This window comes from Phalacrocorax carbo, chromosome 3 (genome assembly GCF_963921805.1).
Source record: "Phalacrocorax carbo chromosome 3, bPhaCar2.1, whole genome shotgun sequence".
Lineage (NCBI taxonomy): Eukaryota > Metazoa > Chordata > Aves > Suliformes > Phalacrocoracidae > Phalacrocorax > Phalacrocorax carbo.
This window is the reverse complement of record NC_087515.1, coordinates 29513967-29632004: the sequence shown is the minus strand read 5'-3', so window position 1 is coordinate 29632004 and position 118038 is coordinate 29513967. Positions and strand designations below refer to the sequence as shown.

At 38.8% G+C, this 118038-nt stretch overlaps 1 protein-coding gene across 6 annotated transcripts; it reads right to left on the bottom strand.

The window, feature by feature from the left end:
* Nucleotides 1-5035: 5035 nt before the first annotated feature.
* On the bottom strand, nucleotides 5036-100166 carry DISP1 (dispatched RND transporter family member 1). Of its 6 annotated transcripts, none has more exons than XM_064446322.1 (8): nucleotides 100016-100166; nucleotides 43789-44325; nucleotides 25606-25635; nucleotides 21415-21538; nucleotides 20055-20182; nucleotides 19514-19611; nucleotides 17284-17381; nucleotides 5036-12241 (listed from the first exon to the last, which is right to left on the bottom strand). In XM_064446322.1, exons 2-8 carry the CDS (start codon nucleotides 44292-44294, stop codon nucleotides 8597-8599), a joined length of 4629 nt encoding a protein of 1542 aa, XP_064302392.1. In that variant the 5' UTR covers nucleotides 44295-44325; nucleotides 100016-100166; the 3' UTR covers nucleotides 5036-8596. The 6 variants fall into 6 exon arrangements, with proteins under 6 accessions (XP_064302392.1, XP_064302391.1, XP_064302390.1 ...); XM_064446321.1 differs by lacking the exon at nucleotides 100016-100166 and adding an exon at nucleotides 99963-99983; XM_064446320.1 differs by lacking the exon at nucleotides 100016-100166 and adding an exon at nucleotides 87326-87581.
* Between the last annotated feature and the right edge of the window lie 17872 nt (nucleotides 100167-118038).

Here is a 118038-nt window from a genome sequence, read left to right as displayed (position 1 = left end):
CCTGCTGCACAGGCCATCACACCTGCTCTGTTGCTTGAGATCAATCACTCCCTTGCGGCCAGAGAACTAGGCGAGATATAACAGTAGGTCTTATTCAAGCTCCGTGTCTGGGAACATACACTTAAAAAGCAGGCGCACAATGGCATAACTGCAGCCCCTCCGAAATGGTTGGCCCCTTGTGGTATGATAACCAGCTCTCATCCTTTAGGATGCATGTTCAGACACTGCAAGGGAGCCAGAGCTGAGCTGGAAAGGAGAACTTGAAGCCGGAACAAAGGTGGAGGTAGTCTTGAAAGGAGGGCTGTGAAAAAGGCATGTGTATACAGACTCGCTAGCAACGGAGTATATTGGGCTTCTGTTTTACTATTATAGGTCAAGTGTTTTGTCTTTTTCTTCCCCAGTTGTTTCAAGAAGTTTTAAAGCTAGCTGTAGCTACTTTGAATCATCTATGGATCCAGGCCTAGCATTTAAAATTCATTAATTTAAAGGCATCATGAAGTACTAAAAACGGTAAATGAAAACACAGTTTATATGTCCCTACTGTGCTGGACCATTTATAAAAATACTGAAGTAACGATAACATTAAACATCAGTTTATAATAATAGGAGTTTAAGACTGGGGCATGTTATTCTAGATTTTATATATTTAAAATAAATATTAATTTAAACATACGAGCATAGTGTTTCTTTGAAAGCACCAAAACAGAAACAGATCAGGCCACCTCTTATGCTTAACCAGGGTGAAGTGAAAAATTAAAAAATCAGTTTGAATGTCAGTAATTTCTTAGCTATAAAAATCCAAGTGTGCATTTGGAACACCAAAGAATCCAAGCACATACACACGGTTTCAGCTACATATACACAGCATCACAAGGACTTCATTCACATTCTGAATTTGGAAACATCAATACCGGTCGAAGTTACCAGCTTCTATATTCAGGGGACAAAGAGAAGTATGGATTTCAACCCCCCTCCTCCATTGCCCATAACAAACCAGTTTCTGGCAAAAGCCAAACAGGCATACTCACGTTCTGCTTTTACAGGCAGCCTCAGTTTTGAGCTGCTCATTCAGGAGGCAGTTCAGTCTCCATCCAAAGTCCTGACTGGTGACAGCCAAATTCGCTGCACTGACATACCTGTGAACTTGTATAATTGATGCCAAGTGGAGTATGTCAAAGTTATAGCACTAAAAACTGTTTGGATGTATTAAGTTACTGGTCGTCTTGAACAAGTACCAACATTTATTGCAGCTTCATGGACTGCATCCTTTTTAAATACCACTGATTTTAAATGTATGGAAGTTTACAATTCCCTTATTAAACATCAATCACCTTTTACATGCTATTGTCTACAACTCTGTTTCATTATTATTACTCCAAGATCATAAAAGTTACTGTAGTCCCAAATAGGGTGGTTAACACACATTTTCAAGACATTTATTCCGTTATCGTGTACAATAGTATTTCAATGCAAATAAGGATTTATGGTACGTCTCTCTCTCCCCACCACCACCCTGCTCTGTCTTAACTAGGCTAATTGAAGGTTATATATCTAGGTTATCCAGTGCACCTACCAAGCTGTCTCAAATTCTTGTGTATGGGCTTGAGTATCTCGCAGTTAAAATATTTTAGTTGAAGTCCCACATTGCTTCTCAGCTGCAAATGATGAAAATGCCAGATTGAGTAACACTTGAATGATAGTCTTCATTATGGCACCTTATTTTGGTAAGGTATCTATCCCCAGTGCTGTTATTTCACATATTCAAACTTCTCTGGAAAGTGATACCCTCTAGAGGTATCAGAGGACAGTTTCTTGAATTCTCATTCAACAACAGCATGTTGTTCACCTGGGACATATTAAGCTAGGTGTTTAAAAAGTCCTTATAGAACTGAGAAAATAGCAGAGCTTACCTCCTGGCAAGCCACTGTAATTCTAGCATTTTTCCATTTTATGTTGTTTTCCTTAATACTTCCTGAATTACTTCTTTTAAGTTTCTTTGTGTGAAGATAATGCTAGACAAAAAAAAGGTGAGAGTAAGTCATTATGTCATTTATGTTGTAAAATTCATAATGCCCGTATTTGTGAAGATTATACTCTTTGAGTGCTATGCCAAATGAAACACCTCCAAATCATGTAACTACCTACTGCTAGAAGTATTCAAACTAGTGTCAGTGTAACACAGTACTATTTCTGCCCCATTTAGTTGTGTAATACTGCTGTGAAGTGCTAGAAAGCTGACATGTTGTACTCCCCAAATGTAAATAAAGGTTCTCTAATACGAAAGGATCAAAGAGATTATGCTACACAATCTGTATTTTAAAAACTCAAGAAAAATGGGAAACAACAAAAGAAGAGGATGGCCTACTACATGCACTTTCATGAATACATGAAATACAGGGAAAATTGCTTACCTTTAGTGCATATTAATGTCAAAATGAGCTACATTTGGCGCTTAACAGATTCAGTACTATGTCAAGAAAGAACTCAAGCTGTTAGGGCAACTAAGAAAAGCGCAAAATTTACAGTCACATGAGACGGGACCCTGACTAAGAACGCAGAATAGAAGAAAGGGTGAATAAGGGTCTTGGACAGCTTTGCTGCAATGACAGCCACGAGTTCAGATTCTGTCAGACTGAAAAATGTATGTATTAGGAAAAAGGTTTGATGTTCAGCAACGCTATATCAGATCACTTGAAAAATATTTGGGACAATAGAATAATGTATTATAAAATAGATATTTAAAACATAAATTTTTAAACCACAGATTTTAAAACATATATCTAAACAGAGTATTTTTGTAAGAAAAAAAAAAGTGAAGGAGAGTATCTAACCCTATACTGCAGAATGGCACCAACAAACTCCCCACTCAAAGCATGGCTAAACCCATCTTTCTGTGCTGTCAGGCTTTTCAGTACTGAGTTCACGTGCCTTTAGTTACCTATTTCTGTTCATTTTTACCTGGACTGTGAGGACATCTACGGGCTCTGCTTTTGCACAGAAACATCTCTCTTCGAAAACAGATTTAGGGCCAAACACTAAAGCAGACCAGAAATTTTTATGAGAGCCAAGAACTCAGCAGTTGTGAGACTTCCCTTTCTTATGCTAACACAGCTCCAGTAACTCCAATTAACTTTCTTTTGATTTATACCATTAAAGCAAGAGTTGACTTATTGTCCCAGCGTGCAACACACAGAAGGGTTTGTTTTATTACAACACGAAGAACTCCACGGGTGAGGGAAGGGGATAAGAGGCAGCTGATGCAGTTATTGCCCCACTGCTCCCCCCATGCTGCAGGTACCTGGCTGCTCCTCTGTCAGCTCCCGAACGCTGCCATTACAGCAAGGTGATTTCAGGCAACCTGCTGCTAGGGTTGGGTGAGGGCAGACAACCAGAGGTGCCACCTTGTCAGTCATCTCAAGCCAAGCTGTCCTCACGTGTCCTTCATTTGTCCTGAAAATGACTTCAAATATATGTCAATTCAGTAATAATCTCAGCACATCATCCATCATAAAATGTAAAACATGACAATTCCTGAATAATATTTAAAAACATTACTGTATGCAGAAGATATGGCTTAGGTCAAATTTTTAAGGGTCTGACATTACTCAGTTTATATTTTAGTCATACTGTTTTTCGAGGATCAGGGCACTGTAATATAGCCAGCATTACTAAAGAGTCAGTTATGAATAATCTGCTCCTTTCCTAAGCCATGGAGAAATGTGCTAGAATTGCTATTAAGATAAACCTACAGACAATTTTGGTTAAGGCTTTACAAGGGTTTAAGAAAGTTTGTTTAGGCCTCAAAGCAAAGCCATCCATCTGCTCTGAAGACTCATTGCTGGAAGAGTTTGACTTCTAACAATACCATCACTGTGGCCAGCCCGCAGAAAGAGAGCAAGTGTTATCCCCACTGCTTTTAAGACAACAAACTGGCACTAGTTTTAATTAATGGTTTGGGAACGAGACCCAACATACATTTTTAACTAACAGAATTTAAATAAAAGCAACAACCAGCTGCTCCTCCAGAACATGTCTGTCCATTTGCAGGTAAAGTGACATTTATCAAAACCTAAAAAAATGGGATCCAAATGCAACTTGGACATATTACCTTTAATACATTTCAGGAATCAACAAAAATTACGTGTCTCCAGGAAGCACCTGAGCCTATGCAACCTTCTAAAGTGGAAACCTTAGGAAAAGCACTCGGAATACAAGCTGCTAAGTAAAGGGAAACGGCAAAGTCAAGAGTCCTTGGTGTGTAAGGCTACTTAGAAGTTATAGCACAGTAGGACCTAAAAACTGAAGCCTCTCTAAGCTGTGCACAATCTGTTTTACAGGCTCTCCAGACCTCAGCGACCTTATTCTGATAGAGTGAGTGAACTGGTGAGACATGCAGAAGCAGAATGACTGATCCCAGACCGATACTATGTACAGAATAAACAGTCAAAGGATAACAACATTAAAGTGAGGGTAATTCTGCAGTAGTGACCCTGGATCCAAATTCAGGAGTCTGAGATCTGTTATGAACTCGGAGGAGCTATCACCTTTCTTCCAGCCTCTCTTACTTATATAGACTGAGCTTTTTTTGCAAAGGCAAGTGTTTCACACTGTGGGAATACGCAATGCTTAGTAGGGTGCTGTCCCAACTCACCATCATAAATCAAATGCTAGACGTAAAGGCACTTCAGATATTATTGGCAGAAGTAAAATTTAATATAGCTTGCCAGCATGTGGAAAAAATTTAAGGTCCGATTCAATGAAGTCAGTGTGATTTTGGCCTGAATCTCCCATCTGCTACCTATATTAAGTAGTATAACATTCTCTATATAAATAAAATATATTCAATTTTGATCACATTTGACATTTCTTACAGTGATAAAATTTTTGTCATTTGTCAACCTGTATTTTTAGAGCTCCCTTGCACTGACTGCCAGGGCTCCATCTGGTAAAATTAGAGGTGTTTCTAATCCAAAGCATTTCAAAGCAATTCTCCCACATTAGTTAAAAAGGATCAAATTAAAGCCATTACAGGTGATTGTAAAAAGATGGATTTTTATTTTCTTAAAAGACACAAACAATGAAATAGTAACTTAAAAAACCCCTTTACGTTACTATACCAGCTACCTACCCATCTACCAATACTTTGTATGAGGTAGCTGCATTCAGAGTGATTATATATTGGCCCTGGTGTAGTATTTTAAAGGACTTAAGTTATTGGATCATTTTTTCTTAAACTAATTACTGTATTACCCGTACCATAAGCCAGATTGTGATCAGAAAAACACAGACCTTAAGGACAATACAGACAACTAAGGTATCTAATATGTTAAATATATTTTTTCCCCCCTGGGTGAGGTGAATTTGGGAGAGTTGGTCTCTGATGCAAGTCCCACTCCCAGGAAGATTCTCATTTGTATTCTTTATAACTGTAGAAAGCATACCAGCAACTTCAGAGCCACAAGCAGATCACTGTTGTCCCACACAAAGTCTTTCTTTTCTCCTTTGGATAATCAAAGAGATGTCACTTTAAAGCCTCACTGCACATACAAGTTAAAGTCTTTCCTAGACTTTGAAAAGGCAGAAAGCTCATCTGTCATGTCCCAAGCTACACACGTCATCACTGCCAGAACAAATACCACCTACCCTGCCTGATTTAGTAAATACCGAATGGATTATCCATAGAAATAAAGCTCCACATCTTCTAAAGCCAGGACCCTGTCACTTCACGGAGGAAGCGCTAGCCAGTGCCAGTGGCAGGGCCCTTACCCCAAGTGGGCAGCCTACAAGAGAAGCACCACACTTAGCCAGCTTGGCATGCACACATCCAGATTCACTACGCAATCCCAATCCAAGGGAGGACCTCAGGGACAGCAAATCAGTTAATGGAAATTAGGGTATTTTAGACCCATCAGCTTCCCTTGGGACTTTGCAGTCATTGGCAAGTCTTAGAGAGATATCTCAGTAGGATACAATGGTCCTTGTTAAGACTTCCTGGAGCAGGATCCAACCTCTCCTTGCTTGTTCCTAGTAGCTTGTAAAAACTTGATTATTAATTTTTTTTTTTTTCTCTCATGAATTTTCTGGGGATAGAGTAATCATAGCCTTATCAGCCCTCAGCTGTCACTGGAGTCAACTGCTACTCTCTTCCACTCTCCAGTTGTATTGGCTTGGATTTTAGAGTCTATGCATGAATCAACATAGACGTGGTACACGCACACACAGAGCTACATACATAAACATTGAATTTATCTATTTCAATGATTGCTCCTTGTCCAGCTAAGTGATTTGGGAATAATACAGTAGTTAGCAGGAAGGCAATGGCCAAGTCACAAAAGGCAAACACAACAGCAATACTGTTCGCTAGCCAAGTACATTAGCTCATTTTAATCTAAGAGTACATTACATCACAACTCCTTATCTGCCCCATTTTTTTCACTGTATCAGCCTTTCAGAACATATAAATCATAATGAAAACACAACATTAATCTCTATCGCTTACCTCACCTTTATAAAAGCAGTTATTAATATAAGCAGTCAAAAGGTATTTCCTTATACAGAATGCAGTTGTGGAAAACCAGCTTAGAAAAAACCCTCACTTTTGAGCTCACCAGCTCAAAACGTCCTGTGTTGTGTAGATGCATTAGCTGGGGTCCTCCCCTAAGGCCCATGTCTCAAAGGCACAGCTGTGAATGACAGCTGATGTGACAGGCACTACGTAAGCATTACACACTGCTTTGGCAAGGCCTGACTGCAGGTCAATTAAACTAACATTGCTTTTATTTCAGGACAATTTATTGCTTAGTGTGTTGCGTACCCCCCCCACTGAAACTGCACTCAGGCAGGTGCGGTGGTCAGGAAGAAAGCTGGACAACAGAAACAGCCCAGTTTATTTCTTATCCTGTTTAATTTCTCTAGACTGCTAGAACTGCAAGTCTTAGCTCTTCATAATTAATAGCCTCTATGGTGCACAGAAAATCCTTGGATCACTCTCATTACAAACATTCAGAAAGAATCTGGCTCTCAATTGAGTTATGAGTTTTAAAAGAACTAAAAGTGAGTTTTATTTTATTCTAAGAAAGCATGCTACTCTTCTTAAATCATGAAAAACTATTTTAGCTTTTTCTGTAGATTTCAACCTTTTATTCTGTTCCAGTCACTGAGATATATAAGCATTAACATCACTACTCCCAGACAAACCAAAGTGGTTTGGTGTATGATACTAATCCTTTACGTTCCTTTAACATGAACATTTGAACAGAAAAAGCCAGGCTTTTCCTCCAGTGATTCGTAACACACCAAGTACATGATACCACATCAGTCCACGAAATCTACCTTCTATCATCTGCATATAGAAAATCAACATGATCAGCATAACCAAATGATTATATGAAGAGAAATTTGTCATTAAGGTGCATAGCCATTATGATATACTACACAGTTCCAGCTCTCAAATCCACTCTCCGTGAACGATGAGACCAGCAAGTATTCCCATGACCAAACCACAGCTGTCATTTGACTAAACCCCGTAGTTACACAAATACAATGTCTGAAATCCAATGTCTTGGTTATGTGGTTTAGTTCATTATTTGTAACTACATCTTGGAACTTCTCTGGGTAGGAAAACTCAAGAGCACAATGTTTTAATTTATGGATTTGAGCCTTTTGAATTGACTTAATCTGATCCTACTGACAGGAAGTCTAGAACATGTACATTAACTACGCCTTTCTCCACAGCAGATTTACTTCTAGTTCCCATACTTTGTGGGAAAAAGTTCAGTATTGCACGGCACTTCATGCCCAATTTATTTACTCCTGATTTTATATGCATACACGTCATACACATGAATTATACTTTTCTTGTCATCACCGAGAAGTAAATAACATTCACTCACTATTGTTTCCACCTGTATTCTCCACTATTTAATGATAAAGTCTATGCAGTAACTGCCAGAAAGGGCAGTATAAAATGTTTTACTGCATTACATACACAGATACACAACAACGGTGGTGCAAGGGCTGTTGACCTCCAAGAGCTTTTCTTTAGATTTTGTTAGGATAAATAGTTAAAAATATTCCTCAAACAATCTACCCTGCAGAGCTGGTCTTTCAGACAATCCTGAATGAACACAGTTACAGTCCTGCAGCTGTTTTGAGCTGCGCACAGGCCTGCAAAGGCAGCAGTAGGATAAAGGTAAATGGTGTACTCAGACAATGTGGCAATCTCAGCCCATCCCAAACGTTATCAATCTCACAAGCCCTGGCTTCAGAAAAGGGAGAATTTATTTGTAATGCTTTGTCTCTTGAAATGGTTGATAAGGAGAATTCAAACCTTAATGCCCTGCAGCAAAACCTAAATTAAGCATAATCCAGTTTATGAATTACAGGGGAAAAAGAAAAAAACGAACAACATTCTGGACAACATCAAGTTTTACATGTGATGGCTTTATGAAACGTATAAATGTTACTGTTCTATAAATACATTTTTAATTCCAAAATGCAAATTATAATTAATATTTTTTTCAGGACTCACTCTCCTTTTTAGCATTTTAAACTTACTTTTAAAAGAAAGACACAGGATTGCCAAATTAAAGATTTATTATAGTGTTTTTATTAACAAACTTTCATTGGAAAGTTCTGGGCGCATTAACATAGGAGGCACATTGGCTTCGATGTTTGGCATTTGACAGTCAACAGAATTGCACTTCACTGTGATAGCCTTGCTACAACAGTGTGAGTTTTCACGGCAACCCTCATGGCAAGCGTCCCCCACTGACCTATTCAGCAGATGTTTTTTATCATTTTGGTCAGCTTTCAAAACCCGGTCATTCTGCAAAGAATGCTGATCTATCTTGCTCTCAGCTTTCTTCTTCTGCTTTGACAGAGAGGCTTTCTTGCTTTCAACCCCGTTCACTTCTGTACCACCCTTTTCATCACACTTGTCTGCCTGCTGACAGAATCCCTTTTGGTTATTTGATACACTGCTCTCACATTCAGAGCAACGCACTATTAGAGGTCCTGCGTTTTGGCAGAGAAACTGTGAGGAGCTCATCACCTTTGGAACAGTTATTAGGTTTTCCTCAGGGTTTTGATGAGCATGTGAATCTGTCCTATTTATTCTTTGATGTGCCTGAAACTGCTGCACAGACTGGAGGAAAAAATTTTTAGGCAGAGAGTTCTGTGTCATTGTTCTTTTGAGCCTTCCTTGAAGGCAGCTGCAGTGGAGGACGTGCTGGACTGGATGCACGTAACCTTCGGCAGCTTGCTGTAAAGCATTTATAGGAGCTACAGAGCTTTGGATCTGTACGGTTCCTGGTGAAGGAGAACACTGGTAACAGAAGGCGTCACTTAACTGTTGACATGAGTGTGGACTCCACTTCACTGCCACTTGCTTATATGCATCAGGACAGCTACACTGCCTATTTTGAGAGAAAATTGGGCATATGGCATGTTGGTCAATAGAGGCCTGTAGCATAGCTGAACTAGCAACATTTTTAATGCTTTTACTCATGTCGCTATTGTAGGCTGAATGCATAGGCATACATGTGTTTTGGGGCCTGCTGCTGAAGAGCTCTGAGCAGATATGAGTTTCTTCATAAGTCACTTTCTCTGCAGTGTTACAGATACCAGTTTGTGATGCCAGAGGCTCGAGCTCATAGTGCTCATGCTCCATTTCTGGCTTTTGACTTCTGGAGTCCAGCTGATATTTGCTAACAGGATGTGATTTATTTTGACCTCTGCCTCCTTGGGCTCCTGAAAAGGTCTGAGAGAAGGCATTACACCGCAGTTTTTTTGGTAGTGGGATCTGGCCACAAGTGCCCTGGGGTCCAAGGCATCGGCACATGCACTGGAAGAAGAATGTTGCGAAAGCCCAACTAATGCACATTATAAGCATCATGAAAGTGCCAAGCTGTGTGTATGCCAACACTGTAGAGGGCATCATCATTGCTCCAGCTACAAACGTAGTCAATGCAGCCATTGCAATAGCAGAACCCATACGGCTTAAAGAAAAAATGACTTTTCCCTCTCGGTCAGGGTCAGGGGCTAAGCGATAAGCCACTCCATAATGAACAGCAAAGTCCACAGATAAGCCAACAGCCACTGAAATAGTGACAGATTCTAACACATTTAGCTCCCATCCAAGAAGAACCAGAGAACCTACAGTGACGAAAATAGTTCCAGCTATTGAGACTATTGCATAAAGGCTTATAATTATATTCCAAGTTGTAAGAAGCATTACACTAAATGCTACAGCAACTGAAAGACCCATGGCAATCAGAGTACCATCAGAAAGGCTGTCCTGAAGATCATAAAATTCGAGGTTACTCACAAACCAACCATTGCTAAGACCTTCAGGAGCAGAACTAAGCTCACTTGAAATCCATGAGTCCACCTCTTTGTAGAACTGATGCATTTTCTCATAAGCCAGCGTGAAGAGGTAGGTGCTTTGGAACTCCAACACCACTGCCCTGATAGTATCATTTAGGTCAAAGCGAGGCCCTGGGGTTTTACTATCTAAATGGTACCCTGTGCTTCTTTCTAGCTCCATTATAGCTCTCTTGATACATAATTCAAAAACTTCTTGTTTGTATGGAAAGCTCCAGTGGCTGCAGCAGGGGTAAAGAGATGGTTCATCGCAGTCTTGATTTTCCATCCACTGCTTAAATGTTTCAATGAAGCAGCTTGTGAAGTCTTGTTCTTCAGTCTGATAATAAAATGTTTGATTTCTTAACTTCTGACAGAAACGTAAAATCCAAACCTGTGAAGCTGGGCTAGCGATACTAAAACTGCTATCTAGCTGCAGCTTTCCTTTACTTTTAGGGTTTAAAGGGTCACCGTTATCCTCAGGTGTGACACCCCAGATTACTGTAATTGGCATGTGGAGCTCTTCTCCATGATGGACACGTTCAAACATAAAAAGCTTTTTGTATTCTGCATCATATCGTTCAAATGGGTGAGAAGACCTAAATACCTGAAACTCAGAGAGCTCCAAGGATGGCAATTTCATCTTTGGATTTACACACACAATATATGCTCCACCAATCGTTAAGGCAAGGAACCAGAAAAGCCAAATATATCGAAATTTTATAACAATGCATGGCAAAACTTTTTCAAAAAATATCCTGGATGCTTCCGAGACTGCAAAAATAATCTTGTGGAACATTTGGCACAACACTGTCCAGCAGTTTTTGTTGTTGTATACCCTCTGCTGAGGTTTCTTAAAGCAACTGAAAATATTGAGAAGGTATCGTTCATGTAATACAACTACAGCAGGTAGCCATGTAACCATCAAAACATAATTCACCAAAATGGCAGTGCCGGCATAAACACCAAAACACCTGATTGCTGTGATATTGCTGACGTAATTAGCATAGAAGGCAGCAGCGGTAGTAAAACTTGTGACAAACATGGAAAGAGCAGCGTGCTGCAGCGTGATGCTCACTGTCTCAGAGGTTCCAGCATGAGGTTTATCAAATTTTGTGTAGTTCCAAACATCACATAAGACAAAAGCATCATCTGCTCCAATCCCAACAAGAATAATCAATGCCGTGAGATTCATGAATGGAAAGAACTCAAAATTAAATACTACTCGATAGAGAAAATAAGAAATAATCAAGGAACTAATTATTGCAAACATAGTCATCAGCGTGATAAACATGGACTTCGTGTATACACACATAACTAATAAGACAATCACAATGGCTATGGCAGGATACACAGTATCCATCAACAGGTAATCTTGAAACAATCTATGTTTTATTCCAAACTCAATCCCTGTGACGGTTGTTACACCATCAGAAGCGTTCCAATTCTCAAAGTTATCTAGATAAATGCTCATCATGCTTTCCCCTTTCTCAGTTGGAGAGAAGAGCATGCTGTATTTTAAAGCTGGTAAGACATAGTCGGCTGTCTTTGGGCTTAGAAAATCCTTGTCCACTAGATAGTGAAGTATCTGGTAAACAGCATTGTACTTGGTACATTTGCGAGGCACATTTGTACACTTGAGTTGGTCCTTCCTTTTGGCGTTCATATCCCAGCAGTCTGGCCCCAGGGTTCCGTTGTAGTAGTATTTGGCACATGTGCGAAGCAGCTTTAGGGTGTGAGAGACATCCCGTTCTACAATTTTTTGACACGATGATCTGTTGTTTAGAATAGCAATATAGTTGCCCAGTGTCCAGCTGGGACAGCACGAAGCAGCAGTGGCTCTCTGGCAGAGGTCGCCAAACTGGGAATGGGATCTGATCTGTATAAAGACAGGCAGGGCAAAAAATCAGGTTTAAAGTAATGGTCTGAATTATTAGAAACATTCACCCACAAAAAAAAAAATCCCAAAGTCATGAAAATTCAGCTTATGGTCCTTTTGTGTTAACATTTTTAATTCTTATTTCCTCACACATTGTTTTTAATCAGTATCCTCTTACATGCAGCAGACTAAACCAGCAGTAACTCAGTATACTGACTCGTCACAGCGGCATAAAATTGGCAGAACCATTAAGAATATTGTAATTCTATTCTTTGAAGATGCACTGGGGTGTTTTGGTTTTTTTTTCCCCCAGACTGAGGACTGTTAACTCTCTTCTATTATCTCATGCTATACTCCTGAAGATAAACAATTAGCCATACATCAGTGAAGTTCCATTCTACTTGGAATCACATACTGAAGTTCCTAGGAGAGGCAGGGGCTTACCACACAGAAAGAAAGGATGTGACAGCTTTACAACAACTTCCATCATTTGACCTCTCTTCTACAAACCTCACTTTGAGTCTTTTTTAGGTCTTGTACAGCTGACAGACATGTCCCCAACCAGGTCAGCCTGCTACCCAGGCACTGGCTGTCATGCAGGATTTCCAAGGCACAAGCGTGGGATAATTTCACTGTGGCAGCATAAGCCTTGCTGCAGAGAGACAACAGTCACATCTCTGAATGCTGCACCCACCGTGGGACGAAGTTCCAAGACTTGACTCAGGAGTGGAGTGGAGGAAGATGCAGCAGCAGCAAGGCCAGAGAAATAACGGGGACAGGCAAATGCCGACAGGGCACAAAGCTGGATCATGGGGGAGGAAGCTGCTGTCAGCTCAAATGACTGCCCAAAGCCTAGGAAGTCTTGCCAGAGCTTTACAAAAAACAATAGCGTTTTAATATTTTGGGTAAGGACTCTCCTTAGCTAAATGAGTGTTAATCCTTATGTGGATACCCTCATTCAAGAATACTCCAGATTTAGTTGAAGCCATTAAGAGCACAACTTGGCTAAATCACCATAAGGCGCTTCTAGGCAAAACTGAAAGTATCTATAAAATAGAACAAACACTTAAGTAACAAGGTTAGATGAGGGAAATTTTCTCAAATTGGGAAAAACTCTATCTTGACGGGGCACAGAGAACATAAGTCTTAAAAGCCAGAACTTCTGGCTTGTTATACGTGACAAATTAGAATGAATCCTTCAAATAGAGTGATGTATGTAAAATTTCAGTCTTAATCAAGTTAGATAGAATGAACACATATTAATACAGTCACATTAATAAAGCCATTTGCTTAAGAGTTTACAGGATTGGGCCCTGAAACCATTATCCATGTATGTTTTAAATTTAGGAGATCTGAAATATACCACTTCGCTGCTTTTTTTTTTTTTTGCCCCCTCCCCACTGCCCTTTTTTAGCAAAAATTGCACAGGTTTATTATTAGCAATCCTTTATAATGCAGACAAAAAAACTGCTCTTGGGAATTCTCATGGCAGTTATAAAAGCTTTAATATGGACTTAATTTTTTCAACCAGTTTCTGAACAATAACAAACTGGCATTCCAAAAAAACAGGATAATTCACATTTGATTGTTTCCAGATAAAAACACTCACATATGCAAACTCAGGGAAAAATGAACAACCTACTAAATAAAAGGAAGCACTGGAATAGCATATCTGTATTTTTCATGGCACATCTCCAGGTTAATCCTACGAGGATATAATAGGCAAATTGGGAGGAAAGGATTGTATTGTCTTCTCTATGTATTCAAGTTCAAGATGGGACAATGAGGTTTATATGCTGTTCTTCAACACTTGCTGCAGGCCATAAACATTCACCAGTAAAGTAACTCTTGCCAAAGATAAAGTAACATGAGCTGACAGCTGGAAATTAGAAATTAAATTACAAAATTTAGCTCCGCATAGCTCATTAAAATACTACGTAAAATGTTAATATATTGTAGCATTGGGCTTTGTTGGTGATCCAAAGGAACTGAAAAGGCCACTTTGCTGCTGCCAGACTTGGTCTGCCACTGGCAACTCTTTCATTTATTTTGGAACACGTAAGGCAACTCAGCTATGCAACCTGCACACGTGCTGTATCTGCGGGCAGATCTGCCCAAATGGATCTACGCAGTGACAGAGAATCACAAATACACAGTTTTGGGGAAGCAGTCTGAGGAGATCATTTACAGTCTTTGAAGTTTATAAAATAACTGTTTACAGTTTATAGGGAAAACATTCTGCAATTAACAGGTGAAAAAAGGGCTCTTCTCATCCAAGTAGTAAAAAAATAGAAGACCTCCTATAGCTATTTCATATATAAAATTTCCATTAAGATTATAGGACTACCATATGCTGAGCAGCTGCAGGGTGGAGCCCCTAAGTGTCAGTAAATCATATAAAGTAGTTACAAGCAGATGGAAATACAGTTAACACATAGGGGATATATTGTTAGTTCATACTAAACCAAATACTAGTTGGTGCTGCTTATCATCAGAAAAATACATAAATTCTAATGTTTGCATTTCCAGAAAATAGGGTCTGATTTTCCTGTCTTCGAATACAGGAAGTTTTGCCACTTATTTCAATAGAATCATGACCCTAAACAAGCATGAATTGGACAACAAAAATAACTAAAACCAGAAGAGAGCCTGTAAGACCAGAAGGTCACTGAAGCCATCAATTTCTTCCGATAGCTGCAGTGTAAGTCAGCATCCTCTCTAGGGACTGGCTGCTAGCAGAACTTCGCATCCAGAAGTGGGGCATATTGCAGCACTTCATGAGTTCTAAAAAGTGTTAGAAGTGCTTAGAAATTCTTAGAAAGTGTTAAAACTGTTTAAACATGTTATTTGTAAGTAACAAGCATTTTAAAAAAATTTAATGGAAAAAAGCTTCAGCCCTTTCTGAGCCCCAAATATGTTTTTTTTTTACTATAAATTCACATACATAGACCAGCAAAAATTGCAAAAGCTAGCCAGATCAATTTGTTTTGTCTACTAACTAGCTAAAAATCAATGCTGCTATCATGATGCACTGTCGTTCTGCTCAGCTGAGATGTTCAACTACTATATTCTTAAGTAAATACCAAAATTACAAGAAAGATCCAATGAAACATTATCTGCAACAATATTCTCTATAAATATCTACATAACTGTGGGTGTAGCTGAAGTAGCCAGCATTTAACTTTCTGAAGTGTTCTTATTTCAAAGAAAGAGCTATTTTTATAGATACAAGATGCATGGTGCTTGTTTTTTGAAGGAATGCAGTTTCACCCTTCCCTCAGAAAGTAAAGCTGTATTTGAAATAATACATCATTATAGAAGTGTGCATATAGGGAGGAAAAAAAAGAAAAGTTCCTCAGGAGTAATGCAATCATTACAAGGATTAATCTTCAGAGGTAATTAACTGTATTCTGTTATATAGATTTTTTTTTTAAAATTCAGACTGCATTGCTTTGCAATGATCTATGCTACCAGGGATTTACCTGCATCAGCTGCCTATGCAACTAAACTTCTACAGTTAAATGCACAGATTAGCATCTCCTCCCTAACTCTCAATTTTTACCCTAGTAAAAGGTTATTCTCCACTGCATCTCCTGATTAAACTGGCAATATGATTACTCCCTAGCTCAGTTCTTTCAAAACTCAGCTGCGTTAGTTAAAATACCGCACTTGGCTCACCTGGCTCATTCTGATTGAAAGAGATAAAGGGTAATGACACGAGCCATCTTGTTGGTGCAATCATCTCTGATGGGGAAATAATGAACATTTCATGTGCATGTGAGGACAAAAACCACTTGCACCAACAGAGGCCAGCCAGGACAAAATGCCTGTCAGCAGACTGCCAAGGGAGATTCATTATACAGTGTTTCACTACAATTCAACATTTTAAGCAAGCAAATGCCAGCTGTTAGGGAAAACAGTTTGGGAATTTGCTTAATTAATACAGTTGTCTAAAGAGCAATGATAAACAAATCTAACAATGAAAACATTCTTTATGAAATAAATGTGGTATATAATATGAAGTTAATTGTTTATTATTATTTTTGTATTGGAGGAGAAAAAATTTAAAATAAATAGATCATTATTAATAGAAGAAAAACATATTGCTTCATTTCCATACACAGTCACTAGTACACAAAAATTTATGGTCACTCAGCAGTTCAAAGGTCTTCACTCTAGCAAGTGACAAGCTTATATTTTACAAATGTACCATCTGAACGCTTATTTCATTTTAGCCTTTGCCAGTTAACTGCCATCAAGTTAAAACTGGACATAGATTTCAATCAGTGCGCTAAATTATCTTCTAACACATGTAGAAGAAGCTATGGCAGCCTCTGAAGCTGGCTATTACACTGGTTATTTTGACTACGCAATATCCTGAGTACGAGGAAAGCCAAGAAGGATTACAAGGACAGACAGACAAGGCCAAAATGCCTTCTTTCTATTTCTCATTTTTAAAAATAAAAATTAATATTACTCTGAAAGTATCACTATCCACATCTAATTAATTGGGCTGCATTTCTAGCTACTGTATCTAAGTTCCTTTGATGTCCATCTGCCAATTATTCTCTTCTGACCTAAACAAAAGAAAACAAAAGAAAACAAAAAAGCCGAGTGACACACAGTGTCAGAGAAAACTGCATATGTTATGAGGATGCAGCTAGCTCACCTGAAGGTGAAAAAGCAACAACAGTTAATTCTTTTCTGAGAAACAAGAACAAAAAAATCCATGGAATAATATTCTGAGATGAAACATACAGAAAAAGATAGTCCTTTCTGCAAAGAAACTTCTGAAGCAGCCCTCCTCCACCCCATTCTGGATGGCATTAGTTGCAAAACCAAATAAATTCCCCTATATAATCTGGTTTACAAATTGCAAGTTGTTTTTTAACTGTCTGCATGCTGACTGACCATTCGAAAAGGATGTGAACATTGTGAAGTCCTCTCATATGCTACTGGATAGCAACAGGCAGCAAAACAAAATTTTAAATACATGCTTCATAGCTGCAAGTTAAAAAAAATTAAATGCTGTCTTTACTTACCCTCGAGTTATCTACATTGCACATTGACTTAATTGCATTCAAATTCCACAAATTCTCTCCTTCTGTTGATGTAAACACCACTCGTGAATAGCGATCACCTGAAATTACAGGAGGGGAGTTTTATAGGTTGTTTGGGTGTGTCTGGTATCAAAGACTGAGGCAAAATCCCACCATTCAAATGACAGACAAAATCTTTGTCAGGTCATGGGAATCCACCTCCTTTTCAAGATGAGCTACTTATCTGTGAGACTCAGTCCACATGAAAGTTTCAGTTTCCTTAAAGTGCTTATAGTAAATATGGCATCTTCAATACTATATACCACTTAGAAGCTCTACAGACCCCTATTCAAACAGACTGTCTTCTGAAATATGACAAACAAATAAAAATCAAAAGATCTAATCAGCAAACTATGAAATTCTTGGCACAGCATAATGGCAGTCTACAGATAATAGTAATCAAAGGCTGATTTAGTCATTTGGGGATATAAATAATAATTATAAATCTGTTTCTACAAGAATGTTTTCACTTTAGAAGCAAATGACTGCAGTCGATATTGTGATATCCTTGAGGCCATTTTTAAGAATTCTACAGTTTAGACACATACAGCTTAAATTACAAATTAAATCACATTTATTAGAAGACAGCTTTTAGGAAAGGAAATCATTACTTAGTAGCAGTGAGATCTTTATGCACAGCTAACAAGGGAAACGCATATACAAACGAAAATATATGGTACCGCGTAACACAATACGGTACTTTTTGTTAAGAAGCATTATCACATTAATTACAACATTCCAAAACCCAAAAGGCTACATTTTTCCTGCTGTTGTGAACGTGCAGAATTTTTGCCTTTCACAAGACTGTAATGAAAAGGCTTGGGTAGTGCTTTATGATCTCTGACCGTGCTATAGGATCAAGGAAGCTGTAATCTGCAGATCCTGAAGCAGACAAAGTAAGATACCAGGAATGACAAAAATGGGTCAAGAGGAAATAAACTGTTTTCTTTGTATAAAGGACTGGCAAACTTTCCCATAGAAACGCAATTCCTTCATGACTGCCACAACTGAGACTACGCAGAAACAGTAGTGGAAAGAATGAGAGTGAGCCTATGCAGAAACGGCAGGCAGGATATGAGGAGTTAATTCTGCTTCAAGTTGCAGTTAATGCTCAGTAGAGTTTCAAGTACATTTCCCCTTCCTTACGCAAGTTCTGCTCAGCCTAATTTGGTTCTGCTCACAGGGGCAGAAACAACAACCTTGCTCACATCCTCTCATTTAGCTGTAAGACCATACCATAATAATTAAAAAAAAACACCCAAAAAAACCACACCCCAACAAACATAAACCTGTTTTTCACCCCGGTTTTTACTGGCCATTGCTCTCTCAGATCAAGTAATATAAACAAATAATTTCACAATTATGTTTTTGTGCTCTGTTATCAGTCCTCACATATTGAAGGAGCTGCAAAAGAGCCCAGGTCATTATATGAATAAAGGCAAGATCTACATGTGCTAATGCATGACTCTTTGCCAGAACAGAACTTATCAAAGTGTTGCAGTATGCCTTGTAAAAAGTCAATAAAGACTTCTTTGTCTTTTTTGTCCTCTAGTTTAACTTACACAGCTTCACTAGCCTTCAGTACTTTAAGGTGGGTGGGTTTTTTTGATTTTTGTGTCCTTGACAGGGGTGTTTTGTTTGAGTTTTTTTTGTGTGCGTATAGTGGGTTTTGTTTGTTTGGTGGGTTTTTTTTGTCTTTTTTTTTTTTTCCTAAACAAACCCCTAAGTTCTGTACAAGATATAACCAGTGGATGTATTTTAGGACATATACAGGAAAAGTATTTTGATTTAGGTTTTTTAGAGTTAAGTTAATGGCACAGATAAAATACAACTTCTTCCCTAGTGTGAATTAAGTGCTACGTCTATAATCACACTCAAAGCACTGCTTTTACAATGATCAGCATTACCAATAACTAATAAAAATCTTTACAGGAAACGAAAACACTTAAAGGAAGCACTTCAAGTAAATACAGTTGCTTCATAGGAAGAACCAATAGAACATAACACTTCAGCCCTATTTCTTCAAAGACTTCTGCACACAGCAAGAAGGTGCTTACCGTGAATATAATAAGAAAAAAATATTTTCCTAAGAAAGCATACAATATACAGAAAAGCTCAGGAATCATTCAACTGGCCGAAGTTTTTAGCCTTCCTTCATCATTTCTCCACTTACTTGGAATATCACAGAAAAAGGTATCCTTATGGAAGTTCCAGTCTGCTTGCCTCTTCTCTCTTTCATAGTGATCATCTGACCATCTGTCATCTTGGTGACTAAAACAGAATAAATAGTTTTAACTTACCTTAGCAAAGGTATTGTTAATAAAAGGAGCATCCAAACAAGTCACATATCTTAATAGCTCTTACATATGAGAAAACATATTTCTACCAATGTGACTTTGGCATACAAAACCTGAAACATCAATTGAATTTTTTGTTTAAAATAGACACCTCAAAAGAAATGACATTGAGTCCAGTACTGCAAATATCCATAATTCAAAGAGAAAACTAAAATGATACAATTCTTTTAACGAGCTTGTGATGGGAAGCATCTAGTTCCATGTGAAAGGCCTTGAGAAATGTAGATTATCAGATTCAATATCTGCTGAAATCAGTGGTACTATATATATTAACTTCAGAGGGCATTGGAGCAAGCACTATGTACATACCAAAAATACCCCAATAAAATAAAATGCATTTTTAATACAAATTCTTACCTTTTAGCTTGCTCATCTGCATATTTGAAAGGATAGTTTGCAAGTGTTGCTTTGTACCCTGTGTTTTTCACCATATTGTTCCATGTGACCAATCTCTGTCCTATGGCCGTCCCTCTTGGTTCAAAACCCTAAGAGAAGATATTTACAAAATTCCATTAATACTTTTCATTCTTTAGCTCAAACAGGAAAGTGGAAACATGATCAAAGTGATGGATAGTTTTCATTATGAAGCATAGTTACTTCAGGCATCTACTTTTAAAGGTAAGATCCTTTATGACACATCAGCCAAAATAATGACCAACTGTATAGAGCGGCAAGGGATTAAGAATTATTGCACGTACAACTCCCCGAGAATCCCCAAGAAGCGAGGATGGTTTAGTCTATCAAACGTTCAGCACTTAGTTTTCAGAGGAGGGGTGTTCTACAAAGTCCTCTTCTGTATCTCAATTATCACTCTTTACTGATTAAAACCACTGAAGTATATCTTCACTGTTTCTCCAAGAATAATGCAAATCTTTAAATAATTTTGACAGTGACTTTGAAACAAGTTTAATAACTTGGCTGTTTTCAAGAAATATCCATTACATACGGATATGCAGAGATATACGCTACTGTAACATAAACAACAATAACTTATAGGAACAGTATATTTTTATTTATGGGTAATAATTAAATACAATATTTTCAGTAGAAGTCCTGAAAACTACTCATGGGTAAGACAGCTCATGACAAGTAAGAAATGAGCGCAGTATTTAATAGGATCTGACAAAATTACTTTCAGTCTTCCAGTATGGATAACATTTCATCCCCAGAAGGCACTAAGAATTTCCTTTCCTTTAACAGATCCTGGCCTTCACTCTTTGAAACCTGATTTAGACCGTATGGTCTACGGTGTACATCTAAAATTGGGATGAATTTACATTATTCAATGTACAGCAGTTCTGTTGAAGGACAGATGAGCTTTCAATAGCAAAATGCAGAAGGAATTTAAACTAGTGGATAACACTCTCTAATGCCAACTGCATCTTCGTATCACCATTAGCACCTCCAATGACAAGATTTAATTTTTTTAATTAGAGGAATTACAAGGCTCTTTAATACCTCATTTCTCTTGTGGATTCATTAGACAGAACTTGCAAGCTTACTACCAACTGAATCTCTCTGGAAATTGATTCCTAGATTCATAGTACAAGGCATGCTTTCAGGCATATTAAGAGTAATTTTTTTACCCTAGGCAGATCCCAATTTAAGAGGAACGTATCAATTGCTGTACTTGCATCTGTTGCTTACTGGTATAACTGGAAAAAACAGCAGACAAAAAATACTTCTTTGACAGTAGAGCTGATTACGATTTACCTACCAGCAATGGATCAGAGAAATCTGGGAGTTCTGGAACTAATATTCCAACCAGTGCGCACACCACTATTAACACAGTACACATGCCCAGGACCACCACGGGCCAGTCGGCTATCAGGGCAGCATAGCTACATGGAGAGGAGCAGAGAAAAAGGTGTTACAGAAATAAAAGTTATACACAAAATTAATCCATACATCTCTAAAGAACCATGTTGAAACACCAACCTGTTTTCATTGTTTTAATTACATGAAATTAAGCTAGCTATCACACACGGATGGAAACTATTTGGAAATAGTTTCTTTTTACACATCTTTTTTTTAAAGAAAACAAACAAAACCCCCCACTTCCTATCAACTCCTCCTACTGAAACTTTCTATTCTTATATAGAAAAGCTTTTCATATCAGACTATTACTCCCTTCCCCCAGCCCCCAACACCCCCCCCCCCCCACCAATTCTGACAAAAATGCAGGCTTTATCTTAGATTGTCTTTGTGCTGCCATAGAGGTGAATATCTATGGGCTACTGAAACAGATATTACTGTTGTTTAGCACATGCTCAGTATTTAAAACTACCATAGCAATAATTTACATACCCAGTTTTTACATTGAAAATGCAAAAAAACCCTCATATGTGAAGTGAAAAATGTTGTTTAAGACTAAGCACTTATTATATAAAAAACTTTTTCCCATAAATTTATACTTGAACTTCCGTCATGGATATTATCCATGGTTGAGGACTACTATAAAGTAGATGTTTTGTTACAAATTTAATGAAACAAAATGTCGCAGTTTCTTCTTCTTTTAAAGCTTAAACTTTTTTAAGAAAAATATCAGAGAGGAAAAATCAATTTTAAAGTAGAACCCAAAAGAAAACATTTCCTCTATATTTAAAAGCCTTTTTAAAAAAAAATTAAACCCTATATATGAACATACATTCTGTTGCAAATTCAACAGTGCAAGGGAGTTGCAACATGATACATAAACTAATCGGCATTAATTGCTTAGTCTTCTAGTATGAACATATCCTTGGATTTTCAACTCCTAGGTCATTCTAAATTTTAAGAGTGTAAGAATTTTTATATGCAAATCTGATTTCCATCATTTTCATAAAGTATTTTTGTTTTTGTTAAATTGACAGAAAAGTATCAGAAAATAAAATGAAACCCAGAAATCTTAATTTCTAATAAGTTTTCTTACAGTAAAGACTTGAATTTGTGGAGTTTATGTTTGAAGGGCAACACTGCCTAAGCTTGGGAGCAAAGAGAGTACAGAAATTCCCACAAAGTTTAAAAGGCATTAGGAAAATAATTACAGGCTATGAATCATTCTATATCAATAGTCTCTGTACACACTAAATATTGATCAAGATCTATACTCTTACTTCCTCAACTTCTGTGCAACATAACATGGAAGTTTATAGAAGAGTGCTCCTTTACTTACTTCTACTGTCTTAAAAGATTATGGCTCTTTCTCAGTTTCAGAGCACCTCATTATCTAATCACAGTTCAATTATCGGCTCTGCAGAAATTTTCTGTCCCAATGCTAAGAAAGGATGTAATACCAAGCTCCTCACTCCAGCAACAGCTTCCCAGTTTTCCAATTGTAAAATCAACAGCAGTGAGCAAGCTTATTGCTGACTTTCCATAGGGTGCAGAAAAACGTATGGTCTAGGGGCCTGGGTGCAGCTTTATTGAGCAAGGAAGTCCAAAGCACTGGGTGTATCTCAATTTCCCATTAGGTAAATGTGGACTAATTCTTACATTCTCACACAAGAGGTTAATTAGCAAAAGCCTGAAAAGCAATCTGAAGTGTAAGTTTTTATTAAAGTGAATCACAAAGGGGCAGCTTGCCAAATGAGCAATTGTACAAAGTAGAAGTGAAGGGAAGTAAATGACCTAATAGAATTTTCCTATTTATAGGACTAAATGTTTTCATAAACACCAAGTGCTGGAGTGACTAGCTATTACAGACATTTGCTCTGAAGTCATAAAAATTATACCCAAAAGATTAATTTTCCTATTCATCACTAGTGTCAGATTTACCACTTTGACATGTTGTTTCTACACTTCCATTCTCAGCTGAGCAGCTCTTAAATTGGTTAAAATCTTCACTCACTAGCTGTAAAAGAAACTAGGTCCTAGGTGAACTGTTCAACATGTTAATAAGCCGCATACAGAAGACAGCAAGTGTTTGTTTATCCCTGCAAGTTTGTCCTGTTTCTTGTATCACACACTGAAATTCAGTTAAGCAAAGCTGACCTGGGGTAGCACATCAAAAAGGACTAACCCCACTATATTTTAGTTTTATTTGTCTGAGCATCATTCACTGCTGCTGAGGCCTCTGGCTCCAATCAAGTTCCCTACAGCCAGCCTAGATCCCAACCCACCCTAAGTGGCAAAACAGATGGCAGTAATTTTATTTTTCACCCATTAAAAAGCCATAAAGTGAGTTCAGGTACTTGTAATTTTCTCTGCAAAAAGTAAGCCGCTGCCCTGACTGAGATTCTGCATAAGTGACCACTTGCCCGACTACATCCGAGTCCAAGAGGAAAGCACTTGAATCAATTCCTCAGTCAAGGAATCACTCAGATTCAGAAAGCACACTCTTAATGCTAAGCACATACTTCAGTACTTTTCTAAATCCTGCTTTCTGATGCCTAATTAAAGCTACAGTTGTTTAATGAGCTGGGCATATGGCTACACTGATACATTAGAGTTTCTTTTTTCTCCTCCAAACCATTCAAGCACTAAACAATGAATTCTCAGTAACTATGACACTGACTGAAATCTCTTCTTTTTTTTTTTTTTTATGGCATTTAACCTCCTGGTTTTAATCTAGTTGTTGGAATGGTGACACCACTGTAAGCTGCCTTGCACCATGCTCTACATAATTTTCATTAATTTCTTTTCCTCTGCTGTTTTTCACACACCTGAAAAAGGTTTGATTTCCACCCACCCCCACCCCTTCACATGTTCAACAATTAAAAATGCTTGGGAGATAGAGCAATTAATTCAACCTATAGTTACCTCACCCATTTAGCAACACTCAAGACTGGTTTCAAGCAATTTACCCCAAAGTGATCAAAGACCTCAGATGCTTTCTTAAAAAGTAGAAAAAAAAAAAAAAAAAAAAAAAGACAGCGCTCCACTTTTCCTTCTCATTTTAAGCTATAGCATAACACATGGATAATTTTAAACTTTTCAATTCAGCACCTATATGCAGACATACTCAGGTTAAACCACTACCCAGTCTCATATAAAGAGACAGAAACATACCATATATAGTTTCTGTATCATAACTAGGTCACTACGAGCAACAGAGATGTGTGTTGCTGAATTCCTATCAACAGATTTATGTAATTCAAACCAGACATTTAGCAAACAGGCTCGTTCTGTACTGAAGGCAAATAGTAACAGTTTTAGGTAAGATGCTCTGTTGTTTTCTCTGACCCTGCCATTCTTCAGAGTATATGCAGTCCAAACCTAGTGTTCTTGATTATATGGGGTTTCTGGTTTTTGGAAGAGATTATTATGATAAAATTTCTGAACTTTTCTGTCAGGTTGTTTTATCATTATTGATGATACAACCAAGCTACTTCTCAGAATAACCCTTTATCAAAAAGGTGCTGAGCCACAGGGTTTTTATGCTTGTGCAGAAAGTGTACATACACACAAAAAGAATGGCATGGACTGTAGTGAAAAAAAAAACCCATAAAATATTTGTAAAAAAGGAATATTGAAATCCACCTAGATTTTAAAATTCTGGCCCAGTATACTGTCTCCAAAAGCAGCTATTTAAGGAAAGACTACTTCAGGGAAGAACAAGAGTTTGGCCACCATCTGTGGTCTACCCCCTTCCTGCTCCCCTGGCATTTACATATGTGTGATTAGTGATGTTAAAGAGCTTGTGTCTGGCTCCTCCTTTCAGTGTTTACTTAGGGATCCATTGGAGATCAATTCTTATAGACGTTGTTTGAACTTGCTGATGCTATCTGCCTCCACAGTCTCCTGTGGCAGTTTCAGAAATTCACTAGCCACTGCATAAATATTTTTTTTTTTTATTCGGTTTTAATTTGCCTATTTTCCTTGGACATTCCTTACTCTCACATTGTGTATGGACTAACAGTTTTGCCACCACCCTGTCTACTGCCTATATGATTCCGCAAACCTCAAATGTGGCAGTATTAGACCTTACCTTTTTGGTAATTTGAATGGTCTGGCTGGCCTGGAAGGAGGGAAAAAAGAGAGTAATTGAAAAAATTGAAAACATACATGCATGTGCCAATTTGTTTAATTCTTCCCATACATGGATAAGCAGCTAAATTATAAAAATAAGATATTTTAGAACATGAATTATTTTAAAAGGTATACAATCATATTCAATTGAGTCTTCGCAAACAAGTAATCAGAGAATAATTACAGCTACAGACAGCTGGGTTTTCAAAAGTGGAATTTTATGCAGCTGATTTTTGGGATTACTGTTTAAGAGGGTTTTCCAGTTTTCAACAAGAGACCAAATAAGCTAACATGATAAAAATTCAACACCGCTGAAAACCATGACAAAGTTTGCACATGAGGGGGACAGAAGACCAAAAGACCATGTTCTGACATTGTAATTCATGAACCTTCTTAATTGTCCTTTGTCCTTCCACTACAAAAAATGATTTTGGACATGAATTCTGCCTTGTCATATGGCAGGAAATAGAATGAAAAAGCTACCTATATAAAATAACTTCTCTACGCAAGTTTTCGTTATTTGTTAAATATCTAATACAAATATTACTTTGATGAGGAGATCGCAAACCCAAACGCAAATATCTGCTGCTATTCAGGGAGCGCTTCATTTTGTTAGCTACTGGATCAGTAAGTTTCACATAAATTTCACTTTAAAAAAATTCCCATGAAGAACCTGTAAGTCCTTTCAAGAATTTCCTGTCTATGACTATGACATACAATCACTCCAACAATGTAACCATGCTATGGCTTCAGTTAAGTTACTGTTTTAACATCAAGGACATATTTAATATTGCTTCTTTAAAAAGGTATTGAAAACCAATGAATTAAGAAACAGCTGCTTGCATAAAATAGATCACTTCATGTTTCTACACTGATGTCTCCAAAAGAGTAGAGATTTGCATACTTGCACACCATCGGATTAACAGTGCCAACTTTGGACTCCTCAGAGATTTTTGCAAAAGTTTAAATCTTAATTCAGTGCTCAAGAATGAGATTTATTGTCCTTCGAGGGATAAGATTCAACATATTGGGCTGAAATTCCGGTCCTGGGGAACCAAAATGATCTGGTGTCATCATCTCAAGGCAGCTGCAGCCATGCCCATACTAGGTGAGAATACTGCTTAGACTGTATTTCTAACTTGGAGCAACAGTAAAGGTAAAGGGGAAATAATCCACATAAAACAGCCTCAGAAACACCATGGTTTGTTACATGAAACAAAAAGCATGATCCAATGCAAGACAGCTCTTAATGCAGTAACAGGCCACTTCAGACATATATTCAAAGCACTGCTAACTAACATGATAGCAAAAGGGTGATGAAAATGTAACTGACAGCATAGAGCAATACAAATGTGACCATTCCTATTATCCCTTTCCTCAGCAGGAAGGATGGAAGAGCAAATTAAACTAGCAAAGCTAAACACTGATGCTAAGCCCTCTTTCACTCTTCATCTTCATTCATTATGTGTCTCAAGCAATATAGCACAAAAATAACTATGATGGAACATTCCATCAAGAAATATAAATCCATTTTGATTTAACCGTTACAAGAAATAAGGGCCATATAAAAGCAAATTTCTATCAGCAGAAATTCACTGCTGTCTGGAGATGCTCCAATCCAACAAAGTAGTAGAGCTGCTAACTGGGACGTGCCTGAAGGTAGTACACAGTAGTAAAAATTGCTCCTTGAAGCCATGAGGAAGCTGGAGAAAGGAAGAAAAACACAGAATAACCAATATGCAGTTGCGGTAACTCAAGGATTAAGGATATGTACAGACAAGGATTTTCTGTTAAATCCAGGCACAAAAATTAAGATTACAATTTATGAAATGTCACCAATCTTCAGTTCGTAGTCCAAGATGCATAAATCTGACTGTCAGAGGTACTGACCACACTCAACTTCACAAATAATGCCAAAAACTTCTGGTACCACCACAATAACAACAGACTCAACAAAAATGTACAGAAACCCAAATAAGCTGAGTTCTGAAATGATTTTGCAACAGTAAGTTGCCTAAGGCTGAAAAGAAGTTGGGGCAGGCCCAGGGGACTTCTCGACGTCCTGTCTACAGCCTCAGCCACAAAACCAACTTTTCTCAACCAAGGCTAGACTGGACAATAAGAACTAGGTCTTGAAGACAGAATTCACTAAACTTGAATCTGAAGTTAGTATTAATGGGACTCTGTATGAAAAGAAATGCTTAAACAGACAAGCCCTTTCATGGACTAATTCAGCGGCAAAGCAGAGTGCAAACTGCAGGCACGCTTCTGTGCCTGTATGAAAAGGGACAAAACTACAGAGTCAGGCAACAGATTTTTGTAATAGCAGCATAAACTCTTGGCTTTACAGATTAGAGAGAAATATATACAGACATATTTACTGTTAATATGGCAATTCAAACATTAATTTCTAGCTTTTATTTGCAAAGATCTGAATTTCCACATATGCTCAGTCACTTGTGAAAGCAAGTCCTCCCCTTTTCATCTTTATCATAACGGACCCTACCACGAGCAACAATAGCATACAACTATTTGGCACAACCAACAGCCATCCAAGGACAACTAGTCCAGATTTTGTAATTATGCTGACTTGCATACAGATTTACATGACATTCCAGTTTATATTGGCAAATAAAATTGCCTTCTGTATCCTCAGACCATGTCAGTTTTAGACACTTTTACAACAAAGTTGATCTACAAGGTTGAATAAATAAGCAGATGCTTTAGTTGACAATTAAATCCCAACAGAGGCCATGTTTTCCTTTGCATGGGCTGCAGCACTGCTATCCACAACATCAGACACCACACTGTACAATCATTACCGCAATCTCCATGACTCTGTAAAGGGCTAGCTGGTTCATCCAGAGAGCCATGTCCACATCACTATGCACTCCCCTCAAATACAAGGGTTTGCTCAGACAGTGAGATATAGAACCTCATCTGAGATCCTCAAAAAGCTGGCAAGACAAACATTTATTGGGAAGGACCAACGTGTAATTGATAAGGCTCCGAGGACAATGCAGCCACCTTCTCAAATGTATCTTCTTGTATATTCACTTTTTTCCACAGCTCTCCCAGCCCCTTTCTGCATGCAAAATCTTAGTAGATGGCCATGTGTTAAATCCCTCTTCAAGCTTTACTCTGTCTTTCAATTTTATCTCTGCAACTATATGGCAAAACAAATTTTCTCAATGGAATGTAAAATTTGTTATAGATAGAACTTTCAGAAAATAACTTTGTCTAATTTGGTTTACACAAAAGAGGTAAGAATACCAACACAACCATTCCTCATCCTCCCCCTTTCCCATCAAAACCAAACTACATTTCCCTCTGTTTCCTCCACCTGCAAAATATATTCAGTGCTGAACAAATGATGATGATTAAGTTCTTCAAAGTTAGGGAGGGTTAAAGGTCACACCTGCTATCAAACTGTTTTGTTTCGAAAAGCATGCATTAAAAAGACCTGTGTACACCCGGGTGAATTCCAGCAGTGTAACCAATCCCTTGCAGCTGTTGTGATGACTCTATTATATCGGTCAAAAGTTATCCATGAAAACTATGCCCAAAAAATTCTTTAGTTATGCTCTGAAATACAGAAATGCATGGCAAAACCAGATCTTTCCCACTTAATTAATGTTGCTGTGTCTAATTTTTGAAGTATTATACTTTCACTGAGCCAGTTTAAATAACACCACTGACCTCCAAAAACAAAAAGTCTAGACAAAAAAAAATCCTCATCAGTTTTCATGAGAAAGAAATGGTGAATTCCATAATTGTGCTGGGACAAAAGCCAAGTTGATCCGTGTATTAAATTACCTCTGTACTTAGTTCTCACAAGTTTGATAGTGGAAACTGACAATCACAGTTGTTTGTGACAGGACTAGCACAACCAAGTTATGAGTTACATTCCCTGATTAAAATCTAATACATGCTATGCCAAGGAGGGAGAAGGAAAGGGGGAAGAAAAGGACAGGCTCTGTTCTACCACCATTTACTGTCCCTCTCAGCCCCTCTTCAACAGATGCATCGCTTCATCTGGTCCTTTCCTAATGGCAAGTTGAGACTGCGCATCATACAATTAGGAAGTACATAAAGGAAAGATAACCAGCTTGGTTAAAAATCCCAGAAGTTTCTCAACATGAAATTTACTTGGTTGACTAGCATCCTTCTGTGCAACATGGTGAAAGGTAGAGTGGTGTTTGAAAAGGTATGATAGCTGAAAGTTTACTATAGGAAATAAGAATGTCAGGAGGATGGATTAGGGCACAGGTTTGGACTGGACTACTACAGCTCTAATACTCACTTCTCCAGCCTAAATAAGCTCTTAACCTTAGCATTTCTATCAATATTTTTAATGGGGCGGGGTGTGTGTGTGTAATAGAAAACATTTATGTCTTTGTGTACATACTAACTGGAATAGGAGCAGTCACACACACAAAAAAATACATATTTTTCAACCTGAGAAAGAGGCTATAGCTTCCTGAAGGCGAACACACCGTGCCATTCAGCCACATCCTGCCTTCAGGGTCTCAGTGGAGCCAAAGTTCCCTTTCAGCTACAGCACTGGATGAGCTTTCTCACAAAGATTGCCATGGATATAAGAGAGAGAAGTTTGGTCTGCATTTCAAGAACCACAATGAAGAGCAAGATTTTGGAAACCATAAAAATTATTAAATCTAATTCTACAACCTTCATTTTAGCTGGACATTACATGGCACAAAGCAATGTTTCATGAGCATGTTCCTCAGCATGGGACCATTCCAAATGGATTTAACACTTAATGAAGTTATGGATGGTTTACTACTTTTGCAGTGTATTTGTTTCATTAATCTAATGCATTTCAGGGGAATACAAGCCTGAACGTGTCAGAGGACAATAAAAGTACCTAGATATTCCATGAAATTCTTTTGCAGTCTTTATTCACAAACTTTGACTGTGAGAAAGGTATCAATTTAAGTAACCCCCCTTTGCCTCACACCACAGAGAATCAATGCTAGCTACTTTATGAGCGAGTGCAAGAAACCCTGCAGAAGGTAGCCATGAAACAGAAAATTAGGAAAACAGGCTGTGTTTTGAAGCATATTTTGAAAAGAGTTTTCTACCTGTTGTGGAGCAACCAACATTTTAAAAAAGTGTTAGCAGCTATCAATAACCTAAAAGGTTGAAAGAGATTCTAATATGATTTTGAACAGGAACATTCCTGCCTGCATTGATAGTAACTTTTTTTAAGTCAGTTAAAAAGCATCAATACATTCCAAAACATACATTTGCACTAGCTTATCCAAGCCTTCCTAAAACATTTTTAATTTCTATTATAATTCTAGATGTTGCCCTGACTAAACATTTGATTTCTGATTTATTTCATGCCACCTAGATAAAATTAATTTCTATTTCACAGTGTGCAGATGTAGAGACTGGATTCTGATGTAGATGGACTCTTCTTTTTTTGCTTGGAAGAACAACAAACCAGTCAGACTTCGAGCTAGAATTAGTGCCTGTGGAGCCACCAGCCTGGCATGGGGCAGTACAGAGGCACTGTCTGGGACTGTTGCGCCCTGTTCTAAGGTTTAAGGAAACAAGTAGCAGCATCACAGATAAATTGGAAACTGCCAGTACAGGTGCTTCTCCATTTTGTTCCTGGAAGAAGGCAGCTAAGAGAAGCAGAAAGCTGCACTCCCAGCAGCGATATCCAGCTGATTCTGGTGTTTTGATGCAGCTGAGCCAGTTTCCAGCATTGGTTGAAAGAGACGATCTCCCAGCTGGAACGAGCACCACTTGAAGCACTGTTGTTCTTCACACCATCGCCTGCCATCAAACAGTTTATCATGAATCCGCAGCTGAATGGACTACAAACATCTCAAAAAGATATGCACCAGTCTTTGCCACCACTTTTCCTACTTCATTGCAGGAACCGGACTCAGATGAAAAAGTGTTGACTGCTGATAAATGCCATCCCTTAGCAAATCCAGCCGAGATCCATGCTCGGTGACATTTGAATATGAACAGTGACAGCCAACCATAATTTCAGGGCTCAAACCCAGGCACAAGTGCAGCACAAAACCAGGCATTGACAGAACTTAACAGAATAGGAAAAGCCCAATTTGCCAAACAATTGTTCAGAGAAAACTAACTGGTCAGGTGACTGGTCTCCATTTTAGCACTGAGCTGCACAAAATTTTGAAAATAAATTTATAGCTTACAGCTATTTATCATAAAGTAGTTGTTACAAAGCTGTAAATGATCACTAACAGTAGTGCAGATAGCAGCAGCAGCAATCATGACAACTGCTGCAGCAGAATGGGATCCAGATTAAGTGGAAATTGCAGACATTGCAGTAGAACTGTAACACCTACAGTTTATGGCAGTATGGACAAACACTAATCGAAATTCTACTTTCCTCATGCAGGTATTCATAAAAGGGATACATTATTTCTCTTTATACAAATAACATCAAATCCATAAAAACACAGGGCATATTTATGATACAGTGTACTCTTTAGGACACAAACTGTATCTTCTTTATGAAGCACCTTGTATACCACAGGTGTCTAAATACAGCGATACAAAAAAACCAATCATTAAAAAGCCAATAGCAGAAAAACTGATTTTGCACTCTTGCCTTTCACTTAAAGATTCACTTGCGTGAAAAATGCGAAGGTACAATAAATAGCCATACTTACTGGAAAAAAAAAATCCATGTAAAGACACCCCTGTCCAAGGATTATGAGGTGTTTAACCTCAATGCTTTGCTTTCCCAGAGGGAAGCTATTCCCTTTGTTGGTAGATCTGGTTACAAGAAGTGATAAAACATAGCTTTCTGTCATTATTAAACTCAAGGATAAGCTAAATCCCTGCAGGATAGAATGAGATATGCATCATAGTGTATACCTTCCATTAGAACACACAATACAAACTAAACCCTGGCAGAGGAAGAAAATCCTCGTGTTTTCAGAATGTCATTGACCCATTAGAACAATTTGAATTGATCTTAAATGTGAAGCTAGCTCTTGCTGCTCCATCAGGTGTAACACCTATGTGCTTTACCATTTTAACAATTGCTACAATCACTCAGACAAGAAAACCAACAGATTAAGTTGCCAAAAAAATTTCTACAAGCCTCCCAATTTAATTTTTTGCTATGATGGTAGAGCTTTCCTTGATTCTAATTATGAACTCTAGAAAGTTTTTAAACATGTAGTGTTTATTGTATTTGCCTGCACTTAGCTTTACATATTTACATCTACAAAGGAAAAGGACAACCCAGAGCAGAAGGCTGTTGTAAAGGTGACAGAGACTTCAGTTTTCTGATAAGCTGTTTTTATTAAAGTTTTATTGAAAGCAATAAAAATTCAAAGAATATCCTTGCTCTCTCCCACATAAAACATCAAGGAAGAATCCAAAAGGATCTTATTTTTCTGTCTCTACATTATCAGGGTCAGATGATCTGAAACTAACTGCTATTTCATCCCATTAAAAAGTGTGAAATCTCAATGCTGCAGCTTTGCTTAACTTATACTTATGAATTATTTCTCCTAAAACTATTCTTATGCATCAAATTAAGTAAAATGGAAGTCTTTGTAGTAGAGAGACCAAAAATCAATGCTATTTGGCAACTGTATTAGAGATATCAATTCACAATTTTGTAGTTGAGGTACCAAGCTTTATAAAGGTTCATGTCTGCTGCTCTTGTATTCTTACCTACCTCTTACAGTTCCAACTGATGATCTGCTCTATGTTCACAGCAAGTACGAGCAAGTAACATTGCCTTTCTGCAATGAAAGCAATTGTCAGGAAGGTGTGAACAATAAAATCATTGTCCAAGTGATTCTTGCTCTATCCAATTTAAATTTAGCATAAAGGTGTATGCTTTACTGACCTACAGCATGCACACTAGGTAAAACCAGATTCCTTGAACATTAGTGGCAAACCCTATATACTTAACTAAGCCAAGGTTTTGCCCATTCCTTTCTGCTACGAAATCAATATTAAACTTTATTAACCTACTTTGAAAAAGTAACAGGTAGTTTTGACATTCCCCTGTCACAAACTTCTGGCTCATGTGAACGTACAACAGAAAAATATATTTCCATCAAGTCAACAGAGATGGGAAAAGGTCAGTGCAATAATATTGACGTCTTATACATATATATTTTCATTTGGAAGTTATTTTGATAAGTTTAGTATCAGGGTTGGAAGGAATGTCCTATTAGGAATGGCTAAGGATTTGGGCTTATCTAATTTGGAGAAAAGGAGGCTGAGTGGCGATAGCCTTGCTCTCTACAGCTTCCTGAAGAGGGAAAGTGGGGAGGGAGGTGCTGATCTCTTCTCCCTGGTATCTGGTGAAAGGACGCGTCGGAGCAGTTCAAAGTTGTGCCAGGGGAGGTCTAGACTGGACATTAGGAAGCATTTCCTTACCAACAGGGTGGTCAAGCACTGGACAGGCTTCCTAGAGAGGTAGTCAATGCCCCAAACCTGTCAGTGTTTAAGAGGCAATTAGACAATGCCCTTAATAACACGCTTTAACTTTTGGTCAGCCCAGAAGTAGTCAGGCAGTTGGACTAGGTGATTGTTGTAGGTCCCATCCAACTGAAATAGTTTGTTCTGTTCTATCCCAGTATTCATTATATACTAAAATTAAAGCTTCTATATATTTATAACATACAGATGACTTGAAAATAAAATGCTCCTATAAACATCTCCAGGGTTTGGGATTTATTGGTTTTTTTCCATACTCCTGCTCCATATGGTGGTACATGCAGGAGCCCAGGATTTACTCACAAAGTCTTCAGTTCAAGGTTCCCTAGAAACTCATTTTTGCAATACTGACTTCTAATGCCTGCCTTTCTTTCGTCTTCAACAACTGACTAAATATTATCAGCTACTAGGAAATCTGGCTCTTTTCCTTAATAGCATCTACTTGGTTCACTTGTCTTGAACAGGAAGTAAGTCATCTTCTCTGTAGGAAAATCTGACAGTGTATGAAGAAGCCAAGTAACATACACCCTAAAAATATTTTTCTTATATTCTTCTTTCCCTAAACTTCTCTATTGAGTGTAGCCACTTTTAAACACAGTTCTCATACTGTCAATAAGAAAATTGCCATCAAACATACTTAAAATGGACTGCCCCAAATGTAAATGGCAAAGTTTATACATAATTTAAAGTATATTATTCAAAAGATGTAATTGAAGCTATATATATATTCCTTTAACTTCTGAGGCACTAAGGGCAGGACCACATATAGTACTGCTTGGCAAGTTAAACAAAAGTTCTGAACTATTCAAGACAATAAAAAAGGCTTAGTAAAATACCACCATGAATCATTATTTGAAAACAAGCCAACAGCTAATTTGGAGCAGACTAATATTATTTCAAGATCCTTCACAAGTCTAAAACCATTAGTCTTTTTTCTTTTCTTGGTAATTACAGTGAAATTAATAGATATGTTCTGGGATTTAAATGATGGCTAGAGTAGTTTTCAGCATTTTTACTGGCAAAAAGTTCCTTCCTTAGAAATATTTTATTTCAAAGCTGTTTTTATTACACTTCCCAGTTGAATATATTATTTCAAAGCTGTTTTTATTACACTTCCCAGTTGAATGGAGCAACACAAGGTCATAGTCACATCTTGTATTTCTCTGACAGACAGGAAATTAACATGACCCAAGAAATCACAACATACACACAAGAAAAGCTCCATCCCATGATACCAAAGAAAATGACAGAGATGTACAAGAGCACCTATTTTTATCAAGGCATTTATCCGCAAAGGCTGAAATCCATGTTCTTATAGGCATTAACGATTGACATTAAGCATATGCAAGTTGGACTCTGAAGAAGGGAGACTTCAGACTGTCATATATCAGGCTTCAACTGGTACATGCGTCAGTCTTCCTTCCTGTGCAGATGTAACAATTTGGGATGTAAGTCACCGGGGGGTCATTTTTGCTCTCAGAAAGCCTCCTCTAACCAGAGCGCTTTTCTGAAGATAAGACTACAATCCCTTACAATTTCTCCAGAAACATTAGATGCAATATGGGGACAAGTGCTAGTTTTTACCTTTCTACATATTTAATCTCTTGCAGCAAATGAAAATACTGTTACTTAAGCAATTTTTATCTAAATTTAGTGAAGTATTTCACCTTGATCATACATTTTAGTGTTGAGCTGCTTTTCCAATGTCTGAATTTAGTCACTTGTGTTATCATTTAAAAATTATGACATTCCAAGTGTATATTCAACACTATTAAAAGATTTAAAAGGATTTAGTAAGTAATTACACAAAGAAGGCTCTTTAGCTTATGCTGACATAGATGAAACTGTGCCTATATAATGCGACATCACCTCCTGTACCTCCTGAGATTAAATTTGTTTGCTCAGTAAGAAGCGAGCAAAAAAAGGGAATATTTACTGAACATTTATAGGCTTTCGGTATTGTAGCTAAGATGCCAAAAAAGCACTGCAAGATTAAACAGAGTATAAATCAGATTTAATATAATCAGAACTGTTCAGCAAAAAGTTAGCAAAAGTTCATCCACTTGACTGAATGAACTAAACACCCTACAAACTGGAAGTGTAATGCAAGAATTTTGTGGAAAGGTATCCCATTAACATCACAAAAAATACTGAAAAGAGACAAGTGATGCATGTAAGCTTTTCTAGTACAGTACATTAATCTATTTATGATTTTATTAAAAAAACACTAACCAAAAAAACCCCCAAACTCAGTTTCCAAAGAGAGGGGCCAGGCTTTCCAAAATATGATCAGGATTTCTACCTGTAACTTCCCTTACCTGTACTGATCTATTAGTGGTACCACCTCATTTCTATTTTGTTTTGGGAGCCAAGGCTTTAAGAGATTTCTTTATTCAGCAGATATCCTGGGCAGCAATCTTAGTGTAGCAAAATTAATGTCAAATTGCTTAGGCACCATCTGTATTTCCCTCTTGCACTGTGTTTAGGGTCTTTTGTTTTGTTTTACTGTTCAAGCACCACTGACCACTTAAAAGCACGCACATCAATTATTACTTAGCAGGAGATGAAGAGAACATTGAAATATCAGAGAGGAAAGACAAGTGATTTTGGAGGGAGCTAGAGACAGAGACAATTATGGCAACTTACAAAGAGCTTTCTGAAGTCTATGTTCCTCATTCTGTACTCCCCCCCCATATCACAAGGAAGACTGAAAACTTTTAAGAAGTGGGAATACCCAAATCTTTCAAATCCCATCTCTTTTAAGAGTGCTGAAAATCAGGTCACTGGCCACATTTAGTTTAGACTTCTGCTCTTTGTTTTCTTGTTTCACGTTTGAACCTCATCACAACCTACTATTAAATTAAAAGTGCATGAGAACAACTATATACAGTCAAAGAATTCAAAAAATCTACCACCATTTTAGCCATTCTGCCATGTGGCTTTTTTTCTAAATACGAGTATGTAAATGATCAGTTTTAAAAAGTCATCTCAGAACAAATATGCTCATTAGTCCTTTTCAAAAACAAACACAGCTGATGCTGGTTTTCCAGTCAATGTAGTACAAAAGAAAGGACCCATGTTTTTTAGCATTTCCCTCACATTATCAGTTTTATGTCTTCTGAAGACTGCAGTTCAAAGGCCCAGCAGATTGCTAGTTAAGTACTAGCTCTTCTGTTGTTCAAGGAAAGGTGAGGAATACAGGGCACGGGAAATTCATCTTCAAGCACACACAGAACCTGGAGTTTGTAAGTGGCAGAGACTAAAGGTCAAGATACAGCCAGGCCGGTACTCAGCTGCACTCAGACCAGAGCAGGAACCTTCAAAATCCTTTTTTGCTATTGCTTTGAAGCAAGCATTTCTGCAATCTGATGTCTAGACAAACACTAATGCTTAATTAGTACAATTAAAGGCTGCCCTTGGACTGCCCAACAAATGAGATTTTTTCTTTAAGTGCACTTCTTTTTTCTATGCATGTTATTTTTAATTTGGCCAGCCATGGAATTATAAATGGCATTTTTTTCTTTGTATTCTGGTCTCTGCATGTCAGTCCTTTGCTTTCAGCTCTGTGCAAGACTAACAGAAAGTGCAGCATGTTGTTCACATAGCCAACAATGCACAATAATTATCATGGGAAGAGTAGTGAATTAATAAAACCAGAATAAACCTTTTAAGGTATCACACTCAGGGATAATGTAAGACTAGAAGTAAAAATTAATAAAATCAGTAAAAATGAGAAAGCACAGCTCAAATTACTGACTGCCATGAAAAATTATTTCAGAGAAAGAAAAAGAACAAATTAATTTGTTTTGTCACAGGGAGAGCTCTTATTCCACACATGCACAACAGAATCCCACATTTGGGCTCAGATTCAGAAGGATGCATGAGGCTGCTACACATTCCCTTCCCTTTCCTCAACTACATCAAAATCCCCAAGTATGCCACCAGGCTCTGAATGTTGCGGCACAAAGGGAGCATCTAGTTTGTGGTTCCTATGTGCCTCCAGACTCTTCATTCCAGGAAACCACTGGATAAAGGATTACCTATTTTAGCATGGAATAAATAGCTTAAATGAGAATAGAACTAGAATTTGTATTGTCTCCATACAAATTACTAACATCCAGGAACTCCTGATCTACAGCGTGAATCAACATAGTAGCAACATCCTGAACACTGAATGGAATGCTGGTAACAGCTTTTGCCTTTTAGTTGCTAAAGGCTGATAAAAAGTTTCAGAAACAACCTTGAAAAATCTGACCTAAAGGATTTTTTTTTGAGAGAGAAATCTATTTTTCATCTTCCTAGGGGAAGAGAAGTCGACTCTTATTAATCCATAACATGGTATATGCATATGTATTTTTTACAAAAGCCATTAGTACACATTTTGTATAAAAACTGAAAACAAGTGTCTTACTGCATCAAATACAGCAGATTCTAACAATATTAAAAATGGAAAATATTTAGATAGGTGGAAGATACATTGTTTAAAGAACTCCATGTAGGAGTTCCTGTGAACAGTTAATGTGGCTGAAATGAGACTATTTGAAAACAGTGCATACACGTGTATATGTACAATCAGCTCTGCAAGCCACGCAGAATATACTAGATAACAACTATCCTTTTCCTGGAATCAAGCAGGGAGCTGTTTCATAACAAAGTCTTGTTATTACAATTGGTATTTGGCAAACATTCCCTTGCTTTTTGAAAAAAACAAGAGCTTTTTATTTCTTTCTGGTTCTAATCTTATGCCAAGTAACTAGAAGGAAGATATAAAATGGGTAAGAGGCAGCTATAATGTTCTGTCCTCACTTCACACCTTTTTAATTTTTATAGATCTCCTTTCTAAAAGTATTAATTAAAGTGTAAGTATTGAAGTATATCTGCAATATTGTTTAAACAGTGTGTGGCACAGAAGTCTGAGATATAGCAGAACTCAGAATCCCAGAACAATCACATAAATCTGCAATGCCAAAACAGTTCAAAAGAAGGCTTAAATCTACCTGAAAAGAAAATGTACACTAAGTCTGAAGATGCTAACTTTACCTTTACTGGTAAGCTTTACCAGTGTCCTGACTCAGAAGTACTATGGTTTTTGCCTTCCTTAAAATATAAATTGGTCTAGCAAGCAAAAACTTTGAATCCAGCAATTCAAACAAACTAAGCTCTGGAAGCTAAAACCTCCAAACTAGTCTGGTGGGGGATGAGGAACGATGTACATGTATCCCAAAGTCTTAAATCTTAGCCAAACTAATGATTCCATGATGCTTTAAACTGATTTTATTTTCGTGTTCTAGCTTGAGATGACTGCACGATCATGGAGAGATTATCCCACATGTCCTTTTGGCCTGTCTTTTTTTGCCAGAGAGAATTCAGATGGCTTTTCAGAAGAGTTCTCTCTACTTATCTGCTTTAGCCAAAAGCATTAACAGTATAGTCTTGAAATGTAAATAATGGTAGGTGATATAGAGCAGGTCTGTGCCGAGTGACAAGTACTTGTATGAATTTATTGGTTCCATATTGCAGAATTGCAAGCGCTACACGCACTGGCAGTTTGAAGCAGCTTCCTTACCAGCAGTACCATCGGTTCTTTCACAGCTCCCTGACATCTTCTCCCCGATCTTTTGTCTCCAAATCCATAGACCTAATGTTTCTAAACTGTATCACTAAAGAGAGATTCCAAAAGAGTTGGCATCAAGATTGGCAAGGACAGAGGTAGCTTTTAACTGGTGTTTTCACATTAAAAAGTTCACACACAAGTCTGAGAGAAGCAATTCAGTTTGGTATCAGAGACAACATCCATGCACAGCAGTGTTATCCCATGCTTTCCACAACCCTGAGAAAACTTACTGAATGGTCTCTGGACATCATCCCTCTTCTGCTCCTAATTTACATGCACACATTCCTATATAAATAATTTATTTTGAAAAATGCCAGGAACAATTTTAAGCGTTTTCTGGTTTTACATTTCTTTACTGTAGTGTTTAGTTCCGCTAGAACATGCAACCCTTCATTATTTATTTTACCCTCTTTTCATCTCACTAAACATGCTGCTGGGATGCAGAGTTTTACTCTTCCCTAGTGACTCCTAACTTGGTGCTTCCAGCTGTCAACCATCAGTCTTCATACTTCAACTACTACTTCAGATTAACAGCCTTACTTCGTTCCTCTTTCTCATTTCTACTGCCCACTTGCTGAAGGTTGCTGATGGTTACTGAAGCAGATGGTAGCCAAGGAGGGACAATAATGACCCACCTTCCCAGCGGCTCTAAGCCCCATGGGTTTCTTGAGATACGTAAGTGCATTCAGTCTAAAAGCGTTACTTCAACATGAGCCCTCCAAAGAGGCAGAGTGAAAAAAAATCTTCCAATACTACTTGAAAAGAAGAACTAATCATACCATGCTCCAAACAGGTAAGTTTAGAAACTATTTATCAGAAAGCAAATCAAGTCCCTGGACAACTGCATTCTGATATGGAAAGATGGCTGGAATTTCCCAGGGAGTATTGATATCACGCCCACTAAAAAAGAGGTATGAACACGTCTGAATGACTTACATATTAAACAAGTGCAAAAAATAACACAAAAAAAAACTTTGCTCAAGATCTTCCAACCTCAGAAAAATACCTAAATATCATCAGAATCATCATGACCAACAGTCAACCTATTTTACCGATGTTTACAACAGAATTTTTTGCCACAATCATGTTGTAAACCACCAACCACTAAAAAATATTTTCTTTTACACTAAAAGCCTTTTTCACCAATCTAGAAAAAAAAAATCAGTTGCTCAGACATTCAAGTTATGGTGTATAGATGACACTTCCATGTAATTTAGTTTAAACTTCAAAGCTGAACACCCTACAAAATTCCAGATCCAGCCAGCTTTAAGAGGAAAGGACAAGTGTGGCATTTATTTCAATCTGTCTTCTTTATACACTCCAATCTGCAATGATATACCAGAGCCACATTCCTTTAAAACTAGGTCACTGACAAATGTTAAGCCTTGGGCTTCAAAACCAGACAAAACCTGCCCTGCTGAAACAATTGGTTACCTGCCCAGAGCTGTAAGCATTAGTGATACAGTTTGAAGAAAGTGTTTGCCCCCCTCTATCTAATCACATCTTTCCCCCCCCCTTAAAATTAAAACTATAATATTTGAATGCATTTTTTAAACATACAAAGAACAAAAATGAAAGCCAGTTTGACTACACACTGAATTTAATGAATGTATTATATGAGAATCTGCATTTTAGATAACCCTGTTAAAACGTGCACATGTTATAAAGCTAGATGATTTCCAATTAGCCTTGTAAGAAAAACAGCCGGAGAAGATGGTGTTGTGCAGATTGTATGCCCAAAATACAATAAAATTAAGAGTGCGGAACAGAGATCACGTAAAAATATCACATGCCTAAGCATCACTCTTCTGAGTACAGAAAGTTATCTGAGCATGTAAAAAATGAATGTACCTATTCTCTTTAGCACTGCAAAGTAACCACCAATGAGGGTTTGCTTCTTCCTGAGCATGTATCCATCCAGTTGCAAGGTTGCATCCAGTTGCTCCCTGTTTTTACCAACGTGTCTTCATTGACAATGACCTCTCACTATGATAAACTAGGCTTACAATGCAATGGGAGAATAACACATTTAGGCATATGTTGTAGACTATTCAGAGAGAAAAATCTTTGATTCCATGCTAATAACACAAGTGATGCAGTCAGACATACGCGTTGTCCATTAATGCAGCCACAGCCAGTTTGAGGAGTTAAAATCCATACAAGAAATCCAGCTTCCCCAACATGGCGTGGGGCCCAAGTCCTATTTAACACATATTTAAAGCTAAAAGAACAGACAACAGCAACCAGAAGCTAGGTGACTTTTAGGAGATGGACTCATTTGATTTGCTGACCTGAGTCACACTGCAAGCATCTTCTTGAGAAAATTCAGTCAGCTTAGCTTTATGGAAGTCCAGAAGTGAAACAGTAACTGTTTAATAGGGATATGTACAGTATGCTAACGCATGTAGTTGAATTAAGTACAGGTGCTTTAAAGGTCAGATTGTATGCTTATTTTGACTGCTAACAGTAAGATGAATATTTACTGTAAATCATTATTTATAATTTACATACAAATGTACATCATAGTGAGGAAGCACAAGATGAAAAAAAGCATCTCGGATCAAGAACCCAATCGGAGCAGTTCAAACAAAGTCTTCATATTTGTGAAGTGCTATGGAAAACATTATTCTACTGTCTCTGGAAGAACTTTTTACTGTTTTTTTTCTAGACTAAAAGCAGAAACACAGATTATGGATCATGTTTGTTCCCTTTCTCAAGGCTATGGAATACAAATGAAGTTTAACATCCCTGCTGCACAGGGAGAAAAACAGTGAAATTAGTGCACCCATTTTGACAGTTTGAAGAGTATGACTGACTGATTCTGTTATGCCTCAACCTCCTGCATACAAAATTACATAAAAGTTTTCATCTTTACTTAATATTTAAACAAGTATGGGGTGCAAAAAATATGTCTGATTGTAAGTTCAAACAGCTACGATTTTTTTCCATTTGTAAGAGGAATAACTGGCAGGGAAAAGCTGATTTGGACTTTGTATTATTAACCCTATTTTCATCTGCTTTTACCTTAAGGAAAAGAGCTTTATTCACTTTGACTTTTTCCATATTACATATTTGTCCCAGTCTGATATTCTCAGAAGTTTAGAATTAGTTCATACATTTTGTCACGACAAAATCATTATAACTGATGGAGAAATGCTTGTAGCTCCAAGTTTTCAAGCAAGGACGCAGATGGTAGATGACAGGCAGAATGGTAGCTTTTATTAACCCAGTGAAAATTCACCCAGTTTGGCTCACTTGCAACAAAAATATCCTTACATAAAAGCTTAGAAGTGTCTTACTGCAATGGGGATTTTGATTTTCAGAAATTCCCTCTTGGACGGACTGATTTTGCCCAGGACCAGCAGGCTGTAGATTTTCCTTGTGATTGTTGCTCCTTGTAGCTGGGACTGTCACTGAAACTCCAAAGCTAACACACATAAAGAGGCAAGTTTGTATGAAGTGGAGGATAGAAAGGATTAAAACCTGGAACAATCCAAAATTTCTCAACTTGAGCACAACTTTAATGTTTAGCAGATACATATACTGAAAGACATGGTGGCAACTCACTGAACGAGGTGACCTGACAAAGAAAAACCACCCAGTATATTTACTAATAGAATCGTTGAAAATATCTTTCATACATCTTTTTGAGGAAATATGAGTTTTGATTAGACTATGCAGACAGACCAGTTCTTTCAGTGCTTTCTTAGCTATCTCTTTATTGTTTTGTTTCATACAACGTGTGTACACTACATCTTGTAAGGGTTAACGAACTCCCAAACAAACCCCCAGAAGAAGAAAAAAACCAGCCTTTTTTCCCCCAGAAGGAAAGAACTCCCTTTAGGAATATTCATGTAGCACAGCAAAACTAGTTTCCTGACATGGTTTCTTCCGAAAAACAGTAAGTTGGTAATGTGTCAAAGATCAGTTTGTAAAAATACTAAGGAGGAAATTTGGTTCATCCTCCTTTTTGATCTGCTTTTGTAAGAAAATGAAGTAGTTATGGAAAAGGTTACCCATACTGAGAACTAAAAAATAATGCCATCTGCTTACCTCATCCTGGCTATATGTTGCTGCACAGGCTGATGCTGAAAATGGTCAGGCCACTGATGGTGAAGGCAGAAGGATGGGGAGGGCTGAAGACAGCACGCAGGCTGATATATGGGTGTGTGTTTTTGGCAAATAGATGCTGAATACTCAGTATGTGGCTGCATGCAGCACGAAGTCATAGGCGATGGTGCTGAGCTGCCAACCACTGAATTACATTCTTGCTTGTTATTATGGCTACTTAAAGAATGATGGTATGGACAAGGGTGGCAACATTGTGACAACATCTGCTGAGTTCTTTGGTTGTCTAAAGGCAGAAAAGATGGTTTGACTGTACCATTAAGTTGCAGGCAGCCATTTGGACTCGTTTTTGTTCTTGGTGTTTCCTTGGATGGGAGCTGTTGAACTGCGGCATCTCCGTCATTGGCTGCAACGATACCTGGGCCAGTAGCATTTGACAAGATGCTGCCGTTGCTCAGAACCACAGAGTCAGTGACATTGCTCATAGCCATGCTCCAAGTTCTTGGTGGATACGTGATGTTCCTAAAGAAACATGAATAAAGCAAAGTTGACAGAGTTGTGGTATTTTCAGATGCTAAGAAAAACTTTAGATTAAAATGAGTAAAGCTCCTCTTCTCTCATCTTTTACAACACAGGGAAATGGAAAGGAGTCACACACACACGCTGTCAGGAATGTTTTGAAGGACTTTCACTTGTTCAACAAAAGGTTAAAGGGAAGTTACATAAATGCTAAGCAATTGAACCAAAATATAAGTCCAATGAATAGACATTTGTTAGAACCTTGGTCACAGCCAACAAGCAGTGGTTGAGATACTGGGGAACAAGATAATTTTGCACCAGACTAAATAACAGATTTTGGTATAAACTGTTTAACCATCCACACCTTGCAATGCAATTTGCCTGTGTGCTTTGAAAGCCAGCAGGAGACAGGACCGCACAGTAGAGTTTGTTTAATAATCATTAATGTGCTGGTTTCAGTAACCTCCTTTCCCATCTCCAATTTCTATTGAAAACCAGGTGTATTCATATCTTTGAAGAAAATATTTTAAAATATCATATTTAAATAAATCAAGCCACTTCAGCAGACATCTCTTAAAATTTCTGGATGGTAGACTAGGTCTTTAGCAGAAGCTCAAAATGAACTGTTATGAATACTAAGAAGATGGGAAGAACATATGGTTATATCCTAAGTTTTTAAAAAAATGCCAGTATTCAATCGATGCTGATTAAAATGATCATACTTCCAAAAGAAATCTATTTCAAATGCTATTAAGCAGTGCACTGTGCTATAAATAAAGGATATTAAAGGTTTTCTTCTAGAATCTTGTCTTTCTCAAGTAAAATGTAAATAAGTAAAAACTACTAATCTAGAAAGGTGACTGAGGAGCTTGGCTCAAAATCAAAACTTGTCTGAGGTGCTCACAGCAGCTAATTCCCCCCAGTGTTAACTATAATTGTGTTTTAATAAGACTTGAAAAGAAGTCGGAGATTATTATTTTGATAAATAACATGAAAGGTCACAAACATCACACTCAGATAAGAATTTGTTACCCAAGTTACATGGGGCGGGAGGAGAAAGAAGAGCAAGGAAGAAAGAGCACTAATTATGTACTATTTAGAAGAATAAATAGAATTAGTTAATTACAACTGCTCTGGCTAACTTAATGTTACCTTTTTAATACTGAATTTAATCAACAACATTCCAAGTCCAAATTGCAAGGCTTGCATTATTTGCATTACAGACACTGAACTTTGCAGGAAGACATAACATACAGATTAAGACAGATAAGCAAGGAAGTGTCTAACTCATTTTCTTCCCCAATACCTTTGCTGACTGCTCAGAGAGCTAAGCCTGCCCAGCCAGCTGAGCTATTTAATTGCCTGAATGCTCATTCTGTGCTTTGCAGAGTGGAATGCTACCCCCCGGCAGCCTCCCCATGCAGCATCTCCCCTAGACATAGCTAAATCCTTCACTTCTGAAACAAAAATTAATCCTCTGCTATTTGTTCTAGATCATGTGCAGAGCCAGATGACCTGGGAAATCGCTTTCATTTAGATAACTGCTCAGAACAGGAGAATATACTGCTCGATGAGCATATTTTTCCCAGCCTCCAATTCCACACATTCCTGCTGGGTACTCCCGCCCAGGCAAGTCAAGCCCACGGAGGACTTTCTGCTAAGCAGAGAGTAAATTCAAGTGGCTGGCTAAACTTTGTTTTGGTCTGAAGAGACACATTAGTTATGTGAAATACTGCTGTGTTTGAACAGTCTGGTTTTCTCTCACACTGTAGGCAGCTTCAAAGCTTGCTGAAGTGGACAGAGCGAGAGCTGGACATCAAGGCAGAGAAAGCTCCTCTTGAGTTGTCTGGCAGCATTTTTGGAATTTCTGGATGCTTATTTTCACATTCACTCATATAAGAGACAGTCTACATGGTGATGTTGCTACATTTCTCTTTCTAAGTTAGACACATCCATATCATCGCTTGAAACTGCTGTACACTGATCAAAGTTACTGTTCCGCAGACTACTATCACAACAGAAAAAGTATGGAGATACTGCAAATACCCAGCCCTTCGAGAAGACAGATGCACCTTCCTTTTTGCTTTACACCCAGGACATCTGCAGCATGCAGCAACTGAGATAACACAACATAATTTTTAGTAGCTGTTTCAAATCACTTTATAAAGGAAACCATGCATTTACACACAGGGCACACTTGTGCCAGCCAGAGATGCAAGCTAACATGCACCCATGGAAGCTGGGCAGTCCCAGCACAGACACACAGACTTGGGACCCTCAGTGTGTGCATGCCCCTCATGAATACCAACACAGGGATTATAACTTTTCTTCCAGACAGCCCAGCAGCCTCTGTTCAATATAATCAAAGATAAAATACTTTCTTTTCAACAGATGTAATATTTACCTGCATGCCTTCCAGTTTAAATACAATCTTCAGAAAGACTTTTTAGAAACTAGTAAATTCAAAGAAAAGCCAAAAAGCATAGTCATCAGTACCACAACATACAATTCTGCCTTTGTTCTCCTTTTGAACAGGCTATTTATGAACTATCTCAAGCAATAAAAATTTTAACAGATCAAGCTGATTCTTTCTTTCTTCCTAAGCCTTGAGAGAAACTCTTGGGTTCTGTCCATTTTCATGGAGTCTTTGAGCAAGGCTATGCAAGCACCTGCTTACCTTGAAGCTTGTTCAATGCCATATTAAAGTAAGCAAGACTACTTTGCATGCTTAAGGTAGCCACCTGCTGAAGTATTTTATTCAATTACAGATAAGAAGTGGGATTCAAACCAATTGCTGGGTTTCAAACCAAGTTGGGTTGTATTTTTTCATTTGGTTTCGTATATTTGTTTAAAAAAAGAAAAGCTAAGATGGTTGATGTCACTTGACAAGTCTAATGTTATCCAAGTTTTGTTTCACTCATGTTTGAGGGTATGAAAAAGTATGTACTGTAGTACCTCATTTGTGTCCCCTTCTATAAAAGCAACTGCAACTCCACTGACAGCAAAACTTCACCTGCAGCTATTGCACCAAAATACATTTTCAGAATATGTTTTTGCCTCTCTGCATTTTGTCTTCCCTACCACAACTGCATTGACTGGGAACTTACTGAGAGATGTAATGGCCCAGGGAAACAGTTAACTGTCAATTTCTCCTTTAAATGATGCACAAACAGGCAAGTTAAACACAACAAACGAAAGTACATTAAGATTTTAATAACATATGGACCTGAGAAAACAAAGAACCTGTTCATCATGAAAAAATCTAAACCCAAGAATTATTCAAAAAGCAGTCTGAGATTTCTGAATTATTTCAATGCAGGAAGTTTATTTTTGCTGCATTCCTCAGAATGCTTTCAGATTTAGTATTCTCCAGCAGATTGGTTGTTTTCAGACTTATTCCAATTTACATCTGAAGGTTCTGAAGCAATGAACAGGTATTCTGAATAACATCATCGTAAATAATACAGGTTTTCATATAGACAGCCCTAATTAACAGAAGATTAAATACGATTAGAAAGTGTTAACCTACATGTTTAATACATCACACATAGGTATCCACTTCTCCAGCTGGACACATGGTATTTTAAACATTAACATCTATTTAGAAATTAAGTCAGCTGGACTGCTAAGGAAAGAAAACTAGAATTATCTTTAATTACTGCACATTTAGTAACAGTAACTGCTTAGAAACCACATTAGCCATGCAGTTCAAAACAACAGCTTGGAAGAGTGTCATATCTGGAAAGTACCACAGTCTGCAGAGGCAACGTTACTTAGTGACAGTTTTATGGAGTAATCCCTCTATTATTTGTGGAGCTAACAATGAACACAGCTTACCCAGCAGACATCTGCCATCTGCGTTGCAAGCCCTTCAGGAAATAAAGTAATGCTGTACCACACTGAAACTATGTAGGATTTGGTGTTCCCTAAGTAGCATGTTCTTTTTAGACTTGGATTAAGTTCACCTGTTCCTTTGGCTGCAGCTGAAAGAATTTTTCTTTGCTTTAAAGTTTCTTAAAGACTTAAAAAAACATTGGTTCAACAAATCCCATCTGGACTCATAATGCCTGCGATTGAGAATGACAGAAGGGCAAATTCAAGACGGAATTATGTAGTGGAAATTTAGTATAGCCTAGTGTATTAGTATAGACAATTTATAGAACTTGAGAAGATGATAGAACACAGCTAAGTATTGAGGGTTGTTCTAACCATATAAGAAAAAATAACCCCAAAAACCTTTAGCTTGCACTAAAGCTAGCTGGGTATAAGACTTGACATTTTTCATTTAAGGTAGGACAAAACTCAAATTTCATTTAAAAGTTATCTAAAGCCTTTCAGCTATAGTCAGCATTGTGCCACTCAGCCAGCTGAACCAGTGTGGATTTTCTGGCCCTTGCAAACTGGTCAGCTACAAACCATCATGGTTCTGAGATGAACATGATGTCTGAAGTAACAAAAACGTCTTTTCATGTCAAAAGTTCATCTAATCCAGCTGGATTCTAAAAGTAGTGCATTCTTGAAATAAGTGATATTTAACAATCCCAGTGCTACCTATTCAGTCTCCTTCCAGATGAAATATTATAATGGACTTACAGTCCCTTAAGACGTTGAAGTTTTTTAATGTGACAAATGGGTTACATGGTCTCAATCTGTAAACTCAGTTAAATCCTCTCCAGACTTCATCTGCTGTGACAGCCCGTGCACAGCCACCCTTAAGGAGGGTTTTCTCCTCCTTCACATCAAAATTCTTTGCATCTTTGCTTTTTCTCAGTGCTCACAGGAGTAACAGGTGGTGCCTGGTGTTTGATACTGGGGTTTATGGGAGACGTCTAGTTATCTATCACTGCAATGGTCTTTAGCAAGTCAAGCAGCTTTTTAATGTTTTATGGTTGCTGTTCTCCATTTTGGCTCTCAGCTAGACATTTTTCAAATTCTCCAGCTCTTACTCCTATGCGTTCATATGTGGTGCTTGGTTTTTCTCAATACCCTGATTCTTGCTTTTCCATTTCAGCTGTTAACCACCAGGTCTTCCCTGAAAAGCTTTCACTATACAAAATACGGACGCTTACTCAAACAAGCCTTCCCTGTCCTTTCCACTTTCAAGTATTTCAGGTATATTTTAAAGTGTATCTTTCATCTTCAAGAAGATTCTCTAATTCTTATTTTATCAGCACACCAGCCTAGGTGATATACTTTTTAATGCAACTGCTTCGCTTTGAGGATTGATACAATATAGCTCCTATTTTTGCAAAATGCCATTACGGTCAGCTTGTTTTTGGCACAGTCTATAAACACCCATTTTGTCAACTCACATCTCTTAATGAGCAGATTTTCAGCCATCTGAGTACTTTCACCATGCAGTAATAGATAAAAGGCAATTATGAAGCAGAACAGATTTTCAGAAGGGCAATCTCCCCTCCTCCATTTCGTAGTAAGTGTTTCAAAAGCTACCTAGGCCTTCCATCCCTCTCCACAGCCTGCGAGGTCGAGAAGCTGTCCCGTCCCGAATCAGAGACACCCTGAGTTCATTTCCTGCGTCGCAGGCTGGCCCGGGAATTGCAATTCCTGTGACAGGGAGTTTCCAGATGTCGCCATGCCAGGACCACACAGCTCATGCCACAGACAGGCACTAGCGAACCAGGGTTGCCAAACTGGCACACAAACTGACCCACTAGTGACAGGCTGTGGGGTGAGGGAGCTGGGAAAGACTGCAAAGGGTTGGAAAGAGAGTATTCTCCAGAACTTCAGAAATTAATTTTGTTGTGCTTTCAAGCTGAAGTTACTTCTGGCACAAACAGTAAAACAGCAGACCATTTACAGAAATCGTTTGCAGGGCTTCAGCTAAAGAAATCAATTGCAGTGCTTTATGAAGTCTGTTTTAATGTCAGAATTCATAATAAATATAACCAAACTATAGATAGAAACAACAACAGGAAGCCCTGAAAATTCTCCTGCAGAAGTTTTATATAATCCTAACATTTTATTTAAAAATTACTTCAGCATATCTACACAGGGGAAATAGGAAAAAAGTGTATTAAGAAAATCCAACCAAGATTCAAATACTGAGTTTTGGAAAGAGATACAACTATAAGTAGAAATGATTGGAACAAAACATACTACTTCAAGGAAAAAATGTGCATAGTTCTGAAAAGCAGGTATACCTCAGCGCAGTTTAAGAGCATGGAAAGCTGTTAAAAAAAAAAACCACTCAAACATTGCTTACAACTGCAACACTGTCATCACACTAAATCTTATTTACACAATTTACTGACTTTCCATTACCATATGAAAGACATTTAAGTTTCTGTAACTGCAAATATTCTGATCCAAAACAGCTCTAATCCTGCTTACACAGAGGGGGGAAAACCAAAATATGTCTTCTTCTGGATGTAAAAGGAGTTACCCGCATTGAAAGTTTCACAGGTTTTTACTTCTTCATGCTGTGGGATTAACATTTAAATTATTACATCTGTAATGGGACACAAAAGCAATACTCTTTAGGATACAGCTCCAGCTATACCTACTATCATCCTGACTATATTAGTGTTACACAGGAGGTTAAGGAACCCCTCGACCATCTGTTTAGAAGCAGGTTTTTTGTTTTCTGTTCAAATTTATAAACTACATTTGAAGATCTTTAAAGAATCTGTTACTAATAATAGCATTTTTTCTTGATGTTTTAATAGATGCACTAACATAATTTTAAAACTACTGTATATTAAACAAGCAAAACACTGGGCAAGAATGCCAGGGCACATCAAGCAGGAATACACTGGCAGTCGCACCTATTTGATAAGCACAGCGCATTCTTTGCATTTAGCTACAGAAAACAGAGCAAAACAGTTTCACAGCAGTCCAGCAATCATTTTCTTCAAAAGCTAAACATGCGAGAACTGATTTTCTCCCCACTTTATTTCCCAAGTGTATGATGGTTTTAAGTCTCCCATTTGCTGAGCCGCGCTCTGAAGGCCAACCGATAAACCCCCCACACCACTTCTACAATAGCGCATCTGATTAAATAGCTGGATCTCAGGTCGGGGGGGTGTTCTTCTGTCTCACCAGCCCCTCAGCTCTGGCAGGGTCCTGTTCTAAGCTCTCTGGCATTTCTACTCGGCTATGACTTTTACAAGCCCAGGAGCCTACTTGCATTACAAAGTAGCGTTTTAATGTAAATAAAATGAAGGTACACAATAGTCTTAGTTAAGCCTACGTCCTAACGCTTTCTGAAACCCCGAGTTGTTTCAGCTATAGCCTAAGATACACTACGGGAACGCACAGGCAGATTTGAAGCAATCCGACGTAAGGCACTTCTTAAACACTTACCAGGCGCAAACCAGAGAAGATTAGCAGTAGGGAGCAAGAAGCCCCCCTCTTGATCCAGGTATCCCCCCGCCTACGCGCCCCCCGCTTCCCGCAGCCGCCCGGGAGCCTGGCCCGCTTCGCCCCAACAACGGGCCTGGGCGGGGAGCGCCGAGCCGAGCTGAGCCGGGCCGGGCCGGGCCGGGCCGACTGCTGCTGCTGCTCCTCCGCCGCGGGGAGCCGGTGGCGGGGCCGCCCCTCCTTCCCTCCCTCCCCGCGGCAGGTCAGGGAGCTGGCAGCCACCCGCCGGCTCCTCCCTGCTTTCTGCGGGAGCCCCGGGGCTGCTCCCCGCCCTCGGTTCCAGCCCTCTTTGATCTGGGTTTGGTTAAGGCTGAACTGGAGATTAGAGCCGCGCTCTGCAGCTTCATCTGCCCGCGCCCGCGGGAGCTGCGGGACCGGCGGCGCCCCGCTCCTGTTCCAGCCCCTGCAGGCGTGCCTAACGCGGGAAGCCCGAGGGGCATCACCTTGCCCATTTCTCAAATTCACCTTCCCATTTCTGAAGTGGGAAGAGCCGAGGAAGGCGGGACACTGAAAATAGCACCGAGTGGCATTTGGAGTGTTTCTCAAAGTCACTTCAGTCCTCATTAGCTCCTGGCAAACATGCCTCGTCCCCCAGCCCCCAGCTCTTGACACCATCGTTCGGTTGTCAGGTGCTTCTTGCAAATCACCTCTGCGTGGCTACAAATCGCTCACACTTCAACAACAAAAAACCTTGCTTGGAAAAACCGGGCTTTTGCCGCACCAGATACTAAGATATTTGTAGCCAAAATGCCTTTTCTCAAGCTTCTTTCACACCCAAGTACTCGAGGACCTGGTAGTCCAAAAGCGAACACCTCCACATACTCCTCAGATATATTTGTTTAAAAACGTAATAAATACAAACTGAATTATTACAGGCTATTAATGCAAACAGCTGAGAACTTCATGAGCAGAGAAAAATAGCCTGGTCACCAGGCAAAATGAGAAAACAGATTGCCAAATTTTGAGGATATTTAAACCCTCAATTCTAAGACCTCAAGAATAAAACAGCAGGATGTATTTAGGAAGAGCTCAGTATTAAGGTGGGGAACACTGCACTCACTCAATTACAGAGCTGTATTACGCTGAACTTTTTAAAATACTACTGTGGGAAATGCCACAAGCTGGTCTCCACCTGCTCTACCAGGGTGCGCTCAGCGTAACTACTGAGCCTCACGTGCTCACAAGCCTCATGTTTTGGGAGGTGACTCCTGTTTCTTCCTCAGCTCTGGGCATCTCAGGTGCAAACCTCAGAACTGGCATCCTCCTGGTTCAGATCTTACAAACCAGTCCCCTGCCACTCCAAAGCAGGTCACAGTCCACCTGGGACTGGCTTTTTAGAATAGCTCTCTTCCCCCTCCACTGAAATACGGGAGCTCTGATTTCTGAGTCAAGTTTGAGCTGGTTGTAGCAAAAGGAATTTCTCATCCACAAGCACCTTCACTCTTTGTAAAGCAAAAAATCTTAACAAAGGAAACACTGGGGCTCAGTTTCCCTCAGTGTGATCTTAAAATTATGCATCCTAACTCTGGTCCAAGCTTCTACGCAAGGCAGTTCTTCCTGCTCGTTGGATCTGGTCTTTAACAGGTGGTGAGAGGCTGTGCTGCTTCCCCACTTCTAAGGGGACACTTTTCTAAAAAAAAAAACAGTGTTCCCTACCTTTCTCACTTCACTTGAACTGGAAAATTTCACTGGCATCAGGTGCCCTGTCTCTACCTCCCACACATCATCAGCATTCTATCTAGAGCATAAATTTTCTAGCATTAATAGATTCTCCAGTGGAAAACTTGCTTTCCATCCAATGTAGAACCATTGAGTGCTAATGATCCAGGACAGTTCTAATACAAGAAACTCAGATGTATTTATTGAACAAAACAGCAATACTATACAGCAGATAACTTTAAACCATCATTCAAAATGGAATTAGAACTAAAACATGATACTCACTTTCCCAATATCTGAAACACGTAACGTATGTCCAGAGGTGTCACAAGAACAATCTCAAAGCTGCTCCCAAAGTCACAAAACTCTAGGTATTTTTGAAAAACCTATCTACTAATAAAAGTATTTTTAAAATATATAAATATTACTGTGTATCAGTTCACTGCAGACACTGTATCACTTGCATTTGCTACCTACCTTGAAGAGGCAGCAAAAGGCCCAGATCTTTTGCTCACTGCTTTGATATCTAGGAGGAAAAGCAGTATAAAAATCTAAAGGATTGCCATCTATCAAAGCTCTTAAGATTATATGTACTGCACAAAATACCATTACTATATCTTGGCACATCAACTTACTGCAGCTACTTAGTTCCCAAGGACGATAGTAAAATGAACATATAATGTATCTTCATAGGTTATGCTTAATAAAATGATTCCCGCGCAAATTGGATTTAAATACTGTATCATATATTTGAATTACAGACTTGGAGTCAATTATTGCCTTCACAGTACCTGAAAAGGCAAACTCAGCACTGTGAGCGCTAAGAAACCTTTCCCCCATGCTACGCTCTATCCCTGCAGAGCCCTGATTGTCCAATGTTCCCCCCAGCACACTCCTCGTTTTAACATCTCCATCACACACCCTTTAACATCCCCTTCTGCGCTACATTCAACTTCTAACATTGCTACTTATCCCACTGTTCATCTCCAGCAATATCAGACAAACGCCAGCCTCATCATTTGTAAGTGGTTAGGAAAGACAACTTCAGTTCTGCAGCACATGGAGCACAGGTACAGGAAAACTGGGGGAAAGTGGAAAAGGATGGAAAAATTTAGACCGATTCAAGGCAGATCAGGGATGTCAAATTTGGTCCCTGGAGACCTCAAGAAGATAAATGAGTAACACACTGCTCTATCCACCACCTGGAAGTGCATGTATGCAGAGAATCTGCAGGACATCTGCACTACTAATTCAGCCTTGGTTTAAGTCAATAAGATCCTCAAACCACCAGGAAGTTCCAGCTGCCTATGGATATATCAGTACATTTTTACAAGCGACAAAATTTCTATCATAAATAAAATGAACTCTCAAAGATTCACTATGCTTTAAAGAAAAAGGGAACAGAATAAAATCTGACTATTATACCACCTTGAAGATTATTATAATATTATAAATAATTAATTTTATATTTCATGGGTTACTTAAAGATTTGTGATTTGAACTTCAAGCCCTTGAAGACAAACATACTGCTCTGGGCAAACAAAAGTACTTTGCATGTTCTGATCAAAGAAAAATCCTTTAAACTTCAAAAAATGGGCAAATCATCTCTTATCATAACATCATAAGCAGCCTTTTTTACTGAGATTTTAAGACAATATTTTTCATAGTATTCTTAACTAATAAAATCAAACAGTATTAAAAATACTCCTACGAGTTCCCAGAATTCTATATACAATCCTTAGGAAAAAAACCAAACTATTATAGTGTTATTAGATCCAAACAAATTATCATTTGTATAATATACAAGAAAATAAGCCTAAAAAACCCAAAGCTTATATATGCATTTACAAAGTACAGCTGACATACTGTGTTGTAACATATGAAGTCTGACCACCCTCTCTATTCAGACACAACATAGAGTTGCAATTCTTGCCTGTGATCTTTTCATAGCCTCTCCTGAGGCCAAACTGAAGACACCAGGCAATGCCATCAAGCGCCAGCCACTTCTGTTAGCTTTGGCTGCCCATGATCACGAGCTGATACTGAGCTACCACCCCTCCACCACCGGAGCTGCAGCTACTCACTGCACCTTTTTCTTGGCCGGATGCCTTCACACGCCTCTCTGAGCTTAACACGATGTTAATCACACATTCTTCTTGTCAGATCAGTGTCTTTTAACAAGAGAGAGATTCAGAAGAAACTGAAGGACTTCAACAGTGTTGGGCGTTACTAGGACAGCTGTGCGCCTTTTAGGGTGCTCTGGGGACAAATGGATGCTGAAGGACTATGCAAGTGCTCAGGGAAAAAGCACAGAGGCTCTTGAAATCCTTGAAGGCCAGATGGAGGGTACCAGGGGTGATGTAGAAATTCTGCTGAATTCGTAATGAACTGGGGAGAATAAGGGAATATGGCATAGAAGTACAGAGCTAATTTAAGGTTAAAATGACAGAATGAGTTCTGTACATGGCACAGGTACTCTGCAAGTATTTTATTATAGCTACATTGAAGTTTTATTACAATTCCTATCCACCTACAGAATTTCCTGACTGGTGTTTTTTTTCTTGGACACAATATTCTCTATTGCATCTTAGATGCTATAGAACAGCCCATGCAGTGGGCAATTAACCAAATACCATTTAAAACTAACAATGCAGTGGGAAAAACACAGCAGGGAACCAACCATTCATTTACTACTTTTCATACTAAAGTGTATTTTCATGCAACACTTGAGGTAATACTGTGATAGTGGCAGCTACTTTAATTACTCAGAGGCACACAGGACACATATTGGGATCTTCCAGATTAGAGCAGTACATGGGACATGCCAGGAGCACAGTACTGAGAAAGTTAATTGGACCGAGTCAGATTGATCCATTGGAAATTACTACATCTAGACCACCTCTGATTGTGCCACACCTGATAATTTTACAGAGATATGAGTGCCTGCATGGTGCTCCCAAGTGCTCTTGGGTTCAGAAATACAAGGTGAAGACAAACTGACTTACCTGAGACTGCAGCCACACAAACATGAATCATCTGCTCCTAGACCTAAACTGAGCCTGAAAACAGGAGAGTTGTGTTCATCAGGCATCACCCCTGAGACAGAAACTCAATACTGACATTCTAGAGCCTCCAAACAGAGTGGACTTAATTCACAGCTTGTGTTACCCTTTCAGAGATGAAAGAGAAAATTGTAAGAGGTAAAAACAAAAGCACCCAACAATGAAAAAACCTGTACTTAGATGCATGCATTTGTTTGAGATATATGATGAAGAAAAGGAAGTGAATGAAATACAAGGTATTAAACATAAAAACTCCCATCCTCTTACACTGGCATTCTTCTATACACTTCCCCACCTCACCCTGCACCTCAGGGTGTTAAGGAGACAAACCTTCATATAAATATAGGCCATAATATAAGCAAAACTGATGCAGTATCCTCATATACCTGTGACTGAAGCCTTAAGTATTGAGCCTTCCATTTTCAGACTGCTAGGTCCATGAGGATGAAACATTGATCAACAGATGTCGTGAAGTAAATTGGCTGTCCTTCTCCAGTTTCCACTCACCCTGACTTCACCACGAAATCTTTCATAACTGATATCCTCAAGAAAGGCTGAGAATTGAGTATAGAGGCTGAAAAAAATCTTTAAGCCTTGCAAAGCAGTCTCTTCCAGCACTAGTGACAGGGGAAGTGTTAGACATGATTACTGATCATCTCTATTTGTTTTTTAGATAAACAAAGGACTTCTGGCTTGCTATTGGGAAATTTAAACTCTATACACTACATCCAATAAAACAGATACCAACAAATTCTTTTAATATTCCGGAAAATGGACATTTAAGGTCACATCATCTTAAATAACACTGAAAGTCAAAGCACAGAAATAAATTCCTGTGGGCAAAGAGGGTCTTTCATTGTCCATTAAGTGCCTAGAACAATGTGCTCTCAGTCCCTAGTGTAATTAAAGAGTCAGTTCAGTATGATATTGCAAACAAATACAGCAGGATTCCAAACTATTTCCTTTATTGATTGTTTTAAAAAGCTCTCAAAGTATGATAGTGAGATTTTCCAGACTTGTCCCCCCACCCAAAACAAGACACTCTAGCAGTATTTTTCTAACTTTTTTCATTGAGATCCTGAGCTTTTAAACCAGGTCATGTGAAGGTTGAGTTTTATGAAACCTAAGACTGTCTTGCTTTATCTACTTACAGAACATCAACTTAATGATTTTTCAGTGAAGATCTAATAGAGACAAATCTTATTTTGTATATTTCCAAATCACGTGTACTCTGAATTGAAATGCATATCTGAGGCTCCACAATAACTCAAGTCCCACATCACACAAATCTTGAAAAGCTATTAAGTTTAAAAAAGTCCCCATATTGGAAGCAATTATTTACACTACTAAAGAAAAAAGTTGTGTATTAATCATGAAAAACCAGGAAAAAAATCAGATTTAATACTCTGCAGAAATGCTTAATATGAAATTTGTAAGAGTTTTATTAGTACCTCAATCAGTTGTCAGATACTAATATGAAGAGAACTTGTTAAAAGTACAAATAAATCTGGATGCAGAATTGAAGATCTATACTTTTGATTTATCTACAGCTCACAAGGTTTTGAAGGCATTTTTCATAGCTTGTTTTCAGTTGTAAGTTTTATTCTCTAAACAGAGTGCTCCAATAAGTTACATTAAATTGCAGCTGCATAAACATGTTTACACAGACTTACGTTTTCTCATTCACATTCCTTTCTCACAGGTGTACCTTTTCCACTATGAACTAACCACACTTAAGTGTATCTTATATAAGTGCACACATGTATAATGTCACTTGTAAAATAGTCCAGACTGACCAGAGGGAAAAAGTAACAGAATGCTGTATCTGGACATAAAATAAACAAGTGACATAAAAAGCAGTAACTCCATCACTTACATGATGACAGTATTTGAATCAAAACCCCTATCCTGATGTTACAGTGAAAGTGACTATTGCAGTATAACTTTTTTCCACGTGACACGAGAAATGCACTTTACCAATATTGTTACCGTGATTACCATATTAACTTGTCTATAACCAAAGAAATAACAAAGAACTGCATTTCTCCCATCATTTGGAGGCATTCATACAGCAACAATCCAGAAAACACAGCTACCACTATTTCTATTTCAGCAAAGGACAAGTCACTTTTTCAGATTCAGATGCTTAGTTCAGGAAACAGCGAAGTCTTGAAATGCAAGGGATACTTTTAAAACACTAAAACTTCAATTACTTTTAAGATAGGGACCATTGTTTTGCACTTAATTTCAGGGAAACTAAAAATATAACATCAATATTTATTGCAATTGCATCAGTGTGCAATATAAACACTTACGTGCAAAATAAACATTTATATTGCAGGTGTCAGAAAATTATTCATTTTGTTGCTCATTTCATTCACTTCCACAGCTAAAGGAAGTATAAGGTTCTTGCTGTTCACTTAAGAGCAAATTAGGTGACAGCTGTAGTTGTGAAACATTTCTTCTACCTATTAGAAGTTAAACCTTCAACCTAGCTTGCTGCTCCTTTGGCTTAGTAGAAGTACCAGGAGAGAAAACATCTAACAGCTTCTTAATCATTAATTTTTCTAAAGGATTTTCAAAATTAACCACTTAAACCTTCAAATAATACATGAACCCACATCACACCTTCACCTTACCTCATTAGGAAAGTGAAATAAGCACCAAAGTTGATCTTTTTTCCTTCAGAGAAAAAAAGAAGAGATCTAAGTGTTTAGAGTAAGCAACCATTGCTAGAGTTCACTGAGGAGCTTTCAATTGATGTGAGCTTTACTGACACACTAATGAAGGCCTGACAGACAAGGCAAGAGAAAATGCTATTTGAGCACAAACTCAGTGTTTGCTCACTAGGCTGCTTGCCTGCCAGAGGGTTACCCAAACACAGCTCCTGCAATGGGAAGTCAATCTTTTCTAGCTGTCTCTTAGCAAACAGATGTGAGCCTGGGAATTTCTCATGCGTTCAGATAAATCAAGAGGCAGACTTTTCAAGAGCATCAACCTTCATAGCTTTAGAAGGAGATGCCATATTTCTCTGGGACCCTCTGATTGCATACTATTCAGACTAAACTCCAGTTACTGCCTATCATATACAGGTCACAATTTCCAAAGCTGTTCACTAAAGTTAGTTCGATAAGTGTGTGTTTTACCTGCTGTTCGAAGTCAAAAACCTCGACACAATTCTAAACCATGGCACATTTACGTAGCATTTAAAAAAATGTAGGGGAATGTTATCTCTATTCCTTTTATATTATGCCTAGGGATACTGAGGTGTATCTTAGAAACCTGATTTGGCATTTTCTGCAGGTTCCCTGGAGCCACACAATTCTGAGCTGTACTCTTGTCAGTATACAAAACTGCAACTGTATACCTTCCTAATCAATTTTCAAACCAAAAAAATCCTTTAGAAAAGCATGGGGTATACAGAAATCGCATTATAGTTGTATTACAAACCCAGATATATTATTTCTCTGCATGAGGCCCATTTAACAAACCAAATTTTTATATTGAACATGTCCAGTATTGACCAAATGTCTAAGATGATGCACTTGAAGGCTTTTTAAACCTGATGGTACCTCTTGAGATTTACATTCAATAAGTACAGTTGGATAGCTATTTAAAGATCAAATTCAAGATCAGACTTCAATTAGATTACTTCTGCTACAGTCTGTGATGTATGTAGCCAATTCAGTTAGACAATATTGCTTTTTCCAATTACTACAGGCTACCCGTTTTATATGTACTATACATGTTTCTAGGAGATCCATCGGAATAGCATTTGGTTCTCTACTGGTTACATAAATTGTAGTATCAGATGAACTCTCTTCATATACAAATTAAGGAATCTGAAGAGCATCAGGTGCTGAAATTTATTTAGGAGTACAGTTTCTTTCCATACCCAGGAACTGAGGATCACAAAGCACTCCAGGACTCTGAAGTTGCAGGGCTGATACTAGTCTTCTGCACAGGAAACCAGGGTATGGAAATTGAGAGAACACTAGTCACTTTTGGTCATTAGAGAGTACAACGTGGAGATACTTTTTTATATCCTGGAGAAGAAGAGTGACTGGGTGCATGCCAGCAGTGCCACAGCTGTACAAAGTCAGCACCAGTAAGCCACCTCCGTATCAGACATGGAGGCAGGCATACAGCAGCTGCTGAAGACTTCTGGCAGCCCTGTGGCAGCAGCAGCTGCACAGCCCTTCTGTGGCTAGGAGAAAAGTTTGGTACCTTTGCAACTCCTTCCCTTCCAGCTCACTTAACTGGGCTGCGTACCTGTTCCAAGGCACAGGCACTGCTAATTTTAGTAAAGCTAAGAAATATGTTTACTACCAAGCCATTGAACCTTTACAGCAGTGTTCAGATATTAAAACCTGAATGTTCTTTTTACAGTTTTCAATCTTATTTAACAGAACAGCCTTGCTTAGTCTACAGTATTTAACAGTCACCAGCCAGATACTATTTTAATGAGCAATGCATGCATAAAATATTGACCTTCCTAGCAAGAACTCAAACCCCAATCAGCTACTGAAAGCAAAAGAGCAGCTGCAGAAAGATTGCTCCATTTGTCAGAAGATATTAATCTTCACATATACCCTTTCCAAAACAACTTGCGTATAAATCTACCAGCAAAAATATCTTTCCCAAAGAGTGTGCTTTAGAGACAAAGATAAGAAAAAAAAAAATCATCTAACCTTGAGGAAAGCATCCCAATCAGTTTTGGATGACTATGTTCTTCATGCTCACATGACATGTACGCTATATTTTTTTTTCCTCACAGTGAACAAAAAGGTATCACATGGATCTGGTCGTAGTACTCAAAGCCAAATGCATACAAAGTTATTGCTAGGCATTAGAAAGACTGTAATATCCGCCAGCATTCTTCCTACCTTTCCAGTACAACCAAGTGCAAGATACCAGGCAGGACCAGCAGTATTTCTGCATGGTGAGTGGAAACAGGTGACCCTGATTTCCTTGGTTACTATCATATTATAAGCCAGTGGTGAGAGCAAGCTGCGCCTTTCAAGGGGAAGGGGGCGGGGAAGGGGGCAAGGAAGGGGGGGGGGGTTGGCGGGAAGAAGCTGGAATGCTCGGCCTGAGGTCAGAGGACAAGGAATTTCAAAGCTAGGTGATAATTTTAAGAGGCGAGTGCCTATCACGCAAACATGTGCTAAGGCGCTAACCCACACACTTCCTCTTCATGGAATAGTTTTAATCCCGATAAATTTTCTAAATTCAACTCACCACATACGTGCACAAGCTCATTTGCTGGTGTAAGGATGGCAACCGTAACAGGCAAGAATAACCAGCAGGCGTGGGGAGATGCGCTTCTTTCAGTGGCACTGATGATTTAGGTCCACTTAGGAGAATATATGCAATATAATGTGTATTATAGTGTATAGTGTGAAAACAATAGGCTTTAGAGTTAATACTTAGCACTAAATAGAAACTTTAAAACATTTTTGCTTAAGGAAAAGCATGTGGTACACAGAATATAACTAAAAACTAGAACTGCAAATTGAAGGGATAAGCATGATGCATAATATCTGGTTGTAAGCTCCCTATAAAACAAGTTATTGCTGAACTAGTTTCAAATTCTCACAAAATAACAAAGCAGAAACAAAGGGCTGTGTTTACAACATTTACAAACTGAAATTCCAGTCCCCTACATAGAGGGATTTCTTTCATTAGGACAAGACAGAGAAGAACTCAGTGATTAGCATTCTAATTCGATACTAAAACATAGTCGGGTACAATTGGTAAAGCCACTGAAGGCACTTTCCCAGGTTTCTTGCTTTCTTGTTGAATGACTGCACTTTTTCTTTCAGAGCCAAACGAGCCAATAGTTCAACAACATCATTATCTTCTATGACTTTCTCCACAAGTGCTGCATTACTAATCTACTTGCGCCACTACTGTAAACACTGAGCAGAACCATCAATACTCTTCAGAGCATGACTGAAATGGTTAGGCTTCTTGTGCACAGAAAACATCTAAAAGTATCAGCCATCACAACCTAGTTTGCAAGGCCACAGGTAAACACATAAGTGACAGCAAACAAAGCTGTATTGCATTAAAATGGCATGGGTGAACACGTGTCTGCCTTCAGATGGAGGTAATTGAAGAAAAATTGTGCTGTGTATTACTTATATTTTACGTATATTCTGTATAGTACTTAGCAAAAGCCTCACAGACTTCAAATATAAAAGAAAAGCCAGGCCCTGTTAAATTTACTATGCTCACCCCCTTTAGACTTAAAGATGGAAAGAAATACTTCCCTCAGGGAAGAGGGGCCCAGCTCATAATTTCTGGATTAAACCCATTACTATTAGCTGCAGAATGAAATTATTAGTGACAGATTCACCGAAATACCTCTTAACAGAGGTCACCAGAGCTTCCTAGAAACCTAAAACTGCCACTGTAAATTTAGCTAATAACAAGTCAGTTTTTTAAACCATCAAAATTAGAGGTAAACATAACCACCAACCTGTTTTAATACCCTAATTTAGTCATGCACTGAAGTACAATATATTTGCATTTTCTTCACTTTGAAGTTATAAACTGAGAAATACATGAGTGCTGGCATGCACCACTACTACATCAACACTTATATTCGCGGATGTGGACGTAGAATTTCTATTGATTTTCAATACGCTCATTTCTCTTAAAACACAAATCAAGAATAACCTCTCTGGCAAGTACACAAACCATAGTTTGATCAGCACATTTAAAATAAGATTAAACAGAGGCTTAAAATAGGATTAAACAGAATCTTTTGCCATGGAAAATTCTGTTATGAAATGGATCAATTTGGCAAATATCAAGAATCTGGAAAAAACAAGAAACAACACACACAAAAATCTTACTTTCATTCTGTGTTTATCACCGCCATTTTAAAGCTTCACTCAATTACTTCCAGAAGACCTTAGACAGAAATTGTTCAATCTACCACTTTATAGGCTATGCTTAGTTCTGCTTAAGCTTCCAAGACTGCTCATAAACTCTGTACTGTTCCATATGACACACATATGCAGTCCTCGATGAACAGCCTGTTTCCCCCCATCCCAGGTAAGTGACCTCATCATTGGATTACAAAATCCTGTTTCTCTTGCTTGTGCTCTCCCTCAGTCCAGTCCTGCAAACTTTGTGTTCCTAGTTGTACAAAGGATGCCCTTGATTCCAATCTAGTAAACAGCTGAGTAGTTATGTCTACACTGCTTGGTGAGGAATCTGAGCTTGACATCCTTCAGATGCAAGTTCGGCATAAAATCCACATCTTGTTCTTGGATTTGTCATACAGTTGCACAGCAATTATATCAAAGCATTGCAAGCCATTCAGAGACACTTCTTTATTGCAGTGGAACTTAGGCACTAGAGCATCAGTAGAAAGAGCACCGGGCACAGTCTCTGCTCTACAACACATCAGTATACCTTGATGCTTGGACTGCAAGACGTCTGGAGCATTGCATTTTTTTAATACCAAGCTCTCCACTCCTCCCCCATGCAATGAGGGCCTTCAGCCCTGTTGTCCCTCTTAAGTTCAGATACACTGTCAGAGGAACTTCTATAAGTAATGACACTATCCTAGCTAAAAGCATTTTAAAATCTCCATTTTTAAACAGGGTAAAACAGACATCTATAATTCTGCTGGTTCATATGGAACTGGTGGGTAAGATGTTATAGCTGAATTACTAGGGAAGAAATACAACACCCTACAAAATGGTCATGGTCAATCTCACACTAAAATGAGTGTCATCTCACTGTCTCAACTAAACCACATTCATTTGTATTACTGAGCAGGAACCTAAAGTTCTCATGGTTCCACAAGCCTTAAAGAAATTAAAAGCATACTCTTATGATTTATTTTACCAGTAGAAAGCTATTATGCAAAGATACTTGAATCCCACTGACCCTCGTCACAAGTTTCATGGAACTATGACCAAAATTCAACAGCTGTCATATATACTCTGAATCTGAAGTAGACTGATATTAACTTGCCATTAAGAGACAACACTACCAGATTGCAGATTTCACAGTCTAAGTTCAATTTACTATACAGTTCCTTCAGTAACTTCTTTCTTCTGCTTAATATTTTGAGGTGTTAGTTGTTAAAACAAAAGGCAACTCATGTGATAACTAGAGATACCCAGTAACAGAAAATTATGCAAAAGGCTGGAAGAGCACTTGATTAATCAACTGTGAGATTCAATATAACTTTTTGTGCAAAGCACATCTGCTTCTAAACAAAGCAGGCAAACAATTGTTTCTCTGCTGGGCCAGTTTCTCTACCATTATGCTACAGAGGAAGATCCCATTGTGCAATTACCTCCCAGGCACTGGATTTAGCTCTTCAGGTGTCTAGGTTGAAGAACTGACCTTACTGAAATTAGGATTTCTTTTAATTGCTCCCCTTTGCAGAATTTGCAGAGCGATCTGAGTAAGATTCAGCCAAGAGGGAAAAAGCAGGGAACAATTCTGTCACCCTGCAAATGAAACTTCAAGATAATAAATATCTGTGTAAGTAGGTAACCAAAAAACTGAGAAATTTGTAAGAAAACTCAGGCATTGAAGTCCTGGAGTGGTCTAAATTACTCTATCTCGAAATACTGTTCCATTCTATTTCGCTATACTTCCAAAGTTCTGTGGGTCTAGTTCCCCTTACAGCAACTGGCACCTAAATCCGAAGATTTCACCTTCAAGACACTAGGTCATCTGAAATTCAACAAACTGTCAGGGGCTGCACTGAATTATCTACCATCTGGAAACTGTAAAAATAAAAATTATACAAATAGTAATGAAAAAATACTGTAAAAACGTGATGGTGAAGTTTGACAACCTTCCAACATAATTAAATGGAAACCTGCCTCTTCTGATGATCCATACAACTTTGAGCAAGCTGAGTGAGAGCTAAGAGCCCTGAGGCATCAGATGAGGCTATCCATCAGGGTCTCCTACCTGTGAAGACAGACACCCTAGAGATAAACTCTATTTCCTTCTACAAAGAAATCCAGAATTGTTTGTTTTAAAGTTTAAATTCGTTCAGAAAAAAAAATATTTCAAAACACAAATTCTTTGCAAAAGTACAGCTCCTTTTCTTCAGCCAACTCTATACAGTCTCTTCCTGAAAAATATAGCACAGTTCAAAACAGAGTTAAATGATTATTTGGAGTTGCCTTGCATAAACACAAGCCAAATATCAGCTTAAGTTACTACAATTGTCTTTATATAGGCTCATAAGTCACACAGCAAATTTTGGCAGAAACAGGCTTCAGTCTTTGGAACATACACATTTAGGTATTTGAACACAGTGCCAAAAATCTCCCAAAGATAAGTCAAATACACCGGGAAAACCGGTTTTAATATCTGAAGAGTTATTCAACCTGAATTTATCAAGATTAAGAATACTTTTGGTTTTTGCTATTCTGAGGACAAACAAATCTTTCTGCTCAATATCTAACAGCTGTTGTAAACAACTCATGCTGGAAATTCTCTAAGAGATTCTACAGAAAGTCTTTTATAGAGCAAAATACTTTGCAACCTGAACACCAGGGTTTCTATAACGGAATCAATTTCTATGCCATTGTCTTAACTTCAGCCTACTTCATTCAACCTACAACCTCTAAGCTTTACATTCAAGAAGTTCTCATACCAGCAGCAGCCTTCCATAGAAAGACCCGTGAAACATTAGTTCCTGTGACCTGTCAGAAAGTAACTGAACAACAACATACTCCAGTCTGACAGAAAAAGCAAAAAGCTACCTTTTCAAAACTGGGACTAATTGTCTGGGAAACTGGGTAGTTTCTTCTACCGAGAACAAACAGTTACACTTATTCAAAAAAATTAAAATCATAATATTTCATCAATTTACTAAAAATGTCTTTTTTTCCCCCCACCCACAGCTTAAACCAGAAGTGTCTCAGCACTAGATCCCAAACTTTAATTTCCTTCTACTTCTGCTATTGTTATGCCAGCACTTCTAAATATTTACCCTTCCCAGATTCCTAAAATGGAAGGAGCCGGGGTTCTTTTGTAGTGCAGATGATTTGCACAGACCCCAAGTAGTGGAGAAATTCTCACGCTTTCATGGGAGGGAAGCGGATTTAGGGGACATTTTGTTCATGGCAGGGTAAAATAATCTTTAATAAATTTAAATTGAAGGGTCTTTCTAGCAAAGAGGAATTATGTATACTTTCCTCATGTACAATCATAAACATTAAAGGTATTAATAAACATTCTTCAGAGAACTGCAGATTTACATTTTTCATGAAGTGTAGATGTGATTAAATTGCATCTATATCTGGAAACATTTAGCACTAAGCTGTTGAAAAGTTATTTTACTGTATACGCCACTTCAATTTATCTTCCAAAAAATTTAACTGTCATCACAGATAAGGATTCAGTAAAAGCTTCAAAAAACCTAAGGAAAGACAAACAAAATGCAAGCATGAAACATCATGAAAAAGGAAAACAAGTGCCAGTTTTATGGCTCGTGAATGTTTTGGAGTCTCTGCAGTGACAGCTTAGCCACTGCTGAAAAGGGGGAAGCCAGCTTGGTCTTTGCTGGCATGACATGCATTCAGCAAAGCAATCTACAAGACAAATGCTCCATATCCTATTTATTTATTAAATCCAACACATAGTCTAACAACTTAAGCTACAGTAAATCTAAAGGAAATTTAAACATAGAAGATACTATGGACTAATCTGAGACAAAAGCAGGTTTCCTTTTCTTTTTATAAGCACACACTGAGTTACATTCTCTTACTTAATAGAAATCTGTTGCTAAGGCACCTCCTGTTGCAATACAACAGACAGAACACTAATTAAGACCTGCTAAAGTCACTGAACATGCTATCTTAGCTGAAGCTGTGAACAAACGTATCAAATATTATTCTTTATTTTAAAATTGTCAAATTATGTACTCTAACTAGAAGGAAATCCTTCCAGAAAATCTTTTTGAGCACTGAGCCTCTTTTGTTATCAAAGCAAATGTTTCTTTTTGTGTATATTCCACCTGATAAAGTTGGATTTTCACCCCCTTATGGCTGCTGAAAATTTAGGGATTAAGAATCTAAATGAGATCATCGTCCCCATGTATTCCAGAATTCCTTAAGAATCTGTACAAGTGTATGTAGTCATTGACAGAGGAATATAATGAAACTTAAAACAGTTTTCCACATAGTGGGCAGCTACAGTTCCTTGACATCCAACTCAGAACACTACATGGTCAAATCAGAAAAGAGAAAAGAAAGCAGAGACTGCCAAAATCTGCTTTTCAGTCCAAGGCAAAAAAATAATTATGAACAAGTCAATCTCTATAAAACCAGCAAAAAAAATTACTTTAAAGGTATGGTTATTACTACCAAACCTATTTTGCACAGGTCTGCCAGTCTATCAATAACCATCTCTCCCTATGCTCCAGCTACAGCAGCATTTCTCTTTCTTTTATACGGACCTTTGCTTCTTCCTCATCTCCTCCTTCCATTTTTATATTTATCTCCTCTGTTCCTGAATTTTCCTAATTAGAAAATCTTCTCAATCAGCAGGACCAGAAACTCAGAAGATTAATTTCTAGAAGCAGCAGTCTAGATACGAAAGGAGAAATCTCTGCATCTGTCCTGGAGGCAATCTTACTGTGTAGAATACCTATCTGCATAAACACTATTCCTCACTGCAAGAAGTTTAGATGTGCAGGACAGTTTTAACTTATAACCAAGAAGTTTCTGTAGGCACACAAGTTCTACAGACTCCGTTAACTGGTTTTACCTTTTAATCATTGCAGTGATCTGCACTGCATTTGCACCTTCCACAACACTGAAGTGTCAGGCACCATAAAGCTCATTGATGAGCCACGTATTGAGTTTTCCAATTCAGGCTAAGATTATTTCAAAGCTATTTATCCTCCTAAGGGAAACAGTTAGAAGACAAAATCAGAAATTTTGTTCATAAGATTAGTGAGAAACTGTAATATTTAAGGTTTCCATTAAAATGATTTTGTTTTTACAGACTGACTTCACCACGAAAACATTTCAGAAAAACCCATTAAGGGATTCTTACTCAACTCTAAGTTACAATACAGCTACACTTCAGCAATTCCAGATCAAGCCAGTCAACTACTTCAAACTGTCTAAGGACCACTGAAGAAACACTAGCTATTTATAAAAGCCCCATCTTTCTAAAAGAATATACTGAAAACTAGTGCTAGAACTTTAAACCTTTGAAAACAGAACTTTAAAATAACAGTGGCTACTGGGAAACTGTAAGTGTTTATTTTTCTTAATTTTTTTATACTTACAAAAGCTGTTTTAGAAGTCGTAAGAGAGAAAAAAAAGCCCCAACAATTCTTTACCTCTATCATTTAAAGCACATAGTTGAACGGTTAGAAGCCTACCCTATACACTTACAGAGGGATAAAGGCACAGTACCCAACGTCATCTGCAGTGGGATCTGTGATCACTTGAGAGCACCAGAATTCAAAATGACTGATAATCGTCACTTTAACTGCTGTATCTCCTCTCATTATCTAAACCCGGCATGCATCACAAGTCTGGTTTACAAAGCAGGTAAGCCAAGGTGTGCTGTATGTCACTAACTATAATTTGGAAATACTTCTCACATACTTTAACACGTTTCTAACAGTATTTAAGAAACAAGATTGACATTATGGTATTTTAACTGGAAAAAGAGAGAAGCAGAAAGGAGGACAAACCTCAACACTGTAAACAGTCATTTGGTCAACCTGTATATGCCTTTGCCTTCAGAAATTAAGACATTATGGTTATCTTTCATCTCTGAAGAACAATGACAGATAAGCAAAAGAAAACTAGTAGGAAAAACCAACCAAATATGAACTCTCAATTTATCTAGTTCATGAGCAAGCTATAGAAGGTAGCTTTTCTTATCAAAACTATCTGGAAAAAAACCCATGCTTTCTAATAGCATTACTGGATTTTGTGATTATTTTTTTTTCTAAGCTGATAAAAATAATACCGACCAACTATAATGAATATTATGACTTTTCAGGTTTATAATGTGCCTTTGATATTATTAGGTTTAAGAAATACCAAACAATGGAAAAGATTTCCAAAGATAAGTTTAATAACAGTAGTATTATCTACTTCTTTGATGCATCAAGTAACACAGCTGCTGGCTTCAGAACTAGTAATAATCAGAAAATTTTAAAAAGCTGAAAAAAAATCTGAACATTTCATAATCTTCCAACTGCAGTAACTAAAGGTTAAATACTACTGAAGACTGGATCAAACTTTTTAAAAACACTGTTGTATTAATCTGTGTTCCCATTTATCTGGTTTAAAAGGGTTACTTTAACCAAATCTGGCTTAAAAGCAGAGAGACAAGGCAGCTAACTAAACTGGAAAACTATAACAGCAAAGTTATGTGTCAAAGAAATATGTTGCTAACACTGAAGAGCAAGGTAAGCATGCCTGCCTACCTTAAGCTGAAAAATAGTTTTAAAGTGTGGCAGTTTTAAAGAACAGCCAAGGTTAATTTGTATAGTAAGGAACAGTCTTAAAAAAATAAGGAATGTTTATAAATATATACAGTTAACAGTTCTGTATATATTGTAAGTAACATCCAGACACCAGGCCACAGATACAGGCCTTTCAAAACAGTTAGTGCCTGATATTCTCAGGAATCTTGCCCTCTCCAATGAAGACTGTATGATGTCAACTCTGGAGAAAGGAGGCAAAATGGAACAGGAAGAAAAATGGCACCTGGAAGGAGGTAGCCCAGTTCTAGGCAGGTTGATGCCACTCAAAGGCATTGTGTAAGAAAAGCAATTTGAAACAGCTCTTTGTGTTACTCTTCAAGATAAGATTTTAATGATACTGAAAATAATTCTCAAAGGGAAACTGAAGAAAAAATAAACTTCAAGCTAGATAAGAGAATGTGTTCACAAGAAAAAGGGCAAATACTTATTGCACTTCTCTTCCATCCATCGCCACAAAATATGATACTTTATGTCCAGATTTCCTACAGTCTAAATCTTAATCAATTCTTTATTGTCACCAACAGCTAGAAAAGATATTACTTTCTGGTCCTGGATTAGTTACCTTGAACACAAATGAGCTGACAACAGTAACAGAAGCCTTCCCAATACAGAAGAATTAAAATAATGAACTTCCCAGAGCCTGCACAAAGCAACCCTTCCCTTCCCTACCTAGTCAGCAGTGTGACTCATGAGAAACAGCTGACTGTACACAGAATGAAATGTCTGCTGGAAACCAGGCTCATGTGTTATATTTGATGTACTTCAGGCAAGTGAAAAACTTCATTATAACATTCCAAACAGGTTTCCAGGAACGGCGGCACAGTGAATTAGGGGCTAAAGGAAGAGGAGTTGTCAGTTGCAACTGCATCAGAAAGAAAACCAGGAACACATTTCCTGGGGTTTTTTAAATTACACTTCAAGAACTATTGTTAGTAATAGCTGTTCCAAGCTGTAAAAACTGCAACCTCAGAGGGCAAAAGTCAAAGAAACCCTACTGATTTTCCCCAGATTACTCACAGAATTAATAAGATCGTTTGGGAGCCAGCCTTGAGGTTATCAGAAATCTCTCGTCACTTGTCCGCAGTACACTTTCGCAGCATTTCTGTTTGTAACTGTTTAATGAACCACAGCACTGAAGCGGAAATCCTCTTGCCTGCTAGTAGGTCATGCTGGAATGCAATTTGGTTATCTACATATTTTGTGTTTCCAATAGCAGAGTTAAGAAGAAAGTTAAGCAGATAAGTCTTTAGCAGTTTTTCAGTACAGAGTTCTAAAATATCTTTATGAAAGTGTATTCACCACTGAAGAAATAGATATCAAAACTTACCAAAAATTAGGCAAGTTACCTTAATTATTCATTATATAATCAAACAGAACATTGCCTTACAGCACCACAGAAAGTGTTCCTTTTTAGAATATTTAAAGCAATAATCTCAGTCAGGTAGAAACAATCCAAACAAGAGTTCCATAGCTGAATTGAACACTGCTGTTTTGACACACAGAAAATCCGAAGTATCAATGGAACTTAATGAAGGCTATGCTGCAAACTGATTCTTGTCAAGGAAGGAATCACAGAGTTTTAGCTACAGGCATGTCTCCACTACGCTATGTTTAGGCACGTAGAGGATTCTAGCCCAACCACTGCCACTATCTGTGCACAAGTATCTCATATTCTGAGCACTTGGTTCAATGAAGTTCCCCACATCACTACCTATGCAGAACAAAACAGACACCAAAATGGGTATCATCTTTCAGCATCCAAAACGTGGCTTGCCAGCCAGAAGCTCAGACATCCTCCATGGATTTGTGATGGGAGGTCAGCAGAAGACAAACCAGAACTGGTATGCTCACTACAGAATGGCTTCTCAATAAGGCCACAAGAATAAGTCAGAACCAGGTAGAGATGAGACAAATAAAAACCTGCCCTTAATGTGATGGACACTGTCAAACACCTAGCACTGCTAGAAACCTTGTACATTTGAAAGTGCTACGCTTTTGAAAGTAAATACTTTCTTTTGGCCTTTTGGACAAATGTTCCGAGAAGAAAATTAAAAGACTTGAAGAGGGTGAATTGGCCTAGGAACCAGAGTAACATTACAGGAGAGCAGAGAGACTAACATCATCATCGCATTGAAACCCAAGGATCTGGCCAAGTTATGGGCTGGTAATAATAGTGATAAAACAAACCCAAAACTTACTTCCCTCCTTAAACGAAAAAGCCAAAAAGAGGCAAAATCCCCCAAACAGCCTGTCATAGATAAGAAGCTGACTTAACTTTGCTATGAATTTGAGAGAAATCACATTATTTGTGGAAGGATCTTGCTGGTTTGATTAGTACAATCACTGAAGACTTAAGATTAGCAGGCATTCATTGCCACAGCTTGGAAGAACGTTTTGCAATATCTGATTTCCCTTCTTACATGCCAGGCAATCCAAAATGGATTCCAAGCAAACAGAAACATTAAGGGTCTTTAGACAGTTATGTCTGTTTTATCTGACAACTTATAAGCAGAACAAATCCAGCACATCAAATGGCAGAGGTAGCGCAGTGACACATGCTAATACACATACACTTAAAGAACTGCCTAAGACATTCTAAGTCATAAATCTATTGTATGACGTGCAGTTTTTAAAAAATCTCATGACACTGCTGTCATCTGCTATCTAGACACCGTGGATTCACTTTTTGCATGCATGTGTTGAAGAGACTGCTGCCACATGCAACATTGTGCATTCAAGTTCAGCATCTTGTTTGTGTTAGCATGAACTTTTGCCCACTCTTGACTGATTAGGCTTTTTGCACAGGAAAAGCTTAAGATAAGTTTTAGAAATTTGTTCTGCCAGGGCAGATTCTCCCTCCCCTTCCCCTCACGCAACCCATTGTACTTCGGGGCAAAAAAAGAAGAGAAACAAAGCTTTTAATAAACTCTCAGAACAGAGAAATGTGTGCACACAATTTTGATGTCAAATTACCAGTTATCTACATATTTTGTCCCCAAAAAATAGAAGAACAAAGAGTATCTGTTGCTTCCCATGTACTGCTACACCACCCAGCTAGAAGAGCTGCACGTCCTACCTTGGAATTGACTCATTTATTTCAGTCCACTCCTAACAGCAGCTCTTGGCTCCATTCTTGTATTTGTAACCTGTTCTCTCTATCATCAGTAACACACTGAATTTCCCATCGGAACAGGCTGGCAACAACAGTTTGCCTGCTTGCAGAACACTGCTGCCTTCAGCTACCTTCAACTTTTGACAACTCTTCAGTACAGACGTTCTTATACCTGGATATTGCCTTATGAGTTTGAGCAGCGAAGTGTCAGCTGGATCACCTAACTAATGAGACAGATGTACACTGGCTGGTGATATCGACTGCAGTAGGGATGAAGCAGGCATCCCTGCTGCCATAGCAGTTGGTTATAGGTCCTGTACATGATGAAAGTAAACCACTGTCTTGGAAAAGTCACCGAAAGTGATAAGATGCAAGCATAATTTCAATTACCTGGAAGTGACAAGTCACATCAATTTCCTCATCTGTCAATCCTGACGAGCAGACAAAGAGTTCTTTGACTATGAAAAGCAGATGCCTGTCCTGCAGCTACTGGGACTGGCATCACAGAAATGTAAGGCAGAAATGGTCATTTTCCTTTCCTGAAAGCCTTATGGCTGGTAGCATCTGGAGGCATCCATTAGCTTTCTTACAAGAGTTTTTGTAGACTTGAATTGGTTTTGAGCAGTGACTACCTGGGGCCCTAGAAGCGGCACAGCTTTTCTCTGAACAGAGAAGAGCTTAGCCTTGTAGTCATTCCCTTCACATACTTCATTAATCATTCACCCAAACTGGTTGTATCAATGGCATTTCAACAAAAAAGTCCCATATTCTTTTGCTATTTTTAAGCCAACCATAGAGCTACAAGTAACTTTACTGTCATCCACTGAGTCTGCTACTATTAGTCCCACATCTTTACTGTGAATTCTTAAAATTTTCCTACAAACCCCTGGTAAAGAGGTAACACTGCAGGTTTTTTTGTTCCCTTTTATGCTGCTTCACCAGTATTTTCATTCTATTTTAGTTTATCTAATACAATTTAATACAATTTTTTAAAAATCTAAATGTAATCTAAATGTACTCAAAATGTAATCAAATCTGTATAATCTAAATAATCAAAAGGTAAATATTTGTGTGCAAGCTGATGGTAGATTTTTAATACTCTTAAACACTGATTTATGGCAGAAATATGATCTCATGTTTATAGGTTGTTTACTTGAGGTGGAAAATTAGCAAGTACAAACTATTCACACTCATTTGCCAAAATCATCTGTGCAAAGGATTCTTAAGAGAGATCAGAACAAAGAGTGTCATTATCAGTATCAGATTATCATGCCACTTAACACTTTCTACATTTTTTTTTTCTATGAAATCCAAGTTTTCTTAAAGTTTGGAAGAAAGTTAAAAAAGCAGTACTTCTACCTGAGTTGAAAATAAACAGTGTCTGAACCGATAAGCCTCATGAGGGCAGGAAGGAATCTCAGTGTGAATTTCTAAGTGGAGCTCTGCTTGGAATTTCAAGAAGGTAATTAAGCACAGACCACTTCAAAGTGTGACATGTCTATACTGATCACTGGAACACACAGTTTTGCAGAGGGGGAAAGTCAGTACATCAAACAGCATTTGAATAAAATATGGATTTTTTTTTCATCTGTACTCTCCAAGAAACTTATGACTGACAGAATATTTGAGCAGGTCTGCTTTTCGTTTTTTTCAGTTAACATTATTTATGCCCATATACAAGTATTTCTTTGTAAGCAGCTGAACTTAGCTGTTGGCTCCAAATACCTTAACATAATTAGAATAGTTTTAATTTTAATTATGCCATGATTCCTAATCTTTTGTGCAGACTGCAAATCCAGTCTGTCTTCCCTCTAGCTGACCTGAGGCAGCAATGCATCTGAACCAGTCCTGGTCAAATTCAGAAGTGTATGTCTAATGTCCCTCCTCCAGCTCACATCATACATGATACTACTTTTGCTGATGTATCATGTGTGCCAACATCTTGGCTTGCTGCTTCTGTCTGCTAATTTTCTACATTCAAACTCCAAGCTTTTGCAGACAATCAAGAGAAAACACTGCTCTGTGCCATACATATATTGCATTGCTTGAATTGCCCTAAAAATTGATTATTCCTAACAAACTTTTCCTTCATGCTCACTGACTCTCTCAGAAGATTTCCAAGTAAAAACCCCTCTCCACAAAGAACTGTCAGTATATTAATTTTATCCAGTTTGTCTGGTACAGAAGTGGAACTTACCCTATTCCTTCCTTTCAGTCTGTAAGCACAAGTGAAACAAGTGGTTAAATCACAGTATCAGAGAAAAGAATTGGCTGCCAGGCTACAAGCTACCTAATGTTGCAGAAGAGTAGCTAACACAAGCAGTACAGCAACTGACCACTATTTTGGCAAAAAGGAGTTGCAGCTAGTATACAAGATCCAGATTTTTTAGGAGGCAAAGGGGAAATTCCCTTGTCTTTATCCTAAAATAGAACCCCTACTTTTCAGTTTGTTGTTTTCGGGTTTTTTTTATAAGCAAATCTGCAACTCTGAATTTATGACAACTATATCCCAATGCCCAAACAGACAGACTTGCAGTGAAAATACATTTTGTGGACTGAGGTGCAGAGGCTCAGTGAACTGAAACTTTGCCTGAGGTGACATCAGCCAGTTGTGAATAGATTCTAGGTGCACTGTGAGAACTGGGAGTACAAGCCAAAAAGCCCTGTCTCCTTCTCCGGAGACCTAGACAGAAGGCAATATTTCACTTGTAGGAGGGAATATACAGAAAGGAAAATAATATACCTGTCTTTTACAACAGAAAATAATTTTGATAGATGACCAAATAGGCCGTGTCTTCAGATTACTACAAAAAGATTCAGGGTGGTGGTTTTGGTTTGTTTGTTTTTAAAATACAAATACATACACTCTTTCAGTCATATTTTGTTCAATGAGCTTCAGAAAAAGTATATGCCGTATTCTGCAGATTTGCAAACTGAGAACATATGCTAGCATTATGCATACCACAATAAAAAGAGAATGCTGCCTGTTCAGCTGAACATCTCTTCCTGCACATGTACACAGATGGAAGCAGCTGTTGCCACTAAGTATCAAGCAAAGCTGAAATGCATTTGAGAAACTCTGCTCCCTTCCCCAGGCAGAACATACTCTCACGGACTGCAGCAAAGCTGGATGGGGTAGAAACTAAATGCAAGTAGTGAGGTGGTTTGTCATTCCCCCCGCCCCATAACAAGCTATGGCAAGATACTCATCATACAGCTTTGAGAAACTAAAAGCCTAATACAAATGCCACTTTCTCCTATATCGTTAAGCTAAGCAGCAACAGTAAGTCCAGACTTTCATTTTACAGCACAGCACAAGCGAAAACTAGGCTTCTTGCACTAAACCATCAGAACATGCAATTTGTCTATCTGGTCACTGCAAGAGTAGGCAAAAAAAGTAGCATCTGCAACACCAGCTTATCCTGAAAAAACATGGAAGTGGAAGGATGAGGTAATGGAAAGAGGGAAAGCGGTTTATCACTCCACTCACTCTCCCCTTGTAGAGGACTTCGAGCACTCAGGAACTGCAGAGGACTATGTTCCTACTCGTGACCTTTCTTTGAAAAAGTACAGTACAAAGTCTCAAAAAGTAACAGAAAAGTTGGGGTGGAAGCAGAAATCTGGCATTCCAGCACTCCCACTCCCAGCTTAAAACTTCAAGGCAGACCAATGGCTGCTACACAGCCTGCTGATTTGCTCTATTTTCCTTGAACCAAGAATGCTTAAGACGTTTTAACTTAGTCTCTGCTTAATGTCCCAGGATGATAATGTTAAAATTTTCTTTCTGGAATCTTTTAACGTCATCAAGTGCAGTAGCAAACCATTGAAAGTGAACATTCAATAAGAACCAGAAAACTAAGAATCTCCTTGCTCCAGAATATGAGCCAGAAGTCTCTTTTTCTGGAGGATTTTAGAGACAGGTTAGTTTGGTTTGCATGTTTTTAGATAGGTGTACAGCTATAGTAAGAGAAATTACATGTAAACTGGTGAACATTTCAGCATGAACAACAATCAAAGAACACTTCTCTCCAACATTTATCACGTTACGAGAACACATTAGCAATTGTACTGAAGCATACTTATGGATCCGAAAAGGCGTTACTGCTTTCTGTAGCTCATGAAGTAATTTCTCCTGTAGAAACCAGCTACAATATTATATTTTTCCGTATATACAACTGTAGATATTTACATTTCTGTGACTGAAATACAGGAATGATTGTGCTGAATCATTCCACAAGATAATGGATTTCTCAATCTCCAAAAATCAAAAAAATATCTGATTTTTCAGAGAAAAGTACAGGATTGCCACAAGATGGACAACTATATGGGGAACATTTTCCCTAGAATGCATTTCAGCCATAAGCTCATAACTAGTTTGATCATCCTCACAGTAAAAGAATGGGCGCTTTTTTTTTTTTCTTATGTTTACCTGGAGTTTCTTGTATTTTAATTGGTGCCATTGCCTCTTGTCCTTTCACTGGACTGGGATACGAACAGCAAGAGCGCCACAAATGAAAACTACTACTCAGAAAGAGCTGTCAAGCACAAAAAGCAGGAGAAAAGATTTCTAATCTGTAGATACTATTACATTGTTTTGCTCAGAAATACAGAAGGCAAATATTTCTAGTCTGCTTTTCAGTCAATGTCCCTTTAAAGATAACTGGGTAATGTGAACATGGAAAGCAGGAAAGCACACACATGCAAGTTTCATTTGCAAGTTTTACTCCATGTTCTGTCACCTAAAACACCCACACGTTTTCCATTTCTATAGAAAAACCGTGCCAGTATCTTCACCCAGACAGCTGTATTTTTCCTTTCATTAAATGGAAAGAGGTTTAGTTATAAATTTCAACTAAATGTTCCTACATTCAACTCTAGACTTCACTCCATTACTTAACCAAGCAACGAAGCAAACAGAAGGGGAAAAAATAATCCAACTCAGCAAATCCATGAATCACACAAATTATTTTGCTTCCAAGGACACGATCAATGTGTAAGTTAGGCATGTCACAACCTTAAAGGTGCACCTTCCTCTACTGCAGGACCTCATCCTCCACAGCTTCTGCCCAACTTCCATCCCACCCACCAAGGTCCAAGGATGTTCATTAAGTTTTCACCTCTGCAGTAGGATGCAATTATGTTTGCACTATATTTTAACTCATTTAATTGTTCTATTTGCTTTGTAACGGAGTCATTACCTGATCAGATATGACAATCATTTCAAGAAAAATAATGAAAAGATTCAGTAAAAATAATCCCCATTTACTTAATTGCCTTTTAAATCAAATTCATTCAACTTTTCTGCTTCCAGTTAAAGAACTAATGGCTTATTTGATCAGATCTTATTTAAAGAGTCATTTACTATACTAGCAAAATGCATCTTTAATGCAACTGCCACCTGAGACCTCTTCACCATTGCTCTCAATTGATTCCTCAGGTCCTTTTCTCAAAACAAAGTTCTTGTCAGTGTTGCAGCATCTTCCTCTAAGCCCCTTTTATTCTTCTCCACCAGCATCAAGAAACTAATTCCCCATCACAGAATTTCCTTCTAACCTCCATCCTAACTCTCCCTAGCAAAACACCACTCTTGCCATTCTGAAAATAATACTTTCCCAGGAGACGAAGAGGAAAAAAAAACCCCATCTGTATCAAAAGACACCGAAGTTACAGAAAATACTTACCTTGCAAAGAACAGGAGCACACCATACTAAAAACAATATGGAAAATAACTGCACAGAGAAGTTAACCAGAACTGGGACTTTGCCCTCATTGTCTTAAAGAGTTAAGTAGTCTCACGCATACACAAGACTTGCATGTTATATTTCCACCTTATATCATTTCCTCCTCAGCTGCCAGCATCCCATGTGTTTGCATACAGCACCTTCATTTTCCTCCCCACGCCTCATGTCCTGTGAGCGAGATGCAGCTCGATGAAGCCACCAAGCATTTGGCACATGCAAATCACAAAACAGAAGAAGGCAAAGCCTTATTACAGCCAGATGTTGTTGCTCTTACTGGAGCTCCACACTCAGGAGTCTCATTAGAAAGAATATTGTTCCCAGTTGCAGCCTAATAATGGAGAGAAATACAACAGAAGTGAAGCAAGTTGTCCACTCATGACAAGAAAGCATTCAATAAAAATCTAAATTTGGCACCTTTATATCTTTTATATCAATCAGCCTTGAGAATTCACAGCCATGTGATGCTAAACACAGAATACAGCAAGATTTAGTGCACTGCAAATTTTTACGGTTGACAAGAACGTTTAGCTGTCCTTACTATTAATGCCAATAGAAAGACTATTGGACGAAAGATAAAAACCTGCTATTTAAAATGTTAAGCTTTTCAGGTCTCTGGCTCAAACTGTAAGAAATAACTTCACCCTCCCTAAGGCAAAAATATTCCTTACGGTAAGATTCCAGCCCCATTGCTGCCCCACCAGCCCCAGTTTGCTTCAGCCCCTGAACTGACTTGCTTCTATTGGCAAAGATTACAGAAAACCATTAACCCCCAGACTCCCCCTAATACATGTTATATTTCTCCCGGCTGGCAAGCAGAGATAACTCAAAGGTGGACCTGACACGTGCCAGAGCTGGTGTAGAGACAAGACTATAGCACTGGCTTAACTACAGCGTTGCAACTTCACCCCCAGAACACGAAGTGTTTAACTACTTGCTGAAGCATCTGTCTTAATGCCATCTTTGAAAACGACATTTTAAAGGTGCAAGTATCTCTTCATTTATTCTAAAGGGAGCCTGGATGACTAGCACTGACGAGGTCCTTAACCATTTCAACAGCTAAACTTATCCACGATGAGCTCTCTCCTAAACTATTAAGCCAAGGCTGCCCCAGGAAACAGATTCTACCAACTACCTACCACAGTACTTTCTGCAGACCCTGAAGCTTCTGGCAGTAGCTGACACCAGAGATGACACAATAAGCAGCCAGATTACAAGTCAGGTTCAACACAAGCCATTTCTATATTCTTTAAATGTCTTTCTCCATCAAGAACAGATCTTATTTTCTTTTCCTACTTCTCCCCAGACATCTCATATACTTTCTTCCTTCTTCCTAAACTTGCTTTCTCCAACTTTTAATGGTGCACACTCTTTCTTCCTGCTTATTCTGTTCCTCTCTGCTTGCATGAGCACCATTCCTCCTATACACACGCAGCATTCTGACAGGCCTTGTTCAAATCAGGACTTAACTTCTTTCAGCCTGCTCACTACTATTAATACTCACTCCTCTGCCATCTCTCATCTCGACTCAAAATACCAGAATATTAAAACACAGTTGTGAATAAATTGGTACAGCAAAGGGGTACTGGACAGCTCTCTCCTTTTATTAATAAGCCTTTTCATGCCCTGGGGTAGATCTGATGTTTCTTCTCACATTAGTACCAGCACCAAGTTAATATTTACTTTCAGTATCAAGATTATGGTGCTATCAAACAGTAATATTATCAAGAAATTAAGTTATAAAAGTAATCTTTTAAAAATAACTTTTAAAAAACCTCTAATGACTATTACAAAGGGGGAAGACATTAAAAAAAAAGACATCTGGCTGAAGCAGTTTCAAAGCACAGTGCAACTATGTACAGGTTTCTAGCATTTTGTGATCTCAAAATGAAGTTATCTTCCTTAAAATGAATTGTGACAAACTATGTAGTCCTTCAGTATTCAAATTCTTCCATGTTTTGAATAACACACAACCAGTACTACCGAAAATCTTCAGCTCTGGTAAGGTCTCTTCAGTTTAACTACTGGAGATAGTAAAAGATCTTTATCACTATTATAATCTTGTGGCCAGATAATTATATGGCCTACCAAAAAGAACTCAAATGTAAATACGGTATTGGATTTCTAGCCTGTAGCTAAAGGTACCAAAGTAAATATTCATTTGCATCTGGTCCATTATTTCCATTCACAGAACACAAAGGTGTAAGTACACAATGTTTTCAGCACTTTATACGTGAAAAATGGGCCATTCCTTTAACTCAGTCTCGTAACTGCAGCTACCACCCATAAGCTTTAATAGGCTGGACAATTCAGCTAGAACATCCCGATAGTGAAACCACAAAAGAAATCCCCCGGAAGCAGAATATAGGAGAAAAGGAAAGGCATACTTCCTTTCAGACTCTTCCCAGAAGAGCAGCAACTTTGTATTATTTCACATTTGTAAAAACCTTTGATTCAGGCATTCAAATAAAACTTCCACGACATGCATAGAAGAGTCTCCTAAGACGACAGATGACTGCTTTACTACTTTGGGTAAAATTTATGCTGTAAAATGCTATATTTCTGTTTAAAACTTAAAGTTACAGAATTCTTAGAAAGTCAGTGAAAAAAGTATATATTGTTTATGAGACACTGTAAATGGAAATAACAGACACGAACCAACATAACAGTTGCAAAAGATGCACCCAAAATTTACTTAAGCTCAGCTTGGCTATACACATCCTACCTAAGAACATCATTCCTAAAAGGTCAATATATAAAATCAAGTATAAACATATCAGTTGCAAACTCAGGGTGAAACTAAGAAGCTACCCAGACTTTCAGCTACTCTCAGATCACTGCCTCTTGCTTATATCAGGTGGATTTCTGTAGGAACACTGTCTTCATCAATTACAGCTAAATCAGTGAATAACTAAGGTGATACTGTGCAGATGAACCCATCAAAATCCACACTTGTTCGGACAGACGATTCAGTAATTCCATCTGAGCAGTATTTCTTCTACTAGAAGAGCTAGTTTGTCCCAGCTCAAAACATTATCAATTTCTAGTAGCCTAAATGAAGTAATCTGGTCTTTTTCTAATTGCCACTTAACCCCAAATCACCAACAAGAAAAAAAAATACAAACACCAAAACCTAAAATTACTCTGGTCAACACCACTATTGGCACTCTGTGTACCCAGGCCAAGCATCCAGTCTGGACACAATGATGCCCTGCAACCCCTCCTGACCCCTGATCACCCAGAACATTTCAACAACTTCAGTAGGTTTTCCATGAGACATTATTGTGAATACAGCACAACACAGAATAAACAATCATCTTCTTACAGCACTTGAACAGTCTCCAGCTTATCCTACGAATGTAAAGCTACAGATATTTTATTTGTCAAAGAAAGTCCACACACTAATTTTTATCAGATTTTATTGCCATCTTCTTCCAAGACCTACTCAAATTTCCCCAAAAGTGTTTTTAAAATTAGATCTTGTAAGCAATATGTAAGTTCTTTCCCTTTGAAGCAGGATCTCATGTAGTGCAAGTTCAAGATAATAAAACCATATCTAAAAAGCACAGATTCCTTAGGTAGTTGATTTTTTAATTAATATTAGTATTAAAGCTCAAAACTATCTCTTCTCAAATAACTGAAACAGCTCTGTTACAAAGCAGCAAACTGAAGTATGGCATGAATAAGTCACTGTCTCCTTTTAGCAGACAATTTCATTTCACTAGTGCAAATTTTACCATAACTACCTTCCACTGCTTCTCCCCTCTCAAAGTCCTTCTGTTTTGTAACACTCTGGAAACCCAACATCTTGCTTTGAAACAGCTTCGAAAAACTGGCCTATAGCCAACTTGCAACTGATACTACAGCTTAAATACCATCCCGGCAAAGTTGCACAAACTTCAAAATACTCTGGGATCAGTCATTAAAATGTTTTTGTTTCAGTTACAACACTAATGAAAACCAAATGTCTAAATTTATTTTAGCTAGCTTAATGGTCTAGGGACTTTGCTTAAGGTAGGTCTGAATCAACGCTCATTTACCCAACTGAATAGATTAGTCAGTACAACATTGTAGAGAGATATGGATAATACTTTAAAAAGATTTAATTATAAGAGTGTTTCAGCCACAGATTTAATTAAGGAGTCCCAATTAATTGCCTCAATTTGATTCTTCTTCTCTAGTCTTCAATTACAGTGCACCCAAAACTATGCACTTTTAGCTGCAAATTTACAAGGTTCAATTTGCAAACAGATTGAAGATGCAAAACTAATGCTACGCTACGGGATAAGCTATTGCAAACTGCATGGTTTTACTACCCAAATAAGGTACACGGTAACAGACCCTGCCTGCAGTTGAAGCTCTCCCAAAGCATCTGCTTGTAGGTTTCACTATGTTACACAAGCGTATCTTCAAGTTAACACACATGCCACATTCAGCAAGCATAGGAATATTCTGGGTGGGAATCACAGAATATTAAATGAAATGCCTCATACAAAGCTGTCTTTCAGCTAAGAGTCACGACATTCTGCTGCTGGTTTAACCCATACCCTCCACAATTAAGGCAGCACATTCTACGCTGGTTTTGTATAGGCTTAGCAACCTATAATGAACATTTACCCCATATTCCTTTTTAGATCACTTTGTACATACTTTTCCACAACAAAGAACAAAGTTCTGCTAAAACAAAATCAACATAGGCTGACACAAATACCTCCCAATTCAGTGACAACTTTGTTGACCATCATCTGTATCTCACAATATTGAGAGCATGCATCACCTGTTGCCAGCTAGCATTCAAACTGTTCAACCACACAATTAATGACAGCTGCTAAAAAGTCTAAAATATCAGGGAAAAGAAATAAAAGTTTAACAGCTACATAGCATCGAGGCAAGCCAGAGTCTTTTGCTAAGTATGAGTCGTTATAATACATGCAATACTCTAGTAACGTATATTTGCATTTCACAGTATTCTCTTCAAGGCCGTTACAACTCAAAAGTTAATTTCCTTTGTCTGCAAGAACGCCAGAGTCTAACAACTGTTTCTAGGACAGGAGAGCAAGCAAGCCATCTGTGAACTTCCAGAGGTGTACATAAGAAATCCCTAGCAAAGACTTCCCAGTACTCATCCCTAACATGTACATCCACACTATTTAGCCAGAAAAGTATAAAACAGAGTAAATAAACTGCTCAAGAGGTGATACTAAGCACACAAATTCCAACACAAAAAGAAAAGTTGAGATTCAGTCATTTTAAAAAAATCATTTACTCCCTAAAATATGTAAAAAATTATATAGAGCAAGAAACTAGAGGTTCTAGATCATTGATTGCCCAGGAAGTCAGCTTTGTAACATCAATTCTAAACACATTGCTACTTTATTTGAAAGTGCAAAGCTTACTTATAAGCACTGACATTCTTGCCATGCTTTCAGAAATATGTAAAACTCTCCCTGTGTAGGCATTCCTTCTTTCTAGTGTGTCAAGACATTGAAAAGAGTAACTTTTTATATGCTTATTTCAGAGTTTCCCAAAGGCGTCACATGCTTACAGTAATCCAATTAATTTCATGTATTTAAGAGGTTCCTTTTACAGAATTTTTAAGACAGAATTCTAGTACTAAATAGCTGATGTTTTTCCTGTTAATCGCAAAAGAAGGAGAAAGGAATAATACAGGAAAAAAGAGATATTTTAGACTACCACACTTAATGTTTCACCAAAAAAAACCCAAACCAACAACAAAACAAAAACCAACAACCAAAAAACATAAAAGGCATCCAAAGCCTTAGGCCTCTGCCTTGGTCATGACTTTGAGGTTTATAGATGATGGACATCACATCAAGAGCACCAGAAGCAAAGAATTCTCTCTCTCAATGTTTCAGCTGCACTACCTCTAAAGGCAACAGTGTGATCAAGTAGTTCAGCTTTTTAAATGTGAATGAAAAAGTATGTTAAGAATAATTTCTTTTTCCCCTTTTTTCATAAACACACACACCTGCTCTTCATCACTTCGAGAGAATCAAGGTAACTTTTATCCACATTAGAGAAATAACTATATAAGAAAGAAAAGACAGAGCAGTATTAATTCAGCCACACCCTTCAAGAAACTAACTATAAAAATACCATTACTCAGTATGAATTTTCTCAAAACCTGGCAGCCTTACAGAACAGTCACATACCTTGCTCTAGCCAGCAAAGAGGTCCTCTCTAATTTTCAAATGGATACAAGAATGCCTTCATTTAAACACAGCATACCTACCTATCTTAATTTATCTCAGGCATTCAGCACAGAAGATTAATAAAGAGCACCTGGATCAAACAAGCAATAGCCCCAGAGCTCAAGAAAAACAAATCTCTGCAACAACATGGTTGGAGAGGAGTTCCTGCTATCAAGTACTGTTTGCACAAACCAGCATAGAAGTGCAAATCGCAAGTTCTTAGAAGACTCCCACATTCCATCTGTGCACAAGGGGAACTAAGTTTTAAACCTAACCTGTGGTTTGGGACAAACTTCTCAAAAGTGATTCTACTAAACAGTAATACATCCTCTCACAGGAAAACAATCACATCAAAAACAGATTATGGAGAAACAACAATACTGAAGAATTAAGTCTAATAAATTCAGTATATTAAGACTGATTTTTATGGCTCATAAAACAAGTTTCAATTTCTCACATGAGACAGGGAATCTTATGTGAACACACTGGAAATATTAAGTACTCCCCAGTGAAGCGGAACCTAACACTTTCCACAGATTGAGGATTCTCACTTTAATGCCTCATCTACTTGGTTGTTTAGTTTAAAGTATACTTCAGAATCACATGAGCTGTTCCAGAACAGTAATATGGAGGCAAATGCAGCTTAAGAACAAGGTGGCTGCTCAGCTTCTTCATATCAACACACTCACAGGAGAAGCCACCCCTTTGTGAATAAGGGAACAACATTCTGAGTTAGTATCTCTTTTTTTTCCCCTGACACACTGCATCTGAGGCTTTCTCTCACTGTGCATTAAGGGTTAACCTGAAAATATTTAATCAAAATTGCTCCGTGAATGTTTAGATCCTTGATGGCTGGTAGCATCAGCTTTGGAAGCCAGCTGTTAGGTTGGGCCAAGAAGATTGATGGAAAATGAGGTAATCCAGCAGATGTACATAGCGCTTTGAGTTTTTTTTCCGCCCCTGTCACAAGCCCAAGTGTCTTTTTGGTCTACAGTACAATTTCTAAGTACAAAAAAATAGATGTATGTGATAATTAGAAAAAAATACAAGGTGGTTTTTACCTAGAAATGTACTTGGAAAGTAGGCTTGAACTGCCATAAAAGCAGACTAACTCAAGAGCGTTGGGTCACTGGCAACTACCAGCAGAAATAGTTCGGTATTGTTAAGACAATACCTAATATAATAAAATAAGCATAGACTGCAAGAGGCATTCAACCCCAAGCACTGTCATTTTTTAACATCCTGCTGGATTTGCACGTTTGTGGTGTATGGACTATCACAGAGCCAGCAAGGGGAGCCATACCGTATTAGACCTCAAAACGCAAAGCTAGAAATCTATTTCTGAGCTATTCCAGTGACTATTCATACAACTTCATTTAATCCTAGACACGTGACACTAGCCTCTTCAAATCCATGCCCACTTTCTTCTCAAAGAAGTTGAACTTGTGTCGAAGGAAACTAGACCACAGCTCGCCTCAGAGTTCTGCAAAATAAGGTTCCCTCCCCGATGTACGCTCACACCGGATGCTTGGCTATGAGGAAGGACCCAACTAAACTGTATCTCCCAAAGACACGCAGGAAGTACAGAGTGTGTGTTTCACATTCCAAATGGAAAATGAAGATGTTTAATGGTGGTGGCTGCTAAGTTATATTTATCTTGCATGAATCACTTGAGGTATTTTGCACTGTATCTATAAAAACAATGAGAACGCTCTTCTATTAACAGGCATAGTTTATAACACAACTATCTCTGTACCTATCACTTCACAGAGACAGCTCTCTGGCTATTGCTATGGATACCAAGCCCATAGAACATCTTGTTACCTGCATTCAGAAACTCAGCTCAGATGTACTGCACTATAATTAGCACACGGAGGATATTTTATCTACATATTTTAAAATATGGAAGACACTCCTTTGCAGAGACATTTCAGGTTTGTGGAACACACAAGGTATAAGAATATCACACTTCTGTCAAAATACCTTTAATAATCTTTACGTGTGAGAGAACTTCAAAACGAGGTTGACAGTAGAGGTAGTAGGAGAAGTGATCGGTACACAGCATTGTGCTACACAGATTAAAAAATCTTCAGACAGATGATCTTGAGCAGGGGAGGAACCTGGTCATGAAACCTTCCTTTGATTATGAAATGGAAGGGGACAGAACCATTGCAGCTGTGGAGTTCCAGAATTAAGTTTATCTCAGCATGCACACAAGGCTTAATGTTACCAAGAAAACTGCTGCTAATTGTTTCTTTTACTCCATTAAAAGAGGTCATCTATCTTTTACAGAGCTGTTTCTTTAATAGCTATTTTTCTTCCTTACTCACCTTTCACTTTCCATACGAGGACATTCACCTTTTCACGCTTTTCCACTACATCTGTTGCCTCAACTTTTGACTTTTCTTTTGGCTTATTTGACCAAAAAACCCGAATTGTGACCTGCAGCAGTTGTTCGCCTTGTCCTTAAGGACTGCACAGCTTAGAACGGGACATGAGCAGTATTCACTCAACTTGTATCTTCACTGTAACATACAGATCTCTTCAGCTTTCAAACATTCCTGCCCATGCCTCTTCCACTGTGACCTAGAAAAGCAGCAAGTTAATGTTTGACTCCTGTTATAATTGTATACTTTTTCTAGTGGTTACTTAACAGCAGAGACTGGTGTGCTGTGCAGGTAGTTTGCATGGGCATAAAAGTCTGCAGTCTGTGTTTCTGAATCAAGATTTGAGGGGTCACAGAAACACATTCATCTTTATGATCCTTATTTTGGAAGAGGAGAAAAGTAAATGAGTAGTGAGGAAGGAGCAAAGCAGATGGCTTAGAAGACAGATAACTGACCAGAAACAGTTGAAGTATTATGCAAGTAGTCTCTCCTGGACATTTGATCTATGCACGCAGGAGTTATGACTTAAATATCCTTGATATAGCAGCTCTTAGCCAGACAAAATTCACCATCCCCTTTTCCCAGATCTCAGCAAGTCAAGGATCTTTCCTTGTTTCATACAGACGCACAAAACATGACAGGTTTTGCAGTTGCAATGCTGCATTCCACAGTTCCTGGGCACTGCAATAATGCACATACATTTAAAGGCTGATTGACAGACTCCAAAGTACTGCAGGGCACACAAAATCAGCAGGTTCGTTTTACTGCAGAAGGAAAAGGGCAACCTGGACAACCAAGAAGCTAGTGCAAAGAAAGATATACACATGAACATCTCTGCATTAACTCATTCCAAAATGAACTTAATCTATTTTCAAAGCAGACAGTAGAATTTACATTCACTGGCCAGTTAACTCCCAACAAGAACAGCATCATTTGGATGCAGAACATTCATTTGAAAATAGCTAGCATGAACCTTCTCTACCTCATTCCTCTATAAACAAACATTAAGAACCTGACATATCCATGGCAACTTGTGCTGTGGAAACCAGAATTCAACATAACCTTTTAAAAAATGATACCAGTTCTTTCACAAAGAATTCACTGAAGGAACTATAAACCCTGTAGGGTGACACTAAAATAATAAATTTAAATGTAAACGTCAGTGGAGGCCTAGCTTAAAACCCACACCTGCAGAAAGAAGCCCGCAGGGATTTCAGTATGATGCTACCAGTTTAAAAAGGAAAATAAAAAAAAAGGTATTTCATTACCCTAAAGACTCCACACGCCCTCTAACTCCTCAACACTGCTGGTTTGTTGAACCAGAATGAAGTCATACTAGCATGGTCCGCAGCCCCTTAAGGAACTTAAATTAAAAGAAATCTACAGGATAGTTTCATTGCTATAACAATGCTAAAAGTCAAATCAGTTTATACTGATGCAGCCTCCTCACTTTGAAAAGCTAGGTAGTAAACAGAACTAGGATTCCAATAGAATTTACATTCTTCAAGCTTTCTGTACCCTTATAAATCATGAATGGAGCCAAAACAACTATACCATATATCTGAAGTCTTTGAGAAAGGAGTCATCTTCAACAGTAGAGAGGAAGGAAAAAAAGCAAAGGAAGAAAACAAGAGGCTGCATTTTCCATTTACAAAGGCATGGGAAAATAGCACAGTAAGTTCTACTGTGATAGGTATTTTTAACTACCAAAATTTTAAATGGTTGTTCTTTAACTTGAATATACTGTAGCAAAAGTCAAACATGACCTAATAATCCATGAATTAAAACCTTGGGCTCACATACTGACTTTTAATGCAGAAAGAGATACATCTCGGAATTTTCATCTCTGTAGCTACAGACAGAAACTAATCCTTACAGCATTACATTCTGTGTATGGAAAACAGAGCCAGGAATTAAACACACCCTTCAGCAAATCATAATTCAACATCATATCTAAGATTATGATGCTGACAGTTCTGTCTTCCAGGCCCAAGTTCCTGCTACCAGACTCCACTGCCTCTTACTCATGCATGTGAATTGCTAGTTTTAGGGAAAAGGGCATGAGAGATAAAGGCTGGTATCTGCTAATGAGGGAATGTTTTATTTTATATCTTAACTCTAACACTGAGTAATGAGCAAAGCAGTCTGAAATCTCAGACTCTGATATCAAACTTACCATGGGGGTTGAAGAGTCTTGTTTCTCCCTTGTCCCCAAAGCAATTTTATACAAAGCTGGGGAAGAATGATGATTCTGGAAGTTTGTAGCCACCAGTATACACTTAGTGCATCAACTGCAAGATATTTACAGTCATGAAATGGAAGTAAGCCAGAAGATTTATAAAAGTATTTCCCTCCCTCCCCCAATGCAATATTACTTTTCTTTGAAGAGGAGGGAGTGGAAATGAGAGAGTACAGATGTGCAATTTTGATAGCAAGACCCATTAGCACAAAATGAGAAAGTGATTAACATGGGCCCAATGCTATTAACCACTTTGATACCTTTTTAATTTGCATGCTCATCTTTCTAGAAACCCTTCTAGGCTTTTCTAATACCATAAAATAATGGGTGGTAAGGAGCTCAATGAATCAGCTAATACACCCCCTCAGGACTGGAGGAGAAAAGCACAGTCTAGACATAGTTAGTCTGTGCCTTACAAGGGACTCTAGAAATGGAAATACCACAGTCTTCCCAAGCAATATATTCCAGTGGTTCACAATCTTTTTTTCTAGGGCCCATTTACACCACCTTTGTTGCAGTTTAAGCACAAGGATGCCAGAACCAATGTTTCAGTGGCTAGAGTAAAAAATGCTCTCTTCTCATTTATATCTCACCTGAAGACAACTCTTCCTTCTCCCCCTAGTCTTCTGTTCTTTCTGTCAATAAAATAATTACCTTTTCAAGGCCTGGCTCACTTTACTTTCCTCTCTAGTATCTCAAAGTACTCTTGCTTCTCCTGATGTGAAATACCTAAGCCTAGAATGAAGGACTGTCCTGTGATTTATGGAAAGTTACCCTGCTTATATATGACAGTACATCCAACTTGTTTGCCTGACCTGTGTTAACATAATCACACCCAGTTTGTTAACTGCAACATCCCCAGATCCTTTGGACAAAACTCATTCTACTCCCCATTGTCTATTTGTACAGAGAAGATCAATAAATGGAGGATCTTGAGTCTTGTCCTTATCCAAAAAGCATATTATTTCCCAGACTGCTTCTCTGCTTTCTTCAAATCATTCTGAACCCTAACCACGTTTTCTAACGCACTTGCAGCAATTCCTAGCTTGGTACCATCTGCTGCTAATATTGCATAGCTTTAATGTTTCAGTTAAGTCAAAATTAGTGACAGAACCCTGCAGAGACCATTCGGTCTAGACATCTTCTGGTCTGACAGTGATCCACAAAAATATTTAAGGTTTTTCACCAACTTTACATTATTTAGAGAAACATTTCCTTGCTTTTCATATGGACATCATTAGAATAGCTCATTAATCTGAGAACATATTTGTTCTTCTCAAACAAGATTGGATACTATGTCATGAAACGAGATTTGGCTGCTTGTGAATTTTGTTTTGAGAAAACCCACATTTATGTTGATTTAATACCTTTATACTTTCTCCTTGAAGAGCTTACCAAATAGTTGATATTTGTTGCAATGTCTTTGCAAGTGGTCTCTAGTTCTCTGGTGGTTCTTTTCCACCTGCCCCTCTTAGATACAGGTACTGGCTTGGCTTCTCCCCTTCTTTACAGAACTTTATCTGTCAACATGGAAACTGATAATGTTTCTGAGACAAGGAACCAGGTGAAGCAAAATAATCCTTTTTTAATTTCACCTGTTTTTCAGATTAGCACTTTTATAAGTGTTCTTCATTATTTTCCTTATCTAAGGAAAGTTCCTACACTTCTGTTTCTGGGAGCAGGTATAGTTGCTGCTTATCCTACAATAAAGATAAATCTGAAGCAACAAGTGCACTAAATATACAGTTTTCTCTGCATCATGTTACATTTCTTTACTGAGTAGCAAGCCAATTCCTTATTTTTCTTATCACCATATGAACTATTCTAGAGGTACACTGTCTTAATGGCAGTAGGCATAAGAGGATGCCCTTAGTATCAAACATGCCTGAACAGATACAGAGGAAGAGCTGGCCCTGTAGAAAAACCTCTCTAAAGACAGGAACACACTAATGTAAACAGCTTACTTATACATGCTGTACAGTGTAATGCCTTTGTATCATATATTTCTAATACCTTTTACCTTTTAATCTTTTTTCTAAAATTGTTTAACATAACTTTGTGTCAGTGTCAGAACTCTCAACCAATATGTGCTCTTAACCAAATTTACAGAAAGAAATCCATACTTTTTCATTAAAGCATGAAACCAGAAATTTTAAATATTTTTCTGAAAAAAGATTCATCCAAATCTTTTCCAAAAAGGTTGCAACCAACTGATTTATCAAAATATTTTCAGCACTCATTGTCTGCCCCCTAATTTAGTAAACACCCAGCAGTATCTCACATTCAAGTTATCAGTAGTCCAGTTTGGTAAACTGGAAAAACAAAGCCTTATGTTGGATGGAAACAATCTAACCAGTCACCAAATAGCTCATTAGTGCTAAATGAGGTCTCTTGCCTCTTCCTCTGGTTGAGCTGTACCAATCATGCTGCTGCACGTATGACTACACGTTGAACTCATTCAACTTGCTAACCAGAAAGCTAACCTAAGCCAGTAATCGTCTGCTGGCTTAGCAAATAGGATAGTCTTATGCCATGATCACCTAAGGAGAAAGCAAGGCCACATTACTGGGCTTGCATGCTGTAGTAGGAAGTTCTGATTCTTATTTCCCAGCAAGTGCTGTCATCCCAACCTAGAACATTACCCACAGTGACAGCACAGCTGCTGCACATGGCAGCCACATCTATAACTACTTGATATTGTTAAATATAGATAGTGTCTCAGGGAGCTAGTCTACACAAGTCTACATTCACTGAAAGAAGGTAACTGTGAGAAAGCAAAATTTAAGCAGTGGAATAAAATTGCTGCATCAGTTCCTACCACCCCCACCTGCCCTTCTCCATGCAATAACCATGAGTGCTTGTTTTTGGCTGTGTTTTATTACACTAAATAGTAAATCATGGAAGACTACCCAGAAGCAGCTCACACATAAGATATAACTATATCTTATCAAGAACTACCAAAATATTTACTTTGTTCAATCTTTCACTTACTGTGTTTTCATTTTCTACTTTGCCCCAGTCATTCTGCTTAGAGCTGTACTACAATGGAGAAAATTCAGAACAAAGATATGAATACAAGTTTCCAGCAAAGACAAACAAGATAGCACAGAACATCCTTTCAGCAGGGTTGACAGAAGAGCTGGCATTAAGCCTTGAAGAGCAAAGCAGTATAATCATTTTGGGATATCATTCTGACCCACTATTACCAGTTTACTAAATTTTAACTTAGAACCTCTGACACTAAGGCAGTGACCACCACACCCTTCCCTGAATCAGCGAGGGCAATACTGAAAGGTAGGGTTGGCAAGAGAGAGCTCTGTTAATTACTGTTGGACCTCAAAAGGAAGAAAGAAGCCTCAGCATCACATTATTACAACTTCAGTTTGGGGGTTTTACAGATTTAGCAGCCTAATTTCTAAATGCAGCAAGGAACCTGGAACAATATATTCTAATCACCTTTGGGGGTTAGAAGAAAAGATGCCAGTTTAATACAAAAAAAATATGCTTGGCGCAAGCAAACAGATGTTAGTGTGTCCTGCCCAGACAGTAAAAAAGATTAGAAATTAAAGAGGTTATTGACTTTCAGAAATACATTATTATATACGTTACTGGTAAAGCCATGACAAAGAGACGTTAGAGCTTTGCAAAGTAACAGATTTTGAAAAGCTGAGGGGGACAAGACCCCGCCAGTCCATCCACCATCACACATCAGTGATCAAAATCTATTTGCAAAAAAAACCAAACCACATTTAAAAACCTCAATGTTCCCAGAAAGCAATTTGATTTGTAGAACTCGGCCCTATCTAAGGCAATAACAAACAACCATGTGACCCTCTCATGGAAAGGCCATTAAAAACAAAAAAAATACACCTGGAGTTTGTGTTGGCCAGGCAAATCAATACACTTAGTCATAACTCAACAGCACTACTTACAAAGCAAGTAATTGTTTTCCCACTAATGCCATCTCTACTATTTTTTAACAGAGAACAAGATGCCAAAGTTTGCAGCATATCTTAAACTGGCTTTGCTTGACAGCAGATTAAGCAGAGAAAAACAGTTTACTGATACAACAGTTAAGCAGTTCCACATAAAAAAAAAGCCAGGTACAGTTCACAGTCAACCATAACACTACTTTCTCCAGCTGTCTTAATGTCTAAACATTACTGTATAATGATACATTTACAAATACTATACTCCAAAAACCTTGATACAAATCTTGCTTTTCCATTTTGTGAAGTTTCAAGTCAAAGAAAATACACAATGACTAATTCAGGACCACAAAATTTCTAGGACTATTCAAGACCTTAGACTTTACTGTCATAGAGGGGAGTTCTAAACTATACTAATGATCTTTTTTAGTTTTAATAATGATTTTGGTTTTAATTCTATTATGTTTTTATAAAGGTATCAGCATGACATACGTTTCACATGATTTAACTTCAAAGGGTTAAGATTAAGTTACTGAATTCTTGCAATACCTGCTGTAGTTTTTTATGGTATTAAAGAAGCTATCAACAATAAGTAAGAACATATGTTTACGACTAGCGTAAAGTTTATTCCAGAAGGCAAAAAAATCCCTTCAGCTTTATTTAATTATTTTGAACAGCATATGTATTAGAGAAAATATTTTAACTTACTTACATATTCAAACTATGTGACATAGTACTCTATAATTTTCTAAGCCCAAAGCATCATTACATGCAGCAATCTTAATTAATTACTTAGTTCTCAAATCCCACTCTTCCTTCCACCCACCCAAAGATATCTCTATATCACCCAGTTTTTATGCAACTTCAAGAACTACTGCCCAACAAGGGTGTTTCAATATTAAATATCTTTAGAAATTAATCCTATCAGCTGCAACGCTGAGCAGAGCAACTACTTTCAGCGAACAGAAGGGGAAGAAAATTCCTAAGTCTTTTAAGTGCACATCAAGTCTAGAAGCATCTCCAGTCCAAGGCTATAGGTATCAAGCACCCACCATGTCTTACATTTAATAGGAAAGTGTAAAACTCAGAAGACCACAGATGAGGCCTTGCAAAAAAGAAAAAATAAAAAGGGCAAAAAACCCAAAACAAAACCCAAACAACAACCAACCACCAAACCCAAACCCTGAAAATCCCAGCTTTAATTCCAGCACTACCCTGAAGCACAAGCGTAATCTGAGCTGTATCATTCCACTCACATTCCAGGTAGAATGGATTTTGTGTTTACAAAATATGTCTTCTCAAATCTCACTACTGATGCTCCATCCTGTGTATAAACATTTAATTATAGACAAGCATTTCACACAAGGCAGCTTGAACAGATATCAGTGAGTGGTAAACGCATCTTCCCTAAGCTAAAACATAGAAAAACTCTTATGTTACACATACAATTAAACATGATGTTGGTAAAGAAGCCTTAAAGTGAGGCACATTAAAAGAACCAATTTCTTCAGCTAGTCATTTTATGTCACAGGAAAATGATGCTGCTGTACATAAACATTCAAACCTGAAATAATTCTTATTGATACTCTCTTCACTTTGGAAAGCAGCAAATGCGATACTGTTGAAAAGCAAGCCACAAGCACAGTATTAGCTGTGGCAATAAAACTTTGAGATTTGTGCCTTTGAGATTTACTTCTTGGTACAGCTCCAACAGGCATGTCTTATTACATACAAGGATGGCAAAGGCACAGAGAAATACCAGGAAGTCTAAAATAAGGCTGTACCTTGACCAACCTTGATTAAAGACAGAAGATAAAGAATTAAAACTCGGGGTGGGGGTGGGGTGTCCCAGCTAGACCTTCCTTCTGGGACTTCAATGCAGAAACCTAGCATTATTCCCAGTTATAGGTTGACTACACCAACCCACCAGAAAGCAAGTTTTTCACCTCTACCATAGACGATAAAGATGGAGGACAAAAAGAACAGGGACGGCAGAAAGAGTTTTTCATTCACAGCTGCTGTAAGCTGAGCAGACTGTGACCACCACTCTGCGCTCTGCACCACTAAGGTCACCCAGCACAGCACCCTACGGTGTCCCTCCTGAGGGTACCTGTACAGCTCCTCTCATTTTGGGCTGCATGCCTTAAGCTGTCTCCGTGCCCAAGTTCCCCACCTTAGCATTCAGGTTTCCCCTTGCAGGGACAGATCCACATGCCCCTTATCTCCATCCACACACTCCAAGACAATGCACCTTACAGTCACTGGTTGCTCTTCTGGTGCCTGTTACTCCTTTCAGATGGATCTCTACTTAATTTCATGTGGCACTTTCCTGCCTACATACCAACCTGTCCCTCTCTCTGTCTCTCCTCAACGCCACCTTCCCTCCCCAGAAAACACTATTCTTGCAAGGTCTATGTTACCCTACATCACCAGCTTCAGTCTCCCATGACCGTGGCTTCGCCCCACTCCATTCCCCAATACCTCTTCCCTTGCTTTTCTTTGCCCCACTCACCTGGCCTGATTGCTTCCACTTTCAGGTCTTCTCCTTCCCAGTTCACCATCTGACACCAGTTCTCCCTCCCCACAACTCTCCCAGGCAGATTTATCCCTGTTAATACTGCATGCTGGAGAATCTCCCACAAAGCAATTTAAACTGCTATTAATAAGCAGAGAGTAAAGATCAGCTTAAAAAGCACACACACAAAACCCCCCCCACCTTTTGTCTTTATAAAATTGCTTCACACACAGCTCAGGGCTTCCCAACCAAGAAATCGTCTCTGTTGTTCTAGCTTTCACCAACTCAGCTGGACTGTGCTCCTTGATACCCAGAAGATTGGATTTGGTGTTCAAAGAGTTATGTGACAGATAAAAATCACACTTTGACTACTGCAAGCCTCAAAAAATCAGAATTCAGACGGAAATCTCATGTGGCTGTTCATGCAACAACAGCATTAATGTATCACACCTCAAGAAGAGATCTCCTTAAAAGGGGAAGTTACTGTAACAGGGGTCTCATTTTTACAGTACAGCTAGAAAGTATTTTGTTTACAATAAAACATTGATCTGTTAATAGTTATTTGTATTAAAAACTTCAGTGTCAAACAAGCAGAAGCTACAAGTTTTGAGTATTTTAGCACTACAGCCTCACTGCATGTTTGATTTAGAGGCTACAATCCACTCTAACACCAATATGAAAGCAGCCTGGTTTCCGAGGGCAGAAAAGCAACTTTTTTTTTTTTTAATATAAGAACATTTTCACACCTTCCTATAGTGTTTAATTTTTGCTGCATTTCACACCAAAGCCCAGCTGACTTTGTAAAAACTGCTCACAGGAAGTCACACTAGACTCAGAAATACCATATGGTCACCAAACAAGAAAATAGCCATGGTTACCAAACCAAATTAATGCCATTGATCACTTTAAAGAGAGATAGCTGTAAGCTTCCTAATTATCAGAGGTGCTTATTATGTATTTCAAAGTTTGAAGGTAATTCTATACTTCTATCAAAGCTAATAAATCAATCATCTCTTAAAGGCTTAGAGGGAAAGCAAAGCTTACTGCTCAAATCTATGGTCAACATATGAGAAACATTACTATGAAAGCCATTCAAAAAGCCTCCTCATGGGAAAGGGTAACATTATGAGAACTAAGTGTTTTCACATGTTCTTTTTACCTTTGTTCTTTTATAGTCTTATTTTTCACCTCTTCTATGGCAAGATTTTTTTGGAGGCTACTAATCTGAATTCCATCTCTTTCTTCTCAAGGCCCCTCGGGACCACTCTCCCCCATCATATGTCTTTTGTTCCTGCTACAGTAATTCTCTGATCAGTCAGAAATAGCTTCACATGGCATTCTTCAGAGTCAGGAATCTGCAATGGTAGCAGTTTTGGAAAGAAGGAGCGAGGAAAAAAAAAATCATTTGAGGGAAACCCCCTACTTTCTCAGCAATGTTGTAAGCCTGTCTGCTATAAAATAGAGAACAAGCTTCGTCCTCAAGTCATGCCTCTCATGCATTACTGAGCCAGAGAAAGCAATCAAATTGAAGCAAAGATACTGCGCCATACATGGGAAAGCCCAGCCACCAACACTGCTCTCTCCCAGGTTCCATGAAGGCAGGCAGTCACCACTGCAGCCTTACTTATCGCATTATACAACCTGCAAACAACCTTAGCTTTGCTACAGTGGATTCAAAAGTAGGTTAAAAAAAAAAGAAAACCCAATCCTTGAGTTTTATTCCCTACATCCCCAAAAGGTGAAAAAAACCCAACCCTCCTGAGTTATGCTACAGTCTCAAACCCTAATGCAGTCCCCATATTTTGCGCTAGTACAGTATCAGGTCCCAATTTCAACATCCATCTGCTTTTAACTGATGTACATATTTAAGCTTTGAATCTCAAAATAACTGTGTCTTCAAACCAGGTTACTATATTACTACAGGATGTTCCACACTGTGCTGTAAACGAAGAACTAAATCTTTCTGCAGAATTAAATTTTCCCTTCTATCTGATGACTTCCGAAGTATTTTGTAATACAATCATGGTGTAGTTCAACCATTCTATTCCTAAATAGAATACTAGTGTCAAAGGTTGTTGTGGTTTGTTACTTTAAGCTTAATGTTTAAAGATAATTACTCAAGCAAAAAAAGCCCCTGGATGTTTGTTTGCCTCTTTAATTTGTATCTCAGTTCACTTGTACATTCATCAATCAGCACAGCAGCATCCCAATACTAGCTGCGGTTTCTGGTAGCTACCAAAAGTCTAAAGAAGCACAAGCCATATTTATTTTACATTTAAAATGGGTTTATATGTAAAATAAATACAACCTGCATATCTTATAAACGTTATAACATACTGTGAATGTTTATAAGCATTATTATTTGTTAAGAGTCAAATACTTAGTAATTACAAACTTCATGATTTGCCACAAAGAGTCTATAAATGCTGATATTTTAAGTATTTATATTTTCCTAATACACATTTCCCTGCTCCAAAGACTGGCTTCCCTCCCTTGACTGTTTCACACAAGATCTCTTCTACCTCCATCACTGCAGGCTGTTTGCTTCAGGATGTCATCCCTTTGCCCAGTTAAGAAATCCCATCTTCCTCGCAGTCCCTATCTGCCCCAACTGCTTTCCTGCACCATTATTCCCCTGCAATTCCACCAGTCAACGCTTTTAAAGCTGAGCACATTTATAAGCCCATTGGCAATCTTGATGCCTTATCCTAAGTACTTGTTACTATTTTACAGGTTTGCCTAGGCCAGATATTCTACAACAAGCTATTTGCAGTTCTGATCAGACAGCTTTTGTTCATTTAAAATACACACACGCTACAGATGCGCCTTGAGTGACTACAGCTCTCCATCCTTCTCCTGAAAAGAGATGGCTCTCATTTGCTGACGTACAATGTGAACCATCAGCTATTCTCCAAAATCAGAGGCTTGTGCTCTACTCATAATGCGCACATCTCTGGACAGACCTCTGCCTATATAGTCTCTCCAATACATCTCCAGCGTTTGCCACGACCACAGGAAGCAATGCTTAAAGCAGCTGATCAGAACAGAGTCATGCAGACAGAAGTCAGGAGTTACCGTATCTTAATTTCCCAAGACAAAGGGTGCTGTATGAGTACCCTTTAGAAACCACCGCCTGTAGAGCTCATGTTCTCACAGTCTTTGCTTTTAACAAATAATACAAGCAGCATATGTCTGAACAAAGACCGAAACCACACGAAAGGCCAATCGCATTTCAGTCCATAATGAATGAAAAAAAGTTAGGCGCCTGAACACCTTTTTTTTTTTTTTTAAAAAAAAAGGCCCCAGCTACCACTAAAATAAACACAAAAAAATCAGAATATATATATATTCTTTAAAATATCATTTTTAGGTAATGCCTTAAAAATCAGGCTGAGAAGACGCAAGGGCACGCCTGGCTGCCCAGCGGCTGAGAGGGCAACCTCGACCGACCGGCCGCCTGCCGCCCCCGCCCCGAGGAGAGCTCTTCCTCCCGGCTGAGGGGAGGCCGGTGTCCCGCGGGTGTCCCTAGGCGAGGGCATCACCCTGCCCGCCACTGCCACCGGCGGAGCACCGGGCCACCGCCGCCTCCCCGCAGGACCGACTAGAAAGGCAGGCCGGGGAAGCCGCCTCCCGCAGGGAGATGGGGCGGGGGGCCCGGGCGCGCCCGCCAGCCCCATAGGGCTGAAGGCAGGGGGAGCCGTCCCGGCGAAGGAGTGGCGGGATGTCTGCCCGGCGCCCCGCTGACAGGGAACCCGCCGCCGCCCGTGCCGAGCTACCGGGTGCCCGCCGGAGCCGGCTGCGGCGGCCGGTACCGCCCTCCCGCCGCGGGGGCCGCACACCTCAGCAGCGGCGCCGAGAGACCGCCCCGTTCGGCCCGCCCCGGCGGGTTCCTCTCACCGCATGACCGAGGACGGGCGGAGAAAGCCGCTGGCCCGCCCGGCGGCTCATACCTGACGGCTGCCGGCGGCGGGGCCCCAGAGGCGGCTGCCCGTTGTTGCGGCCCAGGTGGCGGCAGGAAACAAGCAGCCCCCTCGGCAGCGGCGGCGTCTCCACCGTGGCGCAGTTACCATGGGACGGACGCCCTCTCCCTCCGGAAGTCACCGCCGGGAGGGCGGGGAAGGAGGCGGGAAGAGGCGCCATCTTGAGCGCGGCACCCGGCCCCCAGCGCCTGCCTTCCGCCATCTTGAGCGTGGCGCGGCTGTAGGGCGATGGGGGTGAGGAGCTAGTTCCAGGGCCTATCACTGTCTCGTCCCCTCCCTGGGGTGGCTACCCGGGCCCAAGCCTCCTGAGCTGGCAGGGGTTGTGCCGGAGAGGAGGTTTTTTAAAACTCCAAAGAATGACAGCCCAATACACGCAGCTTTAAAAAGAGATTTAAGTAAAGGGAAAGTAGTGTCAAGGATTGAAATTATTCTCTTCACCATATGGAAATCGCACTAAGGAAAATGCTACCAGCAGATTATTTTTTTTTTTTTTAACCAGAGGAATTAAGCAAAGAAACTAAACCTGTCCTTCTCAGCAGCTGCCTTCTAACTTGAGGTGGTCGCAGAGGGGCTCTGGCACCACAGCAGGGTAGGGAACACAGCAGGAAGGTCAGGAGCAGCAGGGAGGAGAGGGGCGCAATGAGGGGCCCAGGCTGGCTCCTCAGCCTCACCCACGGCTCCCGCAGCCAGGCCCACCTGGGGCACAGTGGCCCTGGGACCTTTTCATCCCAGGCTGTAAGACAGGTCCATTTTCTGGCCCCTGCAGCATCCCCATGCATGCAACAGACCACCTTTGATCTTTAAAAAAAGAAAAGTTAATATTGAATATAAAATTACATATGGAAAATAATGTAATCTAGATGGGTAAATCCAGTCCTGAAATGCTAGGAAAAGCTTGCTATAGCCATAATTGTGCTGTCTTGTGCACATGCTTTAGTTTTTAATTACATGATTGCATACCATTTTGTCCCAAAGGACCCCTGCCTCATATAGTGCACAGAATGAGCTGAAATACAGTTGCATTGTTGCTCAGACACGTGGAGTTTCCTATCCTTTGAGTGCTCCCTTTTACATTTGGAATAAAAGTACATCTTCATAATTTTTAAGACCAGAACAAAACACTGGATAATCTGCAGTGATCTCTTGCACATGATGGGCTGTTACACTTTCATCCCATTGCAAGGGTAATTGGTTCTCTAAAAGTCACTCTGAAACATGTGAAACACCCTGGGTCAGGCAGTCAATGGCTTGAGAGTCAGAGTTTGCAGCCTGAGTCAGAGACATCAGCTCCCTCCCTCTTCATTCTTCCTCTGGAGTTCACTCAACATGGTTTTTATTATAGGCTCATTATAATATTGAGTTCTGACTCAGACCTCATCCTAAATGCCAGAGGCATGTCTCCTGTTTCAGCCCAAGGGTTTGTGTTTGGTCAGACATGGGTAGGATCAGAGCATAAAATGCTGTGGAAGTTGTTGTTTCTAACGATGTCAAGTCTGGCACTAGAGCTGCACTCGAGCACAACTGTGAATGGGAGAGAGCATATGAATTTTAGAGGTCATTTCTGCCAAGCAGCATGAACAAGTAAAAAAGAAAAGCCCCAGTGCCTCCAGCTGCAGAAGGACTTTGCCAACAGACCAGGTCACTTAATATCAAATTCTACTACTTAATCTCTGATTGTGCTGGTTTCTTCTATCAGCTCAAGTGACTATTAAGTCATGTGATATAGTTTCTGTAGTTTCTGTGACACCTTCCCTGTTTTGTGGTTTGTTGTTGTGTTTTTTTGTGGGGTGTTTTGGTTTTTTGGTTTGTTTTGGGTTTTTTTCCCCCCCACAAAATACACGTACAGGATATTATTTACGCTTCAGTGATCCTCCACTGAAGTATACTAACCTCGAGAATTTTAAATACATTTTTCCATACCACAGCTCCTGTCTTTCAGTGCCATCTAGTGTTCCCGCATGGAAGAGATGCTGTAACTAATGCAATTTCTCATCAGATCGATTTGCCATAATTAACACATTTCAGAAATTGATAGGTGGCACCAATAGAAGGTATCTTTGTAAATTAATTAAATATTTTGCTATATGTAAATCTAGAGAGGTATCTATTAATATTTTTATGGCATTAGATTCCAACACAGATCTCCCTTACATTATTTAAAATCAATAGCACTCACAAATCAAACTTATATATATACATCAGTCATTTATTCCTGGCTACACTGTTCTCTGTAACTAGATTGTTTCAGAAAATGGTGGACATTAAAAAAAAAAGTCATGAAATAATCTATCACCTGGAAAGGAATAGCCATCCAGATCAGAACCCAATCAAAATTTTACTTGCAAAGTAAAATGGCAAATCTCGGAGTGATGGATCTTTCAATCCAACTGCAAAAAGGAGCAAGGTGGTTTTTGAAACGAGACAAAACCTGACAGATTATCCAGAAATCATCTGTCTTCAGCTTCTTATCTTTTCTCCCTTGATATCTTTCTTTACAGTGACTTCTTATTCTCATCCCCCAGTCCACAATCAGTAGTTAAATAATTCATAACCATTGAAACACCCTTGTATGTATTTTACTATGCGTAAACTTACTTAAGTGACAAACATGACAAATTTATAAAATCTCCTATATAATCTGTCTATGAAGAAAGTGTTTAGCAGCCAGCACAGGTAATTGCCCCTTGGAGATCTCAGGTTATAAATTAAGATACAAATCCTCAGTAGCAAATACAATAAAAGGAATACAAATACAAAATTTAATACAATAGCTTTATGCATACTCAGATCCTTACATATACATATATATATTTAACAAACCTTACCCTCCTTACCTAGTCATGAAGGAACTGGGAAGTCATTGCTCTCCAAATTAGTACAGCTAAAAAGGAAACAAAGCAAGGTGCTCAGCTGCTTTCATTCCAGTGAAAATTCAATTTAATTAGAGTAATTTCAAATCACACTTCTGGCAGCTGTGTTTATCACACTTTCTTCAAAGGATAGGAATTAGCATTGACTGACATTAGCATCAAAGCTCATTTATTCACCCGCCCACATCCTACCAGCCCTTCTGAGTTTGTCTGTTTATCTAGCACTTTAATAACACCACAGTAAATAAGATTTCACTTTGGAGTATGCATGGGTTTTGTCAAAGCATTTAGCGCAGATGTCTTGTAATGTCACAGTGGAACCCCTCTTTGCAGGTTTGATGAAAGAGCAGCAAGCTGTTCTCCAAAAGAGATATGCTTAACAGGGACATAGATGGGATCCAGAATTTTTTTCTTCTTCCCTTAAGCTGCAGAAGACTGCCCAAGTCCAAAGCCAGTTAGGTCATGAGGGGTTTGACCTTTGGGGTTTGGGGAGGCGGTGCTGTACCAAAGGCTCAGCTCTCTGTTTCACAGCTGCTTTGCCCTTGCCAGCTCATATGGGGGCATAAGCGTTGCCCTTTCACTCACAGCACACAACCTGCTATCATCTCTTTTGAACTAAAAGCAGTTTCTTGCTGGTAAGATCATCTTTTAATTCATATTTGTGCAGCACCTGGCAAAACAGGACCTGATCGCCAATTGGAGCTGCTGGATCATAGCTCAGCTGCCTCTTTTGGAGGCACATACAGAACTGCTGCCACATCAGACCAGGCACCAGAGACGGCAAGAGGAATCTGCTGCCTACACTGCAACCTCAAGCCCTGGAGTGACAGAGAGAAGCAGTTAGGGTGGGGCCCTATGGGTTTATTCTTCAGTTATCAGCAGTAGTTTGCGTGTAGTCATGATTGCTCTTGGATGACAAAGTATGAGAAAATGATGCCACAGAATGAAAAAGCTCCTTTCAGTTGCTTTCCTAAAAGAGGTAAAGCAAACAAATCCATTTGATTTTTCAACAAGTGGAACCCAAATGAGCTGACAGAGCAGGTTCACAGCAGGCACCCTTCACCCAAAGGTTCCCTCCAGATCTCACCTTTACCCCCAACTTGCCAACATAGATATCAGCAGGTACAAACTAGAAGCAGCAAAGAGAGGCAACCTGCCAAAACCTGAGTAAAGTGGAAATGGAGCTTCCTGTTTATATTACCAGACAGAAATGGCTGACTGCAAGCCTCCTCTGTTGTGCTTTTCTTACTTATGAAATCAGGAGAAAGACAGTAAGAGCAGTTCTGCAAGCGAAGAGATGGTGTGGGCATTTCCTTCCTTGCAGTGAAACACCAAAACTGATGATGGAAATGGTTGTTCCTTCCCAAAGGCTGATCGTGCTACATGCAGAACAGTAGTCTCTCCTAGACAGTGCTATTGGCATTGGCACTAGCTGAAAGAAAAAAATCAGAGCCCTCACTTAAAGACATAATTCAGAATGTGAACAAAGAATGGTATAGCTGTAAGTTGTCTCTCCAGTGGCCATACAATTCTAAAGAGAATCGAGTTAAAAAAACAAACAAACAAACAAACAACAAAAAGCCCAGATGAGACAGTGACTAATAGGAATAAATTCTGCTGCTTTGACCGCAGCATTACTTTATCAAACCCTGGAGTTTAATATGCAGCAGAATTATTGTAAGACAACAATTCTGTGTAATGGAAATAATTTAAGTTACAATATTTCATCCAGCAGCGCAGACAGGCCTGTGGAGTGTGCCAACTTAGCCAGAACATTTATTGATGCTGACCACTGGTCAGGACACTGTGCTCCTGACACAGCAGGAGTAGATAGGTGAAGAATTCAACTTTCTGATTCTAAAATTCTGAAGTGCCAAGGAAATGAGACACTCGACAGCCTGTGAGAAAGTGATGGAAAATTCATGGCTTTCAATCACTTACAGCACTTGTTATGCAGAAATAGGCTGAGCTCCCAGTTTTGCTTGGAGGTTGTGTCACTTCCAATCTTCCCTGTGAGACTCAAGCACAGTTTATAGTGGCGATTTGCATGTAGACAGATGAAACGTCTGCTTTCAGTGACTGTATTTCTGAAACTTGGATCTCACTAGTTCAGAAAGAAAACAGCTTTTTTGGGGGAATATTACTCTTGTAAAAATCCTTGTGCTCTAAACCATTGCAATCAGTCTAACCTTTTTTTTTCTTTTTTTTTTTTTTTCCAAAAGGAAAAAAGGTTAGCACATGCAACAGAGCAGCACTGATTTGCATTTTCATCTGACAAGCCAGTGACTGAAGAATTTTGTTTATTCCGTTTAGCCAGCCAGAAACCACACAGGCGCATGCAAAACCAACTTTTGGACATGTTTTTTGTCAACTACCATGAAACTGTCAGGGTAAAGCATAAATTAGACATCTCTTCAAAAGTATTGTCCAGAAAACTCATCTTGCGTAGTACTTTCCATAATCCAGTCTTCCAGATGTTCTTCTCACTCTCTTCGTGCATACAAGTAATTGAAAAAGTGCAATGAAGACTAGCTTAGGACAATACTCGGTATCTCATAAGGAGATTACTGAAACAGCACATCAACTAGGATGAGTATATTCTTCTTTTATTAGCTTGGTTAATGTATAAAGCCAATTTACTTTCTTATGAATCTGGACTGACATTTTAGTTTGAAAAAAAAAAAGGGAATCTGGAGAGCAAGGATTAGTAAAATAATGATTATTAGTGTTCAGCTACTTGCTTTGCTGAATATTTTTAAAGGTAAATTTTTTTATGTTTTCCGTAAGCTAAAGTTTTGGGTTTGGGTTTTTTTTGTTTTTTGTTTTGGGTTTTTTTTTTCATTCTGCTACACTGATCTGCAAAAAAGATCTGCAGCTGCCCAGAACACAAGAGGACTTTGCAGGCTCATTTAGGTGTACCAGGATATTGAATTGCAGTGTACTGCCCCAGCAATAAGTTTCCATATTCAGAAGTGATCAGCTAACAGATCCAAGATCCACGCATCAGAAAATAAGAGTTTCCGTTAAATGGGAACCAGATTACAGAAGCTCCAGCTATCTTCTCAGCTTAAATAAAGCAGTAGGTGCCACAGGGGCCATGTTCTTCCTCACAAAACTCCTTTTTCTTTCCAATGATTGTGTTGGTTTTTTCCTCTACTGAACATTAAAATCATGCTGCACTGGGTAAAGGGAGGAGGTGTTTAATGCTGTGGCCTGCTAATAATCTATTCAAAACCTATAAATTACTTTAATCAGATTGGAACAGCAACATTCAGTATTTAGTAGTTGAGACACTTTTTGGGTCACTTTGTGAAACTTCATTAATATTTGCAAAAGCAGTTTGGGAGAAACCCACTGTATCCTTAACTGATCCATCCTCAGCACCCTGTACCCCAAGGTGGCTTTTTTCACTCAAAGAGTCCCTTTCATTTCTCTCGGAGCTCTCTCCACCATCTCCATGTTCCTGAAGACAAAACTGTAAAACATTCATTAGATAAAAGGTAACTAATTTTGGTATCTTCTGTTGTCCTAATGCTTCTTGTTACCTCGAGCATAGAGGCTCCATCACATACGGCTGATGTATGGCTGTAGTTTATGTGGTGAAGTAATAATAAGACATTTGTAATGCCAGAAGCCACAAAACATATTTAAAATAAACCTTGAAGAGCAACAATGTGGAAACACCAGCCACAAATCTGCTGTTGTCTTTTAGAAATGGACCAGTTTTGCTTTAGCAGCAAAAAGCTGCAAGAAGTCAGTGTTAGAGCAGGTTGAGTGAGCTGCATTTGCCTCTGGCTCATGTTTCAAGCAGAGTCCCAACTACAAAGCCTCCTCTCCTACCCTTTTACTCTCAACTTACTTCCTCCCCTACTCAAGCCTGGTAAAATGCAATTAAATAAGTTTCTGTATCAGAGGATGAGATTCAAGACAGTTACAGAGAAATAAGAATAGCATTTGATGAATGAGAATCAAACCCGAGTGAAAGACCTCAGAATATGCTACTGGGGCTGAGATCCCCCTTTAAAATTCAGTATAACACATCTATAATTTGGAAACCCACACTACACTTTTACAGATTCCCCTTTTCGAAGTAGATATTCACTTTAAAGAACAAACCAGTGCAAACTGGTACTTCAGGCCTTCAGGGAAGTTGTGTCGCACCTAAATTGCAAAAGCTCATCCCCGATTCATCTCTAAAATTAAAATTCTGTGTAAACCTATCAAACTAGAACTTAAAACACAGACTGAGATGGTTTCAACAACTTTTGGGGCCCCTTCATTTATAGGCAGTCCTGAGCTGAAAATGATAAAGTTCATAAGCTTCTATTCCCATGTTTAAAAAAGTCCTGTCTTTTCTGCAAAATTTTATTGCTAGAAAAACTCGACTTCACCACTGTTTTGCTCCATCCCTAGTTACAAAATTTCACCTGATTGATCATCTCTGCAGCGTTTCCTCACAAAGCAGTGGGACATGCCTTTGATCAGCTAAACATCTAGTACAATAACCATTGACACAGCCATCAGCAACCAGTCTCTCAGCATAACAAAGCAGGGCAGGTTATTTTCTTTCTGGTGAGAACTAGTAAAGGATAATAGGAGCTACGTTACATTATTCAGCTGGATTACCCAACAAGTAACAACACTAACAATAACAGGAGTGTTGCAATAGAGCTATGCACTTTCAGTGAGCTGGTGACAGAAAAACATTTTAGAATTTGGTTTCTAGGAGTGGTTTGTGTCACCCACATTCCCAAGAGTCCTGTGTGGTAAGCGAAGTTGTCTAAGGTGCTTCTCTAGTTCTTGAGATTTTTCCTCAGGAGGTACTGCTAACACAGTACCCTGACTTTGGCCCAAAAACTGGGGCCAATGTTTGTCCCCAAAGCCTCGACCAACATTCATTTCTGATTCTGCCACCTGAAGTGACACTGCAGTGAATAATCTGGCCACGCTTTTACATCACCTTTGCCATGCACCTCCACCTCATCAGTTTGGGGAATAAAACTTCTAAGGTCATCTTGACGTCTTGTTTGTTCACGTTCAGATATCATTCATAATCAAAACTCAGCTTAAATGCAGTAACTTCAGAACGTACAGTACAGGAGAACTGGCACATGTAATAGGACACATAAACTAATAATCACACTCAAAGCTTTACTAAAGGCTTCAAATAGCTTTAAGTAAAACAGTGAAAAAAAGCATTACAGAGCCAAATTTGGTCCAACAGTAGATTGTTCAGGGCTGAAATCGGATTTTAACATCTTTTGTGGCATAAAGCATAATAGCAGAGTTAAATAAAGCCTAATGAAGCACATCCTCTCCATTCTCCTAAGCAAGATACAGATCTTATTTACCTGCTTCTGTGTCCTACAGTATTCCTCTGCTGCATATTTGTATCTGGGTTCATTGAATCCAAACAGTGTGGCAAGTTTCCTTCCAAGGGATTCACAAGCTGAAAACACACAAAAGATAAATAATAACTGGAACATCTTCCTTCTGCTAAAGGGCTTTTTGCAGTAGGCATTTTACATGATGGCATAAAATTATATGGAGCATATGAACATAAAGGATCAGTAGATGAGATGACACAGGGCACAATTCATTTACTTAGTGAAAATCATCTACTTTCTTGAGACACCTCCTTCATAATCCAGCTTTTGAAACTTTTTCCGAAGGTCTGGCCAGCATTTCTGGGATAGCCATACCTCACTTACACCATTCCCTGTCTAGAAAATTTCTTCCACACTATGTTTCCATTAAACAAATCCACCTTAGCTTAATTCATTACATGACCCCATCACTACCTCAGCACAATTATGCTGCTACCTCCTTACATACATCTGCCTTGCTCTGTATAGGGGATAAGAAATGGAACTGATGTCTTTCATATTTTAGGCAGTCGCTGAAGAAAATGAACTCATCGCAACTACTTTCAGGCCCCACCTTTTCAGACACAACACTGCCTTGCCTTCAGCAAACTGACAGAGAGTAGTAAGCCTGGAGTAAACCTTGGCCAACCCAGTCCTACTGTCAGCTTTCTGAGACAATGTTCTTGGCAGCAATTATTCCTATGACCCTTTTTCTTTTTCTTTATGGCCTCAGTTCCTGCCTCTGGGCCAGTTTCTCCTCCTTCACCGGTCCTTACACCCTCTCTGCATTTGCAGCATGCTCTCCCTTTAGTTATGCCAGTCTAATCTCAGATGCTCAACTGCTTTTCATAAAACTGCAATACATTTAGCTCAAAACCAATTTACCTGCTGCCTATTAATTAATATACCATATGGTACATCACAGGGAGTGCAATACAGTAATAAAGGTCACTGACACTTACCAGAAACTATATTTTCAGTTGCTGATAACCTGTTGTTAGCACTGATGTATTTTGTCCCGTGTGGGGAAGAAAATTACTTCCAAAGGTTTGAAAACATGGGTAGAAGTAAAATAATGTTTTTTCTCTAGTCCATGTTAAGACAATTCTTTGTTTGCTTCACTGTTGTAAACCACAGAGGAACTAGGGCATTTCAGAGTCTTGAGATTTGATAGAGATGGTCACTGGTTCAGCTTTTGCTTTCCCTCTGAACATTTGCCCAGGTCCAAATGTACAAGCTGGAGAGAGGATTCATGTGTGGAAAGGACATAGAGCAAGCCACAGAATTACTTTTTCTTTTTTCCCCCAGCATGCTTAGACTTTTTCAAAAGAGTACTTTAAAGTGAACTTTGTTAAAGGAAAGCTGAGTGGCAGAGCCAGTAGTTCAAAGTTAGGACACATGCTTTGGAGTTTTTTTTTTCATTAAATCCCCTACTTATGTTTAATAATGGAAAAAGGATGGTATATACTGTGAACATATATAATTTTCGCCCCATGACTCATGCCTCCTTATCAGTTGGAGAGAGCGGACTTCAGAGCACTGCCTTTGGAGCGGGTCAGGAGTGCAGGGTGAGGAAAGCTGTTGTCTGTAGGATCCCACCCTCAGTCATGGAAGTCTGGAAGATGTGAGTGAAACAGAAGACTGAGGCACAAGAAGGAAGAAAACATGGTTTTGTAACAAAGGCAGCTGAAAGGTGAAACAGAGAGCTAGACATTATGGCAGCCTCTGCCCTGCAGCTTCCATATGATCCCTGTATGAATTTTGGCGGCTCATAGCTGCATGATGTGTGCTTGCTGGGCTTCGGTTTGAACACTTGCCATTCTTTGGCAGGAGTGTTAACCATTCATAGTCGCTACAGATGCACACAATAGGAACACTATCTGCAGTGTAAAATGCTAAACATCCCATGACATTTCTAGCTGGATACTCTAAGTTAGCTGGCTGCTGACAGTCTTGACTCTTGTCTCTGTATTGTAAAAAGTTATATTTGCAGACCATTCAGATACTTATCTGACACCACTGCTCAAGAACCCAGGATGAACAAGTCCCCATTCTGTACTACATTTTCATGTTACATGGCAAAAAATAAAGGACAGACTGCACAGATATATAAAGTACACTGAAAATAGACCATACTCTCTTGAATAACTATCCCATGCATAAAGTCCTCTATAAAAAGTGGTGCATGACCTTGTAATGAAAGCTTATCATACTGCATAAGGACAGAGGACTGAATTGAAATTTCATACAGCTATTCATCCTTTTTTGCCTAACTAATTTTGCCATCTTAAGTTGCTTTTTGATGTTTAACTGCAATGTAATAATTTTTATTTATAATTAATACATCACACAGTAATAAACCAAAATTAATCTACGCATTTGCCATAATGCTATATACGGAGGTGTGATGCTTATTTTCAAAAGCACTGGTAGCAAAAAGCACATTTAACATGAGAGGATGGAATGGCAGCAAGTAGCTTCACATTGCTTCAAATAAAAAAGGTCAGCCATGGGTCTGATTTTTCTTAGAAAAGTTAGCAATATTTCACTGTCAACACAGAGAGGTACACAGAGCAGGGCTCTGCCTTGGACATTTATACTTGGTATTTTCATTGATGAATGGGTTGATGCTATATCTATATTGAGATATATATAGCTGATGCTAGATCTAGATATAGATATATATTTTTCCAAACAACTGAAAGTAACGTGGAAAATAGAAATACAATTCAAAAGAATCTCTATAAAAGAAATATTCTGAAAAGAACCCCAGGATGTAAGGAAATAATTTCAGGGTTCTGCACTTAGACAAGACAGGAAACAGCTGCTTAGGTAGCAGATATGCACTACTCTGTCTTGGTGAGCCCCAGCTGGAGGCTTCTGTCTGTTTTGGACATGAGAACATTTTAAAATGTGTGGACAAGTTAGATAAAGACCAGAGGACAGCAATAAGAATGAGCAAATACCTTGGGAACTAAGACTAAGACAGAAAGATGCAAAGGGATGGTGGTGTTTAGTCTACAGATGGAAAAGCTAAGGGGAGGCATGGTAACAGTCATATACAGGAAAAGATCATGAAAGACAAAAGGATAGTTTGTCAATAGGACAAGAGAGGAACTTGAAATGCAGACAGCATGATCTACATGAAACAAAGAAAACTATTAGTGAAAGGATCCAAAACCACTACAACCGATTACCTGGCGAGCTGATGCAGTAATCGTTACTAGAAGTCTTTAAGAATAAATTTGACAAGACTATCAAGAATTCCTTGACCTCTCTTGTGGCAAGAAGCCAGACAAAATGGCCCATCCTTAATCAGAATCATCCTATTCTGATTCTTCTGTAAGTGCTTTCTGCCACGCTGGTCTAACTGTGAAGGTGGCACAAAATTCATAGCATACCTAGCATACTGCACCCTGGTTGTTACCTACCTGCGTGATAATCAGGTTTTTCTATTATTTTCAAATTGCTCTCTTGCTCACACTGTCTGCCTCTAGGTATCCAAAACCAAAGAGAGCTCCCGTCTGGGTATTGTAAAATGCATCCTTTGGAAAAGACCGACAGGTTGATACCAAGCAGTGTAGCCTGAATTCTGTCATTATTGATAGTGTTTATATCATCTGACTAAAAGAAAATACCTAATTTTAAAAATCATCAAGTGTTTTAAATCCTGGTGATAATCCCTTGAGACAATATCAGTAAGTATTAAAAGGAGGAGGAAAAAATAGTGAAGTACTAGCTTTATTGCTTGAACAGTGATTGTGTTCCAGGTAATCCATCCTTAAAGTATGCTAATCAATCATATATTAAAAAAAAAAAAAAGAAAGAAGAAAACTGCCAGATTCAGCTAATGTATTATTTGCTTTAAATAATCTCACCTTTACTGGCAGATTTTGCTAGGATAGTTAGCATATGCAGCAGCTATACAGGGATCTGAATTTGGAAAGGTACAAGTCTTGGAGATACATCACCTGTACACTGTTTGTCAGTTTGTCAAACCAAACAAAACAGGAAGAGCAAACGTGCACATTTTCTCCCAAGAATTTGTAACTCTGTGCCTGAGGTCTCCAGATGCAGGGCTCATGTTGACCACAGTTGTGTTGTATTTAACATGGCTATTGGAAGACTCACTTAGCTGTCTTTGTAAATCCCACACCTTTTATATTTCTGACTTTCTTAGTTTTTAATACTGATGTTTTGCTTGTGATTTCTTCTAAACATCCATGGCTAATCCTCCTGTATGCTGCTGCATTCCTAATCTGCAGATGTTCAGTGAATGCTGATTGTGTCCCATCATTCAGATGCTGCATGCATGGGGCATTACTGTTACGATTTACAGAGGACTGTCGGGGTTTAACCCCAGCCAGCAGCTCAGCACCACACAGCTGCTCACTCTCAAACCCTGTGGGATGGAGGAAAGAATTGGAAGGGTAAAAGTGCAAAAACTTGTGGGTTGATATAAAGACAGTTTAATAAAAAAAAAAAGAGTGAGAGAAAGAAAACAATGAAGAGGAAAAAAATCCCAAACCCAAGAAAAACAAGTGATTAAAAAACCCCAGTTGCTCACCACCAACTGGCCAGCCAGTCCCCGAGCAAGGGCAGCTCCTGCCAACCTCCATCCCCCCAGTTTTATCACTGAGCACAGCATCATATGGTGTGGGATATCCCTTTGGTCAGTTGGGATCAGACATCCCCACTGTGTCCCCTCCCAGCGTCTTGTGCACCCCCAGCCTGCTTGCTGGCGAGGCAGTCTGAGGAGCAGGAAAGGCCTTGGTTTACTTTTCCAGCTGCAGAATACCTCATTTGCCCACCTCACAGCCTTTTACCCCCCACCCTGTCCCTTTGCAGGGGCCATGAGGAGGCCAGCTGATGGGCTCAGCTTTGGCCAGCAGTGGGTCCGTTCTGAGCCCGGCTAGAACAGTCTCTGTCCAATACGGGGCAGCTTTTGGAGTCTTCTCACAGAAACCACCCCTACAGTCTCCCCACTACCAAATTCTTGCCATGTAAACCCAGTACATGACCTCAGAGAAACCCTACACAGGTGTACACAGCATCACACCACTTTCGTCCTAAGGGGCAGTTACCTCAAAGAGGCTGCCCCCTGGCACAGGGCAGCTGCTGGGACACAGGGCAAGAGATTGTCAGAGTTTGTCAGCACTCCTGATCCATGGCCTTGGCAGTGACCTTTATGGAGGGGTAGCTGTTCACCTGGTCACAGAGCATGCATAGGCTCCTGGATGTCACCATGTGAGTAATTACAAAGATGTCCTTTCCAGCATAGCTTGATGTAAAAGATGTAACTTGTTACACCTCTTCCCATTCTACAGCTGCCATACCACTCCTGGGTGCATACTGTTTGTGTTACGCAGTCATCTAGAGGGTCTGCTGCCTGTATCGACTCCACGCTGTTGACCAGAAACCACAAACCTGTGGGAAAATATAAGCCCCGCTGACTCTTAGGAGCCATAACTCCATCACAATACAATGGGAATTTTTTTGTAAATTCAAGAGTGCTCTTGTTCTGGTGATGTTATGCACAGTGTTAGATTTGTTTTTGGGGGAAGGTATTGACTCCCTTGCTGAGGGCAAATATTGGCGAAGTGTTGTCAGCAAAGAAGATCTGGGTTTCACAGAGAAGGTACCTGACCTTAAGATTTTATGGCAGTTCAACAGAGAATATGCAATGTTACATCTAGGGGCTATCAGAGTTGACACTCTAAACTGAAGGCGAGTCATTCTTTGGGAAACACAGACAGAAAAGGTTGGAGACATGAAGCAAAATTATTAGAGACCACCATGTGGCTCTGACATTCATCTACAATATTAGACTTGAGTCTGGCTTTCAAGGATCATGAACTGGAATTTCAATATGCAAATAAGGACTCAGGGTGATGATCAGGGCAACTGAAACCCTATTTTATGAGAGGCACTTAAAGATGGATGGGAGGCACCACAGTAAATACACTGAGAAAGAAGGATACCTCCTTAGCCAGAGTCCTGAGACTTCCCTGACAAGCTCAGTGGAAACCTCCATGATGGGGAATAGTTGGCTGGACAGAAGAAACCCTGATGGGCTCAGGACAAAGAAGCTGTGATCAGGAATGGACCTTCCAGGGCAACAGGAGTCAGCAATAACTGTTGGGAACTGATGTCCTACACCTACTTATGCATCGACACCAAAAAGGTGTTATAAGTAACTCACTACCCACCCAAAGTGAGCTTCTGTGCAAGAGCTTCTCTGCATGAGATCTCCCAGATGGACTGTACCACAGTCAGATTGTGATAAATGCTACAGAAACACAAACTAGAATGATAGCTTCTTACCAAAAGGTTTATGCTTTTGATATAAGCAACTGACAGTAAACAGACATTCCCAACAGCAGAAGACAACAAGCAGAGCCAACCCTTCTAGGCTGACTCCACTACCAGGACACAATTTCTATAGCTCTCAAAAGTACAGGCACATCGCATAACCTCCTGACGCTCCTCAGGTCACCCCAGCAGCAGCAGCAGCGGACCTCTGCCACTCAATCCCACTGAATCGCTTTGGCCTCTGACAGTACACCAGTAGCTCTGCCCTAACTGCAATTCAGTTGCCTTAAGATCCTGTGTGTTGCAGCAGTAACAAAAAGCCATCTCACCGCTTGTCTTCATCTAAACTTCAGAGCTACTGTGCGCTTCACAGCTGGGCCTCAACATTACCTACTTATTAAGCAACCAAGAGGAGACCACATTTGATATCCTTGTGCTTCTTCAAGCTGCTTCTTCACTGACAGGAAACAGCAACCTCTATAAACTGTGCTCAATGACTCTGCTACAACACTAGCCACTAGGGATGCCTGATGGAGTGGGAAGTGGAGCTGTACAAGAGAGAATCTCTTTTTTGCTTTAGAATTATACACCAGCTGCCCATGAGAACTAGGTGTAAACTGTAAGATTTGCTATGCTTTAAAGAGGCAAATAATTTAAGAAAGTAAGGCAGCGCTGTCAGAGGATTTCCCACAACACGCACGCAATAAAAAAATGCAAGAATGCCAACTTGCATCAATCTCGGGAGAACGTACCGTGTTGTAAGATTTGTGATTGAGCTAAAAATCTGACCAAAATCATCAGCCTAGATGACATGAATTCGATAGTCACAAAAGCATGAGATGAATGATTTACTTAGGCTTCCCACCAGCTTTGGTCTGAAGTCACAGTTTAGAGGAAAATCCTGCAGACTTTTCCTACAACATCCAGCCCAGGATAACAACACTGAGCCTTGCATTTTCCAAAGCTATCAAAAACAAACGAGAATAGGACTTGCCACTCAGCCACCTGAATCTCAGTTTTTGTTTTCATAAATCCAAGTCTTTGTTACGGCTTCAACAGGTAATTTCCAAATATAAACAGAAACAAGAAATATGTAGACATCTATACATAGTCTGAAAAGGCAGTTTTATGGTTTGAACTGTCCACGCATCCACTTCATCCCAGCGATGACTGGTGGTTATTTCATTTCTTACTCAAGTGTGTAATAAGGAAAGCCATAAAGCATAGAAATCTAGTTTGGTTTTTTCCCCCCTGTCACTTAGAAGCAGGTATGAAAAGCAGCCTGCAAGGCACTAGGAAAACCACACAGTAAGACAGGTCTTTCACATGCATGGAGGTCTGAAGAAAATTGTTCCAAGTAACTCATCAGCTATTTTCAAACCAACATGAGGGAAACTGTGGGTCTTCAGGAGTTTCCAACACAAAGCAACAGCTTTCTGTGTTCATAGTTAATCCATTTCAGCAGAGACTGCTGCTGAAAATGTTACCTTCTGTATGGAGTAAAGGAAAATCCAAAAATCCAGCCCAGCAACTACATGCTAAAATTACAAACACTCTCCAAAATGCAATGACCTGTTTGGTTGGCTCCCTGGTTGAATGGATAAATCTGATGTCAGACCAAAAAAAACCCTGTAAAGGAGAAAAATTATAGTTTCTAAACTGGGGAGGAAGGTTTGTCTTAAAGTTGACGTCCAGGACACTGTCAAATTCCCAGTGCTATGCTCAAAACAGTCCAGGCTTCACATTCCTGTAACATTACTTGATTATTATCAAAATTAAGTAGAAGATAGTTTTAGACAGCAAAACAATTCTTATTCTCCAAGGACTATGTAGAAATTGAAATCCTTTAAATCACTTTTACTGAAGTCACAACACTCATGAATGAAAACACCTTTTCTGTAGGTTTTTTCTAAGTACCTTGCTGAGGGAAAAAGATTTATTTCAGAAGGAAATACACCAGGGTCTGACAGAGACTATTTTTATCTTCTAGAAACTGTGCTAAAGCCTGAGAGGCTAAAAGGCATTAGTATTTACACTAAAAACTGAAAGAGCCAACCATGCCTCTGAAAATAAAAGTCATGTTTCCTATAAATCTACTTGCCACCTGCTGGTAATGTAGAGAAGCGGCCAGCAATCTGCACTTCCCAAATAACCCCTTCATGTGGCGTATAGAATATCCTACAGCATCACAGACCCTTGCAAACACTATGATTTTGTATAGGCATATGAGAAAATACCTCATTACTTTTTTTTTTAACGTAAGTTTGGAAATTCCACCTCCTCTCTTCCTGCCCCATGACTTGAAGCGTTTCATAGTAGCTACAACTTCCACATGGACCCAATTTGCATAACTATCTTGCTTATTTAAGTCCTTCTTCGGGCATACTGCAAGGGTAAAGTATTCTCTGTAATTATTACATTTGCTTTAAATTGGAGAAAGTAACATTCATGACGGACTCTTTTTCTTGCTACTATAGTTAAATTTTTAAATGATGAAACAAAACCTGATACATTTAGAATGTTTATTTTAAATGGTATTCTGAAACTCATGGTTATATACAAATTTTCAAACTATGAAGCTTAAGCTTGCATGATGACTGTCTTCACAAAATAAGGCTGCTTGGTCAATCTCATCAGAGCTGATCCCATTGAAGTTTGATTACTCAGAGTGCAGGACAGCTTCAAGAAGGTTGTAATCTATGAAGGCACCAGGTAGGCCTTCCTCCATAAAAAGCTGATCAAAGGCCCCCTCAGTTACCATGTGACATTTGGTGAACTTGAGAGCATCAGCAGCTGTGAAAGATCTGAGTGACTCCAGTGGTTGTTGTGGAAAGGCCATTATGCTACACGCAAAATCTGGAGACAGGTGCCCACTACAGGGGGCTTTTCCATGCCGGTCATACTCGCTGTGATTTATTCCTCGCTCAACTGGGGCAGTTTGCAGAAAAAAAAAAAAAAAAAAAAGGGAAAAAAAAAACCCCAACAGGATTTCTGTTAATGCTGAAACTTCAGTTTAGATGCTAGGCACAGGGATGGGATAAAACACATCATCCCACAGCCAGTAGGCAGAAACTTTTCATTTCTCTGAGTTGATGTGGAAAGCAGAGGAATTACTGCCTCTTCTCGTGTTCCCCCAAATACTAAAGGTAGAGATATGCTCCATGAGTTTATTTTACACACAGACAATTAAAACTACATTTTAGTAATGTTTCCCATAAAAATCCTACCAATAGCACAGTACTGAAGTCAGTGCAACAGAACTAAAATGACAGGAAGGAATATTTACAACCATATTGTAGTATTGTACTGAAATAGCAAGATCAGAAATTTCTAAAGTGCAAAGTTGGCTATATTCTACCCAGAAGCTTTCTCGCTTATCCTATGAACCAACACCATCATTACAGATGCACTACATATTCATGCTGAACATTTAAGCGACCAAACG

What these genes read in the sequence shown, in the direction of transcription:
- DISP1 (XM_064446320.1), bottom strand. An exon ending in CCATTCAAATTACCAAAAAG is followed by an intron (nt 21,539 to 25,605) that starts GTAAGGTCTAAT and finishes CTCTCCATGTAG; the next exon opens with CTATGCTGCCCTGATAGCCG. An exon ending in CTTTTTCTGTGATATTCCAA is followed by an intron (nt 17,382 to 19,513) that starts GTAAGTGGAGAA and finishes CTGTAATTTCAG; the next exon opens with GTGATCGCTATTCACGAGTG.